At 35.8% G+C, this 132,961-nt stretch overlaps 10 protein-coding genes, 1 long non-coding RNA gene and 2 pseudogenes across 14 annotated transcripts; 8 read left to right on the top strand and 5 right to left on the bottom strand.

Moving 5' to 3' along the window:
• Positions 1 to 3,950: 3,950 nt before the first annotated feature.
• Positions 3,951 to 14,485, top strand: LOC132159692 (keratin, type I cytoskeletal 19-like). Of its 2 annotated transcripts, none has more exons than XM_059569266.1 (9): positions 3,951 to 4,426; positions 6,166 to 6,248; positions 7,090 to 7,249; positions 8,700 to 8,948; positions 9,934 to 10,038; positions 11,396 to 11,616; positions 11,868 to 12,049; positions 12,188 to 12,290; positions 12,936 to 14,485. In XM_059569266.1, exons 1-9 carry the CDS (start codon positions 4,229 to 4,231, stop codon positions 13,177 to 13,179), a joined length of 1,545 nt encoding a protein of 514 aa, XP_059425249.1. In that variant the 5' UTR covers positions 3,951 to 4,228; the 3' UTR covers positions 13,180 to 14,485. The 2 variants fall into 2 exon arrangements, with proteins under 2 accessions (XP_059425249.1, XP_059425250.1); XM_059569267.1 differs by having other exon boundaries at positions 3,952 to 4,426; positions 7,090 to 7,243.
• A 2,546-nt stretch (positions 14,486 to 17,031) lies between these two features.
• On the top strand, positions 17,032 to 18,151 carry LOC132159106 (gamma-crystallin S-like). Of its 2 annotated transcripts, none has more exons than XM_059568686.1 (3): positions 17,032 to 17,171; positions 17,449 to 17,691; positions 17,766 to 18,151. In XM_059568686.1, exons 1-3 carry the CDS (start codon positions 17,163 to 17,165, stop codon positions 18,036 to 18,038), a joined length of 525 nt encoding a protein of 174 aa, XP_059424669.1. In that variant the 5' UTR covers positions 17,032 to 17,162; the 3' UTR covers positions 18,039 to 18,151. The 2 variants fall into 2 exon arrangements, with proteins under 2 accessions (XP_059424669.1, XP_059424668.1); XM_059568685.1 differs by having other exon boundaries at positions 17,086 to 17,183.
• Positions 18,152 to 33,078: 14,927 nt separating this feature from the next.
• Positions 33,079 to 34,259, bottom strand: LOC132159691 (uncharacterized). Its single transcript, XR_009437896.1, has 3 exons — positions 34,185 to 34,259; positions 33,541 to 33,870; positions 33,079 to 33,273 (listed from the first exon to the last, which is right to left on the bottom strand). It is a non-coding gene; the product is annotated as an uncharacterized LOC132159691 (long non-coding RNA).
• A 930-nt stretch (positions 34,260 to 35,189) lies between these two features.
• On the bottom strand, positions 35,190 to 36,387 carry LOC132159690 (transmembrane and immunoglobulin domain-containing protein 1-like). Its single transcript, XM_059569265.1, has 3 exons — positions 36,198 to 36,387; positions 35,806 to 36,120; positions 35,190 to 35,623 (listed from the first exon to the last, which is right to left on the bottom strand). Exons 1-3 carry the CDS (start codon positions 36,295 to 36,297, stop codon positions 35,298 to 35,300), a joined length of 741 nt encoding a protein of 246 aa, XP_059425248.1. The 5' UTR covers positions 36,298 to 36,387; the 3' UTR covers positions 35,190 to 35,297.
• Positions 36,388 to 40,820: 4,433 nt separating this feature from the next.
• On the bottom strand, positions 40,821 to 42,357 carry LOC132159689 (SLAM family member 9-like). Its single transcript, XM_059569264.1, has 3 exons — positions 41,714 to 42,357; positions 41,260 to 41,556; positions 40,821 to 41,179 (listed from the first exon to the last, which is right to left on the bottom strand). The coding sequence occupies exons 1-3, from the start codon at positions 42,018 to 42,020 to the stop codon at positions 40,977 to 40,979; spliced, it is 807 nt and encodes a 268-aa protein (XP_059425247.1). The 5' UTR covers positions 42,021 to 42,357; the 3' UTR covers positions 40,821 to 40,976.
• Positions 42,358 to 45,406: 3,049 nt separating this feature from the next.
• LOC132160192 (protein N-lysine methyltransferase METTL21A-like) lies at positions 45,407 to 46,203 on the top strand (annotated as a pseudogene).
• Positions 46,204 to 51,911: 5,708 nt separating this feature from the next.
• On the top strand, positions 51,912 to 63,993 carry LOC132159688 (dipeptidyl peptidase 4-like). Its single transcript, XM_059569263.1, has 26 exons — positions 51,912 to 52,063; positions 52,242 to 52,326; positions 52,748 to 52,840; positions 53,384 to 53,478; positions 53,868 to 53,942; positions 54,031 to 54,083; positions 54,209 to 54,278; positions 56,742 to 56,862; positions 57,004 to 57,158; positions 58,013 to 58,107; positions 58,177 to 58,309; positions 58,419 to 58,457; positions 58,549 to 58,647; positions 58,977 to 59,047; positions 59,126 to 59,179; positions 59,257 to 59,384; positions 59,483 to 59,530; positions 60,056 to 60,154; positions 60,259 to 60,328; positions 60,418 to 60,612; positions 61,260 to 61,314; positions 61,526 to 61,625; positions 62,031 to 62,089; positions 62,242 to 62,314; positions 62,706 to 62,779; positions 63,249 to 63,993. The coding sequence occupies exons 1-26, from the start codon at positions 52,061 to 52,063 to the stop codon at positions 63,339 to 63,341; spliced, it is 2,235 nt and encodes a 744-aa protein (XP_059425246.1). The 5' UTR covers positions 51,912 to 52,060; the 3' UTR covers positions 63,342 to 63,993.
• A 799-nt stretch (positions 63,994 to 64,792) lies between these two features.
• gcga (glucagon a) lies at positions 64,793 to 67,721 on the top strand. Its single transcript, XM_059568684.1, has 6 exons — positions 64,793 to 64,967; positions 65,053 to 65,176; positions 65,374 to 65,529; positions 66,351 to 66,467; positions 66,931 to 67,074; positions 67,207 to 67,721. Exons 1-6 carry the CDS (start codon positions 64,808 to 64,810, stop codon positions 67,229 to 67,231), a joined length of 726 nt encoding a protein of 241 aa, XP_059424667.1. The 5' UTR covers positions 64,793 to 64,807; the 3' UTR covers positions 67,232 to 67,721.
• Positions 67,722 to 68,833: 1,112 nt separating this feature from the next.
• Positions 68,834 to 76,296, top strand: LOC132159684 (ethanolamine-phosphate cytidylyltransferase-like). The gene is made up of 13 exons (XM_059569260.1): positions 68,834 to 69,136; positions 70,509 to 70,597; positions 70,690 to 70,851; positions 71,600 to 71,666; positions 71,768 to 71,852; positions 71,946 to 71,987; positions 72,251 to 72,389; positions 72,531 to 72,613; positions 73,095 to 73,172; positions 74,655 to 74,720; positions 75,363 to 75,428; positions 75,512 to 75,600; positions 75,696 to 76,296. The coding sequence occupies exons 1-13, from the start codon at positions 69,024 to 69,026 to the stop codon at positions 75,808 to 75,810; spliced, it is 1,194 nt and encodes a 397-aa protein (XP_059425243.1). The 5' UTR covers positions 68,834 to 69,023; the 3' UTR covers positions 75,811 to 76,296.
• Positions 76,297 to 78,461: 2,165 nt separating this feature from the next.
• LOC132159681 (guanine nucleotide-binding protein G(o) subunit alpha-like) lies at positions 78,462 to 111,266 on the top strand. The gene is made up of 9 exons (XM_059569256.1): positions 78,462 to 78,690; positions 80,281 to 80,372; positions 87,998 to 88,090; positions 90,649 to 90,809; positions 100,654 to 100,782; positions 105,295 to 105,424; positions 107,245 to 107,316; positions 108,810 to 108,897; positions 110,887 to 111,266. Exons 1-9 carry the CDS (start codon positions 78,561 to 78,563, stop codon positions 111,075 to 111,077), a joined length of 1,086 nt encoding a protein of 361 aa, XP_059425239.1. The 5' UTR covers positions 78,462 to 78,560; the 3' UTR covers positions 111,078 to 111,266.
• A 1,737-nt stretch (positions 111,267 to 113,003) lies between these two features.
• On the bottom strand, positions 113,004 to 114,624 carry LOC132159102 (neuropeptide B-like). Its single transcript, XM_059568683.1, has 2 exons — positions 113,996 to 114,624; positions 113,004 to 113,157 (listed from the first exon to the last, which is right to left on the bottom strand). Exons 1-2 carry the CDS (start codon positions 114,263 to 114,265, stop codon positions 113,029 to 113,031), a joined length of 399 nt encoding a protein of 132 aa, XP_059424666.1. The 5' UTR covers positions 114,266 to 114,624; the 3' UTR covers positions 113,004 to 113,028.
• Positions 114,625 to 115,275: 651 nt separating this feature from the next.
• LOC132159680 (N-sulphoglucosamine sulphohydrolase-like) lies at positions 115,276 to 121,335 on the bottom strand (annotated as a pseudogene).
• A 193-nt stretch (positions 121,336 to 121,528) lies between these two features.
• LOC132159678 (sodium-independent sulfate anion transporter-like) lies at positions 121,529 to 129,402 on the top strand. 2 transcript variants are annotated; one of them, XR_009437894.1, is made up of 16 exons: positions 121,529 to 121,666; positions 122,578 to 122,977; positions 123,056 to 123,248; positions 124,721 to 124,806; positions 124,919 to 124,998; positions 125,095 to 125,237; positions 125,313 to 125,491; positions 126,761 to 126,833; positions 126,915 to 126,965; positions 127,045 to 127,105; positions 127,194 to 127,249; positions 127,324 to 127,464; positions 127,537 to 127,664; positions 128,557 to 128,656; positions 128,788 to 128,878; positions 129,002 to 129,019. XR_009437894.1 is itself a non-coding variant. In XM_059569255.1 (16 exons), exons 2-16 carry the CDS (start codon positions 122,795 to 122,797, stop codon positions 129,113 to 129,115), a joined length of 1,722 nt encoding a protein of 573 aa, XP_059425238.1. In that variant the 5' UTR covers positions 121,529 to 121,666; positions 122,578 to 122,794; the 3' UTR covers positions 129,116 to 129,402. The 2 variants fall into 2 exon arrangements, 1 of the variants encoding a protein (XP_059425238.1); XM_059569255.1 differs by having other exon boundaries at positions 128,745 to 128,878; positions 129,002 to 129,402.
• Positions 129,403 to 132,961: the final 3,559 nt, after the last annotated feature.

Raw genomic sequence — 132,961 nt, 5'->3', positions numbered from 1 at the left:
ATAAAAGACCGTAGGTAGTGTGTCACCATCTGGATATCAAAGTTTGCATGTCCGAATTGACAGCTTTTCTTATTTTTATTTTTTTCAGTAAGCCACCTTGTAATTTAACTGTCGGACAGGTAGCTGCATGCCTGCAGTCTTTACCTGTTTGTAATTACCTGCACTCCCATTTCAGAAAACTCATGGAGCAGTGCCGGGGGCTAGATCAGGTTGGGCGGCATTCCCTGTCCCATGACTTCTGAGGTGCTCAAGCAGCCAGATGTGTCGACACCCCAGAACCAGACCCCAGTGGGGTGGGCACAGCCAGATGGACTCTCACCCTACTGCGACTGCCACACTTCAATGACTCGTATCTGAAGGGGAATCACCAGTGCAGGGACAGTGGAGGAAAAAGGGGTGGGACGGCCGAGGGCGTGTTAGTAAGTCAAATGGCTTTTGTTTTGTTTTCCTCTGATGATTGTGCTCTCTGAAGTTGTAGCTGCGCAGACGTCTTTGGTTCGGTAGATCAAACGCAGTGAAACTGGCACAGCATTTACCATCATTTACTGTTTGCACAACTGTGTTTGTATGTTTAACTTTTATTATGTGTGTTTTACTACATAAACACGTCAAGTTTGTATCAAGTTACTCTTCTTCTCATCTGTTTGTTTCAAATGTCACAAGGCCATAAGATGTTTCTCTTTTAATGAACATTTAAAGGGGTCATATGATGTTGCTAAAAATACATTATTTTGTGTATTTGGTGTAATAAAAAAACAAACAAACAAACACACATTATTTTCCACATACTGTGCATTACTGTTTCTCCTCTATGCCCCGAATTTCTGAAAACCATCAATTTTTACAAAGCTCATCAGTCTGAAAAGTGAGGTGTGCTGTGATTGGCCAGCTATCCAGTGTGTTATGATTGGCTGAATACCTCAAGCATGTGACAGAAAAGTTACACCCCTCACCATACTGTGATGCCCTGTGTCCCGGCCGGAGCAATGAGACGAAAACATTAAAAACCCATTATAAACGAGGCATTTGTTGCATCCAGTGGGGACATAATCACTGATTATAATGACTTATACTGTCTTTTTCCGTGTTGCATCATGCTGCATAAACATCAAAACATTGTCTGCATTTGTGATCAGAGAACCGACAAACAACAAGCGCTACTCTACACTCCTCAAAACTCACGTTTAAATCATCAGTGGCAAATTCTTTAAATATGAAAACATACTTACAGGCTGTAAGTCAGAACAGCTGGCAGTGACTATGTTTACATGCAGCCAATAACCTGTTCAAAACCGGAATATTAGCAATAACCCGGTCGCGCACAGCCATGTAAACACTGGCAAAAACCCGGATATGCTCATATCCCGGTTTTTAAAAACCGGGATATTATACCTGGGGTACCCCTTTTCTAACCCGAATATTTGGTCTTGTAAACGCGTTTCGGCATATCCCCATCAAAATGTGTGTTCTGCGCATGTTCTATCCGCAAGGAATCTTTGTCTTTTGAGTAGAGACGGCGCATAAAAAAACCCCCGCGTGCAGTATAGAGGCACAGTAGTGTCAAGTGCTGCTGGTGGATCAGTACCAGCGCCAAAGCGCAAACAAAGACTATCGCTATCTGCCCCAAACTATTCATTATCCGCCTGCTGCTGCTGTTGTTGTCTTTGGATACAGGAAGAAGAATCGGAAATGACGCATATTGCGTCTTGTTGTCCGTACGTCCAGACGCTAACCGTGCGTCGCCGTTTACATCGGGATATTGGCGACTGATTACACATTCCATGTTTACAGGAGTAACTCTCTCTGCTCACGCATGTAAACGGGTTATCCCGAATGTTTCAGAAACCCGAATAGTGACCTTAACCCGACCATAACCCGAATTTTAACAGCTTGTAAACGTAGTCATTGTAGGTTCAGGAAACAATTCTCCGTTAAATGCACTGCAAACATCTGAATATTTGGTTTGAACTGTTCTAGAACAGTGTTGTAAATACAACTTTATGTTAGAACATGTTAGAACCAGTCGTTTTAGGGGTGTGTGGTTGACTCTTAACTTTTATTAAGAATATCTCTTTGGATTTGATCTGCTTTATGCACCAAGAGCTTGTAACACTCCAAAGAGAAAGGACAAATTGTAATCTCATCATATGAATCCTTTAACTAACAGTTTTTTCTAAAAAAGCAGGCAATGACTTACATTTATTAAAACGAATGTAAATCAATGTTCAAAAGACACTCCGTGTAATACAGGGAAAGAAAAAGTCAACAAAATACTTTGTTAAAGGAAGCAGTGCCTCCCTGATTTGTGTCAATGCAATAATACCTGCCTATTGTCTGGAAATTATTCTGTCTAGACTGACTAATTAGAGTCATTATTATATTATATTATAATATATATGCATTTTATTTTTTACTTCTATTAGTTCATTTATTCAGATTGATTCAATCACAACAGCTGCGGCCTTCAAATTTGATTGGATTGGTCAGGTGAGTGATGCATTATATTTATCACTATTATTACTAGTATTACTACTCACTATTAATATAGATTTTTTAATATTGTATATGTAATTTTACACTTAATTTAACTTACACAAATATATTTATATTTCAAAGTAAATATCACACAAATATATATATATATATATATATATGAATTTGTATTGTATTGTATAAATTTGTTGTATAAAACCACAGGAGATATAAAAAATATGTTAGATATTTAAACTGGGTGTAATCCTTCTTTCCATTTTTACTACAGAATAATGTAGAAAATATATTTTACAGTTTCTACACTGCAACGTTTAATGCAAAATAAACGTTTTATATGCATAGTGCGGCCTCTTTACTTTGTTTTATATGTGTTATATAAGGCCAGCACTCTGAAAATCTAAAAAAACATAGTGAAGCCTGCTCCCAACCTTATCACAGTTTCTACACTGTAATAAATTATAGGCCTTATGTCATTATGCACTACATTGTTCATATACTTTCTTTACTTTTAGCTGGAGATGCAAAACACATGAACACACATGTATTGTCGCAATTGTTTTTTTATCGTCTTCAGATTTCCTCAGTCAAAACATTTCTGCTTTTTATTCAGCTTCGCTACAGCAATATTTGGACACCCTTGTCCAAGGAATCTCCTTGCTCGTCACAAGTTATTTCTTCTATGAATCCATTTTGGAATTCTGCGCAAGAGCGCCCTCTGGCTTTGAGTATGAATGAAATATACGCTGCAGAAGTGTGTATGAAAGCGTAATGTTCACATCATCTGGCTTGGATACGAATAAAACGCCAAGACATGCATAGAATAAATCTTTTATCTTTGCATTTAAATCTACATTTATTCACACTGGCCCTTGAAAACATCTATGTGAACAGTTTTTTTGTGTGCTCAATGCATTTTATGCTCATGTATTTATTTATTTTTATTATTTTTTTACAGTTACATTAATTCAAACGGAATGTGCACTTAGCTCTGGTAAATAAATTAATGTCTATTTACAATATTATAAACCATAGATTTGTGCATATCCCTGATAGTCAACATTCCCCTTAACATAGAGTCTTCTAACTTCTGTTCTAACCTAAATGTCAAAATGCTTTTGTTAATCCACACAGATTTATCGAATCGCTTGAGATGTAAAGCAGCTTGTATTTTGTAAGTACGCCCTGCAGGTCTGAGACATGCCTCGACATCCCATACCTGTACTGAGGACGAGTTCACCTAGACAGAAAAAAACGATTAGGTAAAAAATCTGAATGTCAGAATCTAATAGCGAACACAGACAGGCATATACAAACACCCTACGGCGATGCAAACAAACCGCACGCAACATGAGCCACCAAAGCCAGTGCACACAAAAACACGGCAGATCCTTTAGTACTGTGAAACACAAATAGACTTTGACCTGTGTCGTGTGTGTGTGTTTGCGTGTGTGTGAATTGTCACTAATCCAGGATCAGCCTTAACAAAAGCACCAGCAAAACCCGTGACACAAATTGTGGCCTCTTGCTTTTCACCTCTGCACGAGGCCAGCGGGACCCTGTTGGGCCCCTCGCTCCTATTCCACTCCGCAAGTCCCCAAGAGCCGGGGAAAGGCCTCATCCCTGTCCATAGGAGCCACGTCGACAGTCATATTCAAGCAAAATATTTATTCGGTAAACACCTGATCATCTAAGGTGTGGCAGGACGGCTCAGAGACATTTAGTTTCATCTAGCCCCATGGAGCAACTCGAAGAGCCAAAACTGGCCATGAGGGGCCTGAACGAACGGCTGAAGGGGTTCCTGGAGCATGTGAATCAGTTGGAAAAGACCAACTGCAAATTGGAGGAGCAGATTGTGGAGTGGGGATTTAGGAACGTCACTCAGCGGCGGGACTGGAGCGACGAGGAGGCCCTGGCACAGGAACTGCGAGCTCAGGTGGGTCTATGACATTCATACTCTTTATCTGCTGTGTTATCTACAGCTTGTCTGTCTCGTTACCTTGCTTTTTTATGTGCCCCTGAAAAACCCCTCAGACTGGCTCTAGGGTAATGGACCTAATTAAAACTTTCAATGCATGTATTGTTTTTCTTAGATGCATCATCTTCTGTAGTGGCCCTCAATTTGGCCCCTGGGGGGCCCACTGCACATTTTAGGTGTCTCAATATGTTGACACACCCAGATCAGGTTATGAAGCTAAAGATAATGAGTTAAATCAGGTGTTTTAGAGGAGAGCAATCAAAAATTTGCAATTCCGATGGCTCCTAGTAGTCGTTGCTTTTTTAAATTTATGTCACTGCTGTATTTGATCGTAAGAATGTGTTTAGAATAACATATTGTAATTCTACACATACTGTTTTTCAGTATGCATTCTGTGCAGCATTGCGTGATTTTGTAACATTGTATATTCAATATTAAGAATATGTTGTTATGACACATTATACTTTTTGCATACTATTTCCAATACTCTTTTGCAGTATGCATGGTATCCTTTACTGTACCACTCATACTATTGATGTAGTATGCAGTATGAATATACAAAATTTAGATGAATACTATATATTATACTAATCAAATTTGGAATCAAATTCTACCATACTGTATACGCACTGTGCATGTAATAATTGCATGACATTCTATATTTATAAAAATTAACAATATGTTATTTATAAAAATTAACTATGTATCTTATGGCATACTATTGCAGTATGCACAGTATACTGTTCTGCACTATTACTCTTTAACTGCAAATATTTTGTTTTCAGTCAATAATCCGATGCATTAATACTAATTTGCAGTATGCACTGTACTGTATACACTGTATACATATAAAATATGCATGCAATATATATTTGAGACTAAGGATGTGTTCACAATGGCATACTACTACTGCTCATACTATTTTTTGCAGTTTACAGTTTTTAAGCATGCAATAATTACGTGACATTTTTTGGATACTATTTTTCATAGTCTTTTTAATAGGTTATTTTTATAGGTTTGCAGGCTGGTGTTTTGAATTCTTTGGCACAAACAGGTATTTTAATGGATTACTAGAGGGCAGTTAACCAGACACTTAACACCTGTGCTTCCTAAAACTGTTCCGGTGCCTGTGGCCATACTGACCTTGTGAAAGATTGTTAATCCTTTAGTGCCTCAAGGCCGGCTTTCGCACCTGGCTTGATCTTTGACCTTTACATAATAATAGCCAGCCTGAAGATTTGCAAAAATTCAGATAATACAGTTTAAACCCACTTGTGTTGTTTTGTATCCTTCAAGATACAATCAGTGCATTGGGCAATGTGCATAACAGACATTAAGTGAAAAATCCTGGCATCATTTAAATCTTCAGTAGTGGTATTTGCATAAACAGAGTTTGTCAATCAGTAGAATGCCAGAAAAACCGCATGCAGATGCACACCTACATACACCCTGATCTTCCCACTGAGAATTCAGAAATTATTTTTCGTTCCCATGATTATATGGGTGTTCACAGCCATTTATCATCAACGGGCTTAGCCTTGTACCTTGCTAATACGTTTTTTTTTTAAATTATAATTATTTTTTATCAAATTGCTCAAGAGGGTAATTTCTAACCAGGGGCAATTATAATGCACTTTATCTTAATTATATGTATTTTTTTCTTGTTAATTCTCCTTCTTTTATGTTTGTTATGGCAGGTTAGGATGATCCTAATGGAAAATGCAGACATTTTGTTACAATCTGATGCAGTGAAACTCAGGGCAGCACATTTAAAGACAAGGTTAGAATCTTTCAGTGAACAAAAATATATATAGTTTAAGTAAATAATATATATATATAATTTGTGTGTGTGTGTGTGTGTGTGTGTGTATATATATATATATATATATATATATATATATATGTCAGTCCAGTCAAACTATGGGATACACTACCCAACCCAGTTTGTTCTGTAACTTGTCCAAATGTCAGAAAATTTGCATACTGTGCATTGTATTCATAATACAGTCTGCATTCCAAACATGCCAATGGAATATTTCACTTAAAAAAAAAACAAGAGACTTGAACATCTGTTCGCCCTCTTGTGGTGGGGAAGAGCAATTACCTGGAAATGCCTGTGGATGCTTGGTAATGAATAAAGTAAATTAACAAATGACACATAATAAGTCCAATTTTCCTAGAAAGTCAGTACTTTGTTGGTTAAATGTGATTGGTTTATTTATTTTGGGCGCTGAGATTGTATGTCTAAATTGGAAATTCCGATGAATAGACAGTTGACAAAAATATGTCAATGTTTGCCTTGCATGCTTCCATTGCATTGTGTGTTTCATATATATACTGAATTGGGAATTTTTTTCCCCTGTGGAAATCAGTACAACTTAATCTTTATTTAAGTTGGTGATTTTGGGGTTTGCAAGAAATGCCCATTTAACGACTAAATTTAATGCTATGGTATATTTATGACAAAAAAAAAATATATTATACAATGTATCGTTTGAAAAATAATATCATTACTTTAAAAAATAGTGCTTTTGATGACCTTTGACCCTGAAAGACATCTTTGTTCTTTTAGTTTTAAATGCATTTTCATTTTAAAATAGCTTTATATAAAATGTGTGTAGGTGTGAAATTGAGGAGAAACTCAGACTCCTGAAGGAGCAGGAGGTGTCACAGCTGAAGCTAAAGAAGAAAGAGTTGGAAACGGCCAACAGCCTTCTGGAAAAGCAGCTTTATGAATCCCAAAATGAGTTACAGCAAGTCATGGAGGAACATGAGGTGTCAGTGAGTGATTGTGTCTAATTGTGCAATTGTGTGTCACTGTGCGTGTTATGTTCTGTCAGTCATATTAAGCAATTAACGAGAGAAACCTTGATGTCTGTCTTTAGTAAAAAAATACCATAAAAATGTTCCCTAATGTCTTAACGCCAAGTTGCGGTTAGCCTCGAGGAAAGGGTGTGTGTGTGTATAGGGAATAGTTGTTCTAACCTTACTTTACCTTTAATTATTAGTCGACATATTGTATATAGATTTTGCCAGTAATACAGTGTATTCAGACATCTTGTGTCCTTTTCATTTGTGCACAATTATTATCTTTGCACATAGTAAATATTTAGCTTTAGTGCAACCAATACACTATTTATTTCTTTTTCTTTTTTGCTAAATGTGACGAAAAGCATCTACCAATACAAATACAGTTACTAAAACAAAAGTTGAACTGAAAAAAAAAAACTTCAAATGTTATTGACTGAAGTTAGATAATCTGATGGTGAGTGTGATTTGACCAAGTACAACATGTTCCTGGATCAACTTCCTTCTTGATCCAGGAACATCATTCCAATCAACCAATCAGAATTGAGAGAGTTTTAGGCTTACAATCAGGATTTGGTGTTTCTACACCCTTGTTAATCAGCTATCATTTCCCTCTGATTTCAGGAATAAATTATGGGTAGGGTTAGGTTTAGGGGTAGGGATTGGGTAAAGTCTGTATTTTTAGACAGTAAAGTTGATCCAGCATCAACAAAAGATGTTCACAGTGACCATAAACTGATATTGGTTTAATCACTTTGTCGTAGTTACCACATTTAAATTTACACAACAGAAGTGTAAACTTCAATCTGTCTTTATCAAAGTTTCACCCCAACGTAAGTAGTTCCATAATAATCCGCCGTTTCGATTATAAATCTTGTTCACGGCAAACATTCAGTATTGGTGTGATCTGATCTTTATCATTATGTTTCAGAGGCTTAAGATTAATAATTATCCTGTTTATATAGTCTAAATGCCCATTCACACCAAGGACGATAACTATAAAGATTAGTGTCCACACCAGCGAATGATATAGTCTGTTTCTAAGCATACGTGCGTCTGCCGCTTTAAATTCTTGAGCTCATTACAGCAGGATTGATTCTGATTGGCTGTCAATGTTTTTATCGTTCATTAGAAAAAAAATAGTTCTGAAAGCGATTCCAAAGATAACGCTTCTCTGTGCCTTTATCGTTATAGTTGTGTTGTGGACTCTGCTATTCTTTAATATTGAGAACGATTTTTAGAACTATATCTTTATAGTTATCATCCTTGGTGTGAACGGGCCTTTACCCTGATTGGGCAGGCCACATAGTCAAGGAAAGATGAAGATGAAGGAAATTTTTATTCTTCATGAGAGTAGCCCTTTAAATTCTCCTTAACCTCCCTCTCATTTTCCACCCCCTCTCTCTCTCTCGTTGGCTGACAGAGAGAGCTGGATCAGCACCAGTGGCGATCAGTAGAGGAGTGTGATAGAGTGCTAGCGCAGGTTGCTGCAGGAGAGGATGGCAGAGGAATGGATCTCTCCCGGACCAGCACCCAGTGCGACCACTCCAGCCCAGCCCAGAGTAGCACTGACTCAGCCACGCCACCAAATCCTGCTCCAGGCTCCGGTCCGGCTTCAAAGAGAATGCCCCGAAAGGATGCAACCAGCCCCACAGCTGCATTTCCGCCACAGGTACGGGTGTTCACTCTCTCTCTCTCCTTCAAACACTCTCTACAGTCTGCTGGTCAGGGCACTGCAGAGCAGTCGTAGTGTGTGTGTGTGTGTGTGTGTGTGTGTGTGTGTAAGTGAAAAGACTGCTAAGCCACCATTATTATTCGAAACAAAATTGGGAATGCAAGTCCCATTGAGCATAACTATAGTTTTTTTCTGTTCTCATCAGTAGGTGACATTTTATTTGTCTTCAAGTGTGCTTGAGCAGAATTTATGCCCTCGCACGAAAACGTGGGCCATCGGCCTCATAAATCTCCTTGAAAAACAACAACACATTGCAGCCTGTCTTTACAAAAACCTATGTTGGTACAATGGTAAACTGAGTGTATCAAAACAGTGCTCCTCCAAGGTACTTGGTAGGTGTCCAAAAACATTCTGGTACCACTGAACATGGTTTTGGTAACATGTCCAAAAAAACAAGGTATTGCCATGGTACAAGTCCCAAAACATAGATATTAAAATTTAACATCATTTCCTGAGGAACATGGATGGTAACACCATAGTACATGTCCAAAAACATGGTACTGTTCAAAAACAAGATTTTGTTATTTATTTTTAGATTAGACTCTATATTGTTTTTGGAACTGTACTGTCATTCTTATCAGATGGAGAGTGAAGTGATTCCTAGACAGTGATATACATAAACTCAAACCACAAGAGCATCCAGTTTTCTTTAATGTGATCTATTATGTTTCCAGTGCTCACATTTACCATATACAGTAAATTTTTTTTGGGACTTAAATCATGGGTAATTAAAACAATATGCCAGAGGGGTTATGCATTACAGTCATTTTACCATGAGTAAGATGTGCCCTAAGGCACAGTGTGATCAAAACCTCAATGGTAAGCAATTTGAAAAAAGCTTTAAAAATGTAAGATTTATTGTATTCTGTGGTATGCTTATGTATGTCTGCATACAGTATGTTGTGGTTTTTGATTACTGTAGGTGAGAGTTGGTGATGAGGCACTTAAGGAGGCACGAGCCGAGCTCGCTGAGGCCCGGAAGCAATGGCACCGTCTACAGGTGGAAATCGAATCACTACATGCCTTGGTGCGTTTGGTTCTCACAGACATGCCCACAGACACACCCGAACACACACACACACTCCAATTCAGAAACATGTAGAAACACCTAAACACACTGCTGAACCCATTTCACCTTAACGCATAATCAGCAAATTAGAATATCACTTACTGCTACATAACGCATATGCAGGCCTTAATTTCTGCTGGAACAAGCCTGATCTGAATCCGACATCTACGGAATCAGATTCAACCTCTATTCAACGTCTATGTAGTGCGAATTCAGTGTTAAACATACATCAATACTTTGCCTCCAGGGAATCACTCATCACTCCACAAATTGTTACCAAATTTTTTGATTGTTAGATATTAATTAGCTGAATGTTGTGGGCTCAAAACCCTTTGAAGGCACCATGTTACACAAGTTGATCCCAATGCCACAAACATTGTGCCCTTAAACCAACATCTTAATCTCAGATATATCCAGAAGTTTATTGTCAGTTTCTGAAATTTTGTTGATCTCCGCAATGTGGGATCCTTGAGTTATTATGATTGTGCCAAGGTTTTCAACTCCAAGTGCGTTCAGGGGGATTAACAATAACAAGAAGGTTGGTGGATCAAACCGCATAAAATGCTATCTGTGATCCATTATCATTGTGCCCTTTGAGCAAATCACCTAAATCCCAGGTTGGTCCAGGTGGACTGACCCAGTAGAACATAGATGAAGTGGCACTGGAACAGAAGTGACTCGACTTAAATGGAAGATGCCTTGCTTGCCTATAATATTTTGCTCTCTGTTCACTGTTTCAGACCACCCGACTCCATTCCACAAACCCTGAAATTCCATCCATTCAGAGGGTTAAGTTAGTGGTTCCCAATCCTGAGGGGCCAGTTGCATAAACTGTTAAGACTAGTCTCACAAAGTTAGTCACCTACTTTTTTCTCTTCAAGACTGGTCATAACTTTTTTAATTCAGTAATGAAAAGGTAGATTGTTCTTATTTGCATTGGAAAAGTAAGACTGATTGCCCTTTGGCAACTGCTAGTTCGTCAAACTAGTTCTTAAGACACAAACATGTGCGTCTTAACATGGTGGCTAAGTTTATGCAACTGGCCCCAGCTAGTCCTGGAGAACCCCCAACTGCAGATTTTAAATGTCTCCCTATTCAAACACTTCTGATTGAACTCATCAGTTCATTATTGAAGACTCAAAGACCTCAAATGTGGGTGTTAGATAAGAGAGACACCAGAACCATTGCATTAAGCCATTCTCCAAAAAGATTGTCCCACAAAGGGACACGGGGATGCCGGAGCCTATCCCAGTGTTTTGAGTGTAGGCTGCTCCTGGAGATGTTGGTAATAAATAGTTCTGTTTTATCCCACCAGGAGAAGAGTCTCCAAACCTCCCTACACCACACTCAATTCCAGTACTCTGTGCAGCTCAAGGATCTGTCCCGCTCTGTCAGGGGTCTGGAGTCTGAGCTGGAAACTGTGCGGGATGGTCTGGAAATCCAGAAACAGAACCATAGTCAGCTCCTCAACACCAAGATGAGGCTGGAGAGAGAGATTTCAACTTATAGGAAACTCCTGGAACACGAGGAGGGCAGGTAGGGGAGAGATAGATTTACTGAGCCGTATTTGTTTATGCAACTAAACCGTTAGCACAGGCTCAAACTTGTATGATGTTTTTTATGCAACTTCAAAGAAATACACTGGAATTTTGACAGGGTTTTTTGGCACTGGCATTGTGCCATTGATGTTAAAACAGTCAGTCAACCCGAAGAGATTTCTAAAGTACCAATGAAGTTGAGCATGATCTTGAATCAAACCTGATTTTTCTTTCACTCCTGAACCACAGGTTTCTGAACTCAGACGGTCGGTCTGTAAAAATGAAGCCATGGAAGGGGTCAGTTCCTGCTCCAGAGCAGAATGGCCTACCCAACGGATATGATGAAGATGTCGCTGAGCCAATCTTCTCCAAGAGAACGTCAAAATTAATGCCGGCCCTTCGGCGATACCAGAGTCTTGTCATTCTCACAGGTAAGAATGATGTCAAAACCCCCTTAAACCCATTTTCCAACCAATGATTCCACCCAAAGTGTCTCAGCAAATGGTTCATTATACAGCTGCAAGCCTGAGAGATGTTTTGCAACTCTGTGTTTGTGTTTTTCCATCCAGAACCAGTTCTCAACAAAGATGGGGAGATCTGTACTGTGAAGACTCAGGAGATCCTGGAAGGAAATGTAGTGAGGGAGAGTGCAGAGGGTCACGGAAATGTGGAGTGAGTTTACATAGACTTATTTTCAAGCCTTACTTAGCTGCAATGAAGAACCATAAGCATTTCACACTTTAACCTTTAACTGTCACTCACATTTTTGAACATAGACTTGAAAGTGCAAGATCCAAACCTAAATTTTTATAATTCATGTCTGAAAACATTTTGTAACATGATTTTGATGTACCATTTTCATGGTAATGCAGTGTTTGATTTTAAAATGGGTTTCAAAGGATACATTTTCAGATTAAAAGTTTTCTAGTGATATATCATTTCTGATGATTTCTAAAGTGTGATAGAGAAAAAGGCAACAAAGAGGACTTTTTTTTTGATAAAGGTCAGAACTCCTGTTATGATGTATGGTTTTTGAGGTGCACTTTTGCCATAAATTAATCTATTACTTTTCCTACATAATTTTTAACAAAAAATATTGGTAAATGGATTAGATTAGGATTTAATTGTAATATAGTGAAGTAAACGTAGGCGTCCCGTATATGGGATGGGGTGACAGTTAACAGGTTAAGGACAAACATCTTGATGAGTTTGATCTTGCATGTGGATTTCCATGCAATATAATTTAGATTTTTTGCACCAGAGATTATGTAATCCTAATATATATATGCTTACTATTTTGCTTTTTGTGTGCTATAGGACAGAGAAGATTGACAAGGTAATCAGGCAATGGGAAGGGTCATTCTTTAAAGGAAATCCCAAGCTGAGGAAGAAATCTGTGTCTCTGCGTTTCGACCTTCACATGGCTGTAGCGGATGAGGGTTGCAGCCAAACAAAACAGGACAGTCTCCCTAACGTGGAGGTCCGTCTCGTCATGAAACGGTCTCGCAGCATACCCACTTTTGCCCAGTCATGTCATGATGCTAATACATCACAACTGTGACATCACCATACTACCACACCACAACTGTGACCTCACAATATGACCTTCACTACAATTAAGGGGTGGTGACCACGTCTCAATGTCTCGGCGGCTAATAAAAGCGAATCACTTTAGTAATGTCATAAAACTCTTGCCATTTAAAGTAAAAAAAGAAACTCATGCAGATAAAGCTACTTAAAGAAATTTCAAGGAAAATGTATTTGTAGTTGATTTATTTTACTTCACACTTAGATGTATGAAGGTGAACGGGGAGTACAAATGTCTTGCAGTGTTTCAGATTTCATTGTGACTTTAGAGTGTGACTGAACGCTCTACTCCCACGTTGTTGATTATGAGCACATATTATGTTACTGATACCTATAAAACTATTGGTTTGTGAAAATGTGTATAGTTTGTACATCTATAAAGCTGACTCTTAAGTCTCAGTGAGAAATGGTCAATGAGGATACAGCGATTTCACATTCAGTACAGCGTAACAAAAGATGCCTTATTGCGTTCGACAAATGTTACTGGAACAAATTTTACACTCCAGTAAAAGCTAAGGGGGTATCAAGTTCTGGTTCTGCAGGAGGCTATAGTGTGAACCAAAAAAAATATTGCGTAATTTGCAAGTGTAGCAAAAAATCAGCAGCCAAAATAAACAAACAAATAAATTAATTTATGGTGAAACTGATGTACAGTCCTCACGATATTACCTGCATGAACCTGTACAGAATGACTAACAGTCTATCACTGCGGAAAGAATGAAATGAACTTCTCTGAACTTCTACTTACACCCGCATATATGAGTTACATTGCTTTTATGCATCATTTAAAGTGCAAATACTGTGTCTTCCGATCAAAAATGATGCAGGATTGTTACGAAAACTTGAAATGATCATACTTCAACAACCAAAAAAAAAAAAAGATTTTTGCTTTTCTCGTCTGCATATATTAATCATTTAAACTGTTTTATTTAGTTCTAGCTCTGATGGATGTTGTTCTGTAAATACATAGGGGTTTCCTGATGTAGCAAATAAATGGATACAAATGCATATAGTTAATTTGAAGTTATATTAAATCTAATTAAATCTATATCTCTGAAATATGATGATATCACCGCATAGGTTTAGTTACTGCTTTCATTTATGTAATGCACAATCTACTGTTATACAGGATTAACCTTTCACGTTTCATTATCTTTCCAAGGGATTGTGACCTACTCTAAGACATGTGAAGAGAAATTACACCATTTGCATTGGTAAAAAAATGTCATTTTCATATGCACTTTAATGAATTAAAATAAAATAATTGCTAACTTCCAGAATTTTCACTGTACTCAAAACTATTTTTTTTTATCAAATCCATAGTGCTGCCCTTCTGAGTGATTTGGCTTTTACACTGTATGACAGGTTCTAATAAAGCTATTATTATTTCCAGATGAGCTATTCATGTTATGAGCAAAGCTGTCCAAAGACATTTCATTATATAGACCACAGTGCCTGGAAAACTAGCACACAACACAGATGTCCCAGTTAAGCCTGGAATAGATTTGTAACAGAACAAAACCGTCATGAAAATGACTTTACTTAATGGTGTACAAAACAAATGATGTTGAACAATCATTAAAGGCTAGCATTGTTTTTTCTTTTTCTTTCTTTTTTTTACCTATGTTTAATAATGCCCCAGTTCTGTGATGTTCTCTTGTTAAAGCAATTTTTAAACATGCAAACCTTAATAACTTAAGTTTAGCTAGATGCTAATGCAAACAGTATGACAAACTCTGGTAGCACGATACCCTCTAACTACACTTTTGACTAAATACTTTTACCAACAAATTAGTGAGTAGCGGTAATTCGTGTAGCCTATATTTTAATGCTCTATATCCTAATAGTTAAGATTAGGCTGTGGAGCTCATATGTGGAGGATTAATGTTACAGGAAGACCGTTATTAAAATTAAGTTATTATAAATCGCAAGCTCTGAACCACTTACTTGAGAAACAGCTGTAGAAAGCAGATGCAGATATCCTAACACTTTTCTCCTTAACTTAACAAAGACATTCTTCCCACACCTGTAAAACGGATATCCTCATTATTGCACACAAATAATGTTTAAAATATTATATTGAGCATTTTGCATTTTCTGAGGAAAATATGTGTGATTTTACCGCTAAAGTGTTATGAAGAAAAGATGAACGCTGCTCCCTAGTGGTCATTTATGAACTTGCCACACAAAACAAGTTTCCCTCCTTTTTGTGAAGTAGGTTATTGCATACTTCGAGTATGAACACAATTTGATGAAGAAATCAAGTATGTAGTAGGTACTATTAGCATCCATCATGTTGCCATTGTTGATTTATAATGTACTAACAACAATTGCAAAAACTGTAAAACTGTACAATTTTACCACAAATAATGTTATTTTGCATTACTATATATATATATATTCCTCAGCTCCAGTGGCATTATGGGATAGTAAATTGTTGCACTCTTAGAATCTCAACAGATGCAGATTTTTTTTTTTTTTTTTTTTTACATGAATGTTAATTCATGGGTAATAAATCCTGAATCCAAATTATTTTCCTCTAACTAGCTATAGCCCCGCTGAAAAAAACTGCATATGCTGGTTAGGTATGTTTTGATGCTGGTTTAAGCTGCTCCTTTGCTGGTTTATGCTTGTCCTTTTTTCTGGTTTATGCTGGTTATTTTTCAGCACATGACCAGCATAAACCAGCATCCCAGCGTCAAAGCATACATAACCAGCATATTCCGGTATTTCTACACATGAGTATGCTAAAGGGATAGTTCACCCAAAAATGAAAATTCTATCATTAATTACTCACCCTCATGTCGTTCCAAACCTGTAAGACCTTCGTTCATCCTCGGAACACAAATCAAGATATTTTTTGATGAAATCTGTGAGCTCCTGCATAGACAGCAATACAACTCAAATTTTCCCAGACCCAGAAACGTATTAAGGACATTGGTAAAATTGTCCATGTGACATCAATGGTTCAACTGTTATTTTACAAAGCTATGAGAATTCTTTTTGTGGGCAAAGAAAACAAAATAATGACTTCATTCAACAATCCTTCAAATCCTCATCCCATCAGCAGTAGCATGCCCATTATGACGACGTATACACTTGCTTCAGCTTCATGTAATCTGCTATCTTTATTTTTGTTTTCTTTGTGCACAAAAGGTATTCTCATAGATTATGGATGAACCATTGATTCCTATTTTACTGGTGTCCTTGCTGTGTTTCTGGGTCTGGGATCCTTTCAGTTGTATTTCTGTTTATGGAGGATCAGAAAGCTCTCGGATTTCATTGAAAATATCTTAATTTGTGTTCCAAAGATGAATGAAGGTCTTACGGGTTTGGAACGACACGAGGGTGAGTAATTCATGACAGATTTCCTTTAGGTTGAACTATCCCTTTAAGCAAATAATAAAGAAAAACGAACTCTGTGTGTGTTTTTTGGGTGGAAGTAGGTCACACTGAACCCATATAAGCTCATCTGATCCCTGAAATTTGGCAGAGATTTGTGCTTGCAGACAGGAATGGCATTTCTTTGTATCTGAGCGTGAGGGTTTGCACATTTGCAAGTGTATACACATGTTCGGGTGTTTGTTACTACAGACTGTTTTGTGGCCAGGAATTTCAATACTTTGCATACAGGAAATTGGTTATCCACTTCTTTGGACCAATAATTTTTAATACGAGTGCGTGTGGAGGTGTGTGTGTACCTACCAACAAAGCTGAATAAACACACATCCAAACATGCCCATGCACTCGGTGCCGTCTCTATACCCCATAATCCTCCTGTCTTTTTCTAGAAAGCACTGACTCAATTTTTGGATCTGGTTTTCATGACAAAGCGAATGTCCTCTTTACAGAGAGATGTCTGGGTATAAAAGAGCCAGAGTGGGATGGGCCTGAACCAGCACAGCTCCACAACTCTACCCCCTCCACAGGCGCCGCCACCAGCTAAACCTCTGCAGAATGGGCCGGGTGAGTACGAAGGTGATCAGGACACTCAGCTCCGATTATTGATGATTTATTGACTGCCATTTGAGACTGATTAGTGATGTATATAGAGCCATTTTGAGATGTTTGGACACACAAGGTTGTATTTAATTTATATATTTCATTTGTAATTATAACTGTAGATATTTTATATTCTTTTGATATTTGGATAAATTTTTAACAATATTGTGATGTAACAAGAGGTAGTTTATTAAAATAATATCTGAGTGTGAAATAAAATTCCACCGTCTCCTTTGTACAGATCATTTTCAACGAGGACAAGAACTTCCAGGGCCGTCGGTATGAGTGCGACAGCGACTGTTCGGACTTCCATGCCTACCTGAACCGGTGTAACTCCATCCGTGTGGAGAGCGGGGCCTGGGTGGTCTATGAGAGGCCTAACTTCATGGGCTACCAGTATGTTCTGACCCGGGGCGAGTATCCAGATTACCAGCGCTGGATGGGTCTGAACGACCGTCTCTGCTCCTGCAAGATGATCCACTTTGTAAGCTGCCCACATGCAGTGGAAACATTACATAGTGCATATTTGATATTCAATAGATGTTCTTTCCACTCCAGGTAAGCGGTTCTGAGTACAAGATCCAACTCTACGACAAGGGAGATTTTGCGGGCCAGGTGTACGAGACCACAGAGGATTGTCCATCCATGGTGGACCATTTTCGGACACGCGAGGTCCACTCCTGTAAGGTGCTAGACGGGATCTGGATCTTCTACGAGCACCCAAACTACAGGGGGCGCCAGTACCTACTGGAGAAGGGGGAATACCGTAAACCCGTGGACTGGGGCGCCGTCTGCCCCACGGTTCAGTCCTTCAAACGCCTGACGGAGTGACATCTGACTTGTAAATCCATCCATCTGCAGTCCTCCTTTACCTCCAAACCACCCAAACGCAACAGCATCGACACACCTGTACTGAATCAATAAATGTGTGGCTGCAAATGAAACTCTTTTTGCAAATGTGTGATCACTAGACCTTTTGATTTTGGGAACTATATACATTCTATAGATCTCATAACTGAATAAAACAGGTAAATGATTGTACGGCTAGAGGTATTTGCCATACAAGGTGTTAAATGGGATAGTTCGCACAAACATTACAATTCTGTCATTAATTTCTCACCCTCATGTCGTTCCAAACCCGTCAGACTTTCGTTAATCTTTATGACCCTGCATAGACAGCAATGGAACTACCACGTTCAAGGAGCATAGAAGAGAAGAAATTGTTGAATAAAGTCATTATTTTTGTATTCTTTGCGCATACATTTGAAAAAAAAAAAAATTTGTAGCTTTAAAAAATTATGCCATCACATTAACTATTTTAATAATGTCTTTACTTCTTTTCTGGGCCTTAAATATTTGTGTTCCGAAGATGAACGTAGGTACGACATGAGGGTGAGTAATTAATGACAGAAATTTCATTTTTGGGTGATCTATCCCTTTAGGAATTTAAATACTTTTAGAATAAACAACTGTGGAAACAGGAAATGTCCAAGAGGCGGGGTTTAAAAAAAATGTGCAACTGCACCATATGTCTGCGAACTGCCCACAAGGCTATATCGGCGACAACCCAACTTAAGTTGTTTGTTATAACTATGATTTTTAAAACATCATCAACAGCAGTTTTGACACTGATATCGTTTAATTATAAATATTCATACTGAATTGGTCAAGCACAATTTTGTTTTTCTATATTTATGTACTTTTAATACATTCACAGCTGAAGACAGAGCAGCACACAATTTGAGCTTGGTGACGATGATGGACGTTCACTGGCTGGGACCGTCAAATATGACAAATCCTTATAATATAATGTTCATGTATAAAAACCTAGGTGTGAAAAATTAATTTCATCGTGATGTTATAATGTCATAAGTTATGACAAAAACATTTGCTGTTGTTTAATGTGTCGACCGTTCATTAAACTGGCACGTTCTCTCATCTATAACGCGACTGGAGCCAACTTGTGTGTAACTATTAGTGATTGTAGTAAAAATTACCTTTTTAGTGTCTGGTAACTTATTTGTAGTAATAATGACAGCTAATAATAATGAAAAGTCATTATAATTAACCTCAATAAAAATTAGACTAACAACAGTTAATTGACTATTCCGTTAAGGACTCCAAAAGATCAGATTATTGCATTTTTATTTCATTATTATTTACAAAATAATAAAATGTACTACAAATAACAATAATATATACATTAAAAAATGAGGCATAAAAACTTACCCACTAACAGCCAAATGTTTAAGACAAAAACAGATGTATAAGCCATATTCTTCCGCAGCTGGATGACCAACGTTTTGGTAGTTTTCCCTGAAAATGATTTGATTCTTGATAATATAATAATAAAGGTGTAGATGTGCAAGAAGTAGAGCTGAGCCCCACTTCTGATAAATCTGAATAGAGGAAGACAGGGGCGTCTCTGAGGTTTCTGGGGCCCGGTTTATTGCATATGGGGGATCATGCTGGTGGTTAACCAATGAAAGATGTTATAACACTGCTTTCAAGACTTCTCATTTTATTTTAAGAGGACTTTTTATTTTGATCTTTCATCATTATTTCCTCTTTCAGCATTCCCAGAAGAACTTCCCATTGTGTAACTGTCAAGGTCTTTAAGATGGATCTGAATCCTTTGTTCCTACAAGATGATCTACCTCCTAAGTTGTGCACATGCACGCAAAACACAGAGTGACATCTGACCTGTAAATCTGCAGTCCTTCTTAACCTCCAAACCAGCCAACCACAACAGCATAGACACACCTGCGCTGAAGCAACAAATGTGTGGTTGCAAATGAAACTTTTCTGTCCCCTAGTATGGAGGTGGTGTTCATAAGGTCTTTCCAAAGAAATCCCACAGTTATAAATGTGAAAGGCACATTTTTATCCTCAAAAGTGAACTTTTAATTAATTTGGAAAAATATTTATATAAATCAGTCCTATGAAGTAAAAAAAAAAAAATTTTTTTAAATTGACACTGCTATCAAATATCCTCTATGGGTTTAAATCTGTTAGTCAGCTTATTATATGCTTCTCCTTATTGCTCAGTGTTGCATATAATATTTATAATATTTATTGCATATAATAATGTTCATATATAATCTTTATTTTGTTATTAATCTCCACAGAAAGGCCTCTGTTGATGATTCATGTCAAGAAGTTAAAAAGATTTGAAGTTTTCTCATTTCTCAAACACATTTTTCACCCTCTTGTGTGTGTGTGTGTGTGTGTGTGTGTGTGTGTGTGTGTTAGCCACAGTTTTCATTCTGTAGTAAGCCTATTCACATTTCTGTGCTCATGTGCTTTTTTATGAAATGTAAAATAACACAAATTCAAAAATAATACTAATTGTTTTAAGGTATAAGTCTAAGGTAAATATCCAATAATCAAATTTTTTTTTTTTTTTTTTTACTGATATCTACACATTTTAAACTTAATCAGTTGTTGGTTGTAAAGCAGCAGTTTGACTGTGATTATTTATTTTGCATTCATATTGCATTGGTCAAGCACAACTGCTGAAATCTGTTTTCTACCTTTATGCATTTTTAATATTGCATAGTTTTAATGGGGGGGAAATGCCAGGAGAGAAAAACTTTTGCACAGTACAGTTTGGTGTATAGTTGAGTCATGAAACTCTAGATGGCGCAGGCTTATGGGTTCTTAATGTAACTGATGATATTCAGAGAGTTAAACAACTTGGCTGTCACGGTTCTGTTTAGTTTCATCATGGACTTCGTTGTGTTTTCATGGACTTGTCATTGGTTTTCTTCAGTCACATGTCTTTTTGTTCAGTTTTCCCGCCATTCTTTAGTTGTCATGGTAATTCATTTAATTTACTCAGGTGTTCATCGTTATGGCCCTTATATGTCTTGCATTTAAGTTGCTGCTGTGTGATCTTTCATTTGTCTGGTATTGTCTGTGTAATACACAGCTGTCTCGCAGTTTGGCATTCTGTGGATTTATTTAATAAACCTTGTTTCATTTTCATCATTGTCTTCATCCTTGGAATATTCTTGACAGAGGCACAAGCTGATTGGTTCATTCTGCATATACAACCAATGAGCCTACTACATTGCATTTATATGACCTGCTATCATTCACTAGAAATTCCTGCAGAAACCCTTCTCCTTCCCCAGCTCCACCTGTATAGATCTGCTATGGGTAACTTTATATTCTATTTCTGCAGAAGCAGTATGTCTTAAATACTCATGGCACCATACTGCCATATGTGTTGACAGTCTTCAACTTAATAACCAACAGTAGCAGCAATTCAGCAGCAGCGTAGAAGATCTATTCCGCCAAGACCGGATACATTAACATTGTCATATCCATCACCATGCTAAAATCTTCCGAGGGTTGTCATGATTGAAATAATGGTTTAGCAAAGTTTAGCAAATAATATTAATGTTATTGGAAATGAATTAAAAAAATTTTATGTTGTTGTTTATGTATATCAGACCATTCAAACAACTGGCATGGTCATTACCTACAACGCAATCTTACGTGTCACTATTAGCGATTAGTCAAATTAGCTCAGAAAAAGTAGGTAGGCTTATGCTGTAAAATTATTGTTTTGAGCATTATAATTGACTCTTTTAAACATAATTCATGTTGTAGACTAATTTTTTTTTCATAAGGTACATAGACTGTACAGTTAGCCCTATACAGCAGGCCTGTGTAGTCTAGGCTACACTATAACTTAGATCTGTGTATAGACAAAATCATACAGAAATTCAGTTGTCTGTAGTAAAACAGATTGTGGTTAATTTCATAATTTCCGACTAAAAGAAATTACCATATTATGAATTTTTTAATTATTTTTTTGAAAGCATTTTTTTCTCTAGGCCTAAGTAAGTTTGCAAACAGATGACAGTTTTTAGGTATAGTTTTTGTCATCACATATGGCTCAAAATTAAAGGTCAATCAAAGGTCATTTAAATGTTACAGTAATATTCTTCAGTGGATGACCAATAGTTTTCTATGATTGTAATAATGCAGGTGAGGGATATAGATGTACAAATGCAGAACTGAGCACCACTGCTTTTAAATTCTGAATACAGAGGCATCGCTGAGGTTTCTGGGCCCCTGATTTATTTAATTCTAGATGGGGGTCATGCAGGTGTTAACCGAGCGTGGGTTATAACGCTACTATCAAGAAGACGATGTCTCCTTTCACTCTGACTGAACTATTAATGTTGCTCTTTCACCATAATTTCCTCTTTCAGCATTCCCAGCAGAAACACCTACATTGTCTTCAGATTGGTTATACAGTAATGATCTTTAAGCTTAGACTTTTAACTAAACCCTTTCTTAAAGTAATATTTCACCCAAAATTTAAACGTATGTCCATTTATTCAACATGATTGATTAATTGAGTTCCAGATTAATGACAGTCACATAAATAATGAAATTTACATTCAAATTATGTATATTTTAAAAATTTACATTTAAATTTTAATCCTTGTGCACTTTTAATTTAGCAAAATTATTGGGAAAAGCCCAAGACCAAGAAAAAAGAACTTCAGCACATTAATTTGGAGGAAGAAATAATTGTTTAGCAAAGGTTTATAAGCAACACCACACTGATTTTTTTCTGCATGTTAAAAAAAAAAAAAAAAAAAAGTTTTTCAGAAGAACAGAGAAACTAATGAAATTTTAAATGTGTCCTGCTCTTCTGGATCTGATGTCATAAATCACCATGGTAAAAGTAGCCACGCCCACCACAGCAGAGATGACCAATCGAATCACAGCTTCAGTGAAACCACAACAGTGGACTTGATCTGAAGATTTTTAAAAATACGTTTTTTTTAAGAATCTGCATTTGAGAATTATCAAACATTATTTAAAAAATAAAAACATTAATATCCACATACCTGCACATGTCTGACAGAGTTGACTGATGCCCAGATGTGTGGTCTGGTTTCTGATATGATTGTTGATCACACAGCTGTAGGTGTTGTTATCCTGATATTCTACCTCCAGAGGTAGAGAGAGACTGTTGTTGAGATCAGACACACTGATGCTGGACAATAAACTGTTTCCTTTGTACCAGGAGAGAGTCACAGCACTCACATTCAACACTGAACACAACAGTGAACAATTAGACACTGATGATGATGATGATGATGAAGAACATGTAGAGTATCTGCTGATGACAGGGATGGGAAGACGAGCTAGAAAACAAGAGATTTTTCTACTTCATTTTACTAAATATTCTGGGATAAATTAATTTAAGCTCTGTAGTATCAGTGACAAATTGTCAAGTAATATTCTTCGAACTTATTGGCATATAGGGGATTTTAAATTATTTCTTGTTAAAACATCTTGACAAAAGGGCAAATAAAATTAAACTACTCACCGTAGACTGTAACATTGAATGATTCTACTGAGAATGTACTGTACTTTTGATAAAGTCCAGAGTCTGTTGTTCTGATGTTCCTGATGGTCAGAGATCCAGTTTGATTGTCCATCTGTAGTCTGTCTCTGAATATCTCATCATAATTTGTAATATCACCCGTCTCCACATCAAGCTGAATGACTTTAACATTACGAGATTCTTTAGGTTTAAACCAAGTCCACTCTATATAATCCATGTAATTTGTGTAAAATGTAGTATCATGGCTGCTTATGTCAGTGTGTAGAGTGACGGTCTCTCCCTCCATCACTGACAGTATCTTCACTGCATCTGTATCAGAACCAAACACGTCAAAATAGCAAGATTTATGGGACAGATCATCCGGAAATGACAATCCTAACATCAATTCCTCAACCTTCATTACATTTCACACCTTTCTTCCAAAACAACCCAAACATCTTCTTTTGAGTTCCACAGAAGAAATTAAGTCATACAGGTCAGGAACAACGAAAGGGTGAGTAAATGACAGAATCGCTTGAAATAACTGTTCATATAAATCTAACTATTTGACCATAATAAACCTGAAGAAATACAAATATTTTTTACTTACCAACCAGGTGGCAGAAATGCCAGAAAATAATTGCGCAAAACATTTTTCAACCGCATGAGATAAATGAGGAAGTCTAATGAAGGAACTTTTCTCTCAGTAAGAAGAACTACTTGCAAAGTCATTATCTTTTTGTGGCTAAAAATCTGTATTGTCTGTCTAGGTACAATAAAACAACATTTTTAGTCACTTATCAACTATGAATATGTGAAAATGATTTATGAGAGGGTGAATAAACAAACAAACAAAAATGTTTTTCCTTTTTTTTTTTTGGCTTGATATCAATGATTGACAAACAGATTACATGGACAAGAATCTTTATAATGTTCAGTGTTGTAATAATCTCTCTTTAAATGAACTGAGAAATCAAAATTCCCTTGATCTTTTGACAACTGCTTGTGGAATATATGACCCTATGATGTAAAAGTGTGGCACTATTAAAGGTCCTATGAAATGAAAATGTCACTTTCTGAGGTTTTTTAACATTATAATGAGTTCCCCTAGCCTGTATATGATCCCCAAGTTTCTAGAAATTCTAATCGGTGTAAATCAAGATTTTGCTATCTTTTCTCTGCCTTTGAGAAAATGGAAGCTCAAACGGGCTGATCTTTAAATCTCCTCTTTGTGACGTTATAAGGAGAAATGTTACCTCCCCTTTCTCTGCCCGCCCAAATATTTACATATAATTCAGTCGCAATGTCAGCACAGGCGTTACAAACAGACTTTTATGATATGGATTCGACAGCACCGCCACAAACAGTGAGTAACAGTGTTCATTAATGCCTGATCTGTGATCAGTGATTTCTGATGTGTAGCTAATCATTCAAGTTCACACAGACTTTCTTTCTAAATCGTTTAATACTGTTTATGCATCAGTGAATCAAGCCAGGGACTAAACGATCAACTTCACGTTGTTTCTCTTAGTAGCATGAAAGAAATCTGCTATTTAAATTGTGATTTAACTACAGAGAGCGATCAAAGAACGCTCCCTTTTTTTCGGAGCTGTCACACATCGCGAGTATATCTACACTCTTGCCTAAACTGCCGTTACAATGAATGACGCTGTTATGCTGCACAACAAAGATCTTACTGTATTCATGTGGTGTATTCATGTGTTTGCTGTTAGTTGTGGTGAAAGCATTTTGTGAGAGCCCCCGCCCCTTCAAACAGAGCATTCAAGCCAGAGGGCTAATATCAGGATATCAAAATGGTTTTTATTTCTAAATTTTAAATGTAAAAATCCTACTAACAATATAAGTACACCTAAGGAAACATTAAAAAGCATTTAAAGAAAAGGAAATAATCCATGTCATGGGACCTTTAAACACTTTCTCCACAGAAGAAGATCAACTCCTGCTTCTACATCACTGCCTGTTTAGCCCCGCCCACTGATTCACTCGTGTAGTGTTCATTAAGGAGGCGAACACACAGGTCTACACGGAAACCCAAAAAATATTGAGGCTCTGAAGACAACAAGACACTGTTAGTGCCAAATTGTGGCAATTGTACAGTGTTTGCATTCACTGTAAAAAAAAAAATCTGTAAAATATACGGTGAAAAACTGGCAGCTATGGTTGCCAGAATTATACTGTAAAATATACAGTAACACCATTTTAGGTTTAACAAATTTACCTTAAATTTACAGTTTAATATTGTAATTTAACTGATATAATGTTAATATACCAGCTTATTGAAGAACTGAAATCTGTTTTGTTCCTTTGTTATACACTGGAAACCACCAAAAGCAGGTAGTGATGAGAAAGTCAAGTGATGAAACAAAGCCCATCACAAGCATCTTGTAAATAATTAGATACATAGAAAGTGCACAGTGTGATTCGCACAAGCACTAAACACCATCATGGTGAGACTCAAACTGAAATATGCAATAAACATTAATTTAACAACATTATATGTAACATACAACCCTCCCTAATAACCATAATAGATAAGAAAAGAAATAAGAAGAAACATAATTATTTAAAAGAAAAAAAAATCAAATTCAAACATTTTTAAATGCAACGCAGAGAATTCCAAGCGGGTATAACTGCAGACCGGGGATCTCCAAAATTGGGCAGAACCTCCAAAATGGGGAGGGTTCTCCTTTCGCAAAGACTTTCACCGTTGGCTGACTTACATTTAAAAATAAAACATTATAAACTAAACATTGTTTCTAGTTCATCTAAAATAAAATATCCTATATAAATAAATATTCTCCATGAGAGCAGAGCCCAAAGCTTGTGGCCAGTGGTGTTTGGACCCAAGTCTGAACCTCTGCTTCATGATGTAAACAGGAATCACTCAGGAGCCGCCCCAGCGGAGGGGAAAGATTTTACTCTATCACTTTATTACAAGCAATGGGGCCATCCCGGGGGAAGGAAATTCGCAAGGCTAGGAGTGGGTAGTGATGCTGGGTGTAACTACAAAGGTGCCATTGTCCGGTGAGTCTCATAACGCATAATATTATTAACTGTTTATCTCCCGAACTGCAACTTTCTTTACCACACTATTCAGCGCCAATCCCGCTATTCAGCCAATTTCACTGGTTAAGGTAAGGTGTGGGGTAGGTTTAGGGGTTAGTGTTTTTTGTTGCATAGTGTAGGAAACACTTTAACTGACACAACCAATAAAAATGTAAGAATCAGTTGTGGGGCGGAGTTTGCACTGAAGTGGGTTGGGGGAAAAATTGTGCATGCGTGTCATGCATCTGCCTCTCAATGGGAGGAAGCCATTTCGGTGCTCCCACAGCATTTTGGAGTTCACGCCCCTGTTTGGAGATCTCCAGGCTTTAATTATACCATTCATCGAGAATGTCAGTTTACAGCCTTTCCCTGTAAATTTTACAGGTTTGTACTGTAGATGTCTAATGTGTACATTTTCACATTTTTTTACCATTAAAATCACAGTAATTTTTTACAGTGTTGCCTTCCTTCTGATCCCAGTACTCTGTTCACTTCATTTCATCGCAGATTCGTTTACAAACGAGTCACATTTCGACATGGGATTTTCAGAAAGATTGAAACTAAATGACAGCAGTGTCTAACTGTGAAGGACGTAGACTGTCAGTGTTAAGCCAATCACTGTTAAGCCAATCATAGCAGTGAGCAATAACTTCCAATTCTACAATCCTCCATGCCTGTTCAAACAGAGCATTCTGATGAGGGAGTCAAAACAGGACAAAAAGTACCTATTCCTTCTGAATTATGTTTTTTATTTAAAAATCTTAAATGGTTTATATGATGACATTTCAAGTTTAATTTTTTCTTTGGAGTGTTACAAGCTGTTCATAAATAGAGAAGATACCTAAAGTTGCAAAGTTTCAAATTCAAAGAGATATTCTTTATAAAAGTTAAGAGTAAACCACACACCCCTAAAACACCTTGTTCTAACACACCCCCATATGTCTATGTCACTTTGTGGGAAGATTTGCATAACACCACCCAAATGTTCATGCAAAGAAAGAAGGCATAACCAGTGGTGTAATTTAACGAAGTCAAAATAATTTGTTACAGTAGGCTACATAAATATTTCTTGTGAGTATCTGTTCTTTATGCATTTGTATCTGCAGGTTAAATTCATCTGCATCATAAAGAAAATAAGGAATCTGGTTTTTAGTGAAATAAGTATTTTTAAATATATTTGTTAAGCAATTATAACATGTGAGTTAATAATGGTTCACTTTTTGGCAGGTATTGCATTAAAATCACCCTTTTACTCATGCATTTATAACTGCTTATCAACGATTTATAATGCATTTGTAAGTGAGCTACAAGTTATTTAATAACACCTTTATAAACATTAATGTAAAGTGTTACCGCAATATCATCTATAAGATTAAAGAAAACACATACATTTCTATGCAAAAGTTAACTTCATCATCAATATCTGGGTGACAATTTCAATGGCTTTTCTCTTACTTTTTTTTTTTTCTTAAAGTGTTTTTTTTTTTTTTTGGTTATTGGATAAGAATCGTCTTGATGCAGACCTCTTTGGTATGGAAATCATTGGGACTTAGGCCTATTCATTAAAAATAACTGAGTCAAAACAACAATTCAGTCACAATTCATACATCACCAGCTTGCAAACAATATGTACTGTCATTTTTTAAACAACTTTAAGCAAAAAATAAAAAAATAAAAAGAAATTCAAATTCTCAATTTCCTGTTTTTCAAAGCCAGCATTCAGTGACTGATTGATTGTTATGTTTTTCGCTTCTTTTCAGCTCTTCTGAATCTGATATCATAAACCACCATGATAACAGTAGCCACGCCCACCACACCAGAGAGGACCAATCGAATCACAGTTTCAGTAAAACCGCAACAGTGAACAGAGTCTGAGGAGAGAGACATTTTATTAAGAACCTGCACCAATATGTTTGTGGTATTTCTATTCATATAATCTACAGTATGCCATACCTGGACATGGTTGACAATGTTCAGTGATGTTGAGATGTGTAGACTGGTCACTAATGGAATTGTTTACTCTACAGCTGTAGGTGTTGTTATCCTGATATTCCACCTCCAGATTTAGAGATATACTGTTGTTGAGATCAGACACACTGATGCTGGACAATAAACTGTTTCCTTCGTACCAGGAGAGAGTCACAGCGCTCACATTCAACACTGAACACAGCAGTGAACAATTCTGACCTAATGATCCTGATGATGAGGATGAAGAAGGACATTGAGAAGAGCTTCTGATAATGACAGGTATGGGCAGAGAAGCTGGAAAATGAGAGCTCACTTAATTTAAACTTTTTAAGATTCAATTTGAGTTTATTACAATGTTGAAAGGGTAAAAACACTTAACCTTATGATAATTATTTAAAAAATTATATTCTAAGTAATTGAAGATCTATAAATAGTGTATGTGACCTGTTGTTGATTTTTTAGGAGAGGCAGAACATGAATCAATGTAAACATTAAATTCAAGCCCTAAATTCAAGACAGTAACGTTAAATAGTACAGACAAAGACTTTACAAGTATGATCAACTGTAGTCCATACAGTACAGAGTCTGTGTCCAGTTTGACTGTCCATCTGTAGACTGTCTCTGCATATCTCATCTTGATTATATCTAATATCAGATCTTTACTTCATCTGTATCAGAATCAAACTCAGCAAGATAAAAATGATCAAATGCTGATCTAACGCTTCAGGACACACAGATGGGGGAAGTGAGTTGGTGTGCTTGTCAAGCTCAGGAAGCATAGATTTCGACCGCCTTTGTCTAGCATCCCTCTGGCAAATCTCCACTCTCTACCCAACAAAACGGACAAACTTCTTCTGCTCTCCTGGACAAATAAGGATTTCTCACTCTCTGCTGCTCTATGTTCACAAAAACCTGGCTGAATGACGTCATACCAGACACAAACTCGCGACGGCAGGACATGCTTTTAGATCAATGAAAGATGGTGTTCAGATGTAACTGTGTTAAAGAATATATACTGTCCCGATCTAGAAGTGCTCTTCATTAACTGTAAACCATTCTATTGGCCGAGAGAGTTTCACTCGTTCATTCTCGTGAATGTTTATCTCACTGATCAGATCACAGAGACAGAGCAACAACACCCAGTCTCTGTTTTAATCATTCTCTGGGACTTTAATATGTCCCACAAGAGACAGCAATAAATGATACATATCCCTCTGTCCCACGGACAACTTTGGGGCATCTCTGATCTTTATACCAACCTACAGGCAAAATCTTAAATCTGCTAAACCTGTAGTAAAGACTGTAAAGAGATGGACCAATTAAAAAGAGTGGGATTTAAAGCCTGTTTCGACTCCACTGAAGCTGCTACCACCAATGTGGACAAACTCACAGAGACTGTAATATATTAATATATGCAACATGGGACTGCACTTCCTCCTGCAACATCTAAACAAAACAGGGACTTTTTTTGAGGATCCTGTTTGTGGACATATTCGGATTTCAACACCATCATTCCAACAGCCCTCCAGATCAAACTAATCCAGCTCTCTGTCCCTAGATCAATTTGTCAGTGGATCACCAGCTTCCGGATAGATAGGCAACAGCTAGTGAGACTGGGAAATTCATGTCAAAAAGCCGCTCTACCAACACTGGTGCCCCTCAGGGTGGCGCCCTCTCTCTACTGCTCTTCTCCCTGTACACTAACTGATACAGAGGAGGTTCCTGTACCGCCTTCCTTGCACCACCAGAGGGAGCCATTGCCCGAATATTAGTTTTCCTATGAACTCCATTTCCTACAAGGCCTCATACATGGGACTAATTAAACTTACACCTGCACCTCATTTCCACACTCATATAAGCTGCTCTCACACGCACTCATTGCAAAATCTTGATTTGCCTCGGCTGTCAGTTCTGAGCGTTATTACCCGTGTTTTGTTTTCTTCTCTTGACCCTGGACTGTTTTACGTTATCGATTGTTCTCTGCCTGCCTCGACTTTCTGCCTGATTTCCCGATTCTGTCTCTGCCTCGCCCCTATTGCTCAGTTTGCTGTCGTTTGACCCCGTCTGTTTGACTATCCCAAATAAAGAGCTGCAAAAGGATTAAACTCCGTCTGGTTCTTCGCAACACTAACGACTGCACCTATAAAGACCTCTCTGTCAAGCTCCTGAAGTTCACAGACAAAACTACAGTCATCGGTCTCATCCAGGACGGCGAAATAAGGAAAAACTAAAATTAGTTTTTAAAATCACACGCTAAAATCTGACGCTTTTCAGACTACTAATGCAATTTTTTTCAATGGGTAATCGCTCTTTTGGCTTCTTTCAAAAAAAAGGAAACAAGGAAACAAGGGCATCGATAAAATAGTCAATGTGACATCAGTGGTTCAACTGTTATTTTTACAAAGCTACGAGAATACTTTTTGTTTGCAAATACATTTTTACTTTTTGGGTACAACAGCTTGACACCGTAGCAGATATGTCCTTTTAAGGGTCTTGTTCCAGTAGTCTCAGCCTCAGACATCACGCCCACCAACCGTTGGTTAAACGTCTGATGCATATGGGACACAAAAAGTGGAAACACTTCAGGAGTGTCGAAGTCATCATCAGATTGGATGATTACTACAGAACTTCCGGGAGAAGTGTATGTCACGTTTTTTAATGTTCTGTTCGGATACAAAGATGCCGTGAAGCTAAACCCCCTCACAAAAGAAGAAAGCCATCATGTTTAAAACTGTGACGACGAGCGTTTATCAGGGTCAACTAAACTCTGGATATTCAAGCGTAAGTGAAATATTTAAAGTTTGCGGCATAGAATCTTTAAAATATGTCTGAGAGTTGTTATTGTGGCAACATTTCCACGCCTCGACGTGTGACGCTGAAATGAAACGAACTGTGACTGGTTGCTTGACATATCAGTCAAATGTCCTCATGGATGGGCCTTGGCAAATGAAAGCTGCCATGGATTCCAGACCTTCAGCAGTCAGTTTGAATGTCTAGCTACTGCGAAACTATTGTTCCAGTGACAAGCTGTTGTAACCTAAAATCTAAATCCTAAAATGGTCTAAATCCTTTGCCTGGTGCCTTGGCCTTTCTCTTGCACTGCACCTTCACTTCCCTTTTCCTGTCCTCTATATATATATATATATATATATATATATATATATATATATATATATATATAGCAAGGATGCTTTAAATTGATCAAAAGTGATGATAAAGACAGACAGCAAAGAAACCTGGAAAAAACATAATTAGTTGAATTTTCAACATAATAATAATAACAATAAGAATAAGAAATGTTTTTTTACCAGCAAATCAGAATATTAAAAAGATTTCTGAAGAATCATGTGACACTAAAGACTGGAGTAATTATGCTGAGAATTTGGCTTGCAAATAACAAGAATTAATTACATTTTAATAAAAATATTTCACAATATTCCTGTTTTATTTAATTTTTTTGCTGTATTTTGGATCAAATAAATGCAGGCTTGGTGAGAAGAAGAGTCTTCGGAAAACATTAAAAATCTCACTGATCAAAACCTTTGGTAGTGTATTGAATACACAATTTCTAAAGTGCCTAAATGTCATAGTTCAATATATTTGTTCAAAAAGTCTAATACACTACTGAATTATTATGCTGTGAGCCTGTTACTCATATTATTTTTGTGTTGCTGAAACTGACCTGCACTTGAAGCCCTGAACAGGTCAGTGATGTTGCTACATTTCACTGCTTCTTCTATCCGCTTTGTCTCTTTCATCGAGTCCGACCAGGCGGGAAGGAAGTCGACCGGAAGTTAAAGTCAGCCGCGTGCCGCCATCTTGTAGCAGAACTTCACTTGCGTTAGCATCCCATTGACTCCCATTCATTTTGGCGTCACTTTGACAGCGAATAACTTTACATCTGAGGCGTTTAAAGACTCCATTTGTCCATTATTTATTTCTAAAGATACACGACAATGTATAAAGGGCTCCATTACCTTCTATGTTATATTATGGCCCCGTAGAAACAGTCTTTGTAAAAATAGGCTAACGATTGCGTCATAACCACTCGACTCTCTGTCGCACAGTAGAGAAATTACCGTACAGACAGGAGGAGAAGCTCGCAGGCAATCGGGGAGATGTCAAGAGAGAAGCCCATAGATACAAGCCCTGGCGTTACATTTTAAAATACTATACAAAATAATTAATCAGAATACTTACTCCTGCTCACTCACGCCAAAGAACTCCCCGCTCAAGCTCGCCATCTCTGCAAGATTAACGATGGCAGTTTTCACGCACAGCTACTAGAAGATTTACATCTGTCAGACAGGTTGCTGACGTCATCAAGCTTAGTTTGAGTCTGTGCGTCAGAAACGGAAGTGCTAAAAATTGCTAAAAATGGGCTTCACTTGTCTCAATTGAGTTCCAATGGGGTCCCTGTGTCCATTTCTTTTACTGTCTATGAGTCCGGCGCATCCGTTTGACGGAGGACAGACAAAGAATAAAGTTCCTTGTTTCTTAAGATTTTCAAAATAACATTTAATCTCCATTTTCATGTTTTCTCTTTGCTTAGCTGCTCCGCTCTTCTGGATCTGATGTCATACACCACGATTGCAACAGTAGCCACGCCCACCACAGCAGAGATGACCAATCGAATCACAGCTTCGGTGAAACCACAACAGTTAACAGTGAACATATCTGAAGACAAAAAAAAAGGAGAACCTAATTGATGACAAAATCACTAACCGCATCAAAACAGAATGCCTCAACACTGATTTGTTTTGTTTTGTTCTATTAATAATTCAAAATATAATGACAGGAATGGACAGATGAGCTAGAAAACATGAGAGAATAAGGGTGAAATACATATTCTGAGATACATGTGTCAGTTAATATTCTTTGAACATATTATATAAGAGATTTCAGTATATTTATTGTGAAGGGCACATTTAATTCATCACTCACCATAGACCGTAACATTGAATGATTCTACTGAGAATCGACTCCTCACTTGATAAAGTCCAGAGTCTGTTGTTCTGATGTTCCTGATGGTCAGAGATCCAGTTTGATTGTCCATCTGTAGTCTGTCGCTGAATATCTCGTCATGATAATATCTAATATCACCCGTCTTCACATCATGTTCAATGATTCTAACATTGTGAGAATCTTCAGGTCTAAACCAACTCCAGTGAATATAATTCTTAAAATATATATCTAAAAACGTATTTTGTCTGCGTATATTAATGTGTAGAGTGACAGACTCTCCCTCCATCACTGACAGTATCTTCACTGCATCTAAATAAGAACCAAACATCAAAATAGCAAGATTTTAGGCAAAGTTCATCCAGAAATTACAATCCTTTCATTGTTAAGCTGTTCAGCTTCATGTCGTTTCAAACCTGTCTGCTAAGAAACACAAAACTAAACATTTGGAATATTCTTTTAACTGTTTTTGTCTATATGTTGAAATTCGGTTGCGTCCAAAACAACCCAAACTTCTTTCGATGTTCCACAGAAGAAAATAAGTCATTCAGGTTAGGAGGAAAGGAACAGTTAATGTAAATCATCTGACTGTAATGAACACGAAGGCAGAATCTTTTTTAACTTACCAACCAGATGCCAGAAACATAAAAAAATAAATGCAAAAAACATTTTTTTTTATCAACCGCATGAGATTAATGAGGAAGTCGAATGAAGGAACTCTTGTCTGGTCATCAGGTTTTTGCGGCGAAAGTTCTATTACGTCTTTCTAGATGGACTACATTTTACCTTCCAAGCTATTACAAACAGAAAAAAATACAAAGAATAAATCAGTGAATTTTTACTATGTGCACAAAACGATTGATGAGAGAGTGAGTAAACAATCGAGAAAAAGAAAGAAAGAAAAGAAACGCCTTCCATATTAGACTAATAAGAATCTTTAAAATTCAATGTTGTAACAATCTCTATTTGATAGTTGATTGTAGGCAATCTGTTATTTAAGAAGGAACCAGTAGATTAAACTGCTTGCTGTACTAGAGAACCAGAATCATATTTTTACATTCACTAAACACAAATTCTTTACATATAGTTAAATTTGCTAGCATTTGAGCAACAATTTTTTTTTTACAGTCGTTTGACTTTTGGATAAGGATCATTATAATTCAGATCAATTAAGGAATCATTAAGAGTGCTTTGTGAACCATTCGATTGATTCATTGAAAAGAACCGACTCAAAAGAACAATTCACTCACCAATTGAACACCACTATGACTTGCAACAAGTAAGTTTTACTCAGGGGCGGGTCTACGTGGTAGCCAGGGATGCCCCGAGGTGCCCGTCCTGCGATAGGCTTGTTTTTAGTAAATTTCTAACTGCATCTGGCAGTGGTGGATCGTGGCATGTGTAGCTGCCAAAGCCTGCTTTTTTTCCTCCTCTTTATACTTAATTGTAGTCTGTTTATAGAGCAATATATGACAAATATCGAGTGCGCATAATGTTCCATGATGATCCATGTCATGCGCGAGGATGTCTTTATACTGCATCTGATGTCATACACCACTATTGCAACAGTACCCAAGCCCACAACGGCAGAAATGACGAATCGAATCACAGCTTCGGTGAAACCACAACAATGAACGTAGTCAGGGGACAAAAAATAGAACCAGCACCAAAAGTATGATAAACATACAAACATACATTTCAACTGAAAGAAAAAAAAAACATTTGTTGTATGCTTGTGGTTATATTAATATCCCCAATGATGTACCTGCACATGTGTTACAGAGTTCACTGATGTCCAGATGTGTGGTCTGGTTTCTGATATGATTGTTGATCACACAGCTGTAGGTGTTGTTCTCCTGATATTCTACCTCCAGAGGTAGAGATATACTGTTGTTGAGATCAGACACACTGATGCTGGACAATAAACTGTTTCCTTTGTACCAGGAGAGAGTCACAGCGCTCACATTCAACACTGAACACAGCAGTGAACAATTAGACACTGATGATGATCCTGATGATGAAGAACATGTAGAGTATCTGCTGATGACAGGGATGGGAAGACGAGCTAGAAAACAAGAGAGAGTAAGTGGAAATAAATTACTATATAAAATAGAAATACTGAGGGAAAAATAAATTAATTTAAAGGCCTATCAACAGTATCTGTGGCCAGCTGATATCCTTTAAACATGTGAAATATTTAAGAGATGAATCATTAATTGCCAGAGTATATCAAATTCATCTACTCACCGTAGACTGTAACATTGAATGATTCTCTTTTAAATCGACTCGTCACTTGATAAAGTCCAGAGTCTGTTGTTCTGATGTTCCTGATGGTCAGAGATCCAGTTTGATTGTCCATCTGTAGTCTGTCTCTGAATATCTCGTCATGATAATATCTAATATAAGATGTCTCCTCATCATACTGAATGACTGAAGCTATCCGATTAAGTTTAGGTCCAAACCTCCTGTCTATAAAAGTCTTATAAGGATAATATGATATCCTGATATCAGTGTGTAGAGTGACAGAATCTCCCTCTGTCACTGTCACGATCTTCAGTCCATCTGTATAAAACACACCAAGACAACAAGATGAAACAACAATGAAATAAACCTGAAGCCATAAAACACATTTAACTTACCAACAAGATGCCACAAACAGAAGAATATGAATGTGTGAAACATTTTTCCACAGTAGGAGATAAAAACACCGATCTGAAAAGCCACAACAGAAAGTGTCATTAATGTACAAAAAAAAAAATCTTCTGATGCTTTCAGTATCTTAAAACTGTAAATACTGAGTCTAATGGCTGAACTTTTTGGACCGTGAGATCATCTCCTCCAGTCTTCGTGTGGCTATAAATGGCTTGATGTCATTTCCTGTGACAAGTCACATGTTAGTGTCTATGACAGGGTTTGACATTTTACATTTTTCTGGATAACCGCTGAGTCAATATCCCCACCCCTTTTTCAAATGCATGATGTACAGTATGTATACAGTACATAAACAGTTTTAAGTGTTCAGATAGAAAACCTATATTTGATTATCAATTATTATTGAAAATTTCTTTATTTTAAAGTCCTTTACTGTTTCTAAACACATTATTAATGTATTGCAGAAAACAAGTCGAGTACTTTGCATCACTGGATTTTGCTGTTTGTCATTTAACATTTCTATCATAAAAAAGATAACTAATATTAAAGGGATGGTTCACCCAAAAAATGTAAATTTTGTCATTAATTACTCATCCTCGTGTCGTTCCATACCCAAAAGACCTTAGTTCATCGTGGAGAATGAAATAACTTATTTTTGATGAAATCCGAGAGCTCCCTGACCCTCTATAGACAGCAAGGGTACCACAATCAATGCACAGAAAGAATGAAAGAATTTTTTGTCATAATTTGCTCACCCTGCTGATCCAGACCTGTTCGACTTTCTGTTGTCTCTGGAAACAAAAAGATATTATGAAGTCATATAGTGAAAGTCACTACAAAAATGTCTTTTGAGTTTCCACAGAAGAAAGACAAACAGGTTTGGGAATGGGAAGATGGAATCTGGAAAATATGAAATAATAAAGTAAAATAAACTATGCTAAATTAGTCACAAATTCTGTAAGTGCAAGGAAAATAAGTTCACAGTAGAAAAAAAGCAGTCCTTTACTCAAAAACGACACTCACACACAAATTGTGCTCATGCAATTAAAGGAACTCTCTTAATTTGACACATTTATCTCTGATGATTATCTGTTTTGCTGTCAGTATTTTTATTTGGCTTCTCACTTTCTGAATTTGAGAAGTCAGGACTTAAAATAGCTCTCAACGTCTCAGAAATGCTGCAAAATCTCTTTATGATAATCTCTTTATTGGGCGAAGCCGACCGGCTTCGCCCAAGTCCAGGGACCGGAAGCACTGACGATGTTGCTCGGGCAACCGGCTGCCCAAACCACTCACTTACCACTCGTCTCCTGATTCTCTCTCCCGCTGCAGACTTCGCTAAACCACTCCCCCCCTGCCACATATGTGGTCTCTTCACATTGCTCTCCTGCCTTCGTCTTTTCCCACAGAGGAATCCAAAGTGGCTTTTATCATCACACTGCTGTCTGGGTGAGCGGTTCAAGGTCATGACCAATTCTCAGGTATGGTGGAGAAGACAGCTGATCGTCGCTTCGATCCAGAATCCATGCAGATAGGCAGAGCTCACCCTTCTCGAGAGTAGAAGGAGAGATGCAGAAACCAGGGGCTGTGTCTAAACTGCGGGTCACATTGCAGCGACAATAAGTACCAGAAGAAGTGCTTCTTATTCTTACCCAAAGAAAACAATATCGAAGGAATAGTTAAAACTGAACACAATCTTGTTACTCAAGCTGTCTATGAACATTCATAGATCGAAAATGCATCCAGATCCCCTACCCTCTTGATGGAGGTCAGTGTAAGCTGGAGCAGAGTTTTCAAAGAAAGAAACTTTAGCTTTATTGACTGAAAGGTCTCAAATTGACCTTGCAGTAGTGTTTTAAGGACTGGAGACAGGTCCCAAGAGGGTATGTAGGGGTATGTAGGGGAGCCAGGGAGCTACCCGCTGGGGCAGGGTGTGATGAACCGCCTCAGTCTACTTCTGTGCAGCCGAGAGCCGCTGGGCCAAGCTCTTGACTATGTTGTCGAAGAGGCCGGTCTGGGAACACATGGACATTAAAGCCCATCTTTCGAGTTGAAGATCCCTGTGAATGAACGTGTAGATAAATAGTGTGGGAACTCGATTTGCCTGAAGAAATTAATCATAAATGTGCATGAAAAAAGTTTTTTAAAAGAAATTGTGAGTAAAATTACTTCCGCTGTTAAAAACGTTCTGATCGGAAGTGACGCAACGGCTGTTAAATCTCATCTCTCTTCGTAATGGAGTCAGACAGTGAAAAGGTTGCAGTAGGGTTTAATGTCAACTCTTACGATGGGCCATTGCCGTATAATTATGAGCCGCCTAGGCAAGAGAGGGGTCAGGCAGAGTTAAGGGGAAGGATAAATGGACAGAGGAGAGAGATAGAGTTGTGGTGTGAGGAGAATCGGTGGAATGACCACAGGCTATAGCTAATTGTGGCTAACGCTGTCTCCATGTTTATCACATTGCAGTATCTTTAATAAATCATATTTAGCAATATTGCTGTCGACTGTTGTTTCAAGCATCTATGTAGATTGTCACCATCTATGCCAGCAACATGTGAATTTAGATCCCAGATTTTAAATCAATGCTGTATGCTATAGCTTACATCTGTGACGGTTAGCTAGTCTGGACAGGGATGGAAATGCTGTGCATTTCTGCACAACATAGTTTATCGTGATTTTATTATTTTTTTTTTTTTAATTGCTAGCTGATTTTTAATCAGTAACTGTTTTCAGACCTAGGTGTCTGCATGTTCTGCTGCTGCAGATGTCAAGCGTGTGGGCCGTGTGGGCCGTATATTTGAACAACATAACCGGCCAGCTTGAATTCCGAACAGCCGGCTGTTATACTACTCCCCTCTTAGTATTTCTGACGGACATTACGTAAATGAGCTCGCATGTACTGCGGAGTACGTGTATGAAAGCAGTTAGTGTTCCAGTTAGGACGGGAATATGCTGTTCATGTAAATACAGTCATTGTTACAAAAACCTACTATAATAACGATAACGACAAACTCTCTTTTCTGTTACCACCTCTCAGACTGCGTAAACAAGGGGTGCTCAACACTGCTCCTGGCGATCGACTGTCTGGCAAAGTTCAGCTCCAATCCTAATCAAACACACCTGCAGAAACTAATTAAGGTCTTCAGGCTCACTTAAAAATTAAAGGCAGGTGTGTTTGATTAGGATTGGAGCTGAACTTTGCAGGACAGTCGATCGCCAGGAGCAGGGTTGTGCAACCATTACCTAAACCCACACTGAGAACCAGGGTCGCTCGGAACGTGAGGTCAGGTTCTGGATCATGACACCCTTGTGCAGATCCTTCAGTGCCTTTGCCCCCCAGCTGTACCACTGTCAAATGTGTGGTGAGGGAGAAGAACCCAACAGATTGGATTCTGTCAGTAGTTGCAGTCCATGAGCTGGTGAGCTCCTCATGCACCTCCAGGAAGAAAGGCACGGAGGCATTCTGAGAAACCAATCACCCCGGGTCCGGATCCGATTCAGGCCCCACCACCACCCCGGAGGGCAGCAACACTGCATAATCTTCCTCTCCAGAGAGCTCTGCCTCCGATGCAGTGATCGACATCTGGTCGTCGGTAGGAGCACTCAAGAATACCATTGGTACGCTCTTTGAATAGGGCCCAGCGCGTTCCTTTGGTAACTAAACAGGTAGGGAAGCACTAGAGAAGAAATGTTCCCCCGAGGGTTGGTTCCCCAAGGGGTTTGCCACCACTGTAAACCTCAAACAACCTGATCTACTGCTGGAAATAGCCCTCACCTGGCAGCCGCTAGGAAGAACACTAGATCGCAGCAGAGGCAATGGAGCTCTGCCACCCAGGAGGAAAACCCAGCTCCGAGATGGTCACCTTCCTGCAATGGGAACATGACTCACCCGCTAACACCACCTTAGTGTGTTTAATGCCCAGACACGTGACCCAGCGATCGTGTCTATCACCCGGCATCAGGTAATGACTGCATCCAGAAACGTACGGGTAATGGCATCTTTAAAAAGATGATCCGTCATCTTTACAACAATGTTGTCTCTCGGGCCCCAATTGAAAAGCTAATTTGCATTGTATCTGCTGCCTTTTTATGCTCACACTGTGATCAACGGCAGCTGGATGCAATAATTGCATCCCAATGTGCATTGGCTCATTTTGTTTACACTCAAAGTAGATTGGTCTACTTTGCTACTAGGTCTACTAGCTGCTCGCATTTCAGCCTGTCTGAGTGACATTTCTAGCTGGATGAATGACCATCACCTTCAGCTTAACCTTACGAAGACAAAATGTATCTGTATACAGCGAAATGCCTCTCCGTGTGGACAGGGCATAAGCGAGATCCGAATTCGTTGGTTACCGACGTGACTTTCAGAGTGACCGATTGAAAAGGAACTTTTTAGATTAAAATATTTTCTTAATGAGAGCACATAGACTTTTCAGTGCTTCAGATCTTAACAGTGAGGAAAAAGTGACATAATTTCCTGTATCTTAAATATTGTGGGAGATAATTCTACCAATTTAAAGACAAAGTATGGTATGGTAACAGAGTTGACACAAGTTTTTAAAAATTTTTTTTTTTTTTAATTTATTTTTTTTATATTGTTGTAGAATTATAAGGAGCTGCCATGGAATAGCCAGAGGTAGGCAAATTCGGTCCTGGAGTGCCGATGTCCTGCAGAGTTTAGTTCCAACAGAACTGAAGTGGTAATCAAGAGAAATGTTCTTACTTATTTAATGAAATATTTTACAGCTGAATTATATCAATATTCAAATTTCATCAAGATTGTATTCATTTCCTGTCCAGTGACTGTTAAATTCTCTATTTCCAGGATTTTCATGACCATCATTCAGGATCTTAGCTCTTCTGGATTTTAAGTCATACACCACTATGGCAATAATAGCCAAGCCCACCACAGCAGAGCTGACCAATCGAATCACAACTTCAGTGAAGCCGCAACAGTGAACAGAGTCTGAAAAAAAAGAGGTTTTAATAAGAAGCTGCAACAAATTATGACAAACTCACCAACAACATGATGTTGACGTACTGTACCTGCACATGTGTGGCAGAGTTCACTGATGTCCAGATGTGTGGTCTGGTTTGTGATGGGATTGTTGATCACACAGCTGTAGGTGTTGTTCTCCTGATAATCCACCTCCAGAGGTAGAGACAGACTGATGCTGAGATCAGACACACTGATGCTGGACAATAAACTGTTTCCTTTGTACCAGGAGAGAGTCACAGCGCTCACATTCACAACTGAACACAACAGTGAACAATTCTGACCTAATGATCCTGATGATGAACAGTTTGAAGAGTCCCTAGTAATGTCAGGAATGGGCAGACGAGCTGGAAAATATATATAAAAAATAAGTCAAAAGTATAAATGTTATTACAAGAGGGTGAATATTATTATTGTCTTTTATTTTCAGCTTTTTAAGGCCTTTTATCACGAGCTTTCAAAAGAAAAAAAATGTATAAATATGCATTCAGTTGAAACACTTACCATAGACCATAACATTGAAGTAGAAAGGTTTGTATTTTATCAGTTGATAAAGTCCAGAGTCTGTTGTTCTGATGTTCCTGATGGTCAGAGATCCAGTTTGATTGTCGATCTGTAATCTGTTTCTGAATATCTCTGCATTAAAATAATTAATAACAGGTGCCCCCTTATTAAACTGAATGACTATAAATGTTTGTTTGTTTTTTTCAGGTCCAAACCTCCACTGTATGTAATTTAAAGTTTGTCTGGGTATATCAGTAACATCAGTGTGAAGAGTAACAGCATCTCCCTCCATCACGGACATCTTCATTCTGTCTGTTACTGAACCAAGCAAACCAAAATACCCAGATTTAAAAAACGGTTCACGCACAAATGAATGTTTTGTCACTATTTGCTCACCCTGTTGATCCAGACCTGTTCGACTTTATTCAATATGTGGAACCCAAAAGATCCAGTGCACTGCATTCACACAAAAATGTCTTTTGAGTTTCCACAGAAGAAAGACAAACAGGTTTGGAGCAATTTAAAGTTGACAAAATTTTTGTTAATCTGACTTTATGTAACCTGATGAGATAAAAACATGTTTAACTCACCAATCAGATGCCATAAACAGAAGAAAATAAGTATGCAGATCATTTTTTCAACCGTATGAGATAATGGAGCAAGTCTAAAATGAAACTGTTCTGTCTTTCAGTCCAAAGAACTACTCAAGTTGTCTTCGTGTGGTTACATGTCTGTCTGTTCCTCAATAGTCACGTGTTACATTAATCTTGATGATGATGAACCATTTGAAAAGTCTGATAATGACAGGAATGGGAAGATGGAAGCTGCAAAATATGACATATTAAAGTAAAATAAACTATGCTAAATTAGTCTTTCACTCAAAAACGACACACAGAAAAATTGCGCTCATGCAATTAAAGGAACTCTCTTACTTTGACACATTTATCTCTGCTGATTATCTCTGTTGCTATAGTAACTATTTGGACTACAAAAGATAAGGTCATGCTGTCATTATCTTACTGATGCAGATTCTTTACATATAGTTAAATGTGTTAGTATTTGAGTTAATTTGTTAGTATCTCCAGGAAACCCTTCAACAATCTACTGTTCAAACAAACAACCTTCAGTTCCTGATGATCATTTCAAACTGACTCCATTCAGCCCCTTGATAAACAACAAGCAGATAAGACAAAGAATCACCCTTTATTTTAAGCTCCAATTCTCACCATTACAGTACACATATAGAGCTCATGCCATAAGGAAGTGGCTTTGACACATTTATTTTGCTGACTATGTGTTGCCGTAGTCAGTGTTTTTGTCAGGCTTGTTTTTTTCTTTACTTTCTGCATCATGGAACCAAATCGCTTTCTCAAATTTCCTTCATTCAGTATTTTTTCATGCTTTTATTTTATATTGAATTATTGTTATAGGCCTATGGGTTCTAATCAGCCATTTTTTGGTCCGCCTGACAGTAATTCTCAGAAGAAATCATGTAGTATTTAGAATTTAGATTTTAGATTTTGTGTTCAATGAATGTAGTCATTTAAATGTAGTCATTCGGTCCACATTAGATTAATTCGAACAGTTGCTGTAATAATGTGTTGTGTAAACTCTTCAGAGAAAAAGAAAACATTTAGTGTGTAATAAATACTGCATTCTTGTATATTTAATATTGGCAGCATCTTCATTTGCCTTATTGTTTCATTTAGTAAACGCAAAATAAGATTTTGCTCATCTAGGAATGTTCTTTCATGAACGATCAAATAGAAGCACTTGATAAGGGAATTAATCAGATCTCACTTCAGAAATTGTTAAATATTGATGCAACTATAGACATGTTTCACACTGTTAGACTTTTTATTGTATTTTTGCGGTAACTTATGGGAGCATTATTGCCGGTAAGTTACTGTAGCTACCCCTTTACAGTAGATTATCACAAGTTCATTTTACAGTATAATGCCCTTACTGCAATTTTATTTTATAGTATGATGGCCTAACCACAATTAAATTTTACAGTAAAGTACCCTTACCGTAACTTAATTTTACAGTACTATATCCTTACTGTAACTTTTTACGGTTGCACTTTATTTTACAGTACGTGTACTAACATGTACTTATAGTATACTTACAGTGTATTTATCTAAGAAAGTTCTGGTAATACAAGGTAACTACATGGGGTAGGGTTAGGTTTAGGGGTAGGTTCAGGGTTAGTACCTAGTTATTACATAGTTATTGTAATTACTATAATAAGTACATAGTATGTACATGAGGAACAGGACTGTAAAATAAAGTGCTACCCTTTTTACAGTATAATAATACTACAGTAATTTTACTGTAATTTATTTTTATAAAATCTTTGAATATTTTACATGAATGCCATTGAATTTAATAAATTCCAAATAAGTGAGCTGAGTCCATCTATAACAGTGTATTTTGTATTCACTGTCAATATTAAATACATCCATTACTTATTTATTGTGCTTTATTAAAAAAAATATAGAACTGAATTCATAACAACAAATCAAAGCACAGATCATGACAATATTGCAACAAAAAGAAATATGTCAACAAGTATCCTAGCTGGTCTTGGCTGCATGGCCTCCATAACCACTGACAGCTGATCTGAAACAAAACAGAGGGGAAGTGTGTGAGAAATGGTCATGAGTTTATCTCATCTAAAATTGTTCATGGACAAACAAGGTAACAACTTGCACAACAGAAGTTATTCCTAGTATAGTACTGTTTAAACAGTATTGCTTTTTTTGCACATCCTTGTCAGGGAACTCCATTATTTGCCTGAATGCACAATCACATTAAAGAGGTACACTGAGTAACTTTAACGTTTTTTTAACTTAAACCTTTTTTTGGCAGTATATTTTTAGTTGTGACAGCTCTTGATCCAAGGAATATCAGTGTGTACCAGCAACTGTAAGATATGTATTGTTTGTAAATATTAGAGCTTTTGAGTCAATCTAGAAGTACTCTTGAAGAATACAGGATTATAACCAATATGAATACTAAATCAAGGTACATAAATGGCCGTCATCAAATTCTGAGAAATATTTTAATCCAATTAAATCGTATGGAAACTGGAATCAGAATAAGAGAATAAGAACAGATGTGAATCAAACGATACTGAATCAAGATCAGAACTAAATTAAGAGCTTGTGAATCAAATGGAATCTCTATCAATCCCTAACCTAACATATGAGTGATCATATATCATATATAAAACAAAAACGTACATACTATTTAAGTATCTCAAAGACACAGAGTAAATTAACAGGATTTAAAGAATTATTATGGGTTTTTTTCTTTAGCTTTTTAGTTTTTATCCTTTAACATCAATGCTCCACACTCCATCCTAGTATATGGCGGTATATGCACCTAAAGCTGGTTGGCAAACCGCCATAAAACATTACATGCCTAAACATCAGATGACGCAGGTGAGTCTCGAGTCGACAGACAGAAGTAAATAATTTAAAAATTAAATAATTATTTTAAAACGTCACAGAATAAGAAACTGTTAACTCGGTGGATTTATATGTACATGTCTACTACATAGAGCTCGACATAAATAAAACTATCAGATATGACTTTTATTCTATAATTAAACTTAATTTTATGATTAAAGTATTGAAAGTGTATTAACAAGATATCCTGTGGTCCTTTCATGCATTTTAACAGCTGAAGATGGCTTTGGTGCCCTATGATGAGAATCAACTTCCTGCGCTTTCAAAACTTCAGCAGACTTCAGCTGAATTTAATCTGGCCAATCACAAGATCAGACCGATTTGGCGTCGCTGCTGTGAGTGATGCTGTAAGTTCAGCTTAGTTCAGACTGGTTAAAGAAAGATTGCAGGTTCGAATCCCATGGGATTTGTTCACATGTGCAGACCTTTTCCTGTCATAATAAATGAATAGTCAATCCCCGTTTATTTTCCAGGTGGTAGTGCTCTGCATGTTGCTGGAGATGGGAAAGGTGGATCTGAGAGGAAAGGGAGTTATTGAGCTTGGAGCCGGCACAGGTTTGGTGGGAATTGTAGCTGCTCTGCCTGAATATTTCTCTCTCTCTTTTTTTGTGTCAGAATTATTTTATTCACTAGTACTCCTTTCTCTCAGGAGCCAGTGTGACAATTACAGACTGAGCACCTGCACTGAAATTTCTGACTGCCAATGTGTGTGAAAACTTTCCTCTGGACCACAGGTATCCGAACTCCCCTGGGGTGAGGATCTACATCTGTATCCCACAGGCAGCTTTAATTTGATCCTGGGATGTTTACCTGGAGGAGACGTTTCCCACTCTGCTGCAGGCTCTTGAACACCTGAGCTCGGAGAACACAGTGGTGTTGTTGTCCTGCTGGATTCGTTGCGAGCGAGACGAGTCCTTCCTGATGGAGCTTCGCCGGAGGTTCTCTGTGCAAGAAGTCTATGACTCCCAAAGGGACATTTACAGAGCCGTGAAGAACACGATCAACACTGAACTGTAAGAGTTGGTGTGGAGGAAACTTTGGGTGGAGGTTCTTGTTTTTAACTCAAAGCATTTGAAGCTTTATAAAAAAGTATTGAAGATGACAATGGCAATATTTAAAAGAACCATAATGTTTATGTTTTGTTTGGCTTCACTCCTTGGGCAGCAGGTGGCGCTGTTATACAGGAGTGGAGTAATAATCTGGCCTTGTGCTAAAAACACACACCTGGTTTGCCTTCAGCATCTCTTTTTATTTCATTTTCACTTGATTGATTTTTAAAAGCAAGTACTTGGATTGCAAACGAGATGCATAATGATAATTATTACTACTATTAGTAGTTTTATAAACAATTGTTGATTTCTATAAGCAAGCCAAAATATATTTATTATAATTAATATAATTAATACATTATTACTTTATTATTACTATAATAAATTGCTATATGTAAATATGTGTTTCTGTGGCTCAGTGGTAGAGCGTTGCATTACAGGGCAAAAGGTTGCGGGTTTAATTCCCAGGGAAGACACATAATGGTAAAAAAAAAAGAAAAGAAAAGAAATGAAAAAGCATAAATGCACTGTAAGTTGCTTTTTAAAAGTCTGCTAAATGCATAAATGTAAATATATATATATATATTATTGTGTGTGTATAGTTGTTAAAAGATGTTAGACTTAAAAATGTTTGTGAACATGTGAACTCTCCACAGTAATTTGTTTTGATGTATTAGGATTTAGAAGGCCAAATCTGGATTTATGTTATCTAAACTTTTAAGCATTAAACCCCAGATACTTATCAAAATGACCCTTATCTTGGATAAACATGTCTCCAGTTTTATAACAGATAGCCCACATCCTGTCAAACCAATCAAAAACTCCAGCAAAGACTCTTCCAGTTCGAACTAATCAATAATTAGAGACGTTTTTAATTTGAGGATAGCGTGTATTTGCAGGTGTCTTTTATGTTTCCTACATATTGCTGCACACCTGGAGACTCATGCTGTGATTCATATAATGATGTGTTTTTCTTGCTAAGTCATTACTGGACCAAACACGAAGCAGCTTGACATCGTCCCTGATGTTACTAGAATGTCGTTAAAGCACATCACCTGTTAAAAGCGACACAAAAGAAGGATGTTTTAATGCGCTCCAGCCCATGCTGCATTAAGCCATATCGAATTTAAGTGAGTGTGTGTGTATTTGTTTGCAGAGGAAGTCCGCTGTGTGGCAGATGTGACAGCTCCACCTGAGCGCCGTCAATAAAGAAGACACTATGATATTTGTTGAGCTTTTAACAGGCTTTTAAACCCTTGTTGTCTGCTGTTAAATGATTTCTGAAGATCCGCCGATATGGCAGAGAACATCCTTTGAAGTTTCTTTCAGCCGTAAATTTGAAATATTTTGTAAAGCGTCATAATTCGCTTTAGTTCAAAACACTGCCGCAGTTTAATTGTGTAAACGAATTTTCAGATCTACTCCCAAAGACAGTTGTGAACACTGAACAGGCTAAAAACAGCACACACACAGCCTTTTATTGTTTTCTGTGACATCACATCTTTTCAGCCCCTTTACTGCAGGAGCCGTTCTCTAACGACAGTGACATCAGAACACTTTGCCCTAACTGGTCAAAACCGAAAGTCATCCTGGTATTGTGACTCACTTTTTGCTAAATGATCACTGTGATTACAGTAAACGCCTGTCTTGAACACATGGATGTGACCTTTCACTCCTGATAAAAATCTTTCGTGAAACATCTACTCTGTTGCATTTTACAGCCCTTGACAGTGGAAAATGCATTTTATTATATTGAGTCCTTACGAAATATAGTCGGTTACAGTCGGTTTGATTTCAACCCTTGATAAAATATAATATATTATATATAGGCGTCAGATTCTGTTCCATGTGTTGTGTTTATAGGCTAATAATACAATAGGCTAATAATAAATAGCTAATATAAAAAAAGTATTTATTTTTAAAATTCTTTTATTTTTAATTATTAACTCTTTAGTAATTTGACAATAAAATTTTGCAGGTTTTCCAACCCAATGGCATGATATAGTTTAACTCTTTAATAAGGAGATGATTTAGTAATTTGATTGATGATAGAGCGGGTTTCTAACCCAATGTCATGGTAAAACATCACTATTTTGTACTAGTTATCAACTTGCAAACATCAAGCTCCAACCCTAAGCCTTTATGTCACGAATTCATATGAATTAACCACTAATTCGCCAAAACGTAAAATAGTTACAAATTGCAAAAAAGAATGTGTCAGGTTTGCGACTTTGTTAATGGTGATATTAAGAACATAACTGAAAAATCAAGTTGATGTGAATCGTTTTGGTTGAAGAATTGGTTCAAAGGGAACATCAGTGAATCATTCATTGCTACTATGTTGTAGTGCATAAAACATTTTAACAAAATGGCCTAACATTGGCATAAAAATGGTCTTTAAGTAGGTTTCTTGAAACAGTTTATGCCTTGAGTGCACTTTAAATCTAAAATTGACATAACGCATGGTTTAAAATCTCAAAGGTGCTCTTTAGATACTAAAAACTGCCAGGAAAGTCTTTTCACTGAATTTCTCTGCAGCTCCCTCAAGCTAGTTGTCCAACAGTTGTTCTTTCCTCTGTGGCTTTAAATGAAGTGGCAACACCATAAACAGTCATTGACACTCAAAAACCACAACTACACAGTTCACAGACTGCAATCCAAGGTTATGAAATCGCATTGAACACCACACCCAGATACCAAAATAAATAAAACACTCTGGCACACTCTTTCAAAGAACACTGGAACGATTGAAGAATGGAAAATCAATGCAATACAAAATGCTTTATGCCAAAAAGAGGAGTTCACCCTATTCCTGAATCATAATGTTTGGGAACAAATGTCTAATATGGGATGAAATCCATTCGGACTTAATCAAATTGTTTATACAAAGTTTTCCCAAAATGGCCTACATGAAGTTTAGAATAGCTTGATTAATTAAGTTATGTTAAAATGATTTTTGATGTAGTACTTGTGTCAACTTATATTCAGGGAATTTGTTTTAATAACAGAGCGTGTGGACGCCTTGTGCTAAGGTCAAACACACGCTTCATCTCCTTTAAAACAACTCAAGGAAGTGCGCCTATGTCACCTCACATTATTTATTATTTGCTTTATCAATGTCCATCGTAAATTTTATGGTCTTAGGAGCAATATGCGGCCTGCTGTAAAGATGTCAGAAAACAGGCCTTTACAGTGTGTGAGGGAATGCTGGCTTTCCATGAGCTTACGTATTATTCATTTGGAGAAAATTTTACTATTTTAAAATGTGGCCTATTTTTAAAAGGTTTGATTCATGAATTAATAGATTGATATACTAACAGTTTTGTTTCTTCATTAGTTGGTGTTGGGAAGTCTGATTCATTTAGCAAATTATTAGTCCGAATAGTTTGTTTTAATGAATTGAATCGAATCTAATGAGAAGTCCCATGCATTTTACGTTTCATTTTTGTTATAAAATAGCTTTTGTAGAGCATACAAAATTGGCGGCTACCAATTGGCCCAGCTGGATTTTGTTTCATGGTAGGGTTGCCACCCGTCCCTTAAAATACAGAATTGTCCTGTATTTAAAGGTAAAATGATATGTCCCGTATTGATTTGCAGTTTGTCCTGTATTTTAAGGAAATTATAATGAAATCAATTTCAAATGAGGTATTAGAGAAGCTCATTTGCGCCTGATTGCATTTTGGCGTCTTTGTTTTCATAGCGCGGTGTCTCTAGAATGCGCAATATTAAAGGGTTAGTTCATCCAAAGATGAAAATTAGGCTGCGTTCTACTCACCCCAAAGGCATCCTAGGTGTATATGACTTTTTTCTTTAAGATGAATCCAGTCAGAGTTATATAAAAAAAATTCTTTGATCTTTCAAGCTGTTTCATTGAAGTTGTTGCATTGTTCAGTCCAAAAGAAGTTTAATAAAAAGCCTCTTTCCATAAAAAAAAGTGTCTCACACGGCTCCGGTGGTGAACGAAGGCCTCCTGTGGCAACTCGATGCGTTTTTGTAGGAAAAATAACCATATTTAAAACATAATAATCACTTGAATCTAGCTTGAACTCACAGATGTAAATGAAGCAGTTCTGGGGGAATGACAAATGAGGTCAGCTCTGCACATGTGCTTCTCAGAAATGAAGCACGTGGAAGCGCAGCGGAGAGATCCAAACAAAACAATGGTCACTAATTAGAAGCGCAAAACCAGGATTTGTAAAGAAGAATATCGGTTTTCGATATAAAAGTATAAAATACTCAAATAAAACTTTGCTTCTTTTAATCCTGTAAACAAATATTGGTTTTCTCACCAGAACATGCGCAGCGCTGACCTCATACGTCATCCGCTCGGAGCTGCTTCTGTGTCAACTGTTGGCGCATAATAGGTCAAAGTGATTATAACATTTCGAATATGTATATTTTCTTATAAAAACACTTTGAGTTGCTACAGGAAGCCTTTGTTCACCCCCTGGTGTGAGACACTTTTTTTATGGAAGGGTGCTTTTTATTAAACTTCTTTTGGACTGAAGCACTGCAGCACCCGCTGACTGCAGTGATAGAGCTTGAAAGGTCAAAGACGAATTGTATATATAACTCAGACTGAATTCATCTGAAAGAAAAAAGTAATATACACCTAGGATGCCTTGGGGCGAGTTAACGCAGCTTAATTTTCATTTTTGGGTGAACTAATCCTTTAAAGGGCTTTCACGTGAGAGCAGCATGAGGCAAACCTGCACGGTTTCAAAAATCTAGGAGCTCACATCTGCCCTTTGAACAACACAAGGCAAGGCTCTCCAGATGTAGGACTGAATGGGAAAGTTATCAATGGGTCTGTCCTGTAACTAATAATGAACGTGCAGTTTGCAGAGAATAATTCAGTTGCTCTTGGTGGACTGTCTGACTTAAAGGGATAGTTCACCAAAAAACTAATCCAAAAGTCGTTCCAAACCTTAATAATTTCTTTCTTCTGTTGAACATAAAAGAATATTCTTTGAAGAATGTGGGTAACCAAATAATTTCTGGTCCCCATTGTATTTATTATTATTATTATTATAGTTACCGAGGACCAGAAGCTGTTTGGTTTCCCACATTCTTCAAATTATTTTGTTTCGTCTTCAACAGAAGAAAGAACTTTATGCATAAATTATGAAAGAATTTTGCTTTTTGGGTGAATCATACCTTTAAGATGACAGACACAAATGTGCTTCAAGGTATAGGCCTATTGTTTTATAAAAAAGTGGATAGTCTGTTAATATAATATTCCATACATTATCAGAGGTAAATTATTATATTTTTAGACATTATTAGATTATAATTAATGTTAGACTCTATTTGTTAATTTATCACTTATATTAATTATAAATATATTCATACATAATCGGTTCACAAGAATGATTCGCGAATTGGATTTCACTGATGTGTTACACACGCTTCTGACGAATCATCCTCACATGGTTCATGTAATAGGACAAATATAGAACATTTGTCAATGCAAATTAAAAATGATCTGTCTTGCATGAATATTTTGAGGACACTGATCCAAATTCCTTTACAACATCCCCTTACATCGTGACAAACTCGAGGAAACTTTTGTGCAGAAAACGCCACGCTCAGCTTCATTAGTATCTTTGCCATGCATTACAGAGAAATTCCTGTATAAGATACCGCGTTTTAAAGGAATGTGAACTTCAATCTGTAACCACTTTATTGTCAAGCAAAGTTGAGGTAATATTTAACACTCCTGCTCTCTTCGACTCTTGGGAGCGTCAGCGCGCAACAGAGAAACCGAGTTGCGCTGGATAATAACGGGATTCTGAACCAAGACTCGCGCATTTCTCTCTGAGATGGTCAGTAAGTTCTAAATAGTGCAAATATTTCATGCATACTTTGTTAGGGTACGATTTATAACTTTAGAGAGTTGTGCGTAAAAACGCATTTGGAGAGTAGCCTAAAGGTTCTGCGTTCTTTGCTATATGATTGATTATAAAGTGGATGTATCTGATTGTTGTTCTTGACATATTTTAGGGGGTTGAAAAATGGGTTCTGGCAGCATTCGGGATCGTAGTGATCGTTGTGGTAATAGCTGTCCCAACAGCCATTTTACTCAACGGTAGGTGATTGTTTATGCACAAATCCACGCGCATTTGTGTGGATACGTTTATTAATGCCTCTTGAAATCAATAGCTGGTTCTGATCGATAGCTCTATGGATTCGTGGGAAAAACTTGTAAATGTAAAACTATTATTATTATTATACGTTTTATGGTTTTTTTAAGACTCACTTTCTGAAGTAATGCTACTTTAGTAGGCTGTCACAGGTGATTGGCTGCAAAGTGCTTACATCAGGGTTATAGACGCAGCTCTTATCTGAGCCATTACCTTCCCCTCAGTCTGAACTTTGTGCAGGATAATGATTTTGCTTCTAGAATGCACAGTTTATTATATAACACATACACAGACAAAGTTTGTGCTTCAATAAATTCTATCTATCTATCTATCTATCTATCTATCTATCTATCTATCTATCATCAGAGGATAAAACTGTATCCCAGAGGACATTTACTCTAGAGGATTACTTCAATGGAACTGCAAGAACCAAGTCATACAACATGCGATGGGTCTCAGGTACTATGAAGTGAATCAGAATCAGAAGAGCTTTATTAACAAGTATGTTTACACACACAAGGAATTTGACTTGATGACAGGAGCTTCCAGTGCAGAAGAAAGTACCGACATAGTGCAGATATACATAGAAATAACACAGTAGGGATGGAATATAACACTAATATAAGGAAAAAACAGTATTAAATAATGTACTATATACAGAATAGAAGTATAGGAGGTAATTGTAGTTGTGTGCAGTTTACAAGTGTACAAATAACCCTTACAATAACCTACAGTAACCCCTGTAAATAAATGTATAAACCCAAATAGAAAGTACTATATGCTGTGGTAAAATGATGGTATCTTATATAAACACTGTTGTAATTTGAAATATACCATGTACCATTATATGGTTCTACCTTGTATGTTTGGTGTACAGTATATGCATGTTCTGTGGTATTTACATATAGTACCATGTTTAAAAAAAAATGGTAATACCATTAATTTTTTATTTATTAATTTTTTTAAACCATTTGCTGCTTTTCTGCACTACTTTCCATGCAGATGATGAATATCTTCACAAGACGAGAGAAGGTTCATTGCATCTGATCAACGCAACCACAGGAAATGGAAGTGAATTCATCAATCAGCAGATATTTGTAAGAGTGTTTGCCTCATCATAGGGATGTTAATAAGCAACTATAGTTAATAGGGAGATTTGGTCCCTAAATTAAAGTTTTAACATGATTTCATTGATTTTAGTCACAAGAGCGAGTGAAAAGTCCCAGAAATTTATATTGAAAGATGTGGGGTTGGGTCTTTTTATAGTTGGCACAGTAAGCAACTACCTAGCAACTACCTAGAATACCCTAGCAACCACATAGCAATGTAATAAACCAGTTTTGCACAAGAAAGCAGCACCATTGTTTCTTCAGAAATTCTGAAAAGATCTGTTTACAAGTCTGATAAGAGCAAAGGCTTAAATGTAATTGCATGTTTGTATCGATTCCTTGAACTTGCAACGGTTGTCTTTCTTTGATGTTATCAGACCCGTGTGGCAGCTTTTGATTACATGGTGTCAGCCGATCGAAAATACGTCTGTTTCCTGAGCAACTACACTAAGGTAATCAATGAAGTGCTTTAATGCGGTAATTAATCATTTATTGCCTGCTATTGGTGTCCAGATGTTTAATGTTGACTGTCTTCCTCAGCTATGGAGACACTCCTACACTGCATCATATTCCATCTATGACCTGGAAAAAAGGTTTGCTTACTAGTGTTTTTAAGCTCTATGAAGTTAGCTAGCTGTTTATGCTAACAAACTGCTATGGTATGTCATAACGGTGATTAATGAACCCTCTGTAATCATTTAACTTCACTTTATTTCAGGGATTTTATAAATACAGATATCCCACATGAAATCCAGTACCTAGCATGGTCGCCAACTGGCCACAAACTGGTGAGTATCACATCAGTTCTCCACTTCATGCAGAAGTCATAAAACCTTATTGTCATCATTTAACTAGTTTTTGCCATGTCATTATTTATTATTTCTGTCTATGAGGAACTTGGTTCACTACATGTGCTTTTAAACAGTTTTAATGGGTAGCTAACTATATAACTAGGGTTAACTACATTTTTGACAATAATTAAAATTATGTAGCTTTAACAGTAACACATTTTTTGTCAACAAATAGCAGTAGTCTGACAAAAGTGTTACTACATTTGTTAACAGTAATGCATTACAAGTAACACGTGTTACATAATCAGATTACTTTTTTCAAGTAACTACAGTAGTAAAGTAGCGCATTCGTTTTTAATTTACAAGAAAACACCTGAGTTACTTTTTCAAAAAAGTTACTTTGTTTTCCCATTCAAGTCTCCGTTTCCCATATTTGGAGAAATCAGAAGTACAGAAGAGCTGTGAGTGCTATGTGAACATGATGTAGTTCTGGACTATATGTGAATGTGCATTAATTCATCCTACTCGCAAAAAAAAAAACTGATTTAGTATTTTTATCAAAATGAATTAAAACAGTGAAATGCAAACTCAGAATAAGAATCAAACCTGCAATAATTAAATATGTTAAACAAACCAAATGTATCTAATCCCACTTTATTAACTTATGTCTTTGCTGCTGACCTTTGATGAGGCAGTTCAACCATAATAATAAGCAAAATTGACTTTAGATAAACTAACAATTGTGCTTCATTGTTTTATTTCAATGCTGAAGAGTGTTGAACCGTCTTCTCCTGTGTTCTGCTGTACAGACGTGAATTTACTTATATTGTATTGCATTACTTTTAAAAGTAACTTTCCCCAACACTGTTTGTTAGTAGCGTGTAAGTGGCTAAGCTGTTTTTGAAAACAAAGTAGCTTTTTTAGGTAGTATGCTAATTTCTCGTAAAAACTTGTGACAGTTTGTGCACACAGCTTCCTTTTTTAAATATTGGGGCATATCAATACATACAGGGGTTTTCTAGTCTATAGTTATGTATTATCAAATATATATTACATACTGGAGGTATAGCTTATTAAAAGAAAGAGTAGCTTTTCAAAAAAAGCTAAAAAAGTAAAAAAAAAGTAGCACTGTATCATCACAAAATTAATCATATGGCTTTTCTATTTGTAACTAACTAAAAGAAGCAATGCTGCATGACAATAGCTAATCTCATTTAAAAAAAAAAAAACAGTGTAGCTTTTCCAGCAACTAGCTAATTTTTCCAGCAAGTAGTGCTATAGCATGATAGAGATATTTGCGCACACAAATTATTTTTGTTAAATTACTTTAATTAAATAAACAATTAGTTAAATACTGTGATTTATAAATGTTCAAAAGATATATTAAATGTTGAGGGCTGTAGCTTTTCCAGTATCAAGCTAATTTTCCCAGCAAGTAATATTGTAGCATGACAAAATGCTGACTAAAATATGTGTTTATAATCTATATTATTGCTTTTTCTAGTGACAAAGTCCATCCCTTGTTGACAACATATTTGTTAAAAATGTTTTGGACTGTTTTCATTGTGCTTTATCTTTTCATATTTCTCTCTTGTTTCAAACAAGATGAGTTTTTCACTAGAGAAAGCAATGTTATGGATTATGGACTCATATTTTAGCTGGAAGCAACAGTTTGAAGTGAAAAAAATCTCTCTGTGGATTTGTTTCTTACAAAACATGCAGCTGGGTCATTCTGTGTCAAATCAACCAAATTTGAAACATTTCCCCAGGTCAAATTTTAGATTTTGCTGATATTTTTCCAAAGAATGTATAGTGCTGAAAGCCAAAATATAAAATGTCATGGATGAATATTGACTGAGTAATCCACTATTTTGTAGAGGGGGGTCAACATGGTCATTTTTACACAGAGATAGGTCAGATAGTAAAATCTCTTCACTTTAGCAATCTTTGTTGCATTATGTGCCAATGGTGACCACTCAAATATGGGGAAACGGCACATTTCAAGTTTTTTCTCCAAAGTCTGCATGCCTGTAACTCAAGACATATTAAAGATATCTTAACATCCTTTTAGATATTGGGTCTCAACAGACATTCCTTTTGGCATCTCTCTTTGGCATTGTAAAAGCCCCATATGGTCCAGTTCCAGAAATATTGGAATTTCAATATGGCTCCAAGAGTAAAAATTTCAAAATATACATATTTTCAATGGTCAAAAACCAAATGTGGGTCAGTTGTGATACTTTTTTCTTTTAAAGAGGAATGTTTGAATAATGTCTGGTTGAGTTGACATGGAATGACTCAGCTTTTTTCTCCACCAAATATCTTCAGTGTTTTAAAGCTACTATTGGATAGTAGCGTGTAGCAGTTAAGGGAGTAACAGGACAAGTTAGCTTCAAACCCTTTTGCACACATATTTCCAACCAACAAATTTAATGATACATATTTTTTATTTCCATACAGGCTTTTGTGTGGCAAAACAACGTCTTTGTTAAGGAAAATCCTACCTCTGCATTCAGTCAAGTCACTTCTGATGGAGCCCACAACCAGATCCTCAATGGCATTCCTGACTGGGTGTACGAAGGTACGAGATACATATTTAACTAAGCTGATGGATGTTAACCATTCATAACAGAGGTCTTTTACTTTTTGAAGACTTAATGGAATATTTCACCAATAACTATCCAAAAAAGCTAATGTTCTTGTATAACTGATTTCTCTGCAGAGGAGATGTTCTCCACCAACTTTGCTCTGTGGTGGTCACCAAATGGGAGGTTTGTGGCATACGCCAAATTTAATGACTCAGGAGTCCACACCATTGAGTATACATGGTATGGAGAAGGCCAATATCCAGATACGGTCTTAATACCATACCCCAAGGTAAAAAGTAAAAAAAATAAAATAAAATAAAAAAGCAAATTGTGATGTGAAAGGCAAATTTCCCTTAGGCCATCCAGGATGTACAGTAGATGAATTTGTTTCTTCAGCGGAACAAGTTTAAAGACATTTAACATTACATCACCTGGTCACCAATTGATCTGCTGTAATGAATGGGTGCCGTCAGATTGAGAGTCCAAATAGATGATAAAAACATCACAAAAATCCACAACATGATTCCAGTCCAGTCCACCACGTCTTGTGAAGTGAAAAGTTGTGTGTTTGCAAGAAACAAACCCATCATTAAGGCATTTCAACTTTAATCAGTTGCTTCAGGCTAAAATATGAGTACATAATCCACAATAACATTTTCTGCAATGAAAACGTTCATCTCCTGTTGTCCTCTCACATCAGAATCTTCCAAGATATCAGTTTAGAACTGTTTTGGACTGTAAACAGTGATTGATCTATGCATATTTCTCACCTGATTCACATTTTTTTCACTGAAGAAAGTAGTTCTACCAATAGAGGACTCGTATTTTACCTAGAAACCGTTTTGAAGTAAAAAAAACATCTTAATGTTGGATTTGTTTATTACACAAATATTTTCCCTTGACACGATTTTAACTGATGGACCCTGGAGTCTTACTTGTGGATTATGGTGATGTTTTTATCAGCTGTTTGGACTCTCATTCTGACGGCACCCAATCACGGCAGAAGATCCATTGGTGATATAATGCTAAAATCTCCAAATATGTTCCCATGAAGAAACAAAATCACCTTGGATGGCCTGAGGGTGAGTAAATTTTAAGCTAATTGAAATTTTTGGCTGATGCTCCTATTCCCTTGTTTCCAAGGCCGGAACCCCAAACCCAACTGTCAAACTCTTTGTCTATGACACAAACACAACCATGGACAATGAAGTCCTGGTTCCCAGTGATGTTGGTGCAGGGTAAGGAGTTTTAGTGTTCTTCAGCAGGTTCTTCAGTCATTTGACCTAAAACCATGTGTTTCATCACAGAGAGCACTACCTGAGCACTGTTACATGGGCATCAGATGAGCGAATTGCAGTGCAGTGGCAGAAGAGAACACAGAACTATGTCGTTTTGAAGACGTATGACTTCAGCGGCAGCGCTTGGGCAGAAAGTTCACTGGTACATCTAACTTCTTGGACTATTGTAGAGTTACTGAATTGACTGAAACACAATCCTCATCCAATCACAAATCTTTTTTCTCATATGTTTTTTTTTTTTTTTTCAACAGAGCCAGGTTATCACAAGCAGCACGGGTTGGGTTAGCCGGGTATGAATTATTTGATAATGAAATTATCAATTGATATTTAATGCAGTGTTGAGTCTTGCTAATATGTGGTTTGTTTGCCCTGTTTTCATAGTTTTCTCCTGATGAACCTGTCTTTCGGCCAGACGGCAGCAGTTGTTATTACATTATAAGTGATGAGAAACATTTTAAGCATCTTGTTTATTTCAGTCCAGTGAGTGTACAAAGTATAAAAAAAATAATAATTTAATAAAATTTTGAACTTTTTAAAATGTCTATTTAAAGTCATATTTAAGGTTATTTTATTTCATTAATATGTACATTTATTGAATATTTACACTTATAATATTTTATTACAATTTAATAGATTTTTTTTTTTTTTTTAGGATAAAATGGCAAATTGAGCAATATTTGTAACCTATATTATTTTTGCATTCAGCTAATATAAACTTCAAACTGAAGTAGAAACACAGTGTTGCGTGTTATGTGTTATATATATGTGTTCTGTATATTTGTTCATATTGTTCGATATCGTTTCTTTAGACAGTAAGGTCGTTCCTGACAACAGGAAATTGGGAGGTCACTAGCATCCTTAAGGTCACAAATGATGCTGTGTAAGTTAATCTGCTAGAAACTTCTGCCACTGAGTGTCTGAGATTCTTTTCTCAACTTTTTTCCTCTGTTTGTGAAAGATACTATGTGAGTAACGAACACAATGCGAGTCCGGGCCAAAGGAACGTTTACAGGTGAGTGTCACAAGCTGAATATTTTGATATTATCACAGGTGACAAATTTTATAAATTGTGTATTTATTTTACGGCAGAATCACTATAAAGGCTGATTCTCATTCTGAGCGTGAGTGTCTGACCTGTACCCTCAATGAGGACCGGTGCAAATATAATTCTGCCCTGTTTAGCACTAAAGGAACCTACTACCTCATGAGCTGTTCTGGTACGTCATGTATAAATCTTATAGCACTTCTCCATATGCAATGCGCACAAAAAGTCAATTAAATGTACCCAATTCCTTTTATTTGTTTGTTTCTGAAGGGCCTGGGCTGCCTCTGCATACACTGAGAAACAGCAGAGATGGAACAGGTATGGCTAAGCATTAGAGTCATTAAAGCAGCTTCCATTAGCAGTTAGCGCACAGATTAGCAGTTAGCATAAATGGGTTCAAATCCCATTTACTGAACATTTTTCTTTACATCCCCACCACTTTCATGTACCTCAGAATCCACTTAGCAACAAAATAGTCACACTAGCCCAAGTGACCATCTAGAACCCCCTGGAAACCACTTAGAAACATCCTAGAAACCTTTCAGATTACTGTGGAAACCATCTAGCAACACACCTCATGATCACCCAAATCACCCTATTGACATTCAACCACCCACCCAGAACACCCTGGAAACTATATATATGTATATTTATAAATGTGTTGCAGTAATTGTAATCACATTTATATAATTCATAAAAAATTATATATTCTATAAAAAATATGAGTATATTTTAAAAACTAAGCAATTACAAATATAACCCTGTAAGAGCTCTATTTCTCTGAATTCATTATCAGTTACATTCCTGGTACTAACTTAATGAATTTTTCTAAACGTTTTTTAGAGGTGAGAGTTCTTGAAGACAACAAAGATTTGGAAAATACTCTGCAGGATATCGCAATGCCATCTGTTATGCATGGCACACTGAAGATCGGAGAGTTTGGTAAGGCTGACTCTGCAGGAGAGCGGAGAATCAGATCGAATAACCTAGAAAATATGTTTGTTATAAATCATAATCTTGTGTGGGTTATATTTTTTTCCCCTCAGACCTCTGGTACCAGATGATTCTTCCTCCCAAATTCGACAAATCCAAAAAATATCCTCTGCTTATTGATGTGTAAGCTAGCTACACATTTTGTGGTTTGATTTTGAGCTCTGATCTGGGTTTGATGGCCACTACAGACTTGATTCTTTCATATCCCGTAGATATGCAGGCCCCTGCAGTCAGAAGTCAGATTTCCGGTTCAGGGTGGGATGGTCCACATACTTGGCCAGCACGGAGAAAGTGATTGTGGCCAGTTTTGATGGGAGAGGAAGTGGTTACCAAGGAGACAAAATCATGCATGCCCTCTACAAACGTCTTGGCACTTACGAAGTTGAGGATCAAATAACAGCCACTAGGTACAAATGTGTCCACACAGCTCTCAAGTGAATACAATTTTTGTTTGTTTTTGTGCTGCAGACATGAATAATTCCTCAAATCATGTGTTTATGTTGAGGAAAGGTGAGCTGGAAAGACTCGATCTAGTATAGGCAACCACCAAGAATACAATGAAACTACCTAGCAACCGCCCAAATCGCCCTAGTAACGACCTAGCAACCAGCCAGAATGCCCTGGAACCTGCAATCTGTAGCAACGCCCCAGTGACCGCCCAAATCCCCCTAGCAACGACCTAGCAACCAGCCAGAATGCCCTGGAAACCACGACACCAGCGAAACCCTAGCAGCTTGCCAATGTCCTAGCATCAACTCCCAACACCCTGGAAACCATCTAGTGACATCCTGTCAACCTAGCAATGCCTAGCAACCACCCAGAACACCCTGGAAACCATCTAGCAACTTAGCAATGCCCTAGCAACTACCTCGAGGAACCTAGAAACCACCGTTGCACTTACACAATTATAGTGTAGTACAGTGTTCTAGCAATAATTCACTCATACTTTAACTTTAACAATTGGTTTTTATCATGTTACATAGCATAGAGTTTGCATTTGCATTTAATGTATTAGAAATGACAATTATATACAGTATGTTTTCTTCATTTTTAGACATTTTATTGACATGGGCTTCATAGATAAAAACAGGGTTGCCATCTGGGGTTGGGTAAGTTTAACTTCTGAAGTTAACTTCTGAAGTCTAACTACGACTTCATTTTGACAGTTTTCTTGATTGCAAAGTGGTTGTTTTATCCATCTTTAAAATAATGACACAGACTTTTATATTTTGTTATTTGATGCAAAGATATTCATGCATTTTAAGTCCACATAGAATTTTTTGGGGTCACTGTATAAGTAACCGTGTGTTTGTGCTGCAGTCTTACGGAGGTTACGTCACTTCAATGGTTCTGGGAGCCGGAAGTGGAGTTTTTAAATGTGGAATGGCCGTCGCTCCGGTCTCTAAATGGGAGTATTATGGTATGTTTTATGTATAATCGCAATCCATTACTGATTTCAAATTACATTATGAGAAATGTAGTAAGTAACATAATCTGGATTACAGATATTAGGTAATGTAGTCTGCAGTACGTTTTCATTTCTTTTAGATTACTTTTGATTTAGCTCATTTGTTACTTAGACATGAATGTGATTGTGTATCATAAAACAAAGAGAATGTATTAGTCATGTATTACCTAAAAACATAACTGTAATCTAGCATTTTCAAATGTAAGATAATCTAATTACAAGTACTTAATTAAATATGTGAACCAGATTACATGTAATCAGTTACTATGTAGTACTGATTATGGTTTTTTATTTCATTTTCCCCTCACTGAAGTTTTTTTCTGTCATGTGATAAGACTGTTCTGTAATTTCCTCCAGACTCGATTTACACTGAGAGGTACATGTTGACGCCAGCTGAGAACCAGGCCTTTTACGATGTAAGTTGTGCTTGGAAATTACGATGTAAATTGTGCTTGGTTTCCCCGTGATGATGTCACAGAGAAGCGTGAGGCAGTCCTAAAATAACTCACGAGAGGAAGGCGTAAGCACTGCGTGACTCAGGGTTTATGGAATGTTATGATTCTTGCAGAATTCCACAGTGACGGGAAGAGCCAAGAACTTTAAATCGGTCCAGTACCTCCTGGTGCACGGCACCGCTGACGGTGAGATACGACCCGTCTCGCTCTCTGTCTCTGTCCCTCGCCCTGTCTCTGCAACTGAGCAAACCTGAATAAATGAAAACAAATTCATATGAAAATAAAATGTTTTTTTTTTGTCATTTTTGTAAAAAAAAACATATTTTCTGAAATGTATGTTCATTTATCAATGAATTTTTTATATACAGCACTTATATATTACTTACATTTTCAATTACTGTAAATATCATACAAAATATTTTTAAAGTCATTCTAGTTATTTTAATTATTCATAATATTTCCTATGAACTACAGAAAGATATTTCCTTGGAATTTAGAGTTTTAGATCAGTATATATATATATATATATATATATATATATATATATATATATTCTGTCTTCCATTGGTCTTTTTAGATAACGTTCACTTCCAGCAAGCTGCTCAGATCTCTAAAGCGCTCGTGGATGAACAAGTGGACTTTGATGCAATGGTAAGAAAGTGGCAGAGTCGCATTTTATTCATGCAAATTGATTGTAATATAAAGAATATGGTAATACAAATATAATAATGTTATTATTTTATATTAATTGGAAAAATATAGAAATATACTTTAATTAAACATATTTATGAATTTGTATAATATAAATATTATATACAATGTATATATATATATAGAGAGAGAGAGAGGGAGAGAGAGTACTGCATACAAAAAGGTTTCTTAATTTATTTATACATATATTTTTAAATTTGCTATATATATATATATATATATATATATATATATATATATATATATATATATATTAAAATAAGCTCAATAGCATTGCAAAGCAATTAATAAAAATTAATAACACGATTAGCATAATTAGAGTATTTTGCATTTCACATTGGTAGACATGAATTATATGGTGAATATTTGAAGTGTTTGTAAGTCGTGATCTGTTCTGTCTCTCTGTCAGTGGTACACTGATCAAGACCACAGTCTCGGCGGCTCGGCCAATCAGCACGTCTACACTCACATGAGTCACTTTCTGAAAAACTGCTTTGCTTGAACTTGTGAAACTTTCCATTGGACCAAATAAGCCAGAAGCCACAGCACTGAATCCGCATTACTTCCAGAGCACTTCACACACTTAAACACGTCAGGAGTGTGTGCTGGCTACTGTACTGTGATGCAATAACAGACTCCTTTAGTCACGTTCATCAGTTTCATTTGTACAGTCTGAGCAACTGAGTCATGAATCTTTAGTACACCGAAAGAACATGGAAATACTTACTGGATGAACACAAAGCTTGATGAGCTAGCTAAAGAAAACAGCGTAAAGATAAAAAAATATATATATTAAAATGTATTTGAATTAAATACGCTCCGATTTTATTATTATTATTATTTATTATTCATATTAATTAGCTGGGGAGAGCAATATTGTGTATTTTCCATATCAAGTTCATTTTCATTTATAGTACAAAAATAAAAAGAATATTAATGTTAAGTTAATATTGTATTTATCAAATATATTAAATATAAAATAATTCATTACAATATTTTCACTTGAAATCTTTTTTTATTAAGCTTTGTTGAATATCCAGTAATCTTTTAAGAAAATATTTATTGTATGTTCCATTACCTTTAAAATATAAGCCATAATTTGTGTGATATAGCTGAGATATTTTCAATATGTAATAAAATTCAACAAAAATGTGTTCAATTGTTTTTTACTTATTTACACTTCACACATATTAAATAACTTTTTTATTATTTTACTTATTTTTGAAATGACAGTTTCAAGCTAAAGAAGTATGAAATAATTTCCAAATGTATTCATATTTTACAAGTCAAACCTCGTTTCTCTTTTAAAATATTTAAAATCACTAAAAAACTAACATTTCTTTAGTAAAAGTAGTCATTCTTTACTGTTAAAAAAAACTTATTAATAGCATTTTTTTATATTTAACACTTAGTTTCAGTTTAAGTTTATTATTGATGCACAACAACTTGTACTGTTTTCAACAAAATAAATTTGTTGTTTATTAAAACAACAAACATATGAAAATATGATATTGTAATCAAATTCTAGCACCTCAAAATGCTTTCTGGTATTTTTTTATATATGATGAAACTTTGTCCAACACTTTTTCTTTTCTTTTCTTTTTTTTTTTTTACATAGAGTTGTCATTGCCATATTAATATTGCATATAAATATTGCAATGAAAGATTTTTGTTAATCAAACCACACAAAGCATCCAGGGTTGGACACAAGAATCATTTGTACTAAAACTAAAAAACACATGAAAAGTCAGTTCGTCACGTTCTCATGGACAGACTATCCATATCCCCTCTTGATTTTCGCCTACAGTAGCACTTGGTGCGTTATTTTCCCCTGGGTTTATTTGCGAAAGCCTCCATCCTGCTGTCTCACACCTCCAGGACGGCACTTATCTGGAGGTACTTTAGCACATCTCTCTCTTTAAGCAAACATGAGCGGTTTCATCCAGAGCGGGTAATGGACTGACACTAATGAATCTGAACGCACATGTATGCGTGTGTGTGGGCTGCCGAGACGGGACGGCCCACCTGGACCCACTATATAAGATCCAGACCATTGAGAAGAGGCCACGAAACCAGCAGGAGAAGAGCGAGGAGAAGATCCAAACACACTCAACTCTTCCATCCATTGGTGAGTTAAAGGACCTCAGTGAGAGACCCAAAGCCTCCTAGATGTTCGGTTGGTTACAAAAATGTATTTTCTCTCATTTTTACAGAACGCGTGTGTTCAGAACAGAAAGAAGCTCTCAAAATGAAAGGCGCCCAATATCTCGTTGGTCTTCTTCTGCTCCTCTTTGTACAAAACAGCATCTGCATCCCACTGCAAGACGACAACACAAGGTTGGAGAAATGGTTTTTATGGTGTTTCATGTCCTTTATAGTTTGTTTCTGAGCAATGAATAACTAATCTGAAGATACTTTCCTAGTACACATGAAAGTTTTACTTTTTAGCTGTTTGAGGACTTTTTATTTGGACGTGTGGACATTGTTTTGTTCAGTATCCGTAATGTAACACTCGTATATTTTCTGGTGTGCAGCACAGAGACAGTAGAAGGTCTTCTGGCGAGAGGTCAGGGATTCACCACCGCGAAGAGACATTCTGAGGGAACTTTCTCCAACGACTACAGCAAATACTTGGAGACCAGGAGAGCGCAAGATTTTGTTGAGTGGCTCATGAACTCGAAGAGCAACGGGTATGTACAATCACAGTATGCACAGAAGTATTAAAAAATGTAAAAAATGATCCAACATTTGGTGTAAAAGAAGAAAAATTTGACATATTTACAAATCAAGTCAAAAAACATTCTTAGTTTTTTAATAGAATGTATCAAAATGTATCAAATAAAATAAGAATGAAACAAAATATATAACATACACTGTATATACTTAAAAATTATATGTATATATAATAATGCACAATTATCTAATTTATAATATATATATATATATATATATATACATAAATAATCAGTTTAGTATATTTTTCTGTTTTGTATATTGTACTTCCATGTATTTATTTATGTATAATATAAAAATAAAATATATAATTATATAAGTACAATTGTAAAACAATATACAATGTTTAGGACACACACATACACATATATGAATATACTGTATAGAAAAACCGTATGTAAATATGGTAAAATGTACACAAACAATATTACAATATCAGTTCTGTTTATTAATATTTATATAATACTGTATGTATGTTACATAGTTTTATAATATTTTATTTAGAATATTATACAAAAATTAAACTATATAATTCAATAATTATGTAAATAATGCAATAATTATATGAATATTATATTTAATTTTATGATTTTATTTTTAGAATAGCTTTTTATTTACAAAAATTATATTTATTATGATTTTTATAAATATGTATATACAATTATATTCATTATATAATAATAGCAATAATAATATTAATAATAGATTTAGAAACTCAAGCTCAAGTTCACACATTGCATGAATTATTTCTCACACAAACTCTCTTTTTTTCCTCCAGTGGTTCGGCCAAACGTCATGCTGAGGGAACCTACACCAGCGACATCAGCTCCTTCCTGCGGGACCAGGCGGCCCAGAAGTTTGTGGCCTGGCTAAAATCCGGACAGCCAAAGCAAGAGTAGGCCCCTGCGCTTCTAGTCCCACCTTCAGTGCCTTAGAGAGTGTGAAAGAGATGAAAATAAAAAAATAGAACGAGTGTGCGAGAGAGAAAACTAGCCTAACAGCTGACTGCTTCATCACGCTTTCTCCTGCCCAGCATCCGTTTCTTTTCTAACGCACCCTGTCCAACCTCACTGCCAAATGCTAATGCTAATAAACAGCGCTGAATCCAGGCTGTGTGCTTCTGGTTATCTTTCTCTGCTAATGTCTTCTGCTTCTGTGCTAATCAAACAAACACTTAAAAACCCCGCAAAAAAGCTAATTGTAACAAAACAGAACAAAAATAATACTATAAACTTTTTCCCAAACCTAACGGGCTACATGCTAAAACTAAACTGTGCTAAACTGCTTCTAAAATTAGTTTAAACTTTGAAAAAGTGTCATGTGCACATGCTAACAAGATGTTTATCGCATATGTGCAGTCTCGCAGACACCAGAGGTGCAAATTTGCCACACAGGAGGCATGTAGACGGCAGTTTCACCAGTGACGTCAACAAGGTCTTGGACAGCATCGCTGCCAAGGAGTATTTACAATGGGTGATGAACTCAAAGACGTCAGGGACAAGGTAAAGAAAGCCCTCTCTTGTGGCTAACAACACAGATATGCTAAAGATATTAATATTATGAATGCTAATCAGTACAAGAAGAAAATATGGGTGTATCTGAAGGAAGTTTTGTGTGGTTATTGTCTTCTCTAGTGGCAAACGTGGCGGAAATCAATGAGGAACCAGAGGGCTTCCCTGCAAGAGCTTCAATTTGGATCCTGAAGGGGATTCGATCATCAAAATGAATGAAAGCCATATCGCAAACAGGCAAAATGGAAAAATCTAAAGACATTTTATTTTATTGTTATTTTTTAAAACTTCTGAGCACTGTGGATGTTATTTATTTTCCCTTAGTGTTAAAGAACATCATGTAAGTTATAGTTTTGAACTATTTTCTATGTGTGCGATAAAAACAAACTCAGGTGAATGCACTAAACACTCAGGTAAAAAAAAAAAAGGTGAAATTTTACGTGTGCAACCACTGTATAAAAGTGCCATAGAAATGGTGTCTTGCTCTGCAAAACAAACCTTTTCATATTTCACCCGAGCCTGTTGTTGTACCCTTTTGTTGTGTTATAGCGCCACCTAAAGGATGTCTGTAACAATAAATGCTTTAGCAGATTCAGTTTATTTATATGTGCAAACCATAAGAAAAACTGACAAGTTTTTTTATATATTTATGTAAGGATTTTATGGTTATAATAAAACAATAGTTACATTTCTGAAATAAGCAAGATTCCTATATTTAATATAAGTAAAATAAACTTGCTAATGATTTTTTATATATAAACAACATGCATTTTCGTTTGTTTAGATTTTGCCAACTTTGCCAACTATTATGACATAAATATGCTCATATTGGTTTAAATAGTTGAATACTAATGTTAAGTATCAAAAATCTTCTCAAAGATCTTTTTTTCTCTGCAATTGATCAGAAACAAATATAAGAAATAACATATTTTTTAAATGAATATAAAAATATTTTCAAATATATGTGTGTGTCTGAGATGAAAGAAAATATATATTATAACTGAATTAACTACAGTATTTTTTCTTTGGAATTGATAAAAAAATAGAAAGAAAATAAATATAAATAATATAAAAATACTCAAGAAAAAAATGTATAATATATATATATATATATGGCCCGAGCATAACATCTGGAATGAAAGAAAGAAAGAAGGAAAAATAAATTATTTAAGAATATATATATATATATATATATATATATATATATATATATATATATATATATATATATATATATATATATATATATATATATATTATTATTATTATTACTGAAGTAAATTAACTAGTTATATAATATTTTTCTTTGCAATTTCAAGTAACTAAATATTCAACAGAAATAATATTACTGAAATAAATTACCACCACTTCAATATATACTGAGCAATTTAAATTGTCTGTATTTAAATTCAAAAACTAGTTATAAGCTATTAAACATTTTAATAAAAGCTGCTGTTTATTTTTGTTCATTATACCATGAAACATAATAACGTTGCAATATTTAAGAGAATGTTTATTTATTTATTTGAAGTTAATTAGAAAAAAGACAATCTGAGATATTTCTTTAAAGGAATATGGAAAAGACGAAAAATATTATGTTAAAATTTCCAACACTATCTTGTACAGTTTATAGCGTACATAACGAAACTCAAACACTTGTTAAAGATATACACTGTTTTATTTTTTTCGTTCATGGGAGTTGATCATTTCTTTTCACTTGTTGCAAGGAAATCCCGCGACACTCGCACAACGTCACTTCCCAAAGGGGCGGGGCATCGTAAGGACGCGTGCTGTTCTCGTGTTGCGTCATCAACGTTGCGCACATTCTCTAGCTAACGTTAGGCTTCTTGAAGGACGCGGAGCTGCGGCCGGGTGTCATTCATAACAACACAGTCGTGTTCCAGCCGTTTATAACGTCTGCTCCGAGACTCGCTCAAAACATGATCCGGAACGGAATCCACGCGGAGGAGGAGGAGGACCAGGGAGAGCCGAGCTCGTCCAGCCATAGCCCGGAGAAGAGGAAGCGGGTGATCCGGGTGTGGTGTGACGGATGGTGAGTGCTCAAAGTGAACACTGCATCTCTACAGCAAATAAACAGAAAAAATCGTACTTTATAATTTCCAACAAAAAGTATCATGTTTGTCGTACTATGACAGTCTTGGAAGAACCTCGGGATACAAAAGTAACGTTAAGTTTACTTATCGGCACCATGATTTGATTATAGCGTCACATCGTATTAATTAATTAATTAACAGTTGCCTCAGTCACTGTTTTTACGTTGGATTTGAAAAACAACAACAACAAAAAGAACATGGTATTAGTACAGTACATGTGCAACAACATGCTGTCACTACAGAAAGTCAGACTGCTATACTGTGTTACTTTGATAGTTTCCATGGGACTGAATGAGTATTATATTTAAGATTGGTACAGCATTGCGCTATCAAGCGCAAGGTTGGGGGTTCGATTCCCTGCGAACACACGATAGGTAAAAATTGATAGACTGAATAGTGCATTAGTAAGTCGCTTTGGATAAAAGCGTCTGCTAAATGCATACATTTAATTTAAATTTTAAAGAACCATGATATTTATTTGGTACAGCATGGCATTTTAAAAGTATGCATGTTCAAAATCATGGTATTATCATAGTTTACAACTGTCCATGAATCCAATCCCATAGTACTTTCTGTTAGTGTAGTAGTGTAGTTTAAAGCATTATCAGACGTTTGATATTTCATAATTAAAAAGTGTCTGTTTCAGTAAGTACATTAAAACAGAAATAAAACAAATATTTGATGAAAAGAAGAAATTCTGCCAACGACTTGAAAAAAAAATACTAAAACTACAACTGAAATAAAATTTGATTAAAGCTTTATAGATGCATTTTTAAGTGACAAACTCTCAATTACTAAAATTAAAACTGATAATGTAATTAAAGCTAATTTAAATGAGTAAATGTTATGATTGTATACAAATAAATACCAACATACTGCAGTGCAGGTTCAAAGGTTTTTGTGTCAGGTGATTTCTGAGAACTCATGTGACCCGTTTCTCATACCTATGTTAATAGTTCACAAAGGTGTAGAAATGATATGATATTCCTCCAATTCATTTAACCCTAGCATTCAATTTTGAGTGATGGAGTAACTGCAGTTATAAATAACACCTAGTGTGGAGTGTGGTGTTCAGCAAAGGCTCATGGGAAATGAAATGGGAGATTATATCCCCATGTAATCCTATCGACCCAACTAATGATATTACTAGGGGAAAGGGCTTGTGGTGGTTAGATAACCCACCTGTCTCTTTCTACAGCTGTGTGTACAGCCTTTTATTGAACTGCTATGAAAGCAGTTATTCATTACATAACCTTTGTGGGTTCTTTAAACGAAGGACCCTGTATCTAAAGTCCACGTGTGTCTCCACAGCTATGACATGGTGCACTACGGTCACTCTAACCAATTACGACAGGCTAAAGCGATGGGAGATTATCTCGTAGTAGGAGTTCATACAGACGGTATGCATAACAATTTCAGACATTCACATAAAGGCACTGTAATATACAAACTGAAAAAAATTATCATATATTTGTTTTTCTTTCACGTTCAGAGGAAATCGCCAAGCACAAGGGTCCACCAGTCTTCACGCAGGCCGAGCGTTATAAAATGATACGGGCCACTAAGTGGGTGGATGAGATTGTTGAGGGGGCACCGTATGTTACTACACTGGAGACTCTGGACAAGTACAACTGTGATTTCTGCGTACACGGAGGTGAGGGGATCATTTAGGCACTTTTAGACAATACATTTTAATAACTTTAAAGTATATTTAATTTTATTCCCAAATGGTTAGAATTTAGTTTTTCATAACCATATTCATCCTGGTTCTGATTTTTAGAATTGAACAGCCTATGTTTTTATTACAGTTCCTTTTCTTACTGTTCCTTTTCACTCATAACATGCACATTAGTTGGTATGTCAGGTCAGCTTTAGTTACTGAATAGGCATTATGTGTTAAATATAATATTAATTTCATGACATTACCGCATTAGTACAAAAATTAACAAATGGGGCCTTATGCTAATGTAATAATGATTGTGATGTCATATTCATGACTTTTTCTAAACAACAAATATTTTTAGAGTTTAAAGACCCATTAACAACAAGAACAATAGCTATAAAAATTGTAACAATTATATTAGTGTTCACACCAATGGATGATAACGTTCTGTCTATTATAAGTACGTGATGCAGTTTTTTTTAAATGCTCAGTTTCCTTAATTCAGGATGGATTCTGAGTGGCTGTAAATATTTGTATAATTTGTCAGAAATTATTTAAATCTTTTAGTCACAGTTATCTTGTTACTTATCACCCTTCCTTGTTGTGTCGGCATAGTGGTTTGTACATCGAAGGAATAACCTTGTTTAGATTATATGCTTCTTTCATTAAGTTAAAATTAAAATAGTTAAAATTGTACCAAAATTTAATTGAATCATAATAATATCACATCTTTTGCTAGATGACATCACATTGACCGTGGACGGGAAAGATACATACGACGAAGTGAAGAGAATGGGTCGATACAGGTAAAGACCAATGGGCCTCTGACATACACCTGTGGCACACCACAAAATTTTGACCCAAGGGTGTGTGTAATGGTTGGCATGTGTGTTTTTTTCATCAACAGGGAATGTAAACGCACACAAGGAGTGTCTACGACAGACCTAGTGGGTCGTATGCTCCTGTTAACGAAATCGCATCACAGTAACATTGTGAGTAGACTCTATCGTTAATTGTGTGTGCAGATAAGCATTACTTAAAGATTTTCTGTCAGTCCCCAATTCATATTCTCCTCTCTCTCACAGGATAATGCAGCCTACCAGCTCCACACAGATAACTTTGGGAAGGTGCGTTGATCTGCTTATGTGCTGATTCATATTTTTAATAATATATTGTAATTTGCGGTCATATACAGCTTTGACCATTAGAGGTCAGGGCTTACCTACATTATTTCCAACTATATGTTGCTTTGAATTCCAGTTGGGGAACATACTGTACATAACTTGAACTTTCTATGTGGTGTATGAGGAAAAAAACTTATACATGTTATTCATTTGAATATTCTGGCATTTGCAAATGTAAAAATTTCTGATGTATCTTTTCTCCTCAGGGTCCTAAAGGGCACAGCCCTTGGACTGGTGTCTCTCAGTTCCTGCAGACGTCTCAGAAGATCATTCAGTTCGCTTCAGGAAAAGAACCACAGCCGGAAGACACAATTATTTATGTGGCCGGAGCCTTCGACCTCTTCCGTATCCTTTTAGACACATACCACTCCACACTTTGCTTCTGAAGACATCTAGAAAGCTAGGAAAAGTCATGAAAATTTCAGTTTAAGGTTGGGGAACTCCTGTTATGCTTTTGTTTTGGCCTTGACTATATGACCTGTATAGACATCGGTCACGTGGATTTCCTCGAGACTGTTCACAAACAAGCAGAGAAACCTTACGTCATTGTCGGACTGCACTTTGACCAGGTGTGTTTCAAAAAAACAAATGATTTACGAGATTTTACAGACCTCTCCTCCCTCACGCTGATTTTCGAAAGGGCCAAATTTGCTATGACAAGCTGCTTTTAATTCTTGTGATAAACTTTGATCAGACAGAAAACCTCAGGTGAACCATAAAGGAAGTTCAAAGTCACATCTTCAGCATGACGACATGCAAACCAGTTTTACACAGTTTTTGAACTTCTATGCCTCAGGGAAACATGTGTTTAAGTTCCCTAAAATGAGAAATACCATACACATTACAGGTATGGTTACTACATGTTGTATTACTACTACAAGCTACTAAATTAGAAGTGTGAATAGTTTTAAAATGACTAAATTGTTGACTGAAAGTGCATCTTAAGTGCATCTTAGTTGGTCTGTAATTGTATTAGTGACTAGTGTGCCATTTTAATGCTTAGTAAATGTTATTATGTTTATGAATTGTATTTGTTTAATTTTTTCGTAGGAAGTGAACCGCTACAAAGGAAAGAACTACCCCATCATGAATATTCATGAGAGAACTTTGAGTGTGTTGGCTTGCAGAGTAAGTGCAAAACGTATGCCTCAAGTCATTTTTGTGTTTTGCATAAACGTGCACCAAACTTACCGCTGCCTTTGATAATGTATTGGTAGTTTGCATAAAAGACAAATCTCCTCCAATCTTTTCTTAGCATTTTGCATAAATTACTGCCTCCTCCAGTCATTTCTTTGGATTGTGCGTAATGTCTCCTTCAATCCTGTTTTATTATGTTGGACATTTCAAGTTGCTTTTGTATTCTTGACACTCTTGTTTAAGAACAATGGGCCATTGTATTCAGAGATAGGGAGTTATATAGTACAAAAAAGAGAGTATGGGGGAAAAAACTGGACAGAAACATTAAGAAACATCTCAAGGTCAAGAGAACAGACATCACAAGCAGTGTTGAAAGTACATTTGTACTGCATACTTATTAGACACCAATTAAAAATCTCACGTTTTGAGCTAATCCAAACCATCTTCAAGTTTACAAACCCTCTCATTCATCCTCTGCACACAAACTCTCATGGATCAGGCACATACCAGCATACCTAAACGTTCTGAAACATTCAGACAGAACCCACACAAAACAAACTCCAGACCTCCCCAAATACTGTAATATCAGTGCAAACCACACGTGCATTCCTTTATGAAAACTGCTGAATGTTGGGAGGTTTCATTTGGCTTTAAGATTTAGAACTTTGGCTGATTTGGAAAGTTTTAGAACGTTTGAACCAAGAACTTTGAACTTGGGGATCTATAGAATTGTAGAACTTGAGGAACATGGTGAACTGAGAACAATGCGAACATAAAGTTTAGAACTTCGAGAACAGAAAGAATATGAAACCTGGAGAACTTGCAGAACTTTGAATTTGTAGAACCCTGAGAACTTAAAACTTAATGAAATTAAAAGACAGTGATCGTAGAACCTAGACAATGTAGAACTTTATAACTTAATGTAGAACTTAAAGAAATTAGATCTACAAAAATGTGAAGAATGTAAAACTTAAGGAACTTAAAGAACTGGAGAACTTTGTGAGCTTGGAGAAGTCTGAAAAGTAAAAAAAATGTAAGTTAGAGAATGTAGAACCTAGGCAATGTAGAATTTAGAGAATGATAATTTACAAATGAAGGAAATTAGAATTGCTAGAAAAATTTGGAACGTAAAATAAAGGGAACTTAAAGTGCTAGAGAGAAAGTGCTGGAGAAAGGTGTGTGCTAGGAGAACTCTGGGAACTTAAAAGTTAAAGAACATAGAACTTAGATAGTGGAGAACTTTAGAACTTAGAGAATTCTGAAAATGTACATTTGAAATTAGAAACTCAAGAACTTGGAGAACTGGAGAACTTAATGAGGTGAAATAACTTAGAACCTAAAGGTTGAAGAACTTAGAACCTAAAAAATACATATTGAAGAAGTTTACAGTTTAGAACGGTAAAGCTTTAAGAATCTACTGGAGTCTTCCATTTAGGCTTTAGATAACGGTCTTGTGATTCTTTTTTACTTCAGTATGTGTCAGAAGTTGTGATCGGAGCTCCGTACACAGTAGGAAAAGATCTTCTGGATCACTTTAAGGTACAGTACTAAACCAGAACACATTGGTCATTCACTGTAGAGAATAAAAATCTAGTTTTGGTGTAACCCGCTTCCAGACACAATAACACAATAAGAGGCTTTGAGTGTGAAGAGAATGTAGTTTGTGTGATTCACACACTACGTTATTGAGATATAAAGCTGTGTGTGTGTGTACAGCTCTGGGACAGCAGCCAGATTCAAAGGCTTTAGTGACTGAACACTATTTCAGCAATTCTGTGTTGTCTTGCTTCAGGAACAATCTAGAGATTTACTGCTCGCCTCTTTAACCACAAACCCTCAAGCAGTTACAGAGAGTTCAACCATGCATTATAGTTTAACTAAAAAGAGTGCTTGGGACATTTTCTCTGTCCTGATGGGAAAAATACCAAGGACGCACACTATATTGGGGACATTATCAATATATTGGACGCTTTTATGGGTTTTGTTTTTTGCTTAACTAAAAAATAATAAATAGAGCTTAAATAGAGATATAAATGCTTATCCTCTACTTATCTTTCTTTAAAAAAATAAAAATAAATGAATCATTTGGCAGATAAGCTTATTAAACAGAAACCAAAATGTAAAAGCTTAAAAACATTTCACTCTAATTTTGTTTAACTTGTACATTTTTTCTGGTTGTAGGTAGATCTGGTGTGTCATGGGAAAACCGAAGTGTTTCCTGACACAGATGGGACAGACCCTTACACCGTGAGTAAAGTCTCCTAATATTCATCTCTCTGTGATCTTCTCTTCCATAAAAACCCATTTTTACCCATTGTGTCTCTTTGCAGGAGTCGAGGAAGAGAGGCATTTTCCGTGTCCTGGACAGTAGCAACAATCTGACCACCGACGACATCGTGCAGAGAATCATTGAGAACAGGTTTGTGGGACAATACGAGCAAAACGTGAAAACATTGCTCATGTGAAATGTAACGAACGTATGCAAATGAGCCGTGTCTCTCTTTGTCCCGGTAGGTTGCAGTTTGAGGCCAGGAACCAGAAGAAGGAAGCTAAAGAGATGGCTGTGATTGAGGCTTTGAAGCATAAAGAGGATTCACTGAAGACCGAGGCGGCTCTAACGAATAATTAACCGAACTGTCCAAACTGAACAAATCAAGGGCTTCATCATAGAACCAAAATTAACCCCGGACTGTTATATAAACACCCCGAACGAACAAAATGCCTGAGCTGAAGATGCTTTTAAGTGGACATGGAGGAACACAGACGTTTTTTTTAATTGCATGACTCTTGTTTAATGACAAAAGCACTTTGTTATGTGCGGAGAAGTTTTATGATACCTATAAAAATGGGTTCGAAGACATTCTCTCTGAATGGGAAGAACACTGAAAAACATTCAGCAGCTAATTTTGCATTTTGTATGAAGGTTATGGGAGGATTATGTCATTTTGGTGGTTTTTGAATTGGTAATCCATCCGCACAAATTTGTAGTTGAGCAGAGAAACGCTTTGTGAAGAAACACTTGATGTTGACTACAATAGCATGCATACTAGCTGTATGCATGTTAGCTTATTAGGATTTTATGTTGGGATTTTATTATTATTATTTGTTTTATATTTTTTTTGTCATGGAAATATATCCAGGTGACATTTTACCCCAAAATCAAAATTATTATTATAATTTTTTTTTTATAAAGAATTGTTCTTGTTTTAGGACTATTAAGGCTTTTTATTTGCATTGTGATATTATTTTTATTTATTTAATTTCCATCTGTATTCTCATTACCATAATATATCTGGATATTTATCTTCTTATTTTATTTTTTATTTGCAGTTCTCATTGTTTTTAGAAGTGATTCTTATTATATTCTCTTTATAGTATGTTTTAATAGATATGTATAAATTAAGGATGTACTATACATTATATATGAATACTTTACAACTTTAATATATTTTATCCTTTTTTTTTTAAATTATTATTATTATTGTTCTTTTTTCCATTTTGGTAGTGAGATTTTCACAAATGGGCTTATGGAAAAATAAAAAAATTGTCAAGATAGTATCACAATGCTAAAAAAAGGAAAAGAAAAATTTAAATCATATATATATATATATATATATATATATATATACTTTTTTTTTGTGGTGAAATGTCATCCTTGCCATTTTTAACGTTTAGCCCTGGCATTTTTTATTCTAGTGGTGCTGTTGTGGTTTTACCTTTCTCATCATCTTCTTGAAAAAAAATCTCAGAACTAATCTCTGAAGTTTTGTTTCATACACTGTCCACAGTCACCTATCTGGCATTTTACTCTGTTTTACCACTTTTATTTTCACTTTCTTAACTTTGTTTGTTGTGACATGATCAAAGTCACAGCCAAAGACTCTTTGACCTCAGGTGATTGATGTCACGCTTTAATTAATTTTAACATCTAACAAATAATCTTTACAAACATCTGTCTCTAAACTAAGATGATTATTAAAAGTCAAACTTGCTTTTATCTCATATGTACTTTTATCTTGTTTTATGCGGTTTGTTGTCTGTTTTTGTTTAATGAATGTCAAAGCACCTTGCAATTGCAGCATGTTTTTAGTTTGTAACATTTCCTGCACTTTTAGGTTGAGACTGTTTTTACATTGCAGAAATGTTGAGTGACCAATTCTGAATGTGGTGTTAATGTCTTCAGACAGTCTATTATTTACCGTCCCATGCATAATAAACCGTAAGCCATCAAAACACTTCCATTAATTGCAATTTAAATTGCAATAAAAATGTATGAAAAACGGTTTGCTCTGACCATTATTCCATTAAGCGCATAAAAATCTAATTATTTTATTTATTCAATGTGAAGATTATATATCAGTGATACTAAATTGACATTTAAATACAAACATTTTAAACTTAATTTTAAGGCAGGTTTGCATTTACGTGGTCACTTATTGTATAAAGAAAATGTTTATAATTATTAATTAAAAAAAAGTGTTTTATTGTTTATTTAAGATGATACTTGATAAGGGTATTTTTTTTGGCTGATTCCATCTTTTAGATTTTGTTGTAGTCTATTATATCAAGATTAAATTAGATCAATATTTAAATGATACTAAACTTACTATGCAATATGCCATAATATTTTATAGAATTTTTATTAATTTAATAAAAAAAAGGTTTTATATTTAATTGTTTACTTTGTAGCTGTTTTATGGTGTTTGTTGTTGTTTGGTTGTAATTACTTTTAACGTTTTTACTTTATTCAGTTTTTTCAGATTTTATATAAAATCTCAATTAATTAATTTATTTTGCTTTATTTAATTTCATTGTATAATGAGTTACACGGACTGCCAGCAGCAACTCTCGCACAGCGCTTGAACAAAACCCATCTCAGGTGACAAGTTCCACAAACATCACGTCACTTCCTTCCTAAAGAAAGCGGACACCCCCAAAAGAGACGCTCTGTAGGCAACACACACCATTTAGTTTGCGCGTAATGAACAGGTAGAGCTGTGTTGTGGATTTTGAGTGTTTGCGCGGCGTCTGACAGTGTTTGCGTGAGATCTCAATGGACACGATGATCCCGAGCCAGCACGAGTGTTGAGCCCGACGAAATTAACCGGGAACAGGCGGATTTGAAACTTTTTTCTCTTTCCTCCTTTACGATCGGACCATCCCAGGCTCTCTCTCTCTCTCTCTCTCTCTCTCTCTCTCTCTCTCTCTTCGATTTGGAATCAGATCTTTCCAAAAACACGCGCAATTGACTTTGGTGTCATTTTACGCACTATCCGGGGGGATCTCGTCGGGATGTTTTTACGCGACTTTGAACGTTCCTCACCGGTTCCATCCGTGATGTTGGGATTTCTGCTGGATCTTTAGCTATGATTTCTGGGTATGGGTCTGTGTCTGGGCTCAGAGGTGACAGAGGAGGGTAAGAAGGCGAAGATCCACAGCTCGCAGATAGACAGAGATCTGTACGAGTATGCCAAGAGAGAGATGAACCTGGTGAAGATCCTCATGCTGGGTAAGAAGGTCCCATCCAGATTTTTGTTCATCTACCTATTTCTTTTAGTCGAAATAACATGGGGTTTGATGTTTACATATGCCTGCATGTGCATTAAAAACATAATTTTGGGTACTTTAGTTTATTTTTAACTAAATGATTGTGGGTTTGAAACCAAATTTATTGGTTCAGCAACAGATTTGGACTTGTAATTGAAAGTTATCTGTCTAAATAGCCGATCTGTGCTGGTAACTCTAAGAATGTAGGTTTAAACCCCAGATTTGGTTGAAAACCTACCTACAGGTTGTAGGTTTGAACCTCAGATTTGTGCAGAGATTTAAACTTCAGACTTGGGCTTGTAACAACATATTAGGGCTTGTACCTCCAGCAAACCCCAAAATATTATGTTATGCCCAGATCTGAAGTTTTAGCTTATATGTAAAAAAGGTTGTAGGTTCAAGTCTCAGTTATGGGTTGAAACTAAAAGGTTGCTGGGTTGGACCTTGAGTCTGGTCAGTGAAATGGAAGGTTGTTGCTTTAAAATATCAGATGTGTGCAGTTAAGTGAAAATTTGTGGGTTTGAAAATGAGAAATGGACTGATATCTGCAAGGCATTAGCTTCATATAAGATCTGTGCTGGTTTGAATTTCATATTTGTGCAGGTAACTGAACCCTTCTGGGTTTGAATTCGATATTTGTGAAGGTAACTGAACCATTCTGGGTTTAATTTTGATATTTGTCAAGGTAACTTGAAAGTTTGAACCTTAGATCCGGGCTTGTAACTTAAAGATTGGGGGTTTGAATTTCACTTTTGTGCATGGTAATTGAACCATTCTGTGTATAAACATCGGATTTGTGCAGGTAACTGGACAGTTGTCAATTCTAACCTCAGAACTGTGGTAATTGAAAGGTTGTGGGTTTGAATTTCAAATTTGTACAGGTAGCTTTAAAGTTCTTGGTTCGAACCACACTTCAAGGCTAATAATTGAAAGGTTGTAGGTTCAAATTTCGCATATGTGCAGGTAACTAAAAGGTTCTGAGTTCCAACCTCAAACCTTAACTCCTATCTAAAGCATGACAGGTTTGAACCTCATATCTGGTCTAGTAATTTAAAGGTTGTGGGTTTGAAATAAATTTGACATTTGTGGAAGTAATTGAAGCATTCTGAGTTAAAATGTCAGATTTGTTCAGGTATCGGGACAGTTCTCGGTTCGAACCTCAGATCTGGGCCGGTAATTGAAAGGTTGTGGGTTCAAATTTCATATTTGTCCAGGTAACAGTAAAGTTTTGAGTTTGAACCTCTCATCTGGGCTAATGATTTAATGGCTGTTGGTTTTAATTTCGTATTTGTGCAGGTAACTAAAAGAGTTCCAAACTCAATTCTTGACTCATATCTGAAGGGTTGCAGGTTTGATCCTCACATCTGGGCTGGTAACTGAAAGGTTGTAGGTTTGAACTTCAGAGTTGATTTATGAACTGTGAAAACTGTACTCTGGAACCAGACATTTATCTTGGGTTAATATAGGAGGGCTGTACCATTTGTAGGTTCTGTTGTTAAAATTGTAAACTAAATGATTGATTAGTAATGTTTACTGACCTATTTTGATGTAGGTGCTGCTGAAAGTGGGAAAAGTACGCTGGTCAAACAGATGAAGATTATCCACAGTCATGGATTCACCAAACAAGAGCTAGCCAGTTTTAAGGTAAGACATTTTATGATGTTGTTTTCACAAACTCGCATGCAAGAGGTTAATTGCATTTAATAGTTTAACATTTGTTCTGTGCTATACTTTGTCTGTGTGCTCTGTACTTCCTCTGTCATCTGGGAAATCAAGCCACTGTGTGTGTTTGGGGATTATTAAAAGTTTAAGGGGTCATTGGTTCAGCTGTGAAACAAGACCTCAGTTCAGTGGAAGACTGGATCTTGCCTCAGCATGTTTTTTGTTCTGTTTGGAAGAGAAGGCGGAAGGGGGAAGGAAAAATATGGAAACATGAAACACAGAAAAGTTTTTAGGTTTTTAAACCATTAAAAATTGCAGACTTCCAAGAACATTTTCTCTATAGTTTGTTCGACAGCCAGTGTGCACTTCCTCTATAGTCTCATTGCCAACCTTTTTTGACCGGTCACTCACAAATGTTACCATGGCAACATAGTAAAGGTGCAGTGCAATCTGGCTCCATTAGAGTAACCTGTGGTCCATGTACGTCTTATCGTCATGGGAACAGAAAAGTGATTGATTTGCTCATTCATAATAAACTGCAGCCAGCTGTGTTCTCAACATGATCATGTGAAGTGAAGTGACATTCAGCCAAGTATGGTGACCCATACTCAGAATTTGTGCTCTGCATTTAACCCATCCGAAATGCACACACACAGAGCAGTGAACACACACACACACTGTGAGCACACACCCGGAGCAGTGGGCAGCCATTTATGCTGCGGCGCCCGGGGAGCAGTTGGGGGTTCGATGCCTTGCTCAAGGGCACCTAAGTCGTGGTATTGAGGGTGGAGAGAGCACTGTACATGCACTCCCCCCACCCACAATTCCTGCCGGCCCAGGACTCGAACTCACAACCTTTCGATTGGGAGTCCGACTCTCTAACCATTAGGCCACGACTCCCCGCCATCATCTACCCTGTTATCGTTAAAACTGCAGTTTTTTTTCTGAAACGTCATTTTTGGCAACAACAATAGTAGTGTTATTCAATCCCCTTCTTCAGTTTACTAAAAGACCCTAGGCTAGGGATTGGCAAGTATGAATAAAGTAATTTAATAACACCGTATATATATGACAAACTTGTTATACTTTGCTTGAAATTCAATGGACAAAACATTAGTATGAGGCTACAAAGGTTTATTGTATCGCTATATATAGACTTTACAGTTCAGCGTGCAAAAATAAAGACTTTTTATTTTGACTTCATCAAACTTTGTTGGGCCAAATACGGAGCCTTGCTGTATCCCGAACTCTAAGATGTGATTTAAACACTGCTTGCCTACATTTACTACAAACCTATGCTATTGTATGACACACTTTACCTTTTGGTTAAAATAAATGTACTAGGAGTTTGTTGACTGATGTCCATGATGGCTGCAGAATGTACAAAAAAAATGCTAACTAATGTTTTTGAGAGAATGCTACCTTACTGAAACTTCCCTCAGTATTTAATTTCCTCACACTTAATAAAAGCCACTTTGATCCTTTGGAATTCAGGAATCTGTCCATCCAGTATTTGTTAGCAAACATTTTTCTAGTCACATCTTTTTCCAGTTGTTTCATAAATCAGCTGATTTAAAAAAAAAAAAAAAAAAAAAAAAAAAAAAAAAAAAACAGAAGGTCTATCATATATCCTGTGAAATGCCCGGTGCAGATCTGCATGTGTGCTTGCTTGGGTTAAACAGACTTTTTGTACCATTTCCTCTTCATTAAACCTTCCCTCAGGGTTTGTTTGTGTAAGCTACACTTTCATGTGAGTTTGAATTAGATCGATGGACTTAGAATATGCAAGTGGTGTTTTGAAGTCCCTCAGAGAATGCTTTAAAACCTCAATGACAGCCTATTAGCTCCAGCCGAATGCAAAGGGATCATCAGGATGGTTAACTAGATGACTAGTCATGAAGCAACCACCTAGCTGATTTTTAGTGGCAGGGTGATGAATTTAAGAACCTGTTAGCATGCTTTTTGGGAAGGAATCATCTGTGCTATCTTTCGCCGGCAGAACTTTCATTATCTTTAAATGAAACAAGTCATTGGAATGTGGGTGAGAATGTTGTGATATTGTATAGTGTCATGCATCAGAAATAAAATGCACAGTCAGATGCTTGGGAGAAGGAAGCAAAGTAAGAAGTACTGTTTGTGTACACAACTTTTACCAATACAAAAAGACAACAGCTAGCTAATTATTAATACTGAATTTAGGGGTGGGTGATATCTCGATATTTAAAATATATCGAGATATTTTTTAAACACGATATGGATTTTGACATATCGTATATATCGATATATTGTTTATATTTAATTCTGATTCCGCCACTTTGCTTGTTTGCCTTCTCTGTGCTGTGCTTGCCCCCCGCCTCCTTGATTTTGTTCCCCCTCCCCTCGCGTGTTGTCTCATTGAACATGGCGGCGTCCCCTACCAGACCGGAGGCTGCAGTACTAGTATCAAAAATAGACAACTGGCTCCATTATATAGCGTCGGGCGAACACCAGGCAGATGTCTACTGTAGGGCCTCTATGATTTCCGCAATGCAGAAAACGCGGACGGAATCGCCGAATTCAGTCATAAAAACGGAAGTTACAGTTTAACGTGGAATGTCACGGAATTTGTCAAATTTTAAATGAATTAATCAAAAGTAGGTCATTGCACTCACATCAAATCGCGATATGGATATCTGTAAATATTAGGCCGGAAAAGTCTATTTAAATATGAATCCTGCATGTTCTGCGTGTCTGTGTTAATGAATGGAGCAGAAGCGCTTCTTCATTTTATTACACACCCGGAAGCGCGCGTGACAGTCGCGTTGATTTCAGCTTCTGTCCTCTCATTAAATGAGGATCTGAACACATGAGGAACATCTCCAGAACTGCACTGAGTCACTAAAAAAAAATAAAGTTTGCTTAATTTTCAATAATAAAAAGATAAATTAAATGAATGTTTTATGCCTTCATTTGATAACCAGAAAAATGTGAATACACAGAATTTCAGAGGGGAAATAACATTTCACATAAGGCTATTTTAAGAAAAAAATGTAACAAATTAAGTTGGTTTTATGCATTTAAATAATTACAGCTGCTTAAACACAGAATTAGATAAATTCTATAATAATAAAACATATGGTGAAGAAAAAATAAAACATTTCATAGGGCCCTAAACATGTAATATTTGGCATATTTGTTTTAAAAGTAGTTTTTGGGGGGTTATTTTTCCTGTAAAGATATCGAGATGTATATCGTATATCGAAATATATTTTTAACTGAATTATAAACATTGTATTAAAATAATAATTTTAAGCAGTGTAAAATGCCACCTAAAATATAAAAGGTCTTTATAAAAGTTAAGAAAATAGAAACATTAGTTATAAAATATTATATTTAATTATATATTAATATTTTAAAAGATATGCATTTAAACAGGATCATTTTATTCTGTGAGTTTTTGTTTTCCCTTAATTCATTGATACTTAAAGACTTTATTTTTAAATAGACAGTGATTAGACTGTCTTCAGATATGTACTTCAAAATATTATCTTTCCAAAATGCAAAAGGAACTTGTTTCATAAAATGACACTCTAGCTGCATACGCAGCCTCTGCTGTCATGTGGATAGAGTTTCATGTACATTCTAAACTGAAATTACTCCTTAGGGTTCTTCGTTGAAAAATAGGAGTTCAGAGATTGATGACTGTCATTGTCCTACTTATTGTGAGATGTTAATTTAACAAAGATTTTAGGCATATCAATAAATGCTTTGTCTGTACAGTTTTTACTCAAAGTTTTTTTTTGAATGTCAAACCATTGTAAATGTGGCAAAATTTTAGTGATTTGCCAAACTGTTGATTCGTGCTGTAGGCATTGAACTAAATGACATTACGTGTGAAGAATGTGATCTCTAGATTTGATTAACTTTAGCCATGTCACTGCATAGTTTGTGCCAGTCACTGTGGCATGAAACTTTTTTGACTAGAAGCACAATGTTTGTATTTTGCACCATTCTAGTTAATAATTCAACACAACAGCGGTTTCTATCTGTTTGTGAAATGGAAGAAAAAAAAAAGTAATGTCCCATAATAGCACTAAGCTAACTTTTCCCATTGTTCTAGACACAAAATAAACATTGCCCAAAAACCACAGGATAACCTACAATAGCCTAATTTTATAGTAAACACAGACTAGCCAAGTTTGAGTCATGTCTTGAGTTTGGGATACCTCAAGGCTCTGATTTCGGTCCATGAAAGTTTGATGCAAATTAAAATATTTTTGCAAGCTAGACCATAATTTTTATGCTGACCTCTTCTATGCGCATTTTCTCTTCAAATATGGCCAGTCACAGCGTTTCTATGTTTCTAATGTTCAAAAGTCCAGTTACTGCTTCCCTAGTTTTTGTTGGATGGGTTCATAAAAGGTCACGCTTTTGCTCACACATGCATATGTTTGTACAGACCCATAATTATGGCTAGTTTTATATTGTACACATGCTTGCAGACATAAGCATAGTCTGTAATCAGACTGGCCTTGGTTGACTTGGATGTCGTGTCGCACAAGGGCGGACCATCGACTGTAAGTGGGAGGCCAGGGAAGGGTGGGGTGAACTGTGCTGTGTGTGAATCATAAATGCAAGTGAAAATGTTATGTGTTACAGGTAAAAAGAAGGGACTTGCCCTGACCTGAATGTCGCAGGAGTGTCTTTTTCTTAATCCTTTCTTTTTGCTCACCATTGTACTAAACTGTCGCTGTGGTCTTTAACCACACCGCGGTCTCTCTAACCCACAGGAAGTCAAGTTGTCTTTCCTGTTTCCTTCTTTTTTATTTCTTATCTTGACACCATCTCTCCATTTCTCCTTGTTCTCCCAAAGCTGCAACTTTAGCCTAAAGTCAACATGACAAACATTTCTCATTGCATAAAATGCATAAAATTTCTGTGGAAGCCGTAACTACTTTTTTTCAGGATTCTTTTGTAAATAGAAAGTTTAAAAGAATAAAATTTGTTTGAAACACGTTTTGCTGATGCCTAAACTTTTGAATTGTACTTTATATTGTTACATTAATAAAGATTACACATATAGGAGATGTTCACACATATACACACAAAATGATAAATGTTACATTACAGTGTTTTATCTAGTGTGTCCATCTGGTGGCTCTTTTTTTTATGGCTAGACTTCACAAAACTCGCAGCTGGGTTTCATGCTTTCATTTCCTCGACCTCCCTCTGACTCTTTCTTTGATGAAGTGGCAAGCTCTCCTTTTACAAACGTGACATCAAGGATTAATAGGAGACTTTGGAGTGGCGTTGTCGGTGGTCTAGAATTTGAGCTTGACCCAAACATAGTTATTGTAGAAGGTACAGTACTGTCTTTGACAAGATTCTGTTGAGCTCATAGATGCTTGGAGTTCTAGAATTTGTTGTACATTGATGTATGTAAGTTCTATAACTCAAATCCCTGAAAAGAAACCATGGATTCCTAGAATTCCTAGAATGGTTCAACAAAAAATTTACTTTCTATAATTATTTACTCATCCAAGCCAAACCTGTCACTTTTCTTAGTTTCAAGGAACACACACACACACACACAGAAATAAGATATTTTGAGGATTATGTAAGCTTCTTTTTCCATTCAGTAAAAGTGTATTGTGACTTTCAAGCTCCAATATGGACTAAAAGCACCATAAACCTTTAAAAATATTCTATATCACATGTGCTCTGTATTTCAGTTAAATTGTATATTATTTCAGCTTTATTTCAATTAACAAAAAAGTTTTTTAATAGTTTTACTATGTTTTTTATGTAAAACATTTCTAATTTTATTTTTAGTTTTGTAAATGTAAGTTTTACATCTAATAATTTTTAATCTCAGATAATCAACCAACTTATTTTTAGAAAATAATTTTTTATATTTTTTAATCTTTCATTAAACTGTCACTTTAAACAATTTCTTCTGCTAGTTTTTAAGACCTTAACAAGTGTTAAGTAGTAAATAAAAGATGAAGAGTGTGATTTATCTCTCACTCACTCACTCACTCACTCACTCACTCACTCACTCACTCACTCACACACACAGACACACACACACACACACATCCCTCTGTGAAGCTCCCTGCCATCTTTGCTCTTACCGCTTTCCACAAGAATAGTTTCATTGTTCTAAAGTGTGTGATTCACCTCCTGCGTCGCTCTAGTGCACTTTATGTGTGTTTGCAACAACAGGAAGTCGATAAAAGCGCATCATATATCCGAACCGGGCCCACAGCCCTTCGTGAACACAGAAAGGCTTTTCCACGTTCGCTCTTCCCTGGAATGTTCTGTGTCTCTGATCTACAGCCCAGCAAACAAAAGCTGTTCAATAAAGGGCAGGAATGTGTTTGCTTTGGCCACAGAGTCAGGGGCGGTGAAAGGGGGAGCATTTGAGCACAACACGAGCGGACGGGCGCTGAAAGTGTGAAAAAAGAAAGGTTTTGGGTGGCACACACGTGGACTGATTTTGTGAATTATGTCAAAAGTCGAAATGAAATCAAAATGTTCGAAATGTACTTTCATTAAATGATTATTCATTTGTATAACAAAGGTCTTATACTTGCTATTACAGTTAGATAGTTTTATTATATTTTAACTCTTCAATTATGTTTTTATTATACAATTTTGTTATACATTTATATATTATATATTTAAAGTATTTTGTGTGTAAATAAATAATACTTCTTATTATTATCTAATATTTGTGGTTTGTGTATAATATCGTAAATTTTAAATAATATATAACAAAAATATTAAAATATTTGTAAAAATATTTTTAAAAATTATAAATAATAAAGACCATTATTATTATTATTATCTAATAATTGTTTTAATATCTTTTAATATTTATATTGCAAACACACATTTCAAGTTGATTTAAAATTTCTATAAAGATTTATCAATCATATTTATTTAAGTATCATATTTATATAGTATTTATAATATTTAGTATATTTATCATATATTTATTTGTATACATTTATTGTCCTTTTTTTTTTTTACCTTTTTTTTTTTTTTTTTTTTTTTTTTACAATGAAAAACCTATTTCACTTGCAAATATGTGTTTAAACAGTTTTGGTATGAAAAAGAAAATTTGAAAATGGCGATTCAAAAACTATACAAATCAATCCCATTTCTTTGAATTGTTCTGACCAAAAAGAAATGATCAGCATTCCATAATTCATAACCACACAATCGCATTGCACTTCAGCCGAGCGTTTGATCATCACACAGCGGTGTCTGTCGCAGTAATGGTGCCTGGTGAAGCCACTTCCTGTCATTTGGATGGACGTGAGACAATAAGGACCAATCAAGCAGAAATTCATAACATCCCAGTGACAGGAAGTAGATTTGTTTGGTTAGATGCAAACGCAAATGGCCTTGTTATGTTCTGTCACAGATCACTGCAAGGGTTCGTAGGTAATGTGCTTATTTTAGGAAGTTATTTGCGTTTCAAGGTACAAACACAATGAGTCCTGCCAATCAGAAGAGAAAGAACTTCGAACTAATAAAATGAATATAAGAATGTGATCATCATGCTTTGTTCTTACTTGTATGAAAAGAGATTATGATTTATTTATCTTTTGTGTTTCCAGCCTGCGGTGTTGGATAACCTCTTGACCTCTATGAAGTTTGTCCTCCATGGAATGGGCATCCTTCGCATCAACCTCACTAACAGCAAGAACAAGGTTTGAACCAGACCCTTTCCTTTCTTCTGTTGAACAATATAGTTATTTATTACCCAGAGTTAGGATTTCTAACTATCTAAGATATTTAATTTTTTTTTTTTTGTAATATATAACCACAACAAAAATAATAATAATAATAACAATTATTATTATTTAACTAGTATGTCTTTACACTTTTTATAATTTATCAGATATATTTGGAATGTATTTATAAAAAGAGTTGTTTTTACAATTAATATTATTATTAACTCTCTGTAGTTAATAATTAAAAATGTTGTTGATGATGATGAGGATGTCTTCATTGTGCACCCATTAAAGGGATACTCCACCGTGTTTTCATATTAAACTATGTTTTTCCCTTAACTAAGACGAGTTGATACATACCTCTCTCGTCTCAGTGCGTGCACTCAATCGCTTTGGCGCGGTGACACTTAGCACTTAGCTGAGCTCATTCATTCAATATGGGCCAAGCAGAGAAGCTACCAAACACCTCCACGTTTTCCCTATTTAAATACAGTTACTCGCATAGTGTAACTCGACCTAGGACGGTAACACAAAACAAAACGTTGCGCTTTTCTAAGTGTGTAAAATGGATAACTATATTGTGTGGCGGAATACCATGGCAAGTGCTTGTAAGCACTTCGTATTGGCGCAGTGATATCTTCACTAGAGGGAGCGGGGGCCGGTGAGAGGATTTTTCACGAGTTTCAAAAAGTATCACATGTTCTGAAAAAATATTAAGCAGCAGAACTGTTTCCAACTTTGATAATGATTCATCATATTAGAATGATTTCTAAAGGATCATGTGATAATGATCCTAAAAATTCAGCTTTGCATCACAGAAATAAATGATAATTTAAAGTATAATAAATTTAAAAACAATTATTTTAAATTGTAATAATATATCACAATATGATATATAATTTTCAGTATTTTTGATCAAATAAATGCAGGCTTGATGAGCAGAAAAAAACTTTCTTTCAAAAACATTAAAAATGGTAATGTTTCCAAACTTTTGGTCTGTACTGTGTGTGTGTGTGTGTGTGTGTGTGTGTGTGTGTGTGTATATATATATATATATATATATATATATATATATATATATATATATATATATATATATATATATATATATATATATATATATATATATATATATATATATATATATATATATATATATAATACATGTGTGTGTATGTGTGTGTGTGTGTGTATATATATATATATATATATATATATATATATATATATATATATATATATATAATACATGTGTGTGTATATATATATATATATATATATATATATATATATATATATATATATATATATATATATATATAATATAATACATGTGTGTGTATATATATATATATATATATATATATATATATATATATATATATATATATATATATATATATATATATATATATATAATATAATACATGTAAATATTTTCAATATATATATACTGTATATGTGTGTATTTATACATACATAATAGATAAACACAGTACACAAACATTATGTAAACAAACTTTTATTTTGGATGTGAACATGTATAACTAGATCTAGTAACCATAAGTTAGCAATGCTCTCAGTGTCTTAATTAAACTTCCATTCAGTCTTTAAGCCTGCTGGGAAGATGCTGGCTTGTTGCAGTACTGACAGCGTCCACTGGGTGGCGCCATGTTTTCAGATCTAGGGATGTGAACGCCAACATTCTATTCAGAACATTCTTCCAGACGTGTCTCTCAAACAGTCATTATCTTATTCCGGGTGCCCACAATGAGGGTCGTCTGCTTTGATTATTAAATATGACCGTGGTTTTGATCAGGTCATGTGACGAACGCTGTACTGTAATTAGACAGATCAGGCCAATTGTTCTTTTAATAACAGTGCTAGAGATGCATATGTGTTGGGTCACACCAGTAGATCAGATCTTTGTTCTAGTTGTTTAAATGTTATTGTTTTATGCTTATGAACCATTGCTCCAGTCCCTTATCTTAATTTTCCTTCCTTCATCAACCTCTAACTAGGTATAGATCACAACTGGTTGACTAGTCATCCAAAAACTGACCAATTATTACGGTGGCCCAGTAGTGCACAACACCGTGGAAACTACAAAATTTGTCCTATGCCAAAATTAGTCTTATTGTGTTGTGGCGATTTCATTGTGTTGTGCACTAGTGGGCCACCATAAATTATGATGTGAATGATATTTTGATATTTAAAGCATTAGTGCTTAATTTAGCATGCTAAACTTTACCAGTTAGATTTTTTGCACTCTTAAAGTTCTTGAAACAAAAAAAGTGTTCATGTAGCTCATGTGGTAGAGCATTGTGTTAGTAAGCGCAAGGTTGGGGGTTTGAATCCCGAGGAACACATGTTAGGAAAAATTGTTAGCCTGAATGCAATGTAAGTCACTTTGGATAAAAGCATCTGCTAAATGCATATATTTTTTTTAATTTTAAAAGTGAGAAACGTTCTTGAGAAACACTTTGCCGGATGTACAAACGATGTATTTCTCCATGTTTGTGGTGTTTCTCCAGGTCCACGCTCACTCAGTTCTCTCATGTGGCCGTTGCTTCGACGAAGACCAGATGCTGTTCCCGTTCATAGGCCACGCCCTCTGCTGTTTGTGGGCGGATCAGGGGGTGCGGTCAGCAGCGGCGCGAGGATACGAGTACGAACTCAATGACTCGGCACTATAGTGAGTAACACTTGGACGCTAATCGCTAATTACTCACCCTAATCGCTAATAAGACATTCGCATTTACACAGTTATCACAGTAATACTTCATTTGTGAGCAATGTTTTTACGCCAAGAGATTTAACATCTAATATTAGACCAGATTTCCTAGAATATCTTGTTAGAGGTTTGTTGTTCATGTTTTTTAGTTTATTTTAATTTTTTCGGCGTGTTTAGATACATAGCTGCTACTTCGCTGCACACTTTCTAATAAGTACTCCGTGTTTGGTTTTGATTTAAAATAGTCAATGAATACATTTCCTTTTCTAGCAAGCTAACAGATTAGCCTGTTCAGACAAACCATTCTAGTTATGTAGGGCTTCTGTAAGATTAGCTAGTCGGCTAGTTGTTCAGGCAGCCAATGAGCTATATATAAATAAGAGGACCCTTAATTAAATCATGGTAAACTAACCGTGGTTTTGCTACAATAACCATAGTTTAACCAATGTGTTTGTAGTAAAACTATGTTTATACTGTACATATGGTTACCAATATGCCAAAACACTACACTTTTACTATAATAAAACCATGGTTAATTTTCACAAGGGAAACTAGTGTAATTTAAATGATAAAACATGTCAATTAAAATATTTTGAATTACATGTCATATTAGCCATAAAATTGAAGCTAGAGCACCATTTCTGTTAGCCTTCATGGTTTCAGTTTGCCACCGTTTTTCTTTTTCAGTTAGCCTTTTTTTTGTTTTCCCACTTAGCCTCCCTTTTTCCATTTAGCCTTTAGTTAGCTGTTTTTTTTTCAGTTAGCATTCTCTGTTTTGTTGGTTAAGAAAAGTTTTTTTTAACTAGCTTGAACACGTTTTGATCAGAGAGCAAAGAGAATTCGGACCACGACACTGGAACGGTTCTCCGAAATGCTTTGCATCTCATTTGAATCTTATTAAACAACGCTCAAATAGACCAATCATGATCCGGAAAAGGTCATGAATGTTTTATTCTAATCTAATTGGTCATTTGACATGGGTGCTGACCCCTGAATCTTTCTCATGTTCAGTAAAAATTTCACGTGCAGCGAGGAAATTTACAGACAATTTGAAGTAAAACTGTTCCTTCGAAATATTCAGCTTGTATTATTTTTCTGCCTCTATTAAAGTTCCTTAGCACAGATTACGTCATTTCATCCATTTAACATTTTATTGGTTTTCTAGCTCTCTAGCCCAGGTTTTCCCAATGCTTCCTGATGCAGTTTCTGAAACCTCAATGTAGGTGTAGTGGAACAAATGTGCGACTGTCACTCTTGAGCCGTAATGGCCGCTGATCTGTGACTCAGTCTGACACTCCCACTGTGAATAATGGCTGATTAGTGGGATATTTAAACAGTGAATTGTGTAATTACATGTGTGTGCGATGACAAACTAAAACACCAGGAGGCTGATTATTTAAATGAAGCTGAGAGGGTCACCCATGTCGCAGACGTGTGGTGTGTGCCACAGCGAATGAACCTCAAACTCCGCAGCGAGGTTTGTTTGTGTGTGTGTGTGTGTGTGTGTGTGTGTGTGGTAACTCCTAAACGGCAATTAGAAAAAACAGTCAAACCTCAAAGCCTACTGCCTTTACCAGATGATATATATATATCCTGCAATGCATGCTGGGACGTCACTTAATGGAGGTTTGACATGATCGCTTGTCTTTTTGATTAGCACACAGGACACCTAGTGAAGGCTGTAAAGAATGAATAAATGATGTAGGCGAGCGAGATGTGAGGTGCTGTGTGTGGTTGAAGTTGTCCATACCGAATGTGTTTGACATCAAAACCCACACACACAAAAACACATAGCCTCGATTCTACTCAATTCCCACACATCAGCACATAAGTATGTTTGGGGGGGGGGGGGGGGGGGATGCCCGGGGGGTGTAAAAATAAATAAAAATAATAAAATGTATTATTATTATTTATAACCAATAATGAGTAATTTATTTAAATATTTTATTATTATTGTTAATAGTAGTATTTAAAATGGTATTAAAACTAATAACTATTAATATTATATTTTAATTAAATAAGTTTAAAATTACTTTTATTTAAAAAAACACTGTAAGCCTAGATAACAAAGCATTATAATAAAATGTAATGGTAAAAATAATATTTATAACAATACATTTTATTTATTTAAAAATCTATTATTATTATTATTATTAATTCATTCTAAAATTCTAATATTTTTGTTGTTATTACGAATAATAATAGTAAACCTCTACTGTATTAATACCAATTAAAAATATGTAATTATTATAATATATAAATAAAACAGTTGTTCTGCCATGCTTTAAAAATTCTAAATGTTTCTTTAATTCTAATTAGTTTCATAAAAAAAATAAAAAAAACTTTCGTCTATGTAAAGTATGTGTGTGTCTGTGTGTCTGTGTGTGTTTGACTGTGTGTAAATTTGATTGACAGGTACTCCTGCCCCCCATTGACCCCTGGGTCCAAGGGGCCCCTCCAGACACTTCAGTCAATAATATGGAGTCAATAACACGCTTGTCACCGGGAACAACTAAATTATCACCATGGCACTGATTTGAGTTGTGGTTTGAAGAGACACACACACAACACATAATGAAGAATCTAGCTGGAATAAGTACCAAAATTTCACTTTATTTTATAATATATTTTATAATTTTATAATATTTATTTTATAATATGATTTTGCATAAACATGAGGCTGAAAAGAATTACAATGAATTAATTCAACATGGTACAGTGCTGTTTTGGCATAGAGATTTGCACTAAAACGTCATTCCTGTGTCTGCGTCGTACCGTTTCTCTCACTCTCTCCAGGTTTAAAAACCTTTCCTCATACGGTCATGTCACACCTGCAGGACTCCATCACCAGTCCTCACACACACACACACACACACAAAGAAACGCATATATCCTCTTGTTAAAGGTCAGATTTATCAGAGGGCATTTCCATCGTCTTTGCAGGCCAGGTCGCAGCTCCTCACCTGTTCATATCCTGCATGCATCTTGTGAAATCTCTTTTCATTTCGCCTTCCATCCATTTTCATTTGCCCTCCCTCGCTATTCTAAATTCTCCACAAAAACCACAACCCTAAAACCCCGACCGGCGTCATTCCATGAAATTAAATTGTGTGGAAAAATAGATCAGAAATGTAGTGAGGAGAAAAGATACTTCAGAGAGATGGATGTTTGGTCAGAGGTCAAAGTGGGGTCAAATCAATCCGAGGGTAAAAGTATATCTACAGAACTCCAGGAGAGGTTTTTTAAATTAAAAAAATTCTTCAAAATGTCACGCTGATGGAGAAACTAAGTCAAACCAGCTTTGGAAAGGAATAGATCATCTAAAAATTACCCTAAAGATGCTTCTCTTCTGTAGGACGCTAAACAAGAGATTTCGAATGAAGAGATTTCATGCTGCTCTTTTCCATACAGCATACGGTGAGATTGACGGACGACAAAATGATCTCCTAATAACCTCAAATGAAGAGTTCACCTGAAAAATTAAAATTTGCTGAAAATTACTCACCCTCAAGTCTTCCAAGATGTAGATGAGTCTTTCTCTGTCAAAAAAGACTTGGAGAAAATTAGCATTATTACTTGCTCACCAATGGATACTCTGCAGTGAATGGGTGCCGTCAGAATGAGAGTCCAAACATCTGAAAAAAACATCACAATAATCCACACCACTCCAGTCCATCAATTAATGTCTTGAGAAGTGAAAAGCTGCATGTCTGTAAGAAACAAATATATAATTAATGCATTTCTGGACACAAGTCTCTTCATAATAATCTAGTGAAGTAGTTTCATCTTGTGAAAAGCCCATCCTCTTTTGTCCTGTTGTCAAAATCCACCACATTCACTCTAATTCCATTGGTGAGGAAGTGATGTAATGCTAAAAATCTCCAAATCTGTTCTGATGAAGAAACAAACTCATTTACAACTTGGATGGCCTGAGGGGGGAGTAAATTTTAAGCAAATCCATTTTCATTTTTGGTTTAACTATTCCTTTAATGATGAGCTTAGACCAGATAAAACCATCAGAAACTGGTTAACCAAGGACTTAACAAAAAATATTTTAAAAAAAGACGACTACTGGAGGCCTTCGTAAGGTTAAAGATAGTCCTTGCCTTTCCCTAGAGAGTGTTAGAAAGTGAGACAGATCCACAGCGACAGGGCCTTTGTGTCCCGCTGGGAATTGAAGGCCAGCAGCGAGTGAATGTTGAATCCAGATGCACGTAGCGACATGTCTGTTTTATACACCCAGATGCATTTAAAGAAACACACCTCACACTTGGTCACTCACAGCCTCCGCTCAGGCCCGAGGTGCTCGCTGTCGTGCCGCCCAGGGGGTTTACAAGATCAGACTCGGCTCGAATGCCAAGGAATCGAATTGGCACTGAGGTTGGAGTGTGATATTGTGTGTTTGTGTGTCTGTTTATCTGTCATTAAAAACCAGAAACACTAGTGTTCATAATTCACTATGGTAGTAAAAACATAGTACTAGACAGTGGTATTGCCATTAACTAAAGCTAAAATTATTATAAAATGTTTTTTGTTAATCGAAATAAAGCTGAAATAAAATAACAAAAATTTAATGAAAATTAAAAATGTGGCCATCTGCTGTTATGGTGGAGCAACAGACTAAAGACAACCCTGCTAAGTAACCACACTGATTTAAATTAAAATTAAATTAAAAAATTAAATTTAAATGTATGCATTTAGCAGACGCTTTTATCCAAAGCGATTCAGGCTATCAATTTTTACCTATCATGTGTTCCCGGGGAATCGAACCCCCAACCTTGCAATGCTCTACCAATTGAGCTACACTATATTAGGAACACTATATTAGAATAATAATACAAACACTAGATTTAACTATATATATATGTTTGTCAACCCTGTCAGTTTATGCTAAAGGCTGCTAGTGGCTCTAGTCATAGAGTTGCGAATATGAGAATGCAGCGTGTGGGTTTTAGTACTCACTTATGCTAAATTGTTTTCTTAAAATATCTGGTTACACCATGTGTTATTCAGCTAGCTAAGCAATAATATAGTTAACTGGCTATTTTGAATGATGAGTGATACTTTAGTTTAAGCTGCAAGCTAAAGTAGTTTCCACAACATTACTAATATCATGGTGGTGCAAATTTAGCTGGGAAAGTTACATAAACTGTAGTCAGACTTTTTCTTGAAAATGTAGTTAGCTGCTCTAAAAAGCTACAAACAAAAAGTAGCTAACTTAAGCTAAACTTAGTTGAAAACATGAACATGGTTAATAACAAGCTATAAAAGGGTGATGTTTTAGCTAACTTTGTTAATCATCAAGATTTTTCTCAAACCAGTTTGTTAACATGACATTAGGCCATGTTAGGTAAACAACACTGAAACTTGCTACCTTTAAGCTAATTGTCATGTAAGCTCTTTTTCTACAAGCTGCTAACAAAAAGTAACACATAAGTTCACATAAGCTAAATTTAGTTAAAAACATGAACTTAGTCAAAAGCTAGCTAAAAGAAGAACATTTAACTTGAACATCCTCCCTGTTGAAAAAAAACAGCAAATGCTGTTTAGGTATGTTTTGACGCTGAGATGCTGGTTTATGCTGGTCCTTTACTGGTTTATGCTGGTCATGTGCTGGCAAAGGACCAGCATGAACCAGCAAAAGGACCCGCATAAACCAGCAAAAGGACCCGCATAAACCAGCAAAAGGACCCGCGTAAACCAGCAAAAGGACCAGCCTAAACCAGCAAATGGACCCGCATGGACCAGCCTAAACCAGCAAATGGACCCGCATAAACCAGCAAATGGACCCGCATAAACCAGCAAAAGCAAATAGACCCGCATAAACCAGCAAAAGGACCAGCCTAAACCAGCAAATGGACCCGCATAAACCAGCAAATGGACCCGCATAAACCAGCAAAAGGACCAGCCTAAACCAGCAAATGGACCCGCATAAACCAGCAAAAGCAAATGGACCAGCCTAAACCAGCAAATGGACCAGCCTAAACCAGCAAATGGACCCGCATAAACCAGCAAATGGACCCGCATAAACCAGCAAAAGCAAATAGACCCGCATAAACCAGCAAATGGACCCGCATAAACCAGCAAAAGCAAATAGACCCGCATAAACCAGCAAATGGACCCGCATAAACCAGCAAATGGACCCGCATAAACAAGCAAATGGACCCGCATAAACCAGCAAATGGACCCGCATAAACCAGCAAAAGGACCCGCATAAACCAGCAAAAGGACCCGCATAAACCATCAAAAGGACCCGCATAAACCAGCAAATGGACCCGCATAAACCAGCAAATGGACCCGCATAAACCAGCAAATGGACCCGCATAAACCAGCAAAAGGACCCGCATAAACCAGCAAAAGGACCCGCATAAACCAGCAAATGGACCCGCATAAACCAGCAAAAGGACCCGCATAAACCAGCAAAAGGACCCGCATAAACCAGCAAAAGGACCCGCATAAACCAGCAAATGGACCCGCATAAACCAGCAAAAGGACCCGCATAAACCAGCAAAAGGACCCGCATAAACCAGCAAAAGGACCCGCATAAACCAGCAAAAGGACCCGCATAAACCAGCAAATGGACCCGCATAAACCAGCAAATGGACCCGCATAAACCAGCAAAAGGACCAGCCTAAACCAGCAAAAGGACCAGCCTAAACCAGCAAATGGACCCGCATAAACCAGCAAAAGCAAATGGACCCGCATAAACCAGCAAAAGCAAATGGACCCGCATAAACCAGCAAAAGCAAATAGACCCGCATAAACCAGCAAATGGACCCGCATAAACCAGCAAAAGCAAATGGACCCGCATAAACCAGCAAAAGCAAATGGACCAGCATAAACCAGCAAAAGGACCAGCATAAACCAGCAAAAGGACCCACATAAACCAGCAAAAGCAAATAGACCCGCATAAACCAGCAAAAGCAAATAGACCCGCATAAACCAGCAAAAGCAAATGGACCCGCATAAACCAGCAAAAGCAAATGGACCGGCATAAACCATCAAAAGGACCGGCATAAACCAGCAAATGGACCGGCATAAACCAGCAAAAGCAAATGGACCAGCATAAACCAGCAAATGGACCCGCATAAACCAGCAAAAGGACCAGCATAAACAAGCAAAAGGACCAGCATAAACCAGCAAATGGACCGGCATAAACCAGCAAATGGACCCGCATAAACCAGCAAAAGCAAATGGACCCGCATAAACCAGCAAAAGGACCAGCATAAACCAGCAAATGGACCGGCATAAACCAGCAAAAGCAAATGGACCCGCATAAACCAGCAAAAGGACCAGCATAAACCAGTAAATGGACCCGCATAAACCAGCAAAAGGACCAGCATAAACCAGCAAATGGACCCGCATAAACCAGCAAAAGGACCAGCATAAACCAGCAAAAGGACCCGCATAAACCAGCAAATGGACCAGCATAAACCAGCAAAAGGACCCGCATAAACCAGCAAAAGGACCCGCATAAACCAGCAAATGGACCCGCATAAACCAGCAAATGGACCCGCATAAACCAGCAAAAGGACCAGCATAAACCAGCAAAAGGACCCGCATAAACCAGCAAATGGACCCGCATAAACCAGCAAATGGACCCGCATAAACCAGCAAAAGGACCAGCATAAACCAGCAAAAGGACCCGCATAAACCAGCAAATGGACCAGCATAAACCAGCAAAAGGAACCGCATAAACCAGCAAAAGGACCCGCATAAACCAGCAAAAGGACCCACATAAACCAGCAAAAGGACCCGCATAAACCAGCAAATGGACCAGCATAAACCAACATCACAGTGTCAAAACATACCTAACCAGCATATGCTGTTTTTTTCAGCAGGGCTTAGCAAGATTCTCTTCAAACCAATGCTTTGGTGTGACAGTAGCCATGTTAGATAAACTACTTTGTTAGCTATAAAGCTGATTGCCATTTAATTAAGCTCTTTTAGCCACTCTACAGGATACTAAAAAAAATAGTTCACTTGAACTAAACTCAGTTAAAAACATGAACTAAGTCAATAGCTAGCTAAAGGATGAATGCTTAACTAACTTTAACTTTCTTAGCAAGATTATTTTCAAACCAATGCCAAATTAATTAAATTTTTCATTTAAGATAGTAGGTCTACTCTTTAAAAAAAAAAAAACTAGTTAGCCATTCTTGCTAGCTATAATCTATCATAATTTAAAGTAGTTAAAATGTTTTGTTTGGACACTGCTTATAGTGCTAAATACTAAAATGACAGGAACTCTTATAAGACAACAGTTTATGTTAATGATGCTATAGCGTGCCTTGCAGCAATGAGAATGCAACACTTGCATTTCAGTATGCAAAAGTGTGTACGTCAATCTCTGACGTTTTAGCGTAAGCACAACCTGGTCTTTGTTCTGTTTGCATGTACAGAATGACAAACTGGTCTTATCAGCACAGGAAAAGATGCCTCAAACACTCTTAATCAAAAAATATGGCACAACTGTCTGAGGTTATTGCATCAAAACTGTTTACGTGTGTGTTTGTCTAATTCTTTCTCCAAGGTGTTTGCGACCTCCTGTGAGGTGAGTGTATCGCTACGTAGCGCAGGCTCCCAGATAATCCCTCTCTTTAGCACATCAGCATTCAGAAATCCCCCCACAGATCTGCTTATATTGTATCATGCTGTGTTTATATTCATGCTGGTAATTAGCATACAGTGCGTGTTTCCCCCGGGCCAGTCTTATCGCTGCCACAGACACTTATGGCAGTCAGAGGTAAAGCTGCTTACCTAGACAATGAGAGACGGCCCTTAAGGAGAGGGTTTTTCCCTCAGAGACCTGATTATGAGAGGTGAGGAGACGCATTTGCTATCAAGCAACCTTTTTACTGACAGGTTGCTGGAGTTAAAACCTAAAACCTGCTGGTATCAAACTAGGAACTGCTAAAGGGAGGATAATTTCCGCCATGTAAGGTTTCAATGCTGCAAGAAATAAGTCTTGTGTCACTAGCACAAAACAAACTCGTGTAAAAGCACAAGATATCAGTACCATACCAATTATCAACCGATATTATAGTGTTGTTGTTTTTTTATTAGCAGGCCTTGTATGTATGTATGTATGTTTGGATATTTAATTTATTTCTCCTGTTTGATATGTTGATAACATTTGCTGTCATCTAACATTCACTTTAATAAAAAAAAAAGTGAATTCATATTTATTTATTTATTGTTGCTCTACATTTTAATAGAGTAATGCCTAAATTCACTTGTAGGATTTATTTATTTAATAATAAAAAAAAAATATATATAGATAATTTCATTTGAGACCAGTGTTGTTATTGCTAAGACTTAAGCTAAAACGATTTAAAATTTGTTGCCAGTACATAAAATAAAGCTTAAATGTAATAAAATATAAATATTATATAAAAAAAAATTTTTGCATTCACAACTAACTTAAATAAGCTTAAACTAAATGAATTACAAACTGAAATTTATTTTAAATCTATTAAAAAAAATGACCCTCACATAGCAAAATTATGATAACGTAAACTAAATTAATAAATATGAAGAAATGAAAACATAAAAATCAAAGCAAATTTAAGATATATCATAATATAAATAATATTCAGTAGGATTTTTATATTGACCATTTATTGTTTATCGGCAATGGCGTGACAATGATTACCGGTTTATGAGATTTGTTCGCAGAACTTCTGACCAAGAACCAGGTTAATTTACTGGAAAAGGGATACCAGATGGAATGTCTAAATGAGTCATTACTGTCATTTTTGTCATAAATTTTGTTATTACTTTTTCTATGTCTCTCTGTACCCAGCTTTTTTGAGAACATGGGCCGGATCATCACCCCTGATTACATGCCGACAGAAACGGACGTTTTAAGAGTCCGACTGAGAACCACAGGAGTGATTGAGACACAGTTCAAAGTCAAGCACCTGGTCTTCAGGTAAACAGTCTCTTTATCGTCAGTTTGTTCTAATTGCTCTTACAAAAGGTTGGCTATGACTGGGAATCATCAAACATAAATGCTTTTTCTGTTGTTTTCAGTTGAAGTTTGTTTAAAAGTTGCTAAAATAGTACATGAGAAAAAATGTAGGGGTTTTCCTTCTCGCAGCAGGTTTTCATGATATTGACCATGTCAGTATGCGCGGCATCCTCCATCTCTCAATATCTTATTAAACGTCACCTTGCATGACGTTCTGACGCATCGCTCCATTCGTCAATATCCTAACTGGCATTATCAGCATTGAGCACACGTTCAGCTTTGATTTAGATGCAAGACTTGTTTTGAATTTGTCTAATGAGGTTTTTTTTTTTTTTTTTGGTGGGTATGACGTCTCATTTCCAACTATATATATTTCGACAAACAACTTTCGAAGGTATATGCTAATCATTTGTTTAGTTTGAACCAGTGTTATTTTAGTATCATTGGTATACTTTTTAATAGATTTTATTTTTATGTATTTTGTTTTCATTTGAATTCGTTTTTCTAATATGTAGTAGTTTTGTATTTTAAAATGTCTATATAGTTTTTCATTTTAAATTAAATTATTTCTAATTTTTATATAGTTTATATTTAATTTTATATTTAAGTTTTAGTTTTAAGTTTGAGTTTATACTGTTTTAGTTGTTAAAACTAGTTTTAGTTGTACTTAAACTAAATCTAAATAAAAATGAGGAATAATGCCTTGTCATCTAGAATAAAACAAAATGAGTTATTTATTTTTTTAATTCATGTTTATTTTATGTCAAGTATGACATTTCTTTTATGGTTTCAGTTTTAGGTAACATTGCTTTATGCACAGTTTACTCATAAATCCCCACTGTTTTCTTAATTCACAGTCACAATGACTTTTAATCCTCAATTTGAGAATGAAAAAGTTTCATGCATGTTCAGTGTACTCTCAAGTTCAATTTTGCGCAAACATTAGACAACCAATAAAACGATTGGAAGGTTTCATGGGAAATGTGAGTAATTTTCTGCTTGGCAGCTTTTACCAGCCATTTGAATGTTAATGGAGACATTTACAGCTTTGAGATGCCATAAACTGTTTGATATGGCATGGAAAGATGAGTGTTTTGGCATTTGGTGGAAAGCAACTGTCTTTGTCTATACTTTTACGTTCGCTTCTTCTTGGGCTCATTCTGCCCTGAGAGTTGGCTAATTTATTGGCTTCTGCTGAGGGCTTCTGCAATAACATTTATATTGCGCTACTTTGCATAATGCTAAATCAAAACTTTTCATGGCTTTCATGACAGTTTTTAATAAAAGGTCTTCTACAACATCAGATAATCAAAACAAGATGACTTTAAAAATGACTGTGGGATGTACAGTATGTATGTTTGAAACGCCAAGTTGAACACCCATCCATTAAGTGATCTTTACAGTTCAGTCTTCAAAAACATTTGTTTTTCCATCTGAAGTGTGAGGAGAAGTAGTTATTCTGTTCTCTTTGTTGGGTTTTTAGGTTAAATTATCCTATAGAGTATAAATATGAGCAAAAATCCTATAAACCCTGAAATCAGAGGAAGTCAGAAAATGAAGAGGCTCTGCAATGGCTTTACGTTTGTTATTATCTGTGAACTCTATGAAAGCTGATGTTATGTGGAGTAATTGTTATATGAAATCTGTTTAGTTCCTATTGAGCTCTAGAGTGAATTAATTCGGTGAGGAATAACTTACTGTCAATCTTCCGCACGCTCGACTGCTCGTCCTTATCGCAGCACTTCACACGCATCCCGCGCCGAAACCTCAAGATCTTTATCATATCACTGGATTCACACCTCATGTTTGATATAAAACCCCACAGCTGCATTTCACTTTCTTTGCCGCCTTCTCAATAAATCATTTTTTACATCAGAAGTTTATTTTTACATTTGTGCATTTATTTATTTATGAATTTGTTTATGCATATTTATTTTATTTATGCGTTTATGGGTTTATTGATGCTTTTATTCATTCAGTTTTGTTTTTGTTTTATTGCTGCATTGATTTTATATGCATTTTTATATCTATATATAAAAATTGTATTCATTTAACTTGCTAGTTATCTAAAAAGACATTGTTTATGTCCATATGTAAACATAACAACACAGTATTTTTTTAATAGTATTTTTGTGTTTTTAAGGTTTATTTTTGGTGTTTTATTTAGATAGGACAGTAGGTAGACAGGAAGCAAAGTGGGTGAGAGAGATCAGGAAAGGAAAGCTGGGACTCGATCTCGGGACGTCTGAAGCACAACGGCGCTACATGTGGCCCACGAGGCCATCGGCCCTGACTTTATTACTCATTTTTGATTACGGTTTTGCACATCTTGATGCTTAATTCCAAATTTTCTTATTTGCAAATAATTTGTGACAAATAGCTTGTAAACCGTAAAAGAGTAATTCATTAAATGAAAAAGTATTTTCTTCCAGTGATTATTATATGCAATAATCATTGCATAGCTCATTTTTTAACTGCACATGAATAGGAACAATATGGTGTTATAGGTTCATTGGTCAGGAAGTGATGTGACTGTTTTTGTCTAATGAAATCTTCCAACCAGCCACAAAAGCCGAAATCTAAAGATCAGGTGGCTCCGGGTCACCCTTGACCTCTGAGCCATAATTAGCAGTGTAATGATCAGTGAAGTGACTTGTGTTTTGATTAGCGTGTTTAACGCCGCACGATTTTCACCTTGTCTGCTGTGATTATGAGGCCACATCAGTTCATCCAATAATTAAACAAAGGCATTATTAAACCGTTTGTGCTGTTGGAAAAGATGTGACGGACGAGAAAGAACATGAAAATAAACTGGTTTGATTTTCTTGTTTAAATTTCCTGCTGCTGCTGGATAGCCAATAATATACAATAATTTTTATATTCAGATTTACAACTATTTATTCATTACATAACTCTTTAGAGATATTTTAATTCACTAATTTAAGTAAAATTCATAGTTACATTTTAAAGATTTGGATTACTTTTAAATCATTTAACAGTTATAGGTGGTGTATATTCAGGAGTTATAAATATTCAAATTCATAAATATATTCCTTGATTTTATACAATTATAAAACATATATATGAATCTAAACTCAAGTAAATTCTAAATATGTATAGTTTTAAATTTGAATATATACATTTAAATACTGAATAAATAGTAGTAATAATAATTTAAATTAGAATAGAGAGATTTTAAATTATAATGAATTCTGAGTAAATTGTATAAATTAGTGCTTGTAAGCAATTTAATCACATCCAAAATAAAAGTTTTTGTGTAAATAATATGTGTGTGTAATGTGTATATTTTTTATGTAGCCTGTTTATAAATACAAACGCATACAGTATATATTGTGAAAAAATGTACATGTATTTACACGTATATCTTTATATTCACATAATTTCTAATAGATAATATTTTTAATATATAAACGTAACATTTTTAATGTTCTTAATTTATACATGTATCGGTGTGTATTTATATAAATATAATGAAAATATACAGTACACAGTATACAGAGTACACACTCATATACTGTGTAAACAAAAACTTATTTTGGATGTGATTAATCGTTTGACAGCACTAATATAAATATAATACATTTTGTAAAATCATGTAGGCTATGCTTTGTATTTTGAATTAAAATGGTCACAGATTTTCCCGTTAAACATGCTATTGCAGTTTGTTGTAAATAAAAAATAATGTAGCAGTTAATATTGTAGTGTCAGCATCAACTATGTTCATGATTCAATTCATTTGTCAGATAATTATGGGAAACCCTCATGTATTAGTGTCCCATAAGGCACATATAGATTTTTTTTTTCCATCAGGTTTGAAGTGTGAGTATTGATAGTTTTCATTTCAGACGTGTGGAGGAACCTTCCCCACAAATATAGTGAAGAGACGGCGCAGGATGAAGTGGAAGATGGAAAATAAACGTGTCTGAGAGAGAAAGAACCATAGACTTTTACTGTTTGTTTATGGCCTTCTCTGTTTAGGAGACAAGAAAAGCTCTTTGAGAACAAGCACTCCCCATTTTCCCGCTCTTTTAACATGTGTTTGAGAAACAGACGTGAAGAGGAGAAACCTGTAATAAAATGTCATGTTTGGAGATTTCATTTTGTTTTGACGCCTCTTTGCTAACTACTAGCTAACAAGCTAACTCTTTTAGTGTCGTGATCTAAAACGCATTGAGGGGGAATTTGGTGGAGATTGTCAATTTGAGAAGCTCGTTTGATGACCTCAAGAGCCCATTGGTCTGGTTTTCACATGTACGGATGCGTGTCGCTAGTTAGCAACATATTATTAGCATAACAAATGTGACGCTGTTTGTAAAATGTTCAAAATCCAATGCACTTTTGTAACTTGATGTACTCAAGGTTAATTGGTTTTATGTTGACTCTAATGTGTTTTGGGGTCATATTGAGGTGTTTCTTTTCCGTTTAGGACATTTAGTCTTTTTCTTTCCGCAGAATGTATGACGTTGGAGGCCAGAGGACGGAGAGGAGGAAGTGGATCAGCTGTTTTGAGGATGTGAGGGCCGTGCTGTTCGTTGTGTCTCTGAGTGGATACGACATGACGCTAGTAGAAGATCCATCGATGGTAAGAAAACACTTATACTTTTGCATTCATCTACTACTTTCTGAACAAACAAGTAGTCGCTAAGAAATGGTGCGTAACAACTAAAATATAATTAAAATAATTTTTGGATGTTAAAGTTGCCAGTATTAAAAAAATAAATTATGTGGCATTACAAAATTGGCATCTGTAAGATTAGTTTAATCAACAAAAGTGAATCCATTTTATTTTATTAATTTATTGTAAACCGGTATCTATTTTCAACTAGCAACATGTAAAGAATCATTATAAATATACTACATTTACAATTATGCTTTCGGAAGGTATTTGATTGTATTATTTATTCATAAATCAGTTAATATAACTGGGGTGCACATAAGTGGTCTGCATGCGCGACCAAAATAAAAAAATGTGTAATATAAATATGTTCTGACAGCGCATTTGCGTACCGACATGGTTGACAGCTGTTAATGCACAATTACCATTTTAGATCACAAACTGTACTGTGTAAGTTTTATTTTCAACCTGAAAGCATAAATCTAGGCTGTGCCTACCATTTCAAAGCACAATACAAAACTGTGACATTCATCCACTGACGCTCTTTAATCAGCAGCAGCGCTAAATCCGGAAGCGCGTATACTTACTTACTGGCAACCCGCCAAAATAAAAGCCTGCTGATTTTAAGTTTGAATATGATGAAAGCGCTTTTGTTTATTTATTTTTAGACGCTTTTATCCAAAGTGACTTAAAATTGGGGAATACATGAAGTGATTCTTCTTAAAGAGGCAAACAAAGCAGTACAAAATATTAGCATTTTATTTAAGTTTATTTACTATAAAATAAATGCATTTGTATTTAATACTAGGACTGCATTTTATTTTTTTATAATATCACACACTATTATTTAGTTTATTTACTATTATTTAATTGTTAAAAAACTAAATAAAGTGTTATAATATTATAACTATTATTAATTCATTTTTTATAGTTGCATTTAATGGGTCACGCTATATGCAGTGTGAGGACCAAACCAAATCTCCAGGTGCTCTTATGAGAACCAGGCTGAAAAAATTATGTGCACCCCTAAATATAACTTAAATGTAAAATTTTGAAATGCAAAAATAGGAATCCGTTTTAATGCATAAATGTCACTTAATTTTAATAATTTACAGTATTTGTTTTTAAGTACTAATGTTATATTAGAAATGTACAATATACAAACAAAATAAGTCATTATTAATGCTTAGTAACATATGTACAGTAACAAATGCCTATTAATGCTTAAGTAACATTTTATTGAATATATGACATCTCATTTTCTACTGTAATATTATAAAACTTACATTTAGTAACACCAAAAATAAGTGTCCTGACAGCATTTTTTAGAATATAAGTCACTTTTTTTAATGCAGTTACAGTCAAGAGCAGAAACACATTTAACATAAGTATTTGTGCAATTATAATGAATGTTGTTTATAATGAATGCAACTAAAATGTATGTTTATTTAATACTTTTTCATTCTTGTTCTGTCCTATTCTGTACCGATTTTTAAGTATTTGTTGTTGAGTGAGGGGATCTTTTCATTATATCGGTATTTTACATTATTCCTGAATGTAATAATAAAATTTGTGTGTGTACACCAATGCAACTTTTCTCTCTCCACAATGCAATTTTGACCCCATGTGACTTTTTACAGTGTTTACATTTTACAGTATTTAATGTATTAATGTAACATTCTAAAACTAAAATCATTCTAGGTATCTGGATGTTATTACAACACACAAGACTGTTCACATGCACTGACCTCAGCTTTTCCGACTTTTCATCCTGTGCTCTTGTTCAGAATCGACTTCAGGAGAGTCTCAAGCTGTTCTCATCAATCTGCAATAACGTCTTCTTCAGAAGTACTTCTATGGTAAGATACGGCTCAATTAACAGAGAGAGCTCATCCAGTCTCATCATCCCATTAACTCGAGAGGAGGTCAGTGGCGTCAACCAAGAGATGACGCAAAACAGGCAACATATGTGACAAAAAAAACCAGTTCATTATATAAATAGTGAACACAAGTGCCTTGTAAATATTTTTTATTTTATTTAATAGTTTGCATTTACGAAAAACTGTTAAAATATATAATATAATAAAATAAATGATTTATAGTTTTCTGCCAGTTCTACAAAATTTGCAAATGTTATCAGGTGTTTACTTTTGGCTTATTATTTACGGTTTATATCGACAGGCCTTTTAGCTCTGCTACTAAAGTTTGCGATGATTTTAGCGCTTTAACGTTCCAGTTTTTACATTTCAGATTTCATTTTCAACTTTCACATTTGTCTTTGTAAATATATAATAAACTGTAATCTTTTGTGATGATAATCTGCCTCTGGAAATGACTTTCCGTTTCTGTTACCGTTTTTGGTTAACTATGTTACCAAAGACTTTTTCAGTGAGTTCTTCTCAAGTTCTGGACCTTATTCGTTTTGCGATCACCTGATGAAAGAGTCTGTCACTCGTTTAGACGGCACTCTTTGTGGTTTCGTTCATCTGAGCTTCTTCAATGATTTCACCGATTACCGTAGCTTGCTTTGGTAACCTCACCTCCAGACTTACCATCTTCCCTCGTAATTACAGCCCACGTTGTCAGTTAGCCCAGACTTTGTTTTAATTGCCCATGTCGTTTGGTAATTAAGCTAGCAGGCATAATTTAGGTCGTCCCCATGGGTGACGGTGGTCCGCTTGTTGTCTGTCTATTTATCGTACGCCCTCCGTAAACCTCTTTCCGTGTAATGAGGTGCGCTAACTGCCCTTGTTAAGATGCATTTCATAGCCACGTTAGTCATACTCTGTTGTTTTGAAACGCTGAGCAAAATCACCACTGGACTAAGTCGTTAATTAAGCCATTATACTGAGCCGAACTCAACGTTTTTCTCTTTTTCTGTCATCTTTTGTGGACATTGAGGAATACAAAAGGAAAAGTTCACCCGAGTACATCCAAAAATGAACATTTGCTGAAAATGTAAACACCCTCAGGCCGTCCAGGATGTACATGAGTTTGTTTCTTCATCAGATCCTCTATAGTGAATGGGTGCCGTCAGAATGAGAGTTTGGACTCTCATTCTGACGGCACCCATTCACTGCAGAGGATTCATTGGTGAACAAGTGAGATATTGATATCTTGAGTGACCTGAGGGTAAGTGCATTTTTGGTTGAACTGTTCCTTTTATAATCTGTTTTTGTCAAGTCAGTCGTTTTAACCACAAAAAACTTTCACTTTAAAGAGTTTCTAAAGCTGTTGTATGGGACTAATCAGTTCTTGTCCTAAATGATTGATTTTACAGAGCGAGTGATTGATGGATTTTGTCCGTCTCCATACAGCATTGCGTGCAAGTGGTTTTTTTTTTGTTTCACAGATATTATTCATGAACAAGATTGATCTTTTCCAAGAGAAGATTCTCCACTCCGGGCGTCATCTGCGGCATTACCTTCCCCAGTTCAGAGGTGAGAGACGGATCTGTGATTACACATGAATCATGTTTACTTTCTCTGCAGACTCTTGAAAGAAAGTGTGTTATTTACTTCAGCTGCTTGCAAGGTTTTATTTGTTTGCTCATGTCTTTTTATTAAAAAAAGCACAGAGTTGGCAAGCATTTCTTCTACTGCCACTAAATATTATTCATTCTCTCTGTATTTGTGTTGTTCACTTTGATTTAGTTGTTTGTTTCATTAGTCTGCTTTTTTCTTTTGTTCTTTCATTTTTGTTCTCTTTTCTGCCCTTTTGTTCTTTTTTCATTTATTAGTTATTTTGATTTAGTTTGTTAGTTTTGTTCTTTCTTCCACTCCTTTGTTCTTTTGTTTGATGTTTTTGTTTTATTTTCTTTTGTTTGGTCATTTTCTTTTTCCTATTAATTTTTTCTGTATTTGTTTTTCCATTCTTTTTAATCATTTGACTTTTTATTTTTTTCATTCTTACTTTTGTTCATTTATTCTTTCATTGTTCATTTCCTCTGTTTTTTTATTTGTTGGTTTCAGTTGTTTTCTCCATTTTTATTCTTTTTTGAATTTTTTTTTGAAATTTCAAATGAAATTTGTTTCATTTGTTATTTCTTTTATTCCTTTGTTCTAATGTTCTTTTTGCATTTTTGATCATTTGTTTTTCTTTTCCCAGTTTGTTCTTGCTGTTCTTCAATTTATTTTTGTTTTATTCTTATTTGTTTTTGTTCTCTTCTTTATTCATTTAGTTTCTCTTTTTCATTTATCATTTGTTTGTTCTGTCCTTTACTCATATTTTGTTTTTGTTTTACACTTTCACTTAAGTCATTTTTCCAATTATTCTATTTTGTTTGTTCATTTTCTTTTCCAATTTATTCATGTTTTTTCACTCTTCTTGATGTTTTTTGTTTTAGCCACTTGTTTGTTTTCCTTCTCTTAGTTCTCATTTTCTTTTTTGTTGATTTTTCATTTGTCTTTTTTTATTTTGTTCTTTTGTTATTGTTCTTTATTTTCAGTTCTCTCCTCTCCTGTTTGTTTTATTCATTTATATGGGATTTAAATATTTTGGTTGTTTGTAGTCATAGTCTTTTACTCTTTAGTTCTTTCTTTCTTTCTCTTTCTCTTTCTCCTGCTTTTAGACTTCCTGTAGCTCTGTCCTTCCATTAAGACCCAATCCACCGTGTCAGCTTGAGTTTGTAGTTTGTCCGTTTAATCAGCTGGAATGGATCCCGTAGTTTTTACCTCAGGGAGAAAAGGTCAAGACAGACAAGGCTGGAAATTTCTTGCATGATATTGTCTTCCCTCCTCCCGCTCCTTTAAGACACTTGTATATGCCAAAGTTAATTCCCCTTCAGATAAAAGATTACAATAAAACCTTTTCACAACTACATTTCACCTGTTAATTCAGACAGACCCAGAAATGCATGCATCAAGCAAATGTCAATTTAGCATTGGAGTTTTAGACATCATCAATCTTTCCCTTTGGAGCAGATCTCGTCAGATATTCATAGACTCTCACTTCATTTATTTTCATTCTCTTTTTTTATATATATGGGGAACACCTCAATCACTTTCACTTGTCTTCTCTCGGATGTACAGGGATTCCTGGTTATACGTAACTCAAAATTGATAAATTCTTGTTTTTGAAGCAATCTCCTGTTTTGTTTTTCAAACCAGTGGTTATTGACCTGAATTAATGTTGATATATGCTTTGAAACCATTGATTTATAACTTAAATATTCAAAATAGAAAATACTTTTGCACCCGTGCAAAGGAAAATATTGACATTTCACCTTCTCTGAAGTACATATAATGCATTAATTGTAATGCATTCATGATACAACCTATAAATAGTTTTTTTTTTTCATTCAAATGCATATTTTTGCATAAATCTTTTATATATCCAAATAGTAATATTATAAAAAGAAATCAGCAAATCTGCATATATCCAATGAATACAGTTCTTCCACAAACCTCTCCCTGTGTTTTTGTTCACAGGAGCTGACTGTGACGTGGACGCTGCCGCCCGGTTCATCGCCTCAATGTTTGTCTCTCTCAACATGACGCCCAGCAAACTCATCTACCACCACTTCACCACAGCCACCGACACCTCCAACGTACAGGTGGTTTTTCAAGTCGTCATGGACACCATCATCAAGGAGAACCTGGAGGCCGTGTCTCTGCTCTAAGAACCACTCCTCCTTTAAAAACTCAATAAAAACTCACGGATGAGCCCTTCACAATGCTGATGGTATTTATTGTATATGATGCTCTGATACTCATCAGAATGCACACTTTTCATGAAGCAATAACTGAATGAATGCCAGTTTATTTTCTTCTTGCTTATATAAAATAAGTAATAAAAATGCAATAATCAACCCATATGAATCATATATTATGTTGTGGAAGAGCATAATATGGATTTAAAGAGTAAATGTGAGTGGTCGAGTTGCTCGTCCAAGCATCCCATAATTTTCCACCTGACATCCCCCACTTCCTGTGTGTACGTTACCATGGTTAATCATCACCTATAAAATAACCTTTTCCCCTTGTGTAAATCTTTGTCCAACACAGTACATTCAGAGATTGAACACCCTGTCAGGGTCCAGTGTTTTGTTTTTGAGGGTTTTTTTTTTTTTTGTTATGAATCCTCTTTTGTTTGTGATCCAGCACTTATAGTTGTTGAGTGTTGGTGATTCAATCTGAAATGGTTTTATTGTACCAAGGTGAGCCAAACACACATACACACATCTATATAAAGCATAATCGTACCTGTAGCAAATGTTGCTTTACACCATTTATTCATTGAGATTTAGTTGACATAAAATGTATTTTTGCTATTTAAATGCTGTGTTGCGCCACTTTTCGTGGTATATTCCAGTTACTCTTTTATAAATGCAAGAGAAAAAAAAAAACACTGTGAAAGAAAAACAATATTAAAAAAACTAACATTAATGTTTTTTGATATTTTGTTTAGTGCTGATTTCTCACACAGTGACTGGTATGAAACAAATCCCGCCACAACACAAGTGTACACCAGAAGAACGGTATTTCTTTCAAGTTTAATAAAATAAAGAAAACATCTTTGAAAGTTTTTGCTCATAACAGTGAACTCTTTTTATGAACATTTAATACATCTGGAAGTAGGTACAGGTGACAGGTGGGCGCAGAGGGGAAAAGAGCGAACAGAAATACCTCTCCGTTTTGTTTCTGTGGATCACCTATTTTTCCATTTACAAATTTAAAGCAGCAAACTTCACATTGTGTGAACCAGGGGTGCTCAGAACTGCTCTCCGCGATCTAGTTTCCTGCTAAATATAGTTAAAACTAAGTGCGTTCCCACTGGAAGTGACGTGAATTCAGTTTGACTTCACTTTGCTATTTACTAACCTAAAATCAATCTCTTTACTGTGCATTTTATGTTTTGATGATCAAATTTCATTTGAAGAAGAAGCAAGGGTTCCATTTCATAGGTTCACTTCGATGCATAGGTGTTCCCAAGGCGATGACGTCATCGCAGCATCTTGTTCCCTACTCAGGGAACCAAGGTTACATACGTAACCGAGATGTTTTCGTGTATCACTGACTTATTTTTAACGTTTGTAAGAACTTGCGCGGCCATTAAGTAACCTGAATGTGCGAGACTTCCGGTTATTTTTAGCGGCTCGTTATGCTGCTTGTATTATCATGTTATTTAAATGCTGTGTGGTAATTATAATCATACTGGTTTATAGTGCAAATAGTTTTACTGTTTACTTCACTTTAAAAAATATATAGGCCTATAATTATTCACGTTCCCGCTGTTTACGAATGGCGAATGAATCGAATCTCTCGCACATTCATAGAACGTTCGCTGCTTCGAAATAAGGTAGATGGATTTATAATATCACTCATAAAGAATGTTTATTACTGGCACATAGGCTAACTAAACTTTGCTGGAAAGTGTATCTTTCAGGAGCAGCGCTGAACACCCCTGGTGTAAATCAAGTAAACATTCAACGTCAACAGCGCGCCTCACTGCCTTGGCTGTAAATACTCCTGAAATGGAAGAGACTTTGGGTCGGGGAGGAGGAGGAGGAGGAGGAGGAGGAGGAGGGGGGAGGAGGAGGAGGGGGGAGGGGGGGGGTGGACGGGTTCCGCTCATGAGGTGAAGCAGTCCAGCGAGTCGAGCGACAGAAACACGTCTGCTTTGCACCGAAACGTGCTTGAACCGTCCTGAACCAGCTCGCAGCTCTGAAGGTTTGGGGAGATGTCCTTTACGCAGATGGCCTGATGGGAAAAACGTTAATCGAAGTTATGGTTCTTACGTCGTATTTTCTCTACACACTCAAAAAAAGTTCAGACGTCAAAGAAAAATATATTGTCTACATTAAATCTGACTGAGATTAAGTTGTAATGTAAAACGCTTGAATAGGAATTTCTATGCTGGAATTGGTCCTGTTTTTCTATTGAGATATAAAAAGTTTCTCTCTCTCTCTCTGTTAGCGCATATATATATATATATATATAATATGATTGGTATATATAATAGTTATTAATCAAGTCATTTCATTATTTCAAAAGATACTGAAGGCAACAAAATTATAAATTTTTATGGGTTTAATGTTAAAACAACATTTTCATTTGTAAGACAATTTTAGCATTTGGAAATATAAAAGTAGACTAATGTTTTTTTTTTTTTACTTTTTTTGGGGGGGGTTTTGTAGGCCGATTGTTAATATATGTTAATGTGCATTCACACATATATAGAACATTTGAATATACATTAACCTAATTAATTTAATTATGTTCTGAATATATATATATATATATATATATATATATATATTCATATTTGAATACACATCAAGTATGATTCATATTGCATTGTAAATTGATCGTTAGTAATATTTTATGTAAATATAAAGAAAAATCTTTTTGTTTAATTTTTTTTTCAAGTTCACATATATATTTCTAATCAAATACTAAGTAACTTCTCAGTTAAGCATTAGGCTATATGATGTTACATTTTTAATTTATTAAAAATTTGCATAAACTTTTACATAAAACAACATTTAAATAAAGTATATATATAGCCTATGTTTTTCATCAGTATAGTAGAATTTACCATGTTTTTAAGAACTGGAGTTTGTCTGCTGCTGAAGTCGGGCATCACGCTGTTGGAGACGCCGGGGGTCTCGCTGCTGCCCAGCGCTGATTCTGTCTCGGATCTGCGCACATAGGGCGACCTCCGGATCCCGGACAGCAGACCCGAGGCTCTCCCGACGGAATAGTAGCTCGGCCCGGTGGACTGCTTGTACCATGCGTCTGTGGGATGGCTGGAGATGAGGATGGAAACAACCACGAACACCAGCACGGATCTGACGGACCTCTCCATTGCGCACTGAATCTAAACGCGTGTGCTGTGGTCTATGATGCTTCGTAGCTTTCGGATTGATGATCTGCACATCTGGAGTTTATATATACCCCTCGGAGTCGTGATCTCGTTCGTCATTCCCCACTAGATGATTCACATTTCCGGCCAATAGGATTGATTTGCGCGTCTTAGCGCGTTTGGAGACGGCTGGGGAGCCTTTAACGTCAGTTGGATGTGATGTGTGACGGTTTAATATTGTTTCTCTGCCACCGAACCTGTCTATATTGATCAATAAACGTCTTTCTGGCGTCACAGCGCAAATTAGAAAAGAGTAAATCCCGCGCGTAAAGAAGCACATGAAAAAAAAAGTATAACAATATCCAATCATTTTTTTTAATAATTGCTAAAGGAAATCTAAGTGCGTAGTACCTTAAAATGAAGTCTTATTAATAAGTGATTTAAAATATTGATTTATTGACTCCTCTGTAATCACCTGTTGGCAGATTTCTAAATCATTTAAATAAGAGAGCACGTTCAATATATTAATTCAAACAGCCATAACAAACTCGAGTTAATCACAAAAGCAATCAAGTCCAAAAATCATTTGAAAATCTAGTTCCTTAGGCTGAGATGACATTTAAGAAGCCAAAAAGTAATGTTTATTGTTATTATTATTGCTACTATTATCATTAAAATATTAGTATTATTCGATAACAATGTTATTTGTAATAAAACAACAATACAAAATGTAAATACAACGATGTAATTTTGAAATCATAGCCAAGAAGTTATGCATATAATAATAATAATATTTAAAATACAAAATTTTTATTTTTATATGTTGTTCCTTAGGTATTTTGAGATGACAAATATAAAATATATATTAAAATATGATAAAGATAATTGATTGACAATCTCTCAGAAATGAAACTAGGCAGGCATGGAGTCTAGGGTAATGAAAACTGTCAAATAAAATATTTTCAAATAAAGAGGTATAAATAAAAAAAGAGATATAATAAAAGAGATGCAATAATGTTGACTTATGTCTTATTAACATTGTCAACATATAAAATGCAAATATGATCCTACAGTTCTCATTTTAATCCAGTTAAACAGAGAACCTGAACCATAAAAAGTTTATAGAGCTTTCTCTCAGATTTTAGGCACTTATAGTCCATTGTACAGCAGTCGGCACTGCGGTTCCAGCTTGGTCTCGAGGACGGCATCCAGCTCACACACCCACGGATCCTCGGTTTGCCACTGCCACTTCAGCAGCTGATCCCTCAGGCTCTCCGGACCCGGGGTGTAGGCCGGATCACCAGCTAGGTTCTGCCTCTCCATCGGATCTGACTGGAGGTCAAACAGCTCCCACCTTGCCTTGTAGTAATACTGCTTTAGAGTCTCAAACCAGCCTGTGGGCTGACCCGACTGAGTCCGGTTTAACAGATCCTGGAAGGTAGGGGACACGTAGAAGTCCTGGTCTATAGGGAATGGCATGTGGTAGTGCATGTTGAGCAGGAGGCAGTAGCGGCCCTGGTGGATGGAGCGCACTGGGTAAAACATTGTGACCTCGTGGGGACTCTGGCTGGCATAGACGGTGACCCAGGACGGTTCTGAGATCAGGGCTGGGAGAAGAGACTGACCTGAGCCCCTGAGAGACTGTATGATGGATATGGCAAAGAAAACCAGTCCTGTACGGTGGGAGTGATGTCTGGGGAAAATGTGAAAGAGGCTGTTTTAAAGTGACACACAATTAACTCACAAGAAAATGTTGTTACATTGCCAATAATCTGTGAGTAAATAGAAACATATGACCTTAAACATAGAATCAAGTGCAAAAAGGTGCAATAATGAGGGACGCCATTTTATTATATCGAATGAATAACTTTTGATTCATAGAAATAGAAAAAGAAGGTTATTATATTGACAATAATCTGTCAGTAAATAAAAAATATGGACTTAAACAGAATCAATTGCGAAAATGTGTAATAGTGAGGGATGCCATTTTTTTATGTTGTACGAATAACTACAAATATAAAATGTTGCATTGATAATAATTTATGTAAATACAAAAATGTGACCTCAAACACAGAACCTGATGAAAATGGTTCATGAAAATGTGCGATAATGAAGGAAGCCATTTCGTAATATTGTATGAACATCCGATTCATAGAAAAGGAAATTGTTATACACATTTTCTATGCAATTTGTCGTACAGTAGAATATATATCCGTGCTATTATCTAGACTTGAAACACAGAAACGAATGCAATAAGGTGTAATATAGAGATGCAATTTATTTCTACATTTGTACAAAAAACTTTGTTGTACACAGACACTATGTTGGTAACAATTTAATTGGCAATAGTTTGAGTAAATATGAAAATGTGACCTTAAACATAGCATCTTGCACAAAAATGTGCAATAATGAGGTATGCCATTTCATATTATCATGTGAACAACTTGTGATTTGTAAAAACATAAAATGTTACACTGGCAATAAATAGAGTAAATATAAAATGTGATCGCAGACAAAGAATCTAGTGCGAAAAGGTGCAACAATGAAAGACACCTTTTTTATATTGTATAAACAATTAAAATTTTGCTTAATTGGCAGTAATTTGTCAGGAAACAAATATTTGTATGGAAAACTTGCTATTCATCATTCACATATGCTATGCTGTTAACAATTTGTCGTACAGTAAAAATATATATGTATTATATATGTAGACTCGAAAACAGAAACGAGAGCAAAATGGTGTAATAGTGAGATGTCGTTTTTCTAAATTGTACAAAAACTCATTTGGTCTAAAATACATAAATGATTTTCATCGGAAATGTTGTGTTTTAGAGTGATATGAATATTTGGCTATGTGCAAAAAAAAAAAAAAGTACAATTAGTAGTACAAATAGCTTCCGATACAAATAATTATCGTACTGATGTTTTCTTAAATCTGCCATTCAGTAACAGTATTTCTATACTCTGACCTCAATCACAGAAACAAGTGCATGAGGTGCAGTGTTTTCTTAAACAAAAGCGTATAGCACCACCTATTGGTTAAAAGCAGTTATAGCACAACTCTCAATGTCCATAAGAGACTATGAGCTGTGCACATTAGTTTACCTTCACATGTTCCTGATATCAATTGAACAAGCTATTGATTGGCTCTTACCCAGCAGACTGACGTAAGCCTGGCTAACCTGCCCCCAACGCTGCCGGTGTTCAGGTGAGGAGACCAGCATGGGTTCCTTCACACCTGAGCCGTACAGGTTTGTCCCACCATTGGGAAACGAAACGGAATTCTGTTATTCGAGCTGTAAATCACCAGAGTGTCATTTTCATATCCCGCATCCCGTAGTTCTTGAAGAACCAGACCGACACCTTCGAAATCAAGCATGAGATTTGTGAAGATCTATGCAAGCAAACATTTCAATATTACTGTGAGTGGTGTAAAATATATAACCTTGGTCCAGCCGGCTGACTGTTGTGTATTGGGCCGCAATATCCGCCCTCGCTGCAGGAGTGTCCGGAATAAAGTACGGTACCTAGTCAAATATGAAAAAACTGATGGTTAGGAAATTCAGCTAATGACCTTTTTAATTTTTTCTTTATTAGTAAGGCTCACCTTGACCTGATCTGGAGAGTAATACTTAGGCTACCAATCCGGAATTCTCCCCATTCCCAAACTTTTCACAGAACATTCCATACTGAGGCTGGGAACCCAGCGGTGAGGATCATGGAATGCCACGTAGATAAAGAACGACCGTTCCTCTTCCGTCTCACTCCTCTCCTCTTTCTGGCTTTGGAAGAACTTCCGGACTAGGAGCTTGATCTTGGTGATATTCCGACCCACCTGGAGAATGGAATCGGTCTCTTCTGTGTAGACGAAATCAAACGGGTACACAGGCCCTGGACCCACATGTTTTTTCCCAATGATACCTTTCCCAAAAAAAGCAATCATGAATTCAGTATACCTCCAAAATTTTCCAAGTTTTACTAGTTCATGCTTCCAGTAACAAATCATAAGCTGTTTTTTTTATCTCAATAATGGATTTCTGCATGTGTCAAAAAGTTTTCAACATTTTTATAAATTTACTTTAAATTTCATAGAAAAATTAAATGTCAATCATGCGCATCTGTCATTTGGTAAAAATATTTTTTTATTATCAGGACTCAAAACAGAAACAATCCCAAAAGCCATAATAGTTGGATGCTACTTTCACATATACACACACACACACACACACACACATATATATAAACTATGTTGTTAATAAGGAGTCATTCTGTAGAAAGATAGCTGCACTCTCATCTGATCTAAAATTTAAAAAAGCACAAACACTTACTAAAAAAGCAATTGCTGTGAAAAATGTTATACTGACAATAATTTGTATTTCAGGAGAAAGTTCTTCATCTGACCTCAAATACAGAAATGAGCCACAAAATGTACTGTATGTGAGGGAGATTTTAGAGTCTTAAGTATAACAGGCTTTTACAAATCATCGTACAGATATGATACATTTGTACAAATCAGTCACTCTACAGAAAAACAAACAAACATCAGCTGTCCTGTCATCTGGCCTTGAACACAAAAACAAATGTTAAAGACTTCAGTTTTTTCTGTTTCGTTTGAATGATTTGCAACAGTACACTGGCACAAATCTGTCATTCAGTAGAGAGTTTTTCTGTTATCTGGCTTCAAACACAGAAACAAGTGCATTAACATGAAAACTAATATTTTAAGCAAACTTATATTCACAGTCTCATATATGTTCATCGTACCTGTGCGAATGTTGGCTTGTTTCAGAAGAAGAGGAAGACTCTGCACTCCATCAAATGAGTTAAAGTGATGAACTCCCTGATGGAGGCCATACATCCCATTCTGGTGCTGTGGATCAGAAAGAAAGTGCAAGGCAAGTTTATCCAATGGTAAGGCTCAAACAGAGACTTTACCTTCTGTTTACCTGTGGGAGTCCAGTCAGGATGGTGGAGCGACTTGGTGAGCAGCTGCTGATGGAGGTGAAGGCGTTCCTGAAGATCACATTGCGCTCAGAAAGAGCCCGGAGATGAGGGGTCTGGACCACAGTGTTGTTGTAAACATCTATTTCGAACCCACCATCATCAGCTGCGTTGTACAACACAACATAAACACAACATTAATACAACATAACAATACAAGCATCAATACAACATAACAATACAAGCGTCAAAACAACATCACAGTATAAGCATCAAAACAATGTTAATACAACATAATACAAGTGTCAAAACAACATAACAATACAAACATCAAAACAACATAATATAAGCATTAAAACAACGTTAATTAAACATAACAATAAAAACATCAATACAACATAATATAAGCATTAAAACAACATTAATTAAACATAATACAAAAATCAATACAACATCACAGTATAAGCATCAAAACAACGTGAATTAAACATAACAATACAAACATCAATACAAACTTAACCCTTATGCGTTGTTGGGGACGTTTCCGTCCACTAGGGGGTAAAGTTGAGTCTTATTTTGGCCACAACTTTTTCTGTGTTTGAGCTAATGGAATGATTTTTGGTGTTCAAATCTTATTTTGACACATATTTTGGGAAAATGCTTTGAAAATTTTAAAAAACTCAACAATACACTGTGGACAAATTCACTACCCTTTCTTTATGTTCATGGATGAAAACATCCACTAAATTAAACTGCTGTAAAAATTTATCAGATAAATATTGTTTTCTAACATTTTTGCATAAATCTATTAATCAACCTCAGTCCTGATCAAAACTACCAAATGTTTAAAAAAAAAATCCAAGATTTTAACTCTTAAATTACCAAGTTCATAAATGATGACACTGACACCAACTTCAAATAAACTGCAACTCGCTGGAGGGGTCAAGCTGCATAATAATTTCTAAAACTTCTGTAAAAGTCAAGCCCTTTCTCGTGTTGCTGGCTGCTCTTCTCACCATCAAATGACCAGCAGGATGCCATGCAAGTGTTTAATTATTAAATCCATATACCTTGTTTTTGGTTATTCTGTACTTCTCACCACCATTAAAAGGCAGCAGGTGCATAAATACACTTACTTTGTTTTTGTTTACTCCATGTAGTTCTGAGAGCTGAGGTGTACCTTTTGATTTTCTCAAATACATCAAGGTAAGTGCGCAAAGGTATCTCTCTCACACACACACAATATAATATGCTGTTATACTCCATATAACTCCATATACAAGCCAGAAATTAAGCTCTTTTTGGACAGGCCTATCTAAAGGGTTAATGGTCCCACCTAGTGATCAACTGTAAAAATAACAAATTTGACCTCTTCCCAACAGGGAAAACCACCGACCACCAAGAATGCATGATTATATGGTGTCATGGATTTGCAATCAAAAAATGGCGTTATAATGGAAGTCAATGGGGCAAAAACAGCCACCAACAATAAACGAGGGAGAAAAAAAATTAATCTAATGCTGCAAAAAAACTAACAATGCATCAAAGCCAATGTTGTTACTAATCTTTGACATGCTCAAGACTGTAATAAAAAAAATAATATATATATATATATATATATATATATATATATCCAGCCACAAACTTTTTATATTGAAAGTAAGTCATTGTTTGTGTTTAATTCCCCCAAATCAGTGACATCATTTATGAATTTGGCAATTAAAGAGTTAAAATCTTGGATTTTTTTCTTTATCTGATACATTTTTACAGCAGTTTAATTTAGTGGATGTTTTCATCCTGAACATAACGAAATGGTAGTTAATTTGACCAATGCACAAGGGTTAATACAACATAACGGCAAAACAACGTTAAAACAACACAAAGATAAATGCAACAACACAGACATAACTGGATAAACTAGTTATTTTGTCAAATCACTATTTTAAAAAACCCACGATCGTGTTTTACTACACACCGATGATGAGAAGCACGTTTCTTCTTCTGCACTCTCACAACAAACCAGAAGACACAACAAAGTCAACGCGAACGCGAACCACATTTTAGTGCCATTTGGCTTCAGAGACGTTGCTACGTCTTCTTCTAATAACGTTTTCTGGCAGATGGCAAACCAACTTCTGATGCAGAAATATTAGTAAAGTTAACGGGAAAGTTTGTACTTTGTTTACACTCAGCGAGACAAACTTCCGCCATCATGTGAGTGAATCCATCACATGACCGCGATCAGCTGACGCGACGCCTCGGCCAATCGCGTCGCGCGTCGCCGCTGACGCCACCAGAAGGGCTGTTGTTGAGTGTTCTGTCAATCAGACCGCGAGACGCGCCGGAGTCGCTTTGATTGCCCGAATGTTTCATTGTTTATCTGTGGTTTGATGTAAATAAAGAGATCACTGCAGCGGAATGTTTGAACTCCGATGAAGCGCGAGGCTCAAAGACATCTCTGAGGTTTGATCTTTAACTTGATTTCACATTGTGCCTCTTATCATTGATCTCAACTTTTAGTTCGGTTTGTAAATACGATTATCTAACTGATATATTATTGTTATTATTATTGTTATTATTATTATTATCATCATCATCATCATTATGATGATTATTATATTTAGTATGTTTTTTTTTTTACAAATGCTTTTCTTCGATTTGCATTGCACTGGGTATTCAGATCATAAGATCCTTTTAAAATGTCATATGATTCATTTCAAAAGTCTTACCTAATCAGTTTTAACTGTATTTTAGGACCATTGCGATGCTTGATATCTTTCTTTCTTTCTTTTTCTTTCTTTCTTTTTCTTTCTTTCTTTCTTTCTAATTTAGCAATTTGTATCTCGTTATTGAAATGCAATAAATATATTGATAAGAATATATTTTAACAAGTGTTTTTAAAAAATGAATCAATATAATCTTGTTACTTGAATGCAAAACATAGATACAACCGCATGTAATAATGCATTATTAGTAATGACAATATATTTATGCTAGAAATTATCATTTTATTAATTTTTTAAGGGTATTTTTACAGCGATTACAATTTTTTTTCTTTGCATTTTGCATCTCATTACAGAGGTATTTTTTGTCTGTAATGCAAATGCAAATAATAATAACAATAATAAAAATAAAATTATTTTTATTTGAATATATTTATACATAAAGTTATTTTTGTACTGCTTTTTTAATGTATGCTGATTTAAGCACTACTAATAAAAAACAGGATGAACAACAGTATGTTTTTATTACTGTATGATTCACATTACATCAGCAGTGTTTGCATCTGGTGATCATGTGTTTTATTGCAGGCAGTCACGCTGTCTTGTAGTTTAGGTTGGTTTTACTAACTAGTGGTGTTGAATTCTCCACAGATGGACTTTCCAAAAACAAGAAGAAACCTTTTTGACTAGCTCACAGCCAAGAAGAGCTTGATAGCTCCACCCTTCCCGTGAACCCTGCCACATCATTGTTTGTCCACACCATCTGAGCGGCGTTCAACATCCTGGATGAAGCACTACAGCTCTTTTCTTGATCCTTAACTGATGGTGTTTTGGTGGAGCTGAAGGTCAGCAGATCTGGGATCTTCTGATGGAGCGGGTGACAGATATCCCCTGGTATGCCGGCCTGCGCTCTTATTTTCCCATACTCACCTGGATGCCCAGGTATAACCTGACCTGGCTGAAGATGGACCTGATCGCGGGTCTGACGGTGGGTTTGACCACAGTTCCTCAGGCTCTGGCCTATGCAGAAGTGGCTGGTTTACCTGTGCAGGTAAGAACAATCACAGTCTTCCAGAGACTGAGACTGAGGAGGGTTTTCTTGACACAAGGTTTGTTTGTTTTTTTCCAGTATGGCCTGTATTCTGCCTTCATGGGTGGTTTCATCTATTGTGTATTTGGGACATCTAAAGACATCACGCTGGGCCCGACCGCCATCATGTCCCTGCTGTGTTCAGCGTATATCGGAGGAGATCCTGTGTTTGCGGTGGTGCTCACACTGCTGTGCGGCGTCATCCAGGCGGGAATGGCTCTGCTCAGACTGGGTGAGATGAAAATGGGCTTAAAGGGATAGTTTCTGTCATTAATTACTCACCCTTGTGTCGTTCCAAACCTGTAAGACCTTCGTTCATTTTCAAAACACAAGTTTTGGTATTTTTGATTAAATCCGAGAGGTTTCTGACCTTGCAAAGATAGCAATGCAACTGACTCGTTCAAGGCTCAGAAAGGTAGTAAGAACATCATTAAAATAGTCATGTGACATCAGTTGCATTGCTGCAGGGTCATAAAGCTCTCAGATTTAATAAAAAAAATCTTAATTTGTGTTTTGAAGAGGAACAAAAATGTCTTACGGGTTTGTAACGACATGAGGGTGAGAAATTAATGACAGAATTTACATTTTTGGGAGAACTATCTCTTTGATGTTATTATTTAGGTCATATTTTTGTGTGTGGTTCATAAAAATTTGAGGTATATAGTCATCTTTATGGACATTTTAATAATTCTTGTTTAAAATATTTATAAACAGCTTTTAATTTATTTCAGTTCTAGTAATTTTTTTTGTCTTAGTAGTTTTAGTTAAACGGTAGAAACATCAAGTGAACTGAGTGTAAACTTTTAAACATATCTATGTTTGTGTGGATTTTACTATTAAAAAATATTATTTATCAACATTCTAAGTATATTTATAATCAATTCTTTGATTGAATTGTTGCCATCAAGAAGTGAAAGCAGACTCGGCTGTCTGTAAATCAGGGCCATCTTGAAAACAGGAAGTTTGTGGGTTTTTTTCTGTCACATAAATATTAGATTCGATTACTTCCTGTGCAACTTCCTGTACATGACTGTGAAGCCGCACACCAAAATGTAGCAACAGGTTTTAAAAATGTGGCAACTGAGGTTGTGGAAGTGACCGAGTTAGATTATAACAGATACATTTTTTCCTGAGAACGAACTTAGCTGTTTTTTTTATTTTTATAATCAATAATAATAAACTAATATATAATTAGTACAAAAAAAGCTTAATGGAATATTTGCTGAATTGAACGTTTTCATAAATATTCATATATCAATTAATATTTTATATATTAAATATGTATTAATAATACAGTTGGAGCAGTTGTTAAATGTTGTTCATAATAAAATAAACGTAGAAACAAATAAATAAACAGAAAAGAATATTAATCCAAAAAGTGAATATATTTGTTTTCGAACTGAACAAGCTAAATTGAGCATTTGTGTTTTCATAAATAGTAATATATTTAAAATGTTCTTTTTAAAAATATCATATTATTATTATTAAATGATAATAATAATACTAATAATAATTATTATTATTTAATAATAATAGTAATAATAATAATTATTATTTATAATAGCAATTATTATTATTATTATTATATGCATTTATATGTGTTTTTATTACTTTTTAAAAAATATTTTAAGAAAGATTTGTGTGTGTGTGTGTGTGTGTGAATCAGCTGATCTGATGTTGATTTTCACTCTGTTTGTTCATCAGGTTTCCTCCTGGACTTCATCTCATATCCAGTAATTAAAGGCTTCACCTGTGCTGCTGCTGTCACCATCGGCTTCGGTCAGGTCAAGGTCAGAGTCTCACGCTAGAACAATCACTTATGCCTCTCGTCATTTCATTTGCATGCTTCTTAAATGTCCTTTAAGATCTGTGAAGAGTCAATCTGCTTCATTTGTTGTGCAGAATATTCTGGGTCTGAAGGGGATCCCACAGCAGTTCTTCTTACAGGTTTACTACACCTTCCACAAGATCCCTGAGGCCAGGTGAGCACACACACACATATATATGATGTCTGACCGATGAACTGTCGTGTTAAACCATCTTGTCTGAGTGCGTATCTCAATCATCTGTGTTCTCAGAGTCGGAGATGTGATTCTGGGTCTGTGCTGTCTGTTCTTCCTGCTCATGTTGACGCTGATGAAGACTTCTCTGGGTTCGTCTCCAAACGAGTCTCCTCTCTTCATCCAGTCGGCCCGCGGGCTGGTGTGGAGTTTAGCCACTGGTGGGTGCTCAGAAGCTCTTGTGAACCTGTAAATGTAACTGACAGATGTTTATGTACGATCTTCTTGTGTGGCAGTCAGGAACGCTCTGGTGGTCATCGCAGCGACGGCTGTTGCGTATTCCGCTGAGGTCACCGGACACCATGTCTTCAGCCTCACCGGGAAAACTGCCCAGGGACTGCCTCCTTTCAAAGCCCCGCCCCTTTCAGAGACTGTAGCCAATGGCACGCTGATTACTTTCAGTGACATAGTGAAGGTGTGTAGTTTTTGATACAAATCTTTCATATTTTTTATCTCCATCTAAAAGAGCGGCCTTGAGAGAATCAAATAGCCTACTGCTGAGTTATATTAAGAAATTTGTTATCAGGATATATTTTTTTCTATATAAAAAAATGCTATAATACAACTACATTTAATTTAAATGTATAAATTATTTGAGCCACTTAAAAACATTTAAAATTATTGATATATATAATGTATTTTCTTTTATATTAATTATATATAAATAAAACCTAAAATAATGTTTAAGTGTATAATGTTTAGAAAATGAATAGAAATAAAATTAAATACATTAAAATAGATGCAATTATAAAAAATAAATTGTGTAGTGATGTAATTTTAAAAAAATCAAGATTATTTGACATATACTGCAGTTATATTAATATAATTATATGTAAAAAAAATTAAGAATGTTAATTATGAAAGGCATCTGATACACATTTAGCATTATTGTATAAAATATAAAATATTGAAAATTGAGAATAATTTAATGATTGAGAATAATAATGATTGTAATGCATTTATATAATATATATAATATAAATGCATTCAATCATTATTATTCTGTTGTTTGGAAAATATTATACAAAGAGTATTTTTCTTTCACTATTTAATGTGAAATGAAGTGTAATTTATAAAATAAAGTTCAGATAAAATTATCTAAATATAAAGACAAAATATATATTAAATAAAAAAACGTAAATTATGGCGATTATTATGTTGTTTCTATAAATATAAATGCAAGCTATTTTTAATATTTATAAAAAAATGTATATATTCTGTATAATATCTTAATGCTTTTTAAAAGCTGGTCCATCACTGCACTAATGCCAAAAACAATTAAATATATTTTCGAAAATATATTTTTTTTCTATGCACTAATAATGTCAGATGTATAAACCTTTAAAATGATAATAAAATAAATTTTTATTTATTAATCTGAAAAACTAGGGTCATTATTCTATTCATAGAATAATAAATTATATATATATATATATATATATATATATATATATATATATATATATATATATATATATATATACATGATGAAAATAGTAAATATTAAAAATAAATGTGCCCCCTTGTGGTACTTGGACCCCATAAAATTGAGCTGTCATGTAATTCCACATTTCAGAATAGTAAACTATAGTATTAGTAAAGTATATGTGACATTTGAGAGATTATAAGTAGCGTATCTAACAGAATAGTGATCATTAATGACCAATCGGGTGTGTTTTCTCAGGATTTAGGCGGCGGTCTGGCCGTTATTCCTTTAATGGGCGTCTTAGAGAGCATCGCTATTGCGAAGGCTTTCGGTAAGAGCTTCAAACTGTCCTTACTTCTGTGTCAGATGCTGTTCAGACATATTTAACACTTTTTTTCTTTTCTCCATGCAGCTAGCAAGAATAACTACCGAATCGATGCTAACCAAGAGCTTTTTGCCATCGGTGAGAGATTCTCTTCCTTTACGATGTTTTATCACAATCGTAAATCGGTCAGTTTCTCATTGTAATGTTGTTTTTGCAGGTCTCACGAACATCATGGGCTCGTTTGTGTCGGCGTATCCCGTCACGGGCAGCTTCGGAAGGTCTGTCTGCAAGCTAAGCGCTAATGCTAAAGTATTTGTTGGCTAGCTCTTCGCTAAGTCAGTGTCTTGATGTGGTGTTTTCTGACAGAACCGCGGTGAACTCTCAAACCGGAGTGTGTTCGCCCGCTGGAGGGATCGTCACAGGTAGCACACACTCTCTGCGATCAGGTTGACTTTTAAACTGTGGACAGCGTCTGAAGGTGTGTGTTTTTGGGCAGGTGTGATCGTGCTGCTGTCGCTGGCGTTCCTCATGCCACTCTTCTTCTACATCCCTAAAGCGTCACTCGCTGCTGTCATCATCTGCGCCGTCTGTCCCATGATGGACTTCAGAGTGCCGGTCCAGCTCTGGAGAGTCAAAAGTGAGACTTTACGGCACAGATTTGAACTATAGAAGTGTTTTGTTTGCTTTAAAATCTCACTGTTTACCTCAGGACTCGATCTGCTGCCGTTCTTGGTGACGTTTGTGGTCAGTTTCTGGGAGGTGCAGTATGGCATTGTGGGAGGTGTGGTTGTTTCGGGATTCATGCTGTTGTATATCGTGGCCAGACCCAAAGTGAAGGTGAGTTTCAAGTTTTTTTTTATGAAATATGAATATGTTAGATGTGGCCTGTGAGCTGTGAATGAAGGACTTTTATTCTAGAAATCCACTTTGTGTTTGACAACTTACAAAATGTCTAAAAAAAAAAAAACTGTGTTATTTTTTTTAAAACTGTGTACATTTTATATATTAATTACATATTTTACATATTTCATATTTACAATATATACATATCACATAAGTACAATATCTATCTAATATAAATATATGTGTTTAAAAATATAAATATTACATAAAAAATGTCTTGTATATAGTTTATTTTTATTTTTAATATGAATATATTATATCTTTTGTATAGAAAAAAAGTTAAAAGCACTTAGTTGCTGAATCTGTAAATAATACAAAATATAAAAAATATGTAAATATTAAATATAACTAGTATATACATATCAGGTAACTAAAAATATCTCTCTAACTTATATAAATATATTTAAATAAATAAATATTAAATAAAATATAAATGTTTGCATAGTTACTTTTTGAAACATTTAAAAGACATTTAACATTATATTTTAATGGGCACCTATAAAAAATTTAATATTTAAATCCATAAAATATAACACATGCATTTTTTTGTAAATAATGCATATTAATGAACTATAAAGAAATATTACAATAAAATATTTATAAATTTGTATATCCAAAAAGTTCTAGAATTAAAGTAATGATTCTTTAAAAATATTAATCTGTTGTTTTGGGGGAAAATACTTTAAATACTATATACTACTCATATACTAATAGAATACTATCATGTCTTTACCATTAAATATGAACTGAAGAGTGATGTTTATAAAGTGATGGAGATGCAGCAGCAGTCCGTGAGGTTTGTTTGTGTGTGTGTGTGTGTGTTCAGGTGTGTGACGACGGCGTGCTGCTTCTGGAGCCGGACAGTGGGCTGAACTTCCCCGTCACGGAGCATCTCAGCAGACTCGTGTTCAAACACGCCCTTCACGGTGAGACACACACACGGACACACACACACACACACACAGACACACGCTCTCACTGAGTGCTCACGGTCTGGTGTCTGTGGTCTGTCAGCGTCTCCTCCGCGCTGTCTGGTTCTGGACTGTTCTCACGTCAGCTCTCTAGACTTCACTGTGGTCCATGAGCTCACTGAACTGCTCAAACAGATCCAGCTGAGAGAAGTCTCCATGATCTTCGCTGGACTCAAGGTAGGGTTTCAGATCAACGCCATTTCTAAAATTAAGCTCAGTAATCATGTATATATATATATATTTATATATATATATATATATATAAAGGTAAAGGTTCTTCTCTCTGTATGTCTCTCTTAGCCGTCAGTGTTGAAGGTTTTGTTGACTGCTGATCTTCCTGGTTTCCGACATACAGACAGAGTGGATGAGGCTCTGCTACTTCTGACAAGTATCAGTCAACAACAACAATTCTAACAGCCAATCACAGGCAAGAACTCATCACTTGGCTTTGAACCAATCAGCACCTGAATACCTCAAACCCTCTGATGATTGGCCGCCTGAAATATCCTGCGCACACCTTTGACCAATCAGCACTCAGGAAGAGAGACTTTGATGAAAACTGATGGGGAACAAAGTTACATAAAGTTTGTGTACATGACGACCAAATTATGCTTTTGCACTTAAAACTATTTTTAGGTAATTTTTTTGTGTGTGTGTATTAAACTCTGAATCCCTTGTAATTTTATGAATATGCACTTATTCTCAACACTAAAAAATCAAATCTGAAGCATTTTGGGTTCAAAAGCACTAAAAGTCAGACTGGTCTCTCAAAACATAAAATACATTACATTAATTAAGATGATTCTCTTAATCTGTAGTTTGATGTAGTACTTTATAAGTTAAGTATGTTTACATTTATTGTTTGTAGATGAATGGACTGTTTGATGTTTGGACTGACAAAGATTAAACATCAGACAAACACTGAAATGTCTCTTTCGACATTAAACTGATTTGATCTACAGTTACTATGCTTGAAATATTTTCTTGGATAATTTTGTAATTACTATACATCAACTATACATCAAACATTCAAATATATTCAAATATGTATAAAAGTTTTTGTGTATAAAAATGTATGAAGAGTTTATTTGCAAAAATCATGTTTTTTATGTTATCATGTCTGTATTTTTTTTTTACTTATTAAAAATAAACTACTACAGTTTGAGATTAATTGAAATGCACAATGAAAAAACATGGTTTTTGAAAATTGTCTTCAACGCACAACAACAGTGCTGTGCCAGAGTTAGCTATAAAGCTAATTTGCATCTGCAGTCCCTGCAGACATGACAATATAATAAATATATTGTCATAATTTAACTTTTTAAATACAGTATTGTATATAAAGTATTATTAATATAAGTTTAGTTAAATATTTAATGCTTATGAGTTCAAATGTATGTCTGAAAATAAATGTTTGTGCCGCTTTTTAACAGTAGAGGGCGATTTTTAGCTTCTGTACTTCTTAGTAAATAACAGGTCTAGTAAAATGCCTAGTCTTATGATGAATTTGTGTAGTTATTGACACTGCCAACCAATAATGTCCTGACATTACCAACAAGAAGTGTGCAAAAAACACTATATATACACCAGTATATTCCAAAACAAAGATGTTTCGATTTCTTGCTCTTAAATGGTACCAAACCACATTTCACTGCCATTGATTTTTATTTACAAAAGAGTCCATGCTGATATCAAGTTCAATCAAATGTGGTCTGGATGACTTTACTACGGATAAAAAGCTAAATTCACTCCGTAACTGTGACATTACTGAAACTTTTAATATCCTAAAAGACTGACAACAAAGTGAAAGCAATGGCATTTTGTCTTTTGGTCAAAGTCTTTCCTTTTACAGTGTGGTTGGATGTTTGTTCTTCATCGTAAAACTGACTCAGCGGTACACACCTGGTGAAATGCTGATAGACTAAGAACCAACACACACACACACAGGTTTATAAGATAAAGCAGTCACACCTCAAACACTGATCTTGAGCAAACAGTCGACATACTGTTAAACACATCTTCAGGGAGTCTAAAGGCATGTCATATTATCAGTAGCTTGGTGAAATTTCTTTGGCAAAACCTAGTCAATCCAATCCACCTTTTTCTTCAACGTGTAGTAAGCCTGTTTGTGAGTCTTCCGTTTCATTAGCCGCTATGGGTAAATGACAAGGAGAATAACAACGTGCAGTAAACAGTAAAAATGTTTGCAGTTCAAACCAGTGTGTTCTTAATTAAGATAACAGATAAAAATAATATGATAGGACACATCAATTGTCAATATCAAGCAGCAAAATGAACTGTTTTGTACAGCTAAAAATAGCTGGACGCTATTGAGACCGGAAGCTTTACCCATAGAATTTACAAATAGCGGCGCCCTTTTTTACATCAGGAAATAGGTGGATAGGAATCCGTACGATGGGGACTTTCTGCCGTCGAATAAAAAATGGAATTGCACTATTTAAATTCTTACTCTTTTTTTATTTCCACAGTTCTGAGTTTATACCTTACAAATGTAGGCTTTTTCTCATAATTTTGACATAACAAGTGAATTCTTTGCACTTCAGTGTGATAAAGTACTAAAGTTTTCTAGAATATTTATTTTGTAATAAATAAAAAAAACACGACGTGAAAAAAGTGGGTTGAAATGGCAGCCAATGAGTGATCCTCTGCTGCCATCTCCTGGTTATAACAGTCATTTTCATCTTTAAAAGTCTTTGTTTTTCACCAGGAGACACATTTTTGGCACATTCCTTGATGAAAAGCGATCCTTTAATAACGTGAATTTTGCTGCACAGGTGTAGAGTTGAGTAATAACAAAGGCTTCAAAATTGTATAAAATTTTAAAAATGTGTTTATGGCTGTGAAGCTAAGATATTAATGATCGAGAAGACCATTACGATGTCGTTTAAGAGACTGGCCTGACTGTCTAAACATTGTCTGGGTACTTTCCTGGGATTACCAGACTCGGCATATAAAATTATATGTTCTTTAATAACATGAATTTCATTATCCGCTATCATTATTTACGAAGCTGCAATTGTTTTGTGTCTCAGTTTCTGATAAGAATGAGGCAGGAGAGGTCTCTGTGAGGTTCTCTATATAGCACATATAAAATGAGCTTCAGCTGTTTTATCTTTATCCAGAAGTTCCGTGCATATGGTCAGTCTACCGGTATTTTGAAACTGAGGTGTAGCTAAATTGTGCTTAACCGGTGAAAAGTTGGAGAGTTGCCTGCATGTCAAAAGCGCATTTTTGTCGTTCCACTAATTTTACTCATCACCTTTATTTCTGTGTGAAAAGGGTTATTATCATGCAAATTTGCCGCAGAGAAGACCAACAGAAATCTGCTTGGTTTTGACTTCTGTTTAGACCATGTGACCACACTTTAAAATGCTGCAAGTATTTTCCTCTATATATGTGTTTATCATATTCAGTGGCGTCAAACACCCTCGGGAGCTGCGACTTGACGCCCTGATCATGAGTGCTGTGGGTTCGTTCATTCAGGGTGTCACAGTGGGGTCAGGTCACGTGCTGAATGCGTCTTCTTCACACAAGGTGACAGCAGCTGTGTTGTGGTTGTGCTCGCCTCCATCGGCCTGCTGTAATTGCTGAGAGCTGAATCTCACTACACTGGCTCCTCGATGGGTTGCAAAATTGGAGTGCCAAAAATAACATGACTGTGTGCTAAAACTGGAGCTGAACTGTGAACTTATTTCACACTAGACTGAAGGATCACATGGGGTTTCTACTGAGAGAAAGAGAGAGAGAGGATGCGGTGTTGACTGGGAAGTAATGATCTTGTTTAGCCTAAATAAACCATTGTTTATGTGTAGTCTCGAACTTTTCTCATTTGAAACTTTATATATATATATATATATATATATATATATATATAAAGACATCTAATATAGAAGAGAATCACAGCTTTAATAGTTTTCAATAAACCTAAAACTTCTGTATTTCATTTTCAATTGATTTTATTCGAGCAAGAACAGACATAAAAAATTAAATAAATAAATTATGAATCAACCAAATAAACTATTTTGATTTATGACACCAAGGTTTTACATTATGAGAGTTTTATTAGTTTTGAATAAGCTTATACAATTTATGTAGCCTTTAGTCATTTGTATAAAAAGTCAAGCAAGGACAGAGACTGTAACACATGTCAATTAAATTAAACAAATGCTAATAATTAAGTGTAAAAAGTTATTTTTTATTTTATTTACATCAAAAGGTAAATATAATGAGCAAATGTGA

This window comes from Carassius carassius, chromosome 16 (genome assembly GCF_963082965.1).
Source record: "Carassius carassius chromosome 16, fCarCar2.1, whole genome shotgun sequence".
NCBI lineage: Eukaryota > Metazoa > Chordata > Actinopteri > Cypriniformes > Cyprinidae > Carassius > Carassius carassius.
Note: the sequence above shows the minus strand (reverse complement) of the source record. Positions and strands in the feature narration are given on the sequence as shown.

Bases quoted from the DNA above. Each gene is read 5' to 3' on its own strand.
- LOC132159690 (XM_059569265.1), bottom strand. From the start codon at position 36,297: ATGACACTTTCTGTTGTGGCTTTTCAGATCGGTGTTTTTATCTCCTAC. The intron at 36,121-36,197 runs GTAAGTTAAATG...TGTTTTATACAG, and splicing joins CTGTTTGTGGCATCTTGTTG to ATGGACTGAAGATCGTGACA. The intron at 35,624-35,805 runs GTGAGTAGATGA...CTTGTTTTCTAG, and splicing joins ATTCAATGTTACAGTCTACG to CTCGTCTTCCCATCCCTGTC.
- LOC132159681 (XM_059569256.1), top strand. From the start codon at position 78,561: ATGGGTCTGTGTCTGGGCTCAGAGGTGACAGAGGAGGGTAAGAAGGCG. The intron at 88,091-90,648 runs GTTTGAACCAGA...GTGTTTCTCCAG, and splicing joins TCACTAACAGCAAGAACAAG to GTCCACGCTCACTCAGTTCT. The intron at 100,783-105,294 runs GTAAACAGTCTC...TTCTTTCCGCAG, and splicing joins GTCAAGCACCTGGTCTTCAG to AATGTATGACGTTGGAGGCC.
- LOC132159684 (XM_059569260.1), top strand. From the start codon at position 69,024: ATGATCCGGAACGGAATCCACGCGGAGGAGGAGGAGGACCAGGGAGAG. The intron at 71,853-71,945 runs GTGAGTAGACTC...TCTCTCTCACAG, and splicing joins AATCGCATCACAGTAACATT to GATAATGCAGCCTACCAGCT. The intron at 72,390-72,530 runs GTATCCTTTTAG...TGACCTGTATAG, and splicing joins CGGAGCCTTCGACCTCTTCC to ACATCGGTCACGTGGATTTC.
- LOC132159102 (XM_059568683.1), bottom strand. From the start codon at position 114,265: ATGGAGAGGTCCGTCAGATCCGTGCTGGTGTTCGTGGTTGTTTCCATC. The intron at 113,158-113,995 runs GTAAATTCTACT...TTTTCCCATCAG, and splicing joins CTCCAGTTCTTAAAAACATG to GCCATCTGCGTAAAGGACAT.
- LOC132159106 (XM_059568685.1), top strand. From the start codon at position 17,163: ATGGGCCGGGTGAGTACGAAG. The intron at 17,184-17,448 runs GTGATCAGGACA...TCCTTTGTACAG, and splicing joins TGGGCCGGGTGAGTACGAAG to ATCATTTTCAACGAGGACAA. The intron at 17,692-17,765 runs GTAAGCTGCCCA...TTTCCACTCCAG, and splicing joins CCTGCAAGATGATCCACTTT to GTAAGCGGTTCTGAGTACAA.
- gcga (XM_059568684.1), top strand. From the start codon at position 64,808: ATGAATCTGAACGCACATGTATGCGTGTGTGTGGGCTGCCGAGACGGG. The intron at 64,968-65,052 runs GTGAGTTAAAGG...TCATTTTTACAG, and splicing joins CTCAACTCTTCCATCCATTG to AACGCGTGTGTTCAGAACAG. The intron at 66,468-66,930 runs GTAGGCCCCTGC...GCATATGTGCAG, and splicing joins TCCGGACAGCCAAAGCAAGA to TCTCGCAGACACCAGAGGTG.
- LOC132159678 (XM_059569255.1), top strand. From the start codon at position 122,795: ATGGAGCGGGTGACAGATATCCCCTGGTATGCCGGCCTGCGCTCTTAT. The intron at 122,978-123,055 runs GTAAGAACAATC...GTTTTTTTCCAG, and splicing joins TGGCTGGTTTACCTGTGCAG to TATGGCCTGTATTCTGCCTT. The intron at 128,879-129,001 runs GTAGGGTTTCAG...TGTCTCTCTTAG, and splicing joins TGATCTTCGCTGGACTCAAG to CCGTCAGTGTTGAAGGTTTT.
- LOC132159692 (XM_059569266.1), top strand. From the start codon at position 4,229: ATGGAGCAACTCGAAGAGCCAAAACTGGCCATGAGGGGCCTGAACGAA. The intron at 4,427-6,165 runs GTGGGTCTATGA...TTGTTATGGCAG, and splicing joins CACAGGAACTGCGAGCTCAG to GTTAGGATGATCCTAATGGA. The intron at 8,949-9,933 runs GTACGGGTGTTC...TGATTACTGTAG, and splicing joins CAGCTGCATTTCCGCCACAG to GTGAGAGTTGGTGATGAGGC.
- LOC132159689 (XM_059569264.1), bottom strand. From the start codon at position 42,020: ATGAAGATGTCCGTGATGGAGGGAGATGCTGTTACTCTTCACACTGAT. The intron at 41,557-41,713 runs GTAAGTGTTTCA...TATATTTTCCAG, and splicing joins CTTCAATGTTATGGTCTATG to CTCGTCTGCCCATTCCTGAC. The intron at 41,180-41,259 runs GTACAGTACGTC...CTTTTTTTTCAG, and splicing joins ACTCTGCCACACATGTGCAG to ACTCTGTTCACTGTTGCGGC.
- LOC132159688 (XM_059569263.1), top strand. The intron at 60,329-60,417 runs GTAAGCTAGCTA...CATATCCCGTAG, and splicing joins TATCCTCTGCTTATTGATGT to ATATGCAGGCCCCTGCAGTC. The intron at 62,090-62,241 runs GTAAGTTGTGCT...TGATTCTTGCAG, and splicing joins AGAACCAGGCCTTTTACGAT to AATTCCACAGTGACGGGAAG.